General features: G+C 43.2%; 1 protein-coding gene across 1 annotated transcript; it reads left to right on the forward strand.

The window, feature by feature from the left end:
* Nucleotides 1-26,702: 26,702 nt before the first annotated feature.
* col6a1 (collagen, type VI, alpha 1) lies at nucleotides 26,703-103,509 on the forward strand. Its single transcript, XM_059967344.1, has 35 exons — nucleotides 26,703-26,929; nucleotides 27,238-27,367; nucleotides 38,874-39,077; nucleotides 41,483-41,642; nucleotides 43,930-44,043; nucleotides 44,822-44,842; nucleotides 44,958-44,978; nucleotides 45,074-45,118; nucleotides 45,716-45,769; nucleotides 46,182-46,226; nucleotides 46,330-46,356; nucleotides 48,224-48,250; nucleotides 48,364-48,408; nucleotides 49,999-50,052; nucleotides 52,458-52,520; nucleotides 58,627-58,689; nucleotides 59,691-59,744; nucleotides 63,031-63,066; nucleotides 63,877-63,939; nucleotides 66,798-66,860; nucleotides 70,330-70,392; nucleotides 72,694-72,756; nucleotides 77,058-77,108; nucleotides 77,511-77,546; nucleotides 79,341-79,403; nucleotides 87,424-87,489; nucleotides 88,131-88,166; nucleotides 88,273-88,309; nucleotides 89,822-89,830; nucleotides 90,941-91,074; nucleotides 92,864-92,973; nucleotides 95,662-95,845; nucleotides 97,769-97,934; nucleotides 98,095-98,124; nucleotides 99,938-103,509. Exons 1-35 carry the CDS (start codon nucleotides 26,842-26,844, stop codon nucleotides 100,540-100,542), a joined length of 3,030 nt encoding a protein of 1,009 aa, XP_059823327.1. The 5' UTR covers nucleotides 26,703-26,841; the 3' UTR covers nucleotides 100,543-103,509.
* Nucleotides 103,510-144,179: the final 40,670 nt, after the last annotated feature.

Below are 144,179 nucleotides of genomic sequence, written 5' to 3' on the forward strand. Positions count from 1 at the left end.
GTATTTAAACTAATGAGGGGGATAGATAGAGTTGATGTGGATAGGCTTTTTCCATTGCGAGTAGGGGAGATTCAAACAAAAGAACATGAGTTGAGAGTTAGGGGGCAAAAGTTTAAGGGTAGCACGAGGGGGTATTTCTTTACTCAGAGAGTGGTAGCTGTGTGGAATGAGCTTCCAATAGGAGTGGTGGAGGCAGATTCGGTATTGTCATTTAAAAAAGAATTGAATAAGTATATGGACGGGAAAGGAATGGAGGGTTATGGGCTGAGTGTAGGTCGGTGGGACGAGGTGACAGTAAGCATTCAGCACGAACTAGAAGGGCCGAGATGGCCTGTTTCCGTGCTGAATTGTTATATGGTTATAGATCCAAACAGTTAATTCTGTTTTTTTTAGGAATCTGAGTATTGCTGGCAAGGCCAACACTCATTGGCATTCCTATTTGCCATTGGAAAAATTGGTGACACAGCACCTTCTTGAGCTGCTAATCTGATGACCATACCCCAAACTTGGCCAGAGAGGAGGGGATTGCAAGAATTAAACCCAGTGATAATGTAGGAATGTAATATATGTGTATGACTTGTGTAGGTTTGTATGGATGGTGAAGCCCCCATTGCTTTAGGAGTGTTTTATTGTGTTATGCATTGTGTTGTAAATCCCTCTCTAAATGTTCTCCCCTCAATGAAGTCCTTCTGACTGTCTTTCTGAATAAGTGTTCTCATGTATCACTAGGACAAATTTGTGAACCTTAGGATAATGTTTGCTTAACAGTTTCAAGTTTCAACAGTGTCAACATCTCTATGGGCCCAAAATATTGATACAATTAGAAGAGGGCACACCAGCGGCTACGTTTGGTTAAGAGTTTGAGGAGATTTGATATGTCACCAAAGGTTCTCGCAAATTTCCGCAGGTGTTCCGTGCAGAGCACTCTAACTGTCTGTGTCACTGTCTGGTATGGAGGGGCCTCTGGACAGGATTGGAAAAAGCTGCAGAAGGTTGCAAACTCGTCCAGCTCCATTATGGGCACTAACCTTCCCACCACTGAGGACATCTTCTAAAGGCAATGCCTCAAAAAGGCAGCATCCATCACTAAGGATCCCCTCCACCCAGGACAAGCCCCCTTCTGATCATTACTATTAGAGAGTGTGGCAAACTAAGTATACCTGTCTGGACACGCCCTTCTGCTGACTGCTTCCACTATGGCCTGGGCTTCTTTTTCCACCACGGAGTGCCGAATTTCAGGGCCTTGAAGGGTACGAGAGAAGAATGCTACTGGCCTTCCTGCCTGGTTGAGGGTGGCAGCCATCGCAAAGTCGGAGGCATCACTCTTTACTTGGAAGGGAATGGTCTCATCCACCGCATGCATCGTTGCTTTGGCAAGGTCCCCTTTAATGCGGCTGAAGGTCGCGCGGGCCTCAGCTGAGAGGGGAAATGTGGTAGACTTGACCAGGGAGTGGGCCTTGTCTGCGTAATGGAGGACTATAGCCAGACCATCAATAGGTTCACGCAGCTTGACGCGTACCCTCTACCCTGCATCGCAGATATGGTCAATCAGATAGCTCAGTACAAGGTGTACTCAACCATAGACCTCGCATGCGGCAATGCTCGACCCCGCTCATGGTTTGGGCTTACAGGCCTTGGCGAAGTTGCCCTTCTTTCTGCAGTTGGAGCAAATAGCTTCCCAGGCCGGGCAGTGTTTTCAGGGGTGCTTCTCGAGTCATCAGAAGTAACACTACGCGGACTCGTGACTGGCAGCAGCCGAGGTCGATTCGCTGGCGGGTTGCGGGGTCTGCAGCATCCATGAGGCTGGCGGGAGATCGCGCACCTGGACAGCGTCAGCGTTGTGCAGAGTGGCCTCCGGTGTGTCGGCCAGCTCAATCGCCAAATGTAAGGTAAGATCGGTGTGTTCCAGCAGCTGCTGGCGCACGTACACTGACCTGATCCCCGTAACAAAGGCGTCTCTTACTAGCAGCTCCACATGCTGTTCCGCTGTCAGCCCCCTGCAATCGCAGGTCCTTATGAGTGTCTGTAGGGCCCGGGCAAACTCAGCGCTTGACTCTCCTGCCCGCTGCTGCCGTGTCGCTAAGCGATGTCTTGCGTAGACGGTGTTCACCGGCCGCAGGTACTGTCTTTTGAGGGCGTCCATCACGTCCTGGTAGTCCGGCTGGTCCCTGACCATGGAGTAGACTCGTGGACTGACTCTGGAGAGGAGAACCCTGTGCATCGTGGCAGGGTCGGTCACATGAATCTCCTCCAGGTACGATTCGAAGCACGCTAGCCAGAGTTCAAAAGCGTCACCGGCTTCCTGGGATTGTGGGTCAAGATCCAATCAGTCTGGTCGTAAAATGCTCTCCCTGTTTTAAAACTGCTGCTAATAAAATTGATGCACCATTAATAAATCTAGGAGACCGGAAGTGAACGATAGGCTTTTATTAACAGCAAAAAGGGAACACGACATTTTGAAGACTGAGGGAGGAGCAGTGCCTCCAATTGCCTTTATACAGGGGTCTGTGGGAGGAGCTACAGGAGCAGTCAGCAGAGGGGCGTGTCCAGACAGGTATACATAGTTTACCACAGAGAGGAGGTGCAGGAGATTGAAGACACATTCTCAATGTTTTAGGAATAGCTTCTTCTCCTTCACCATCAGGTTTCTAAATAGACAATGAACCTATGAACACTACCTCACTATTTTTGCTCTCTTTTTGCCCTAATTATTGTAATGTATAGCTTATTTTATGTACTTACTGTAAAACAACCAATTTCACAAGAAATCTCAATGATAATAAGCCTGATTATTGTTATGATACTAAGTTTTTTATTGTTCAGTAGAATATAGATCACAAGGAGATAGATCACTTCTAAAGGCAGTATAAGCAACAGGGTTTCTTACATCGAGTCCTGATGAAGGCTCTTGGCCCAACATATCGACTGTACTCTTTTCCATTGATGCTGCCTGGCCTGCTGAGTTCCTCCAGGATGTTGTGTGTGTTCTTTACATAAAGTCCTGGCTAAATCTTGTCCATAAAAGGCAAAAGCACTCCTCCCAGATGTTCATTTTTAAAAGCTTGAACTGGTGAGATTGAGGAGAAGATAGAATTTTACTAACATTCCTTCTATTTCACCATGGAGTAGCGTTTATAAATATATCTGTTACTGTACATTTCCAAGAGCACTTCTGATCTTGCTTGCATTTCATGAGGAAACTTGGAATAATTCCAAATGTTTTTTTAACCAAACAAGGAAATCGTAATGACTTTGCTTTTGACTTTATGGATGGAATGCATGATAATTAATGAAAGGGAAGTAATTTCAGCCATGTGTGTTGAAAAAGATCAAATACAACTAGGATGGTCATCGAGCTAGCCAGGCGTGGAGAAAGACTCAGTCATAGAAGAACACAAACATTGCATGTGTATTCGCATAATCAAGTCTACACAATATACAAAGTCAGCCAAACAAAAGAGTTAGTTTTGAGTTCAGGAAGGGAGGTGGTGCCCATGCTCCTGTCTATGTCAACAGTGCTGAGGTCGACTGGGTTGAGAGTTTCAAGTTCCTAGGAGTGAATCTAACCTACTCTGATCCAACCATGTAGATGCTACAGCCAAGAACACACAGCAATGCCTCTACATTTTCAGAAAGCTAAAGAAACTTGGAATGTCACCATCAACCCTCACCAATTTTTTTTGAGCATCATAGAATTTAGGCAGTAATCAGCTACATAGCCAAACGCACGGAGGATGTCACAGTGATGAAAACCTTCACCGCACGTGGTAATCAAAAGCCATGGATGACAACAGAGGTGCGTTCGCTACTGAAGGCCCGTGACACAGCCTACAGATCGGGGGACAGGAGTGTGCTTCGCTCAGCCAGGACTGCGCTTTCACTAGGGATCAGGAAAGTGAAAAGGGCCTACGCGGGCAAAATACACGGACACTTCTGTGACACAGGTGACACTAGATGGATGTGGCAGGGAATTCAAGCTCTGGCAGACTACAAGATCAGGCAGAAAACTGATGACAGCGACGCCTCTCTTCCAGACAGGCTCAACAATTTCTTTGCACGCTTTGAAGCATCAAACACTACAGCAAGGGGGAGAGCCAGACCCTTCTTACCATCTGACCAGCCGGCTCCAATCATTGATTCAGAGCAAACACGGAGGACCCTTGCCAGGGTCAACCCACGAAAAGCAGGAGGTCCCAACAACATCCCTGGACGTGTGCTCAAGGAATGTGCTGATCAATTAGCAGATGACCTGACAGACATTTTCAACATCTCCCTTGGTCAAGCCATTGTCCCCAGATGCTTCAAAGCCTCCACAATCATCCTTGTAGCAAAGAAATCAATTGAGGCCTTTCTGAATGATTACCATCCGGTCACCCTGACCCCCAAAATGTTCAAAAATGTTTTGAACAGTGTGGTGAACTACATATACCTGTCTGGACACGCCCCCTGCTGACTGCTCCTGTGGCTCCTCCACAGACCCCTGTATAAAGGTGATTGAGGCCTGAGCCCGGCCTCTCAGTCTCCAGGATGTAGTATGGTGGTCAACCACTGCTTGTTCCTTCTTCCAGTCAATAAAAGCCGCTATCTCACCTTTACGTCTCAGAGTGAGTTATTGGTGGTGCATCAAACGGCTTGTCAATCCTCATATCACAGCCTGCATCCTCTCATCGCTGGATCCTCTACGGTTTGCTTATCGTCCAAATCGCTCTACGGAGGACGCAATATCCACCACACTGCACACAGTTCTCTCCCACTTGGACAACAAAGACACTTATGCCAGAATCCTATACATTGATTTCAGTTCAGCGTTCAATACCATCATCCCGCAGAGACTAGTGGAGAAACTGTCGCTGCTTGGCCTTAACACTGCCATGTGTCACTGGATTCTGGATTTCTTGACAGAGAGATCACAGTCAGTCTGTGTTGGCAGGAACATATCTGATTCCATCACACTGAGCACTGGATCCCCACAAGGCTGTGTGCTCAGCCCACTGCTGTTTACACTGCTAACACATGACTGTGCAACCAGATTCAAGGGGAACCTGATCATTAAATTTGCTGATGATACCACAGTGGTGGGGCTCATCAGCAAAAATGATGAAACAATGTACAGGGAAGAGGTCAAACACCTAGAGAGCTGGTGCAGTGACAACAACTTGATGCTTAATGTCATCAAAACTAAGGAGGTGATTGTCGATTTCAGACGGTCTCAGCCTGAGCACACACCCCTCAGCATCAGCGGCTCCACAGTGGAGAGAGTGGAAAACATCAAGTTCCTTGGGATGCAGATCTTGGACAATCTCACCTGGTCCAGGAACACCACTAGGATTGTGAAACAAGCCCAGCAGAGATTGCACTTTCTGAGGAAACTTAAACAAGCATCACTCTCCGCTAGCATCTTAACTACATTATACAGAGGTGTGGTTGAGAGTGTGCTGACCTTTTGCATCACAACCTGGTACTCCAGCTGCAATGCTGTGGACAAAAAAACCTTGCAGAGGGTGGTTGGGGGAGCAGAGAAGGTTATTGGGGTCTCCCTACCTTCTGTCCAAGACCTCTTTCAAAGTCGATGCCTCCAGAAGACACGGTACACCATTAAAGACCCCTCACACCCTCTCCATGAACTGTTTGTTCTTCTGCCATCAGGTAAACATTACAGGAGCATCAAAACAAAAACCACAAGGCTACTAAACAGCTTCCTCCCACAGGCAGTCAGACTGCTAAATAGCTGCTCTACCTGACTCTGTTTTGGACACTTTTAACTTGCACTGGACACTTGTAACTTGATTTTAACCGACATGTGGCTGTTGTGTTTTACTATTTATTGTTGCGTTTGCTATGTTATGATTGCACTTGCCTCTGGGAAACGTTGTCTAATTCTGCCCTGCAGAGCTGATGTTTGGTTGGAATGACAATAAAGTTCTTGAATCTTGAATCTTGAGAAGGCATCCTATCCCCCGGACGTATCACAGCTGGATATGGCGACTGCTCTGCCCACAACCACAAGAAAACACGATGCTGTGGACACCGCTCAGAACAGATCAGCCTCTTCTCTGTGGACTTCGTCTACACTTCTCACTGCCTTCAAAGTTCAAAGCTCAAAATAAATGTATTATCGGAAGACACCCAGTATGTGTCACCATACACTACCCTGAGGTTCATTTTCATGTGGGTGTTCAGAGTAAATACCAAGAAACACAATAGAATTAATGAAAAACTGCCCACAAAGATGGACAAATAACCAATATCCAAAAGGCAACAAATAGTGCCAAGACAAAAAAAGAAAAATAAAATAATGATAATATATAAGTAAAGAATAAATATTGAGAACCTGAATTGCAGAGCCCTTGAAAAAATGTCTCTAAATTGTGGGGTCAGTTTGGTGATGGGGTGAATGAAGGTATCCACTCTGATCCAGGAGCCTGATGGTTGAGGGGTAATAAGTGTTCCTGAACCTGCTGGGATGGGACCTGAGACTCCTGTAGCTCCTTCCTGATGGGATGGTGGGGGTCCTTGATAATGGGTGCTGCTTTCCTGTGGAAGGGCAAAGAGATTCGCACCAATGTGCATGTCAACTTCCCCCCAGCTCCTATATTATAGGAGTCACCTTTCAGTAAAGGTAGACAGCTATAATAAAAATCACCTCCACCTACAATGCTTTTGGCCAGCTGAGGATAAATCTAAACCTTGAACCTGACACAAAGTCCGAGATCTACCAGGTACCTACCCTGCTCTCCTGTATGCTGCTGTGACCTGGACAATAAGCAGCAGGTCACATTGCCTTAACAACCAACACACACAAGGTTGTCCCGAGGGCAGCCTACAAGTATCGCTACATATTCAGGTGCCGACATAATATCCCCACAACGCTCAGCAGAACGACACAGAACACTACAAAATGTAACGCGACAAGCAACAAAAAACAACAGCTAAACAAGCCCTGTCCTTCTCAACTGATACGCATGCACAGTCCTCTAACCACAAAGTAGGCCTCCAGTCTCCAGAGGACCTGGATTCAGACCTGGACCTGACCTTCTAACTCCCTTCTCTGTCCCCAAAACCATCTCCACGAACCAAAAAAAAACCTACCAGAAAACAACTAAAAACACATCCCACTGCCATCTTGAGTATATCCTACATCGGTCTTGCTAGCCACCTCAGTAATCTGCAGAACTAGACCTGAAACAAAGTCATCCTGTTTCCTGAGGAACTGTCTGAAAAGAAGTAAGACAATATACCTCAGTGGTTGGTAAGTTGATGGAGAAGATCCTGAGAGGCAGGGCTTATGAACATTTGGAGAGGCATAATATGATTAGGAAGAGTCAGCATGGCTTTGTCAAAGGCAGGTCCTGCCTTACGAGCCTAATCGAATTATTTGAGGATGTGACTAAACACATTGATGAAGGAAGAGCAGTAGGTGTAGTGTATATTGGATTTCAGCAACGCATTTGACAAGGTACCCCATGCAAGGCTTATTGAGAAAGTAAGGAGGCATGGGATCCAAGGGGACATTGCTTTGTGGATCCAGAACTGGCTTGCCCACAGAAGGCAAAGAGTGGTTGTAGACGGGTCATATTCTGCATGGAGGTCGGTCACCAGTGGAGTGCCTCAGGGATCTGTTCTGGGACCCTTACTCTTTGTGATCTTTATAAATGACGTGGATGACGAAATGGAGGGATGCCTTAGGAAGTTTGCTGATGACACAAAGGTTGGAGGTGTTGTGGATAGTGTGGAGGGCTGTCAGAGGTTACAGCAGACATTGTAGGATGCAAAACTGGACTGAGAAGTAGCAGATGGAGTTCAACCCAGGTAAGTGTGAATTGGTTAATTTTGGTAGGTCAAATATAATGGCAGAATATAGCATTAATGGTAAGACTCTTGGCAGTGTGGAAGATCAGAGGGATCTTGGGGTCCGAGTCCATAGACACTCAGAGCAGCTGCACAGGTTGACTCTGTGGTTAAGAAGGCATATAGTGTATTGACCTTCATCAATCATGGAATTGAATTTTGGTGCAGAGAGATAATGTTGCAGCTATAGAGGACACTGGCCAGACCTCTCTTGGAGCACTGTGCTCAGTTCTGGTCGCCTCACTACAGGAAGGATGTGGAAACTATATTGCTCAGTGTGAATGAAAAAGGAAAGGTGTGGGGTATGGAAAGGGGGAGATGTCTGTCTACTGGCAAACAATGCTCCTGAGCTGCTAACTACCATACAGTTTCTCTAGCAGGATAAAATGGCCCACACCATTCTTCAACAGTTCTGTCTTCCAGGATCGTCGGGGAACTCAGCTCACAGGAATTTGCCTTTTTTTCACTCAGAAGGTGGAATGAGTTTGGAACGAACTGTCAGCAGGAATGGTAGGTGCAGGTTCAATCGTAACAATGAAGAGACATTTGAATAGGTGCTTGGATGGGAGGGTCTTTGAGGGATATGCCCCAGGTGCATGTAGATGGACCTAGACAGAAGATCAGGTTGGCATGGACTAGATGGGCTGAAGGGCCTGTTTCTGCGCTGTTGTACTCTATGACCTATGACTCAAAGAATAAAGGACTGATGTCACCGAAGGGAAGCACAGTTAGAAAAGACTATTGGAAAATAATATGTCTTTTCCTTATCAGTGAACAGAGACTTCTTGCAGCAATAATTTTAAATTTTAGTTATGGGGAGATAAAGGACTGGTTTTGTGTCAGACAGGAAATATTCTACATGGACGACATCAGAGGGCGGGTAGGATTAAAGCCAGTTCCCCGGAGCTACAGCACAAACAGCTACACCACAGTGCTATTCAACATCTTTAGTACACCCTCCTACTGTATCTTACTGTTCAGTAGAGGGAACACAGTTCTAGCCTATTCAGACCCTGCAATTAGACCATAAGGCATAGGAGCAGAATTAAGACATTTAGCCCACCGAGTCTTCTCCTCCATTCCATTATGGCTGAGTTACTAACCCTCAACCCCACTTTTTTGCATTCTCCCCATAACTTTTGATACCCTTACTAATCAAGAACCTATCAACATTCGCTTTAAATATACTCAAAGACATGGTCTCCACAGCTGTCTGTGGCAATGGATTCTACAGATTCACCACCCCTGGCTAGAGAAATTCCTCCTCATTTTTGTTCTAAAGGGACGTCCTTCTATCCTTCTATTATGCAAACCAACCTCTGACAAGACCAATATATACTGATCTTAGAAACATAGAAAATAGGTGCAGGAGTAGGCCATTTGGCCCTTTGAGCCTGCACCACCATTCAGCATGATCATGGCTGATCGTCCAACTCAAAACCCTATACCTGCTATAGAAACATCTTCCCCGCTTTTACCTGCGTCTCAATATCACCAAGACCAAGGAGATGGTGGTGGACTTTAGAAGATCTAGGCCTCATATGGAGCCAATGATAATTAATGGAGAATGTGTGGAGCAGGTTAAGACCTACAAGTATCTGGGAATGCAGTTAGATGAGAAGCTAGACTGGACTGCCAACACAGATGCCCTGTGCAGGAAAGCACGGAGTCGACTGTACTTCCTCAGAAGGCTGGCGTCATTCAATGTTTGTAGTGAGATGCTGAAGATGTTCTATCGGTCAGTTGTGGAGAGCGCCCTCTTCTTTGTGGTGGCGTGCTGGGGAGGCAACATTAAGAAGAGGGACGCCTCACGTCTTAATAAGCTGGTAAGGAAGGTGGGCTCTGTCGTGGGCACAGAACTGGAGAGTATGACATCGGTGGCAGAGCGGAGGGCGCTGAGAAGGCTACGGTCAATCATGGAAAACCCTGAACATCCTCTGCACAGCACCATCCAGAGACAGAGAAGCAGCTTCAGCGGCAGGTTGCTGTCAATGCAATGCTCCTCAGACAGGATGAAGAGATCATTACTCCCCAACGCCATTCGGCTCTACAATTCAACCACCAGGGGCAAGACATGTTAAAGTGCCGGGGTTAGGACTGAGCTTAAGTTACCACTCAATGCACTTTAGTAAACTATTTAAGAACTTTTTAAAAGCTATTTATTAATGCTTTTTGGGAGGGTGATTTTAGATGCATATCATATTTATACTGAGTTAAATACTGTATGTAATTAGTTTTGCTACAATGAGTGTATGGGACACTGGAAAAATGTTGAATTTCCCCTTGGGGATGAATAAAGTATCTATCTATCTATCTATCTATCTATCTATCTATCTATCTATCTATCTATCTATCTAATGTGGTCCTGTTCAATCTGTCAAAGTCAAAGGCAAAGTTGAGTTTATTGTCATATGCTCTAGTACATGTACCTGTTGGAATTAATGCAAGAAAAAATCTTTCTTTCCACAGAATCACAGGCACATAGCATCAGATACACACCATTTCCAAGAAGAAGACAAAAACTTAAATGATACAAAGTTATACCAGGTAGAACGCAACTTAAACAAATCTATGGAAGTGTAAATGGGTGACATACTGAGTCAGCGATTAGGGTGAGCAGGTAGGTTCAGGAATTGAATGGTTAAAAGGAAGTGGCTGTTCTGGAATCTGGTGATGTGGCACTTCCGGCTTCTCCACCTTCTACCCATGGTAGCTGCTGGAACGTGCCACGGCCTGGATGGCGGGGACTTTTGATGATAGATGGTGCCTCGTGTCGATACTTCTGATGGTGGGGAGAGATGTTCCTGTGATGTAATGGGTGGAGTCTGCTACTGTCCGCAGCTTCTTATGCTCCTGTGTAATGGGATTGCTGTACCAGTCAGGATACTTCAATAGGACATCTATAGAAGTTTGTCAGAGAGTTTGGTAACTTCTGGATTCCTTTAACTTCTTCAGAAAGTGACGATGCTGGTGAGCCTTCCTTGTGATTGCATCTTGGTGCTGGGTCCTGGACAGGTCACCTAGAAACTTAACACCTAGAAATTTAAAGCTGCTGATCCTTTCCTCCCACTACCAATCGCCCAATGTACGCTCACCCTCCATCCCCTTCATGAAGTCGACAATCTCAAGTCTTGCCCATACGGCCATGTTTGCCATTGTGATTAATCATGAATCGTATACAGACACATAGTTGCTCATTGGACTGATACAAGTTCAAGTTCGGATTATTGTCATTCAGCTGTACGCATGTAAACTGACAAACGAAACAACATTTCTCTGCACCAGGTTGCACAACACAGTACATATAATTAACACACATAACACGTAATGTCACATAAAAAATAATAAGGTGCAGGTATGATGCAAGCTAAAAAGTAAACAGTTTAATGCTGCTGACGCTTCATACGTTCTGAGACCTGGGTGGTGGCAGGGAGTTCAGTAGAGAGGAAGCTGCTTCTCATCCTGACTGGTACCTCCCGCTGATGGGAGGAAATCAAAGAGATTATTGGACAGATGGGAGGGATCATTGACAATGCTAATTGTCAAAATCAACTCTCAAACTGTTTAAAGATTTTTGAGTTAATCACTTCTTGTGGTAATGATTTCTATAGATCAGTGACATCCAGGAACGCACCTATTTTCCCCATTAAGTCGATTGCATTTATTGGTTTTGGTGAAGGAGTTCTCATTCAAGTGTCAACATTCCTTTCACATCTATGCTTTACCTCTGGTTGATAATTTTAAATACCTTTTTAATGTCACTTCTATGTCATCTCTTTTATTTAAAAAGTCTTATTTTATCTTTTCTATTTAGCTGTAGTCTCTAATAGTATCATCTTTAAAAATTTCCTTAGTTTTCCCTGCAAATGATTCAAGTCCCTTTCGTAGTACATAGACAATAAATGCAGTATCACCAGTGTCCCAGGGTTTAGCATAGATTTGCAATAGCTTAGAAATACAATAAATCCCCAAGATAATTTTGTTTGTTGCTTTTCAGAGCTGAGTAACAACAATTACTCTCAACTCTTTTGCCTAAATGTTTTCTTAATATCTTAAAACAGAGTTGTGAGTCTCCCTAATGAAGGTTCTCGGCCTGGATTGTTGACCGTTTATTCCTTTTATTGGATGCGGCCTGGCCCTCCCAGTTCCGCCAGCATTTGTGTGCTGTTTGTAGAGGTCTCTTAAGAATCAAGATCTTTATGGCACAATGTTTCAACAACATTTAAAAGACATTTATACAGGAGATTAAATAGAAGAAGTATAGAGGGGTGTGATTGTCCACGTTTGCCTAATGTCACTCTAAAATCTTTTCATTTTCAATATGTGAGACCTCAGAATGATGATGCCCATCATTAAAGCCCCATCACCCAGGATCTATCTTCATTATATTGCTGCCATCAGGAGCCTGAAGGTGCACACTCAACCCATGAACACCACCTCAATGTTTGCTCTCTATTTGCACTACTTATTGAATTTAATTTTATATATGTGTGTGTGTGTGTGTGTGTGTGTGTGTGTGTGTGTGTGTGTGTGTGTGTGTGTGTGTGTATATATATAATGGTAGTTTTACCTTTTTTTTGTATTGCATTAGACTGATGCTGCTAAGCAACAGCTTTCATGTCAGTGATATCAAACCTGACTCTGACTCTAATTCGATGTACCTGTCCAAGTCCAAATATATTTTAAACAATGTAATTGTACCTGCCTCTACCACTACCTCTGGCAGCTCGTTCCATATATTGGCCACCATCTGTATGGAACGTTTGTCTATCAGCTTCCTTTTAAATCTCACTTTAAATCTACATCCTCTAGTCCTGGACTTTCTTACCCTTGCGGTGTTTCAGTTTTAAAATATTTGGCTATCCTCATGCTGTTGCTTGTGGTAGCTTATAGCCCAGCTGCAGTGATCCGTCTCCATCGCTGAGTATATTCAAGGCAGGCACATTTTGAAATGAAGAATATCAAGAAATACACAGTTCGTGTATTGCTGTAGAATTGAATAGCTGGCTCCATAAGATGTCGTACAGACTGCAGCACCCGGCTTATCGGTAACATTATTCTGGTCTATAGAGCTGGCTTTTTCTCTCCGAGTTGAAACAAGGTCCGCACCTGGCTGCTGACAATCCACTGTTATCAATACGTTATAAAATTAACCACACAATTAAAAACATGAATTGTAAATTTATTTCAATTTTAACCTCACGGTTTAGCCAGAAAATTATATGAATATTTTTGATTGGTGCAAATGAAAATGTTTTGCCTTTAATTTTAGAAGGCCTCATGGGATACTTTTTCCTTATAAGTTCCAAAGATGTTTTTTAAAACTTGTCATGTTCAAATGTCTATTTACACTTTAATCTCTTCCACTCCTAGAGCCCTCAGAATACTGCTTTCTTTCATTTCTCTTCCTTTTCTTAAATACATCTATTTCAATGCTAGGAGCATTGTAAGAAAGGTGGATGAGCTTAGAGTGTGGATTGATACCTGGAAATATGATGTTGTAGCTATTAGTGAAACATGGTTGCAGGAGGGGTGTGATTGGCAACTAAATATTCCTGGATTTCGTTGCTTCAGGTGTGATAGAAATGGAGGGGCAAGAGGGGGAGGTGTTGCATTTCAGTGAAAATATTACAACGGTGCTTTGGCAGGATAGATTAGAGGGCTCATCTAGGGAGACTATTTGGGTGGAATTGAGGAATGGGAAAGGTGTAGTAACACATATAGGGGTGTATTATAGACCACCTAATGGGGAGCGAGAATTGGAGGAGCAAATTTGTAAGGAGATAGCAGATATTTGTAGTAAGCACAAGGCTGTGATTGTGGGAGATTTTAATTTTCCACACATAGACAGGGAAGTCCATTCTGAAAAAGGGCTGGATGGTTTGCAGTTTGTAAAATTTGTGCAGGATAGTTTTTTTGCAGCAATACATAGAGGTACCGGCTAGAGAAGGGGCAGTGTTGGATCTTCTGTTAGGGAATGAGATAGGTCAGGTGATGGACGTATGTGTTGGGGAGTACTTCGGGTCCAGTGATCACAATACCATTAGTTTCAATATAATTATGGAGAAGGATAGGACTGGACCCAGGGTTGAGATTTTTGATTGGAGAAAGGCAAACTTTGAGGAGATGCGAAAGGATTTAGGAGGAGTGGATTGGGACAATTTGTTTAATGGGAAGGATGTAAGAGAGAAATGGAGGTCATTTAAAGGTGAAATTTTGAGGGTACAGAATCTTTATGTTCCTGTTAGGTTGAAAGGAAAGGTTAAAAGTTTGATAGCACCATGGTTTTCAAGGGATATTGGAAACTTGGTTCGGAAAAAGAGGGAGATCTACAATAAATATAGGCAGTGTGGAGTAAATGAGGTGCTCAAGGAATATAAAGAATGTAAAAAGAATCTTAAGAAAGAAATTAGAAAAGCTAAAAGAAGATACGAGGTTACTTTGGCAAGTAAGGTGAAAATAAATCCGAAGGGTTTCTACAGTTATATTATTAGCAAAAGGACAGTGAGGGATAAAATTGGTCCCTTAGAGAATCAGAGTGGACAGCTATGTGTGGAGCCGAAAGAGAGGGGGGAGAGTTTGAACAATTTCTTTTCTTCGATATTCACTAAGGAGAAGGATATTGAATTGTGAAAGGTAAGGAAACAAGTAGGGAAGTTATGGAAACTATGACAATTAAAGAGGAGGAAGTACTGGCGCTTTTAAGGAATATCAAAATGGATAAATCTCTAGGTCCTGACAGGACATTCCCTAGGACCTTGAGGGAAGTTGGTGTAGAAATAGCAGGGGCTCTAACAGAAATATTACAAATGTCACTAGAAATGGGGATGGTGCCGAAGGATTGGCATATTGCTCATGTGGTTCCACTGTTTAAAAAGGGTTCTAAGAGTAAACCTAGCAACTATAGGCCTGTCAGTTTGACGTCAGTGGTGGGTAAATTAATGGAAAGTATTCTTAGAGTGGCATATATGATTATCTGGATAGACAAGGTCTGATTAGGAACAGTCAGCATGGATTTGTGCGTGGAAGGTCATGCTTGACAAATCTTACTGAATTTTTTGAAGAGGTTACGAGGAAAGTTGACGAGGATAAAGCAGCGGATGTTATCTATATGGACTTCAGTAAGGCCTTTGACAAGGTTCTGCATGGAAGGTTAGTTAGGAAGATTCAATCGTTAGGTATTAATATTGAAGTAGTAAAATGAATTCAACAGTGGCTAGATGGGAGATGCCAGAGAGTAGTGGTGGATAACTGTTTGTCAGGTTGGAGGCTGGTGACTAGTGGTGTGCCTCAGGGATCTGTATTGGGTCCAATGTTGTTTGTCATATACATTAATTATCTTAGATTTAGGCCAATTAGAAGAGTGGGCTGAATGATAGCAGATGGAGTTTAATGCTGATAAGTGTAAGGTGCTACATGTTGGTAGGAATAATCTAAATAGGACATACATTGTAAATGGTAGGGCATTGAAGAATGCAGTAGAACAGAGTAATCTAGGAATAATGGTGCATAGTTCCCTGAAGGTGGAATCTCATGTGGATAGGGTGGTGAAGAAAGCTTTTGGTATGTTGGCCTTTATAAATCAGAGTATTGAGTATAGGAGTTGGGATGTAATGTTAAAATTGTACAAGGCATTGGTAAGGCCAAATTTGGAGTATTGTGTACAGTTCTGGTCACTGAATTATAGGAAAGATGTCAACAAAATAGAGAGAGTACAGAGAAGATTTACTAGAATGTTACCTGGGTTTCAGCACCTAAGTTACAGAGAAAGGTTGAACAAGTTAGGTCTTTATTCTTCGGAGTGTAGAAGGTTGAGGGGGGACTTGATAGAGGTATTTAAGATAATGAGGAGGATAGATCGAGTTGATGTGGATAGGCTTTTTCCATTAACAGTAGGGGAGATTCAAACAAAAGGACATGATTTGAGAGTTAGGGGGCAAAAGTTTAAGGGTAACATGAGGGGGAATTTCTTTACTCAGAGAGTGGTAGCTGTGTGGAATGAGCTTATGTAGAAGTGGTAGAAGCAGGTTCGGTATTGTCATTTAAAGTAAAATTGGATAGGTATATGGATAGGAAAGGAATGGAGGATTATGGGCTGAGTGCGGGCCAGTGGGACTAGGTGAGAGTAAGCATCGGCACGGACTAGAAGGGCCGAGATGGCCTGTTTCCGGCTGTAATTGTTATATGGTTATATGGTTTGTGTACCCTGATACTTTTTGGCATTCCCTCTTTTCCTACCCCTCTCTTTCTCACTCTGGCTCCCATTCTCCACCTCTCTCTCCCTCCCTCACTTACTCTGCTCCTCTTACCCTCTCTGTCTCTACCCCCCTGCTCTTTCCCTACACCTCCCCACTCTCTCCCTCCCTTTCTCCTATCCTTCTTACTTCACCTGCCCTCTCTCCCTGTCTCCCCCTCATCTTCCACTGCATAGTTTCCCTCTCCCTCCTTCCATTCAGTGAAGTGTACATGCTGTTGATCTGAATGACTAAGATGGTGGACATGGTTCTCTTGAGGGATATACAATCTGCACTCAAAAAGGAATTCCATCACATTCCTGTTGTGGAGACACAAGAGACTGCAAATAAGGAATCCAGAGCAACATACGAGAATTGATTGATGAGTTCGTGGCCTAAGGTAGAAGGAGTCAATTTAAGAAAACCTAGCACATTTATTTTTCAATATAGTCCCTGCTACATTTGCACACTTAGTCCAGCGGTCGTGGAACATACGGATCTTGGACCTCCAGAAAGTGTCCACAGCAGGGGTGATTGAGAAGTTCGTGGTAGAAAAAGATGAGTTACATAGCTCTCAAGCAATTCAACACTTTAAGTGATTATGCAGAAAGTTTGAAGTTAATAACTCATCAGTTGATAACTCATCAGGGTGATTGATAAGCTCATGGCCTATGGTAGAAGGAGATGAGTTATTAACTTCAAGATTGTAGGGGATTTTAATTTTCCATGTATCGGTTGGGACTCCCATACTGTTAAGGGTCTAGATGGGCTAGAGTTTGTAAAATGTGTTCAGAGAAGTTTTCTAAATCAATATATAGAGGTACCAACTAGAGAGGATGCAGTATTAGATCTCCTATTAGGAAACGAGTTAAGACAGGTGATGGAAGTGCATGTAGGGGAACACTTTGGTTCCAGTGATCAAAACACCATTAGTTTCAACTTGATCATGGATAAAGATAGATCTGGTCCTCAGGTTAAGATTCTAAACTAGAAAAAGGCCAAATTTGAAGAAATGAGAAAGGATCTAAAAAGTGTGGATTGGAACAGGTTGTTCTCTGACAAGGATGTGATTGGTAAGTGGGAGGCCTTCAAAGGAGAAATTTTGAGAGTGCAGAGTTTGTATGTTCCTGTCAGGATTAAAGGCAAAATGAATAAGAATAAGGAACCTTGGTTCTCAAGGGATATTGGAACTCTGATAAAGAAGAAGAGAGAAATGTATGACATGTATAGGAAACAGGGAGCAAATAAGGTTCTTGAGGAGCATAAAAAGTGCAAAAAATACATAAGAAAGAAATCAGGAGGGCTAAAAGAAGATATGAGGTTGCTATGGCAGTGAAGGTGAAGGATAATCCAAAGAGCTTCTACAAGTATATTAAGAGCAAAAGGGTAGTGAGGGATAAAATTGGTCCTCTTGAAGATCAGAGTGGTCGGCTATGTATGGAACCAAAAGAAATGGGGGATATCTTAAATGGGTTTTTTGCATTTGTATTTACTAAGGAAACTAGCATAGAGTCAATGGAAATAAGGCAAACTGGTCGTGATATCATGGAACCTATACAGATTGAAGAGGAGGAAATGCTTGCTATCTTGAGGCAAATCAGAGTAGATAAATCCCCAGGACCTGACAGGGTATTCCCTTGGACCTTGAGAAGGAGACTAGTGTTGAGATTGCAGGGGCCCTGGCAGATATATTTAAGGTGTCGGTATCTACGGGTGAGGTGCCGGAGGATTGGGGGATAGCTCATGTTGTTCCGTTGTTTAAAGGAGCCACTAAAAGTAATCCGGGAAATTATAGGCCGGGAAGTTTGACATTGGTAGTAGGTAAATTATTATAAGGAGTACTAAGAGATAGGATATACAAGTATTTGGATAGACAGGGTCTTATTAGGGAGAGTCAACATGGCTTTGTGCGTGATAGGTCATGTTTAACAAATCTGTTAGAGTTTTTCGAGGAGGTTACCAGGAAAGTGGATGAAGGGAAGGCAGTGGATGTTGTCTACATGGACTTCAGTAAGGCCTTTGACAAGGTCCCGCATGGGAGGTTAGTTAGGAAGATTCAGTCACTAGGTATACATGGTGAGGTAGTAAATTGGATTAGACATTGGCTCAATGGGAGAAGCCAGAGAATGGTAGTGGAGGATTGCTTCTCTGAGTGGAGGCCTGTGACTAGTGGTGTGCCACAGGGATCAGTGCTAGGTCCATTGTTATTTGTCATCTATATCAATGATCTGGATGATAATGTGGCAAATTGGATCAGCAAATTGATGATGATACGAAGACTGGAGGTGTAGTGGACAGTGAGGAAGGTTTTCAAAGCTTGCAGAGACATTTGGACCAGCTGGAAAAATAGGCTGAAGAATGGCAGATGGAACTTAATACAGGCAATTGTGAGATATTGCACTTTGGAAGGAAAAACCAAGGTAGAACATACAAGGTAAATGAGGAGTGCAGTAGAACAGAGGGATCTGGGAATACAGATACAAAATTCCCTAGAAGTGACATCACAGGCAGATAAAGTAGTAAAGAGAACTTTTGGTACATTGGCCTTTATAAATCAAAGTACTGAGTATAAGAGTTGGAATGTTATGGGGGTTGTATAAGACATTGGTGAGGCTGAATTTGGAGTATTGTGTGCAGTTTTGATCACCGAATTACAGGAAGGATATGAATATGTTTGAAAGAGTGCAGAGAAGTGCAGATGGTAGACTATCTACCATCGCCAGATACTGCTACAATACAGAGGTCGCCCTAAAACAAACCTTCATGAAAATCTGCTGGGTACATTGCGCGACCTCGGCTTGCTGAGGGAATCGGGCCTGCAGTCCTCGGAGTTGCCTCATGCCGGTGGCCGGAGGTGGGGACGGTGTGCGAGGAAGCAGAAGCGGGGCGAGTGGGCAGGAGTCCGTGCCAGGAAAAAGCAAGTCCTAGCCGGCCGGCTCTCCCGTCCATTCTGCTCTCAAATGGTCATTAAATTGACTACATCTGTGGCAACAAAATAACTTGGCGGGAGTACAGAAATGGACGGAATCCCCAGACGCCGCCATTCAGTTGTTTATATTATGTAACAGATTTTCCCCCAAGCCATTGGACTACCAACTTACTAACCTCTGCTGTGCCTATTGTCTTGTTGATTATTTATTGTAATGCCTGCACTGTTCTGAGTACTTTATGCAGTCCTGGGTAGATCTGTAGTCTAGTGTAGCTTTTGTGTTGGTTTACGTAGTTCAGTGTAGTTTTTGCATTGTTCATGGTCCTGAAAACAGTTGTCTTGTTTTTGCTGTGTACTGTTCCAGCAGTTATGTTCGAAACGACAATAAAAAGCAACTTGACTTGACTTCACTTGACAAGGATGTTGCCGGGACTTGAGAAACTGAGTTACAGAGAAAGGTTGAATAGGTTAGGACTTTATTCCCTGGAGCATAGAAGAATGAGGGGAGATTTGATAGAGGTATATAAAATTATGATGGGTATAGACAGAGTGAATGCAAGCAGACTTTTTCCACTGAGGCCAGGGGAGAAAAAAAACAGAGGTGTTGGGTTAAGGGTGAAATGGGAAAAGTTTAAAGGGAACATGGGGGGGCTTCTTCACACAGAGAGTGGTGGGAATGTGGAATGAGCTGCCAGTTGAAGTGGTGAATGCGGGCTCACTTTTGAAATTTAAGAAAAACTTGGACAGGTACATGGATGAGAGGGGTATGGAGGGATATGGTTCAGGCACAGGTCAGTGGGACTAGGCAGAAAAATGGTTCGGCACAGCCAAGAAGGGCCAAAAGGCCTGTTTCTGTGCTGTAATGTTCTATGGTTCTGTGGTTCTAATAGAACAAAACAAAGCAATAGCATTAAAGCTAGCCCCTTTCCCATTCACCCATCCCATCACACACATGCAGACAGATCTCTAATCTTAGGACATATAGCTTCTGGGCCACCATTCCTCGGCTCCAGACTCCCCGAATCACAGACATCAGTCCTTCAACCTTTAGTCCATAGCCCGGGCTTACTGACTTGACCTCTTACCTTCACAAATCAATGCTATTCATCAAAAAAAGATACAGGTACAAAAATTAAGAGTTAATGGTTCTGGCTACATTGGAAGTGTCAGCCATTCAACGTGTTATTGATTCTATTCATTGCTAAAAAGCACAATTGAGTACATAGCATCATTATAACTCATGTGGCCTCCTGTTTGAGTGGCTTCTGTTCCATTAACCCTTTAATGTCTAGTGAAAGAAGGACAATGAGACTGCATTGCTTCTACATAACACCTTTGAGTGAGCTGCAATGACCTTCAAAATGTCCCTCAGCAGGCACTACTGTGGCCTCAAATAGGCTTGTCATCAGCATTCTCTTATGGACACCTTGTTGTGCTGGAAGGCCAGCATGTTTTGGGCAGACTAGAGAGCATTTTTCACCAAATTCATCGTCCAGCACCACGTAGTGCCTGTCTCTTTATGCATCGCTGCAAAGAGCCACACAGATCAAAGAGTCCTCTGTTATGCAACTGTTTGGGATGAACAAGACACTTTGCATTCTTCTCCACACCTTCTTTCTGAATAGAGGTGGGCGACTGTCCTTTTCTCATTGCAGCCCTCCTGAGGGCAGCGTATATTGGGTAAAGATTTCCAGTATTTGCAGTATTTCGTGTTGGGAGTGAGCTTCCCATCATGCACGAAGGATCTGCTAGAGAGGTCCCCTCCACCCCCTCAGCCAAGCAAAACCTTTGGCAGTGAACTCTGATGATTCAGCAGGTGATCTGGAGTGTCTGTTCAGGGAACCACCGAAGCAGGTTCCAACAAGTCTTTGTTCCCCAGCATCTGCAGGACACTCTACTGCCGGCTGACCCATTCTCTTTTATCAGACTCCTTCCTCCTTCCTCTATCTCTTTCACTTATCACTTGCCAGCTTCTCACTTCATTCCCCCTCTCCCAACCACCTACCTTTTCTCTAGCCTGGCTTCACCTAAAACCTGCCAGCTTGTATTCTGTTCCCTCCCCCCAAACCTCTTATTCTGGAACCTTTTGCCCTTCTTTTCCAGTCCTGAAGAAGGATCTCTGCCTGAAACGTCCACTGCTTATTCCTCTCCACAGATGCTGCCTGACCTGCTGAGTTCCTCCAGCATTTTGTGTGTGTTGCTTTCGACAACATGTTTCTCTGAAAGAACTTTTCCACAAAAGAGTGGAATTGAGACAACGTTCAGCTGGCAATGGGGCAAAACCCACCCTTCGGTTTTACCAGGTCTCCTTGATGCCACGGTCACTCAAGTACAGCCTCAATGCCATGAGCAGTCACTCAAGACCTCTGGAGACTACCTCTTTGCTCCATTTTTGAGCTCAGTGTGTGGCAAGGTTTGGAGCTTTCCAAGACTAGGCGCCAGTGAGCGGGTCAGTGGCAAAGACTATCACTTCATTTCATTGAAACTTTCAGAACTGCTTGGAAGTTGCCAGTCTAGTAGCTAATTAGCTACATCATGGAACACTTTGGTAGAATGCAGAGTAACAGGGAGAGAATGAGACAGATTACTTAGGGTGGATTGCTGTTGAACACTTACTTGGCATCAAGATGTTCAATGGTAATGTTTCTTTCCAAAGTATTTAATGAGTAAGCCTGTAAGAACTCTCTGCTTTCCTACAACCTACGCACATGGACCCCATCCCAGTTACAGTTTGTTCAGTAGTTTTTTTAAAATTAGAAGCATCCCATCTGTTGTAAGCTGAAACAAAGCAGGAGGGCTATGGCCCGCTGAGGACCCCCACAGTTATTGTGCACTGAGGAAAAAAGTTACTCTGCGCTGCATGCTTTTTGAGGGAGTTTTTGCTCACTACTTGGAAGTTGAAAAAATGTGCAACTTGCCAATTATACTCGGTGACCACTCTGTTAGTTACCTCCTGCGGTGGCTACTGAGTGAATGTTCATGGTCTTCTGCTGCTGTAACCCATCCTCTACAAGGTCCAACATTTTGTGTGTTCACTGGTGCAGGACCAGGACCAGAGATACAGATGTTTTTTAATGACATTGTGGAGTAAATATTAGGCAAGGCAACAATTAGAATTTCTCTACTTTTTTATAACATTTCTGTGCAGATGAACCACTGCCCTCCTTCACTGGAGAGTCATCACGGTTCTTTGGGTGCATGTAACTCATCAGGGAATTTGATCCTTCTCTCTTCTGACCTTGAGGCAAGCCATTTAAGTTATGGCTGCACTAGGACAGAAGGTGCTACATCACGGCTGTTTGAAACCTGTCCCGACAAAATAAAAACTTCAAGATCTCTGCTGAGTGTTTTATATCTCCAGAGTAAATCCTGCTGATTAGCTGCTGCAATAAAACTTCACTGTTGAACGATTACAAGATTTTAGCCAGTCTTTCAGCTCATGGTTTTGAATCTCCTTTGCCAGCTGAGGTAATGTTGAAGAAATAGAAAGAGGTGTTGGTGGCTTGGATAGAACTCTACTTGAGGGAGAGACTACAGAGATGAGAGGAGAACTTCTGAAAACTTTGTTAGTGAAGAATAGATACTCAGCATCCAATCAGGAGCACCCATCAACGCCAGCATCTCATACTTGTAGGGTGATTCCCCTATCCCATAGTTTGAGATTTGGAATGTAAGCTGATTAACAATGGATAACCGATAGCACATGGATCCAGCAAGGTCATATCTGTCACTATTTCTTTTCAATGATACCTTGGGCAGTTTTCACACGGTAGGAGTCTGATACAACATATTCTATCTGGTCTGCTTGAGAGGCAGGCCAGAAGAGGCCATAACCTGTTTGATATGACTCTGAAGCCTATTCTAAAAGCAATTACCTCCAAGTTAGTAGGAGACAGGTGGCACACTGGCACAGTGAATAAAGCTTCTGCCTCACAGCTCCTGTAACCCGGGTTTAATCCCGGTCTTGGGTGCTGTCTGTGTGGAGTTTGCACGTTCTCTGTTTGCTCCAAGTGTTTTAGTTTCCTCTCACAAGTGGGTCGGTGGGTTAGTTGGTTGCAGTACATCGTCCCCAGAGTAGTCGGTGTAAGAGACTTGATGGCAATGTAGTTGATGGAGACGTGAGAGAATGAAATTAATTTAGGTGGGTACCTGTTGGTTGGCATGGAAACAATGGATTATTCATGATCATCGGGAGGAAAACTGCATAGAGTATGAGGGAAATAAGATGAAAGCAGGCTGGGGCACGGTGGCGGCGGGGGGGGGGAGAGCTCAACGGAGAGGAATTAGCGCAGTCAAGCTGCTCCTTGTCAAGGTGAAGAACACCTGGCTGTCAGAGCAAGTGGGAAGGGAGATTTAAAGTGCCCAGTGGCATTGTCATCGACCGCTGATGCATGGCTGGAGACGATCCAAGACAGAACTTTTCTGGTGAAGATGATTGACACCGTGGCATAACGGTTAGTTCAGTGCTTTACAACACTCCGGCTGTAACATCGGGGGTTCAATTCCCACCACTGCCTGTAAAAAGTTTGTTGAATCTCCCCATGATTGTCTGGATTTCCTCTGGGTGCTCCACTTTCCTGCCATATTTTAAAGGCATACAGGCCAGCGCTCATAACTGCGGGCATGCTGCATTGGCGCTGGAAATGAGGCAGCACTTGTGGGCTGTTCAGCATAATCTTCATTGATTTGATTTGATGCAAGCAACACTTGATGTACTTGTGACAAATAAAGCTAATTTTTATCGTCTTCATCATCACCATCAGTGCAGGAGACAAAAGTAAAACCTGGGAGGTGGAGGTGGTAAGGGCATATTTATAAAATGCCATCTTGCACTCAGCCCCGTACACCTAGCATTAGGCATCAAGAATGTGGCTGGCAATGGTAAATCCGTGACATGGGGTGCCCTCACCAGGCTAGCAACATGCCACCTGAGGCAGGAAGATTACAAGCACAGGGCAAGGGAGTAGCAGGGGATGGACATAAAATTTGAGTGGCTCCAGACTCTTCGTTCATTTATGTTGATTGGAATACAACAACTGAAACCACATTTAGGCAAGGATCTGAATTGCAGGAGGAATGGGGAAATCCTCTTAAAATAATTATTTCAACCTTAATTTCCTGCTTTCTGCCTTTTTCACCATATAGTCAGGAAATTTTGTGACTGCCCCAGGAATCTGGGCCCTTTTCATTGCAAAAGAAAATTAATCTGGACAATAGGGACTTGATTTAGTTGTTTCTGATTGGGTTGATGGAGATGAGGTGAGGTGGAGATGAGACCAATTACAGTCAGGCCTAGAAGAGATTTGCAGCCACTATGTTCCATTATTAAGAGGTGGTGTGGACGGGGCTTCCTCAGGGCAGGGTTTGTGGGTGTCTATCTGAGAAGGGCTCCACTGTATAGGAGACCATAAATGTAACACAGACTCAATGGGCCAAACTGAACTCTGGAACCATGGGCACTGCAGAAAATGTTATCTACCAAGTGAAAAAGAGATAAAGAAAATATGACACAGGATTTGCCAGGTATATCTTCCTGAAATGCATCTATTCCTTGAATGCACAGCAGTCTTCCAAAAAATATACAGAAATTACAGGTTGAGTCGATGATAAGGAAGACAAATGCAATGTTAGCCTTCATTTCCAGAGGACTAGAATATAAAATCAAGCATGTATTGCTGAGGCCCTTTAAGGCATTGATCAGACCACACTTGGAGTATTGTGAGCAGTTTTTGGCCCTTTATCTAAGGAAGAATGTGCTGGCATTGTAGAGTGTCTGGAGGAGGTTCACAAGAATGATTCTGGGAATGAAAGGATTAATGTATAAGGAGCATTTGATGGCTCTGGGCCAGTACTTGCTTGAGTTTCGAAGAATGAGGAGTACCTAATTGAGGCCTATTGAATGTTGAAAGGTCTAGATAGAGTGGATGTGGAGAAGATGTTTCCCATATTGGGCAAATCTAGAGTGCACAGCTTCTGAAGAGAAGGAATTTAGAACTGAGATGAGAAGGAAGTTCTTTTACCATAGTGTGATGTTTCTGTGGAATCATTGCTATGGATGGCTGTGGAGGCCGTCATTCAGAGTAGTCAAGATATCAAAGGTATTGGGAGAAAGTAGGAGAATAGGTATGAGAGGGATAATGAATCAACTATGATGGAATGGTAGAGTAGAATCAGTGTGCCAAATGGCCTAATTCTCTCCAGTCTTATGGTCTAAAAAATAGAAGTGGGGAGCATTTTTTAAATGGGGAGAGATTGAAAGATGTTGGTGCTCTGTGGGACCTGGGCTCCCTTTCAGAAGAATAATTGTAAGTTAGCATACAGCTGCAATATGCAATTTGGATATATTAGCAAGAAAAGTTGTATGTACTGTATAAGAGCCAAGGTGATTCACTGACATTACATACAATGGCACCTCATCTGGAATATTATGTACACTGTGATTGTCCCACATAATGAAGGATGCACTTACAATAAAGGGAGTCTAGCAAAGGATCACGAGATGGATTCCTGGGATGGGGAGAGGGGCTTTTTCATGAGGAAACATTAAATTGGTCGGACCTGTACTCTGGAATTCAGAGGAAGGTGAAAAGAATTCATTGAAATGTACAAAATGTAAACAGGACTTGATATAGCAGATGTTGGGATGTTCTGAGGTACACAGAACTGGGAGTCATGGTCTAAAAATAAATTTTCAGCCAATCAGAACAAAGAAGAAATTGTTCCGCCTAAAGATTGGCGAATCTTTGGAATTTTATATCCAATTTAGGTTGAGGATGATCAATACAGAGATTGATGCATGACTAATGTTAAGAGCATCAAAGGATATGTGGTCAGTGCAGGAAAGTAGTTCTGAGTTATTAGATAACCCTTGACCTTACTGAACAGGGCAGCAGGCAAGTGGGGCTGAATAGCTTCCATTTCAGACTGCACTGACTTCTACGAGACATTACCTCGGGAGGTAATGCTACCCCTGGTCACCACAGAGAGATAAATCTCAGTGGCCATACTAGACTATAGATTTACCATCTGTACAGACAGATGAAAGGACCTGCCATACTAGGGTGTAAATAGACAGACAACCTATGCAATCAAACCCAGGAACGGAACAGTGGTGATTCCCTTGATATCTTTCCATTCTCTTGCATGTCCCTCTATTCGTGTATTTATCTAGTTCCCTTCTGAAAGCCTTTTAAAATCTGTTTTCATGCAACACATTAAGGGTCGGAACTACTTCTTCTTTTCTTGCACTATTTTGATCTGGTCATTTATTGTAAACCTGCACACACTGTTTACTGACCCTCTCTTTGGATCAAAATCTCTGGAAAGATGCATCTACGGTTAGGACTATTTAACTTTGAGGCAGAAAAACAACCCTTTTAAGATTCACATGTGAGCTTGGAGCAGGCTGGAGGCTACAATGCCAGCATTTGATGGGTGGGGCAGTATGGGGGACCTAACAGGGGGATTTCAACATTGATTTGGCAAAGATTAACTTTTTTTTTACTTTCATTTAATGAAATTACAGAATTGGAAATACTAAATGAATATGCAAAATGTAATCATGTTACCTCTTATGCATAATTTATGGTAATTTTGATGAGAGAGCAGTTGTTGGCAGCTGCTGGGCTCTCTGCACAGCTGTATGGAGACACATACTTTCACAGTTTTCCCATTCCTGGCTGGATGCTTTTAGGGCCAGCCTACTTCATACTCGGTCTCCGTCTGGAGCAGAGGCGAAGGCTTCTGCTACTCTGCCTCCCTCTCCCTGCCTAGTTTCTGCTTCATATCCCGTGTGCTTAGCACACGAGTTCTACTGCAGAAGTGGAAACCATGGCTTTAAAGATATTATTCGTACTGATCGAACTCTGCTGTGTGTGGAAGCTTACCCCGGCTGAAGAAAACAACTTCCATCATCCAGGTAGGTGTTTGCAATCTGTGCTTGGAAGAAATTTCAACGTTTTCGTAGAGGAATTCTGTCAAGTGATGGGTGGCTTCATTGCTTTTGATCAACACGGTTTACTTGTCCTTTTACTCCTCGACGTTACTTTCTTGTCTCTGAGTTAATCTGTCACATTTACTAAGATATGCAAGGAAGAAAAGAGGCAATTGTTCCTTGTATTTCAAAGACGTGCATTTCACTTGCAGTTTCTAAAAAGCAACTTTTATTGGTAATTCCCTGACATGGTTCAAATTTGAGTTATTGTAACCATCCTGTTGTCTCCACAGATTGCCCCGCAGATCTATATTTTGTGTTGGACACATCTGAGAGTGTTGCTTTAAGAGTCCAGCCCTATGGACACATTGTAAATCAGTTGAAGATATTTACTCAAGCCTTCATCGACAAATTGGACAAATGGTAACCACTACATTCTTTTCTCTTACATTCTCTGTCTCAAACTATCGGGAACTGAAACACTTGGAATGACTGGCTCCCGTATGCCTGAAGATGGCGCCGGTGTTCTGGTGAGGGTGGTTCCTTTGGACGAGACCAGTTTCTTCCACAAGTATTCCATTTTATCAAAAGTATCTGTAAAAAAAATCTGTCTGTGATCCCTTGTCTTTGCTAATGTTGAAAATATCTGTAGTTCCGGCTTCATTCTCATTTGGTGGTAGAGCAGAAATGGATGTGTTTTTTGGTTAGATATCAGCCATTTCAGTTGAGGATTTCAGCTAGCAAAGTTTATAATTTGTTGTCTCAAGCTATATAGATCACTAAAGCTAATACCTGTGGGATTATCTGTGCCCTGGACCAACATCACATAATTAAGACACTGCAAACATCAATTTATCCACAATTCATGAGTAGTACATACTTAAGTACACCCTTCAGTATTATAAACAATTTTCTCAGGAATGCAATTAGGCAAAATGTGAATTGCATTAAAATATGTTATGAGATCGTCAGAAATTCTGGGCTAAGATTAGGCCAGGGAACAGGTTTTATTGGGTTCTTAAAGGAAGGAAGATGAACAGAGTGGTTTAGGAAAGCAGAGTCAGAAGACAATGCCACTGATGATGGAAGGTTGAACCTTGGTAATGGTCAATGGGCGATATTTCTTGCTGGTTCTCTCATAGCTCTTTCCTTTCCAATAGAAAGTTATTGGCTCTGTAAACACAAAATACTACAGGCCCTTCAGCCCACAATATTGTGCTGACATTTTAACATTGTAACATCGGTCTAACCCTTCCCTCCTACATAGCCCTCCATTTTTATATCATCCACTTGCCTCTCTAAGAGCTTCTCAACTAGTCTAAGTGAGTGGAATTTTTAATGGTCATCAAAAGAACAGGCCTTTTAATGCACTGAAATGGTAGATTTATATGGTATTCTCAGGACCTCCTCCATGGTGTGTAGCTAATGAAGTATATTTGAAAAACAAGTCACTGTAGAGACTGAGGGATTACACTACTCCTTTGGCCCAATCAGCATTTTCCAGTTAGTTCCAGTCCCTTTTTCTTTTTCCATTGTACAAACAATTCCTGTTCGGTTACTGTCCAGTTCCATCCATCCTGAAGCTACTCAGATGAGTTTTCAGGTATTGCAGACCAACTTTCTAAGATGAAACAAACCCCATCAATTGTCTGTAATTAACTCCATGCCTTCCAGTTGCTGGCACAGAGATCAGTGGAAATTTTCTCTTCTCTCACTCTACTAACGCCCTTCATTTGAGGTATCTCCATTAAATCTCACCTTAGTCAGCTGCTCTGAGAAGAATCCAAGATTCTCAAGCTTCCTGGTAGACAGAAAATCCCCAGCCCTAAAATAGGAGACTGCCCCAAAAAATACTGTCTAGTGATCTAACCAACAAGAAGTGTTGAGAATTCTTTAGCATTTGAAGGGATTGGACCTGCTTAAGATGGTGAAATAAGCTGAAAATGCAAGTGAGAAAGAGCATAGAATCCTACAAGCAAGCCCTTCAGCCTATAACGTCCCTACTAACCATCAAACATGCATCCACATTAGTCACATTTCTCCTTCAATATCTCCCACCCAGTTATCCAGCCACATCCCTACATTAGGAGCAATTTACATTAGCCAGTTAACTTGACAGCCATGCATCATTGGGATTTCTGGAAGAAATCCATGTGGTCACGGGAACTTCACACAGTTAGCTCCTGAGGTCAAGATTGAACCTAGGTCTCCAGCATTGTGTGGCAACTACTGTGCCGTGCCCTCTTGAAATCTTTTGATAGTGTTATGGTAACACATTTCTCTCAATAGACAAGATGGCTGCATTCTGCTGCCGACCATGACACCTGTCACCTTCCAGAAGTCACTATGACAACTTTTGGGTTCATCTCAGGGATGAACATGCTCAGTGTATGTACATAAAGGTCTTTGGGCCTTGCTGCACTCCTGGTTTGATCGAAAGCGCATGAATTCATGATAAATTGCCTAAAGAGGAAGCTACAAAGGAATGTACAGTGATTTGAGAAATACAATTTACACAAGCAAAGAATGTGCAAAATTGCTTTATAGCAATCCATCATTTATGTTGTGTAGAAAGCAATCTGTGTACTCCAAGGATGCCACAAAACCAAATCCATATCCCCACCTTATCTACCTTAGGGATGCTTCTGAAGGAACGAGTGTACAAAAGGTTGGGAACATTCTTATAGCTTCTTCAAATGTTGTCATGAAATCCTGCCATGGCTGAGATTTTACCTGCAAATAAGAGACAGGTCTTGAACCCACAACCTATTGATTCAAAGGCAACAATGACTCACTGTCCATACCTTGTTTTTCAGAATCAGAATCACTTTTATTGTCACTACCATATGACATTACATGTGTGGTGTTGTGTTAGCAGCACAGTGCAAAGGCTTAAAAATTACTATAAATAAATAGTGCAAATAGAAAGAATAATGAGGTAGTTACATTGCAAAAACTCAGAGACATTGTGAGATTTTTTACCATCTCCTCTGGCAGCTCATTACAGAAAGACACCATCAAATGGATAAAAAGATTACCCCTCAGAATTCCTCTAAGTTTCTACCTCTCTGCTTAAAGCTGTTCCTGATTATGCTAGAGCTCCTTGGGAGGTTCAAGCTATCAATCCTGTCTATGCCCTTCTCTAAGCAACTGGAAGGTCACCTCTCAGCCCTCTAAGTCCCTATGAGTACAAACCCAGCCCAATCAATCTCTCTTTCTAACCAAACCCCTCCATTCCAGGAGACAGTCTTTTGGATCTTTTCTGCATTCTTTCCACAGCCATCTCAAACTTTTTTCCCTGGCTTTCATATTCCTCAATTCTTCTAAAGTCTAAAAATCCATTGTTCTCTGCCTTGGACGACTTGTCTCCACAGTTTTCCAAGGAAGGCCATCCCAAAGATTCACCACCCTCTGAATGGAGAAATATCTCATCATGTCAGTCCTAAATGAACTACCTTATGTGTCAAGGCAGTGACTCCTGGCTCAAGTCTCCTCTGCCAGCAGACCCATCCCATCACGACCTCTGTGTATTTGGTACATCTTCATAAGGTCACCTGTCATATTTACTGCTAGAGAGCACCAAGTCTCACCAAATCTCTTCTGACGACAAGCCAGTCATGGCAGGGACCAGTTTACTGAGACCTCTGTAGCAAGTATATCATCCTTCAGGTAAGAAGTCCAAAATGTTACACAAAAGTGACACATACAAAATGCTAGAGGAGCTCAGCAAGTCAGGCAGCATCTATAGAGAGGAATAAACAGTTGACCCTTCATCAGGACTGACCAGGAAGGGGGCAGAGCCAGAGTAAGAATGTAAGGGAACAGGAAAGAGTAGACAGTGTTAGGGGATAGGTGAAGTCACATTGTAGTCCAAGTGTGGCCTCACCATTGCTCTGTTTAATTGTAGTAAGAATTCTTTACTATTAAACTCCATCTGCCAAATAATTGCCCACTTTCGCCCTTGAAACCTCTTTGCATTCTTATTCTGATATCCCCGCTTAGCCTTGTGCCAACAGCAAGCTTAAATGCCACATTTGGCCCACTCAGGCAAATTTTGATGTGGATTGTGAATACTTGGGCCCAAGTGCTAACCCTTCCACTGGTCAAAGCCTGACAACCCGAGAAGAAGCCATTTAATCCCATTTAATCCTGCTCTTTGTTTTGTATTCACTAAGCAATTCTCAACTAGTGTGTCACCCACAACTTAATGTACTCCAGTCTTGTTCACAACTGTTATCAAATGTCTTCCAAACATCCGATGCACCACACCTACAAGCTCTCTCTCAATTGCAGAGAATGTTCTGAAGTCAAATCCTTTCTGTAATTTGTTAAAATACTATTCCACACTTTTGATTTACAGTGCTTTAAGCTTGGCTGAGAGCCATTTTTATCATGAATTATCTCAAGATAGCAAATGAAGCACCGTTGGCACTGATTTAATCTTCTCTTCATGTCCTGTGCACAGGAGACTGGTTGGGCTATTCATTCTGGGTCATCAAATGACCCAGTCTGTTATAGGAACACGAGCCTTTCCCCTTTCTATGTACCAATGTTTTATAAATACAGCAATTGTCTTGTGGTATTTCTCCATGTTAGGTACAGCTTAGGAGGAGGCCAATTCACCACACTGAATCCATGCCTGCTCACAGAACAATCACATTCCCCCAACAACTTTCCCAGAAAACTATTCCCTCATAGTCTCATCAAACTCCCCCAGAATCTACCCACGCCATAGAGAGATCCAAGTACCCAACCAGCCCACGCAGTGTCTCTGGGGCCGTGAGGAAGTGGGTCTACTAACCATTCCACTTCACTGCCTGTTTAAAAAGTAAGCACAAATTTGAGAGCAGCACGTTGCCTATTTGTTGTCATGCTTAGACTGGAAGCATCAGAACAATTTAACTAATCCTGTGTGTTGCTATTAGAAACAGAGATGGTGATGTCTTCATTATTCATCATAACTCATCCACTTACTGTTGAACAGTTAGAAAGAGCTTGTCTTTTTCAACTGGAATCTGACTTACTTTCTGAAGTTCATGTGGGACAGGGCTTCTGGAACCAATACAGAAAAATCTGGGTGTGGTTCATTTGGCTATATGAATTAATCTGTGGGAAAGTGTGTGGAGGACCATAAACCGTAGGAGCAGAATTAGGCCTCTCAGCCCATCGAGTCTGCTGCGCCATTTCATCATGGCTGATTTATTATTCCTCTCATTCCCATTCTCCTGCCTTCACCCCATAACCTTTGACATCCTGACTAACCAAGTATCTACCAAACTCTGCTTATGCTCAATGACACAGCCATTGGTAGCAATGATTCCACTAATACACCACACTATGGTAAACAAAATTGCTCTGTATCTCTGTTCTAAATGGACATCCCTTTTCAGAGGCCATGCCCTCTGGCCCCAGACTCACCTACTATGGGTAGCATCTTCTCCACATCCACTCCATCTAGACCTTTCAATATTCAATAGGCTTCAATTAGATCCCCCTCATTCTTCAAAACTCCAAATGAGTACTGGCCCAAGGGCCATAAAATGCACCTCATGCATTAATCCTTTCATTTCTGGAATCATTATTGCAAACCTCCTCTGGACCCTTTCCAAACCTGGCACACCTTTTGGATAAGGCACCCATAACTTCTCACAATACTCCAGGTGCAGTCTGAACAATGTCTTATGAAGCCTCAGCATCACAGCTTTGCTCTTATATTCTAGTCCTCTCGAAATAAATGCCAAGATTGAATTTGCCTTCCTTGGCGCCACTCAACCTGCAAGTTAACCTTCAGGGAATCCTATAGAACAACTCCTAAGTCTTTTTAAACCTCTGACTTTCAAATTTTCTCCTATTTAGAAAATAATTTATGCCTTTATTTCACCTATCAAAATGTATGATCATATACATCTCTACACTATATTCCATCTACCACTTCTTTTCCCATTCTCCCAATTTGTCTTGGTCTTTCTGCAGACTCCCTACTTCTTCACCACTACCTGCCCCTCCTCCTACCTTCATATTATCTGTAAACTTGGCCACAAAGCCATCAATTCTGTCATCCAAAATACTGTCATCCAGTCACTTGCAGCCAACCAGAAAAGGCCCCCTTTATTCCTACTCTTTGTCTCCTGTCAGTCACCAGATCCTCTCTCTATGCAAGTATCTTTCCTGTAATACCATATGCTCTCATCTTGCTAAGAAGCCGTTTCTGTGGCACCTTGTCGAAGGTCTTCTGAAAATTCAAGTAAACATCATCCAGTGACTCTTCTTTATCTATCCTGCCTATTAGTTCCTCAAAGAATTACAACAGATTTGCTGGGCAAGATTCCATTAAGGAAACCATACTGACTTTGACATATTTTATCATGCGACTCCAGAAACCTTATCCTTAATAATGGACTCCAGCATTTTCTCAACCACTGAAATCAGGCCATCTGGCTTATAATTTCTTTTGTTCTGCCTTCCTCCCTTCTTAAAGAGCAAAGTGACATTTGCAATTTTCCAGTCCAGTGGAACCATTCCAGAAACTAGTGATTCTTGAAAAATCATTACTAATGTCTCTCCAAGCCCTTCAAATCCCCCTTTCAGAACCCTGGGGTGTGGTCCATCTAGTGCAGGTCTCTTACTGTATCTACCTTTGGAGCTTTCAGCTTCACTTGTGCCTTCTCCTTAGTAATGGCAACTACACTCATTTTTGCCCCCTCACACTCTCAAATTGCTGGCATTCTGCTAGTGACTTCCACAGTGAAGACTGATACAAAATTCTTATTAGGTTCATTGTCATTTCTTTGCCCTCACTGCTACCTCTCCAGCATCATTTTCCACTATTGTCTTTCTTTTTCTCTTTATGTATCTGAAAAAACTTCTGGTATCCTTTTTACCGTTACTGGCTAGCTTACCTATATATTTCATCGCCCCTCTCCTTATCAGGTTTTTAGTTGTCTTCATTTGGTTTTTAAAAGCTTCTCAATCCTCTAATTTCCTCTGATTTTTGCTATATTATTTTCCCTCTCTTTTGCTTTTATGCTGTCTTTGTCCAGGCCATTATTGAACCTCTGCTGGGTCTATTTTAGCCGGGGTCCTAATGTCATGCTGTGCGCTGAGAGCTGACTGAATCCAGGTGCAGAGGACTGACAGACTCCCTTGTAGAATTGGAAACAAGAGTTTATTCATAGGAATTCCAACAGAATATTGTAGGCCTGATTGATTGGCACCACAAGGCAAATCATTCTCAAAACACAAGAACCCCGCCATTAGCACTAATCAGGAGTCCACTTTAAATAATCAGAGTATGCGGAAAACCCATGTCAGTCAAAATAAACTTGACAGGATTGAACAGAAAGCACAAGAGCTTAACAACTGTAGACTAGACAACAATTATCAAATACAGATGCACAGGCCCACTAGGTTCATGACACCTATTCTTGCCCTGACTTTCACATGGCATTGGAAGTAATCAAGAGATTACTACCTTGGGTTCTACTCTTTAGCTACTTCCCTATCTTCCTCTACTGACTACGCAGAACCTCTTCTCTATTTCCTATATCGACTGCAGAGGACCTCTTCCCCATGTCTACCTATGTCATTGGTGCCAATGTGCACCCTGCCCCTTGAGAATTTTCTGCAGCTGTCCCAAGGCATCTCAGACCCTAGCACCTGGGAGGCAACACACCATCCTGGCTTCTCTTTTGCAGCCATAGAATCTCCCATCTGTCCTCCTAACTATCAAGTCTTCTATCACTATTGCTCTGCCTAATTTTACTCTCCCATGCTGAACCTCAGAGAGCCTCTGGGTGCAACCATTTCAGTAAAAGTTTCACCTATGGAGGCAATATTTCATTGTCTTCCAGGCCTGGAATGCTGCCTCAGTGGAAGTGGTCACCATGCAAGGTGCATTTAAAATCAAAGTCGACTCTATTATCATACATAAAAATGCATTTTTAAAAAGATGGAATGAAAAACTTCCTTGCAACAACATCACAGGCACATATAATATCATAAAAGCAGCATTCGCAAGAAAAAAATGAAAAAATTAGATGTAAATTACACACAGTTGTTACAAGGAAGAACACAATTATAAAGAAAAACAAGTCGATTTTAGTGTCAGGTAGTCGCAGTGTTGCTAAACTGTAGAGCTTAGGATTTTCCTGGTTGTTTCAAGAGCTGAGTGGTATATGTTCCTGACTAAGACGCTAACAATCCCCCTCCCCCCACCGGCATAAAAAAGCATCGGCACCACCACCGAGCACTCAAGTGCGATCAAAACAATAGCAAAGACACAGACTTGCAGTTACCCCAAAGACTTGGTGTTTCACCCGGTGTACGACATACCACAGGCTCTCTTTCTCCCTAATAAGGGAGAAAAAAGTGTCTCCACTTTCATAGCGAGCGGGGAGACATAACAAACAACTCGCTGGTTTACGATGTTAAAAGTCTGTTACGTCGCCCTTTTTGAGCTCTGTGCCTGAAGATCCTAGGTCTCCAGGCCCACAGTCACAGACATCCTGACTCCCTCGATGACACACGGGTCTCCTGTCATGACACCGACCCTCGATCCGCCCGTCTCCAGAGTCCCGAGATCCCAGACTTCCGAATTCGAGCCGGACTCTTAGGCCAGACTTTAGCGTGCCGAACAACGGCCAGTTATAGAACCCCAAGAGCAGGTACCATTCCCGCAAAGAACTGCAGTCAGCGTGTAACTCCTGGTCAGGGTCTTCATAATAACCCTGAAAGGGAAAAACAGAGAAATTAAAGATGGAAATAGAGCTGTTTCCGAAGATGCAAGCAAAGGAGTCTCCATTGGATGCCATTGACCCCCCCCCCCCTCAAGCTCTACCTTCTGTGAGGGTCTCTGATGATGGGTGCTGTCCTGTTCAATCAGTGCCTCCTATGGTTGTTGCCAGTAGTGGGGAGGGTTGTGTCCGTGATATATTGGGTGGAGTTCTCCGCTCTCTGCACTTGATTACATTCCTGCATATTTGAATTGCCGTACTAAGTGATAATTCAACCAGTCATGATAATAACTGTAGTGTTCATGGGTTCATAGTCCATTCAAAAATCTGGTGGTGGAGGAGAAGAAACTGTTCCTAAGACATTGAGTGTACGTCATCAGGCTCCTTGAAGGTGGCAATATGTAGACGCATGTTCTGGATAATGGGGTGTCCTTAATAATGGATGCTGCTCTTTTGAGCCATCATCTTTTGTAGATTTCCTCAATGGTGGGGATGACAGTACCCATGATGGAGCTAGATGAGTTTGCAACCCTCTGCAGCCCTTTAGCGATCCTGTACCCTCCATCCTAGACAGTGATGAAACTAGTTAGAATGCTCTCCATGGTGCACCTGTAGAAATTTGCTAGAGTCTTTGTTGACACACCAAATCTCCTCAAACTCCCAATGAAATATGACTGCCTTCTTTGTAATTGCATCGATATGTTGGGCCCACAATAGACCTTCAAAGGTTTTACCACCCAGGAATTTGAAACGATTCACTCTTTCCACTGTTAATATCAGTTATGAAGATGGTTGAATAAGTAGAAGAAATTGAGTGCAGACTTCAGTAAGGGGAAATTGGGAGAACATACATTGGTCTGCATTGAAGAGTTAGCAGTGGAAAAGGTTTCATGGTCCTGAGCATCAACATCTTAGTGCTGGTCAATCTCCCGGGTCCAAAACATCGATGTAATCACAAAACAAGCTCGCAAGCAAGCAAGTTTATTTCTATAGCGCCTTTTCAAACACTAGCCAGTTCATAGTGCTTTACATAGAACAAGATAGGAAATTCAAACATCAAATTTAAGACAATATATAAGAGTAAAATCATACAAAAATAGATATGCTAAATAGAAATTACAGTGCAGGAAGTTCGAATTGAAAGATACAGCGAAAAGAAAAGTTTTAAGCCTCAATTTTAAAAAAGCAGTAAGTTGGGGCAGACTTCAGACCCTTTGGAAGTTTATTCCAGATATGTGGAGCATAGTAACTAAAAGCTGTTTCACCATGTTTAGTTTTGACTGGGGATGGAGAGCAGAACTGCCGAGATGCCCTGATAGCTTGGGAAGATTCATAATGCAGCAAAAGTTTGGCCCTGGATTATTCAGTGCTTTATAAACCAGTAGTAATACTTTAAAATAATCTTCTGATTGTCAGGAAGCCAGTGTGGCCATCGGAGAACTGGAGTGATATGTTTTACTTTTTTGGTCTTAGGGAGGACTCCAGCAGCAGCAGTGAGGACAAGAAAGCACACCAGCAGATTTAGGAGTTTGAGGAGATTTGATATTTCCTCAAAGATGCCTGCGAGTTTCTGTCGATGTACAGTGCAGGCATTATGGCTGGTTACATCACAGCCTGGTGTGGAGGCTCCAGTGCACAGAATCACAAGAGGCTGCAGAGGGCTGTAGGCTCAGCCAGCTCCATCACTCCCCACCATCGAGGACAGCTTCAAGAACTGATGCCTCAAGAAGGTGGCATCTGTTATGAAGGACCCTCACAATCCAGGGCCCCCTTCTCATTACTACCACCAGGGAGGAAATGCAGGAGCCTGAAGACCCACATTCAATGATTTAGGAATAGTTTCTTCCCTTCCATTATTCCAGGTGTCTGAGCAGCCCTTGGACCATGACAAATGTCTTGTTTTCCCTTTAGTTTTCACTATTTATTTATTTTATAATTTACATGTTTTTATGTACTTGCTGCCCCAGAGCAACACATTTTCACATTATCTAAGTCAGTGATAATAAACCTGATTCTGAAATTTCTGCTGGGATCCATAATGAGCCAGCCCATCAGGAATGATTAGAAAGTTAAACCAATAGAAACCTGAACTTTTCCCCAAAGAGCTGTACTTGCTGGGGACCAATGGCAAACATGAGAAATGAAGAGGTACTAGATTAAGACACATGATAGGAACTATCAACGTCTGTTGTCAAACATAAGGACAAGTGAAGTTTAAGAGGCAGATATATATTTCCATGAGTACCAAAAAGGCAAAGAAATGATAATGTAATGATGAATGAAGTGAGAAAGGTTTCAGCAGATTAAAAAAATTTGTGGCTGTGGCAATAGTGATGAAATTTTCAGTTTAACAGATGTCACCAAAAAGTGAGCCATTTGGGCTTTTCTACTGAACATGGTAGATTACCTGGCGCAAAGGGATTGGCAGAGGCTCAAATCCTGTAGGGAAGAATTAGAGAACCCTGGTGAAAGATCTCACCAGAAATGTCGAATGTTTATTCCCTTGCATAGATATTGCCTGCATGGCTGAGTTCCTCCAACATTTTGTGTGTGTTGTTCTGAGTTTCCAGTATCTGCAGAATCTGTTGTGTTCACGAGAGGAAAGAACTAGCCGGGTTATGTGTTATCTATCAAAGCTGAGTTTTTGTTTCATTTAAAGAATTTTCTCACAGTGAAGTTTCTTAGAAAACATATGTACAGTATAAAAGTCCTTAACCATCACACTGGAATTAATGGCTTTGACTCATCAACACAAACAACAATGTTAATTTACCACTGGTCTTATTTCCATAGAAACTCACTAATTAAAAGCACGTTCATGAGACTTTCTTCATTGCCCCCTTCTTAAAATAAACATTTGGCCACGTCAACCCTGTGTTTACTCAAATAAATTAAGCAAAACATCGTCTGAATATTGTTAATGCCATCATCCTTGTTCCTTGGTGAGCCACCTCTTTAAGGTAGTTTTGTCTTCATCATTTTTAGTCACAATGAATTTAGCTGATTGGAGAACACATGGTGTAAAAGCTAAATTGATGCTGGTGATTCAGGACAAAGATTTTCCCGTCCTCTTGGCTGTCCGCAAACTCAAAAGCAAACCCTTGCTCCTCTTGAGATGGGAAGGGAACATAAGTGGGTGAGGAAAAAGGTGTCACTTAAAACAAATGTGACTATCACAAAGAGCTTGTCTTTTTCAGGTATTTCCGCTGTGACCGTATACTGGAATGGAATGCTGGCGTACTTCATTACAGTGACGCAGTGCAGAAGGTTCACCCTCTTACTCTTATGGATTATGATGGAAAGTCAGCCATAAAACGGAATGTCGAGGGGATAAACTACATTGGCAAAGGCACTTACACAGACTGTGCTATACGGAACGGAACGGAAGAGATCCTTTCGGGGTAAGAGAACATCAGGAACTGAGCTACCAATAACAGAAGATAGCTAAGATGATGTAAAAGTACCTGTGTAAGCTCCACATGGATTCAATGACAGAACGACGATTTCATCAAAGTTCAAAGTATATTTATTATGGAAGTATGTCACTATATATGACACTGAGGTTTATGTTCTTGCAGGCATTCACTGTAGAACAGAGAATCACAATATAATCTATGAAAAAATACACACATGCTAATCAACCAATGTGCAAGACAAAATGGGCAAATAAAAAAAATAAGTAAATAAGTAATATTGAGAACATGAGTTGTAGAGTCCTTGAAAGTGAGTCTGTAGGTTGTGGAATCAGTTCAGGGTTCATTTCCAGCAGTGACATTGCATTAGAACCAGACCATTTGAGGCGAGTTGCAATCATGCCATGGCACCAGAGAATCGTGCCATTGACATTGAGAAATAATGACTTGTGTCGGGATCCAGGTCACAGTGGTTCTCGTAGCCAATCAGTGTCAGCAGTTATTATTTTGCTCATTTGCACTGGGAGGCATGTACCATGTACACAGGGGACCTTTCCTCAAGCATATTTAATTACAATGGAAAATGGCTGATTTTTCAGATGGCTATCAAGCAATCTTTCCATGCATCAGTGCAGCCATAATCCGTTCCATATGTTTGGCCATCATATTCTGTTCCTATCTATAACTTTAAAATTCCCAGTCTCTGTTCTACCACAGACCTCCTAGTTGGTCTACTGACACAAACATGGTGAAACTTGGAAATTTATTAGACAAAGTGATAACTATGACCGATTGCCACTTAGCCCTCAAGTTCATTACTATAATTATATTTAAGTATTATAGATTCTTAAAGAACTGACTCATACCTCAATCTTGATTTTATTTTCTTTAAATGAAAATAGGTTCAGTTTACTCAGTATATCTAATACTTGGGCACTTTGGATCCCAGATTAAATTTTGCCATCAGTTTTCCCAATTGGCATTGCTCCTTTGCAGCTAAGCCTCACGGAATGATAATAATAATCATCATCATAATCATTGTACATATGGCATTACCAAAAAAGTTATGATTTGATGGAATAGCATATAGTAGCTTTGTCAAATTCCCTTGGCATGGCTTCCAACATGGAATCATTTAAGTCAATGGTTCTAATGATCCTCTAATATTTAAACATCCTTGCACATTGTACTAGTGCATATTAGTTTGAATTGTAAAGAAAAAACACCGATGGATACTACTTCTACTTTTGCTCTTCAGTTGCTACCTCGAAGTTCCTGATGCTACTAAGCATCAGTCACATCAGCATGCCACAGATACACCTTCTCCTATTTGTGAAGCAATGATTACTAACCTTTTACTTCTCATAATCTTCATAATCAGACAGAAGTTACAAGAACATATATCAGCTTCCACCTCGCTGTTACAGGACTCTTGAATGAACCTCATCTGTATATATATGCAAGATGAACTCTTGATCTCTCAACTTGTCTTGCGCTGGCCCTTGTACCTTATTTGTCTGACTGTACTGCACTTTCTCCGTATCCGTAACATGATATTCCGTTGGGACCTCCAGCCCTGATGAGGGGCCTCAGCCCAAAATGTTGACTCTTCATTCCTCTCCATAGATGCTGCCTGACCTGTTGAGTTCCTCCAGCGTTTTGTGTGTGTTGCTCTGGATTCCATTATTGTTTTCCTTTTGTACTTGTGTGTGAAGAAAATATTGCTAGATGGCATGCACTGTCTCTTGGTATATTTGATAAAGAGAAACCTACATTTTCTTAGCTGATTCAAGTTTGTGAGGCATCCTGGAACCATAGATCAAAACCAGGTGTCTAACAACTGGACACACAGAAGATCCTGATTCTTTCTTTCCACTGTCATAGTGGAAGCATGTCCCTTGTGCCCCAATCCCTTCTCAGCAATCTCTTTCCAGCAGATGATTACAGTAAATTCTGCCAATGTCTCTGCTTTATATCAAGTTGAAGGCTTCTTCTTCTGTTTATATGTACTGACAGATAAAGGGATTGCATACCAGTAAGAGCTGTAGTGAATCAGGCTGCTCTGCACTTTCCCTCTAGGATGGAAATAAATAGATTCAGATTTCTTTTCCGCATGTACCATCAAAACATACAGTGAAATGAGTTGTTTGTGTTAACAACCAACAAACCAAGGAGGTGCTGGGGGCAGCCGTCAAATGTTGCCACACTTTCTGCTGCTGGCTGAGCATGCCCCCTCCACACACAATGAGACATCAAGCCCTTTTCCCTCCCTCTAATTCTCACACACACACACACTCCCCCCTAGGACAGGCCACCTCCGGGCCTCCAGTCCTTGGCCCCAGGTTCTCACCCTCGCAAAGAATGTAAACACATCCACACCTTTCTCTTTTCAGTGGATCTCATTTCCGAGAGACAAAGTTCATGATCGTAGTGACTGACGGGCATCCGATCGAAGGGTACAAAGAGCCGTGCGGAGGGCTGGAGAGCGCCGTGTTTGATGCGAAGCATCAGGGCATAAAGTTGTTTTCTGTTGCCATTACTCCAGATCACTTGGTACGTCTTTAGTCTCTCTACTTGCTGCGGGTTCTACTGACCCTATGCATTATGTAAGATGATAGCAATGCTCAAAAAGTGACAGCGAAAGTGAGACAATGAGGACTTTCAGATTTTGAAAGACAGGAGTTGTTAAGGTCATTGAGGATCTGAAGAGTTTGACTGTTTGGAAGTAACAAAAAGAGTGAGTTGCAGTGAGGGAGTCTTGGATTCAATGCAGCCAGAAAACATCCATTTATATTACACCATGGTGTTAACAGTTAGATTGTGCCAAAGAGACAGTCTGACCTTGACTATTCGTCTTCCCACCCTGTCTCCTGTAAAAATGCCATTCCCTCTTCTCAGTTCCTTTCTCTCTGCTGCAGCTGTTCCCAGGGCGAGGCTTTCCTTTCCAGGACGTCAGCGATGTCCCTTCCTGCACCATTGATGCTACTCTTCCCTGTATCGCCACATTTCCTAAACATCCAAGGTCACCACATCTTCCATAAAGGTGATAGAGTCCCTTTTGTCCTTACCTCCCACCCCATGAGCCTCAGCATCCAACACATCATTCTCTGAGACTTCTGCCATCTTCAACAAAATCCCACAACCCAATACATCTTTATCTCCCCCACTCTCCACTTTCCATGGGAATTTCTCCCTCCATGACTCCCTTGTCTATTCCCCCCCCCACGACTACTAATTTCCCCCCTGTAAGTGACAGAAATGCAACACCTGCCCATTCCCCTCCTCCCTTACCTCCATTCAGGGCCCCAAACAGTCCTTCCAGGTGAGGCAACACTTCATCTGCAAATCTTTTGGGGTTGTCTATTGTATCTGGTGCTCCTGGTGTGGTCTCCTGTATATTGTTGATACCCTATGTGAATTAGGGTTTGCTTTGTTGAGTACCTCAGCAGAGTTTTCTGGTGGCCCACCAAATTAATTCCTATCTCTATTCCCATCCTGACAAGTCAATCCACAGACTTCTCTTTTCCCACACTCTGAAGGTGGAGGAGCAGCATCTCATATTCTATATTGGTAGCCTCCATCCTGATGGCACGAACATCCCATTGATTTCTTCTTCCAGTGATTTTTTTTCTCACATCCTTCCCTCTTTTTCTATTCCCCTTTATGACCTCTTACCTCATCTCCTCACCTGCCTGACATCACCCTCTGGTGACCCTCCTTCCCTTTCTTCCATCATCTTCTCTTCTGTCCTATCAGATTCCTTCTTCTCTAACCCTTCACCTTTCCCACTAACCCGGCTTCACCTATCACCTTCTGGCTTGTCCTCCATCCCCTCTCCCCACCTTTTTATTGAGTCACCTTCCCCCTTCCTTTCCAGTTCTGATGAGGGGTCTTGGCCTGAAACGTAGACTGTTTGTTCATTTCCATAGATGCTGACTGACCTGCTGAGTTCCGCCAGCATTTTGTGTGGATTGCCCCTGGTTTCCAAGACCTGCAGAATCTCTTGCAGTTACCTGTCTGATCTATCTATCAGTCAGATTCAAATACTAGTATTTGAATCCTTTGTCCTTTCCTACAAAGGACAAAGACTGGAGAGCTTAGGCTATAGACCACAGACCACACTGACAGTCGAGCTTAGGCCAAAGAGGATAGACCACAGACCGCAGAGCCCAGGTCAGAGACCATAGACCACAGACCGTGGGGTTCCAGCAGCAGTGCGTTAGGTCTTGGCCTGGAGGTGCTGTTGCATTAGAGATTCAAATCCGTGGCTTGTGTCCTTTGAAATAAGGGCAGAAAATTCTGCAGTATCGAATAGGTCAGGCAGCAGGTGTGCAAAGTTGAAGATGAAGATCTGAAAATCTGAAGTTGAAGATTTTTTGTCAGAACTGCGAAAGAGAGATAACAAGTTAGTTTTATCTTATCGGGTAGGGAAGAAGGAGATATCTCTGATCAGGTGAACACAGGAGTGTTGTGAGGAAAGGCGTTACATTTTCTTCTTTACTGATTAATGAGGGCAGATAGAGAAAGAGGAAACAAAAGGGAAGGAGAAAGCTGTGAAGTGCAGGTCAGAGCTGTAGGAAATGCCCAGCACATCAGGTCATGTCAGTGAACATCGCAGATAAATAATCCACACACAAAAAGTAAGGGCCATTTGACCGATCTTGGGGGCCTATGTTCAAGCTTTTCCTGCTTTGAAACACAGACAAAATAGTAAAAACCATTGAAGAATAAAGAAACCCAAAGAAACGAGAAACAGTGATTTAAAGGTCTTAGAATGTATGCTTTTAAATGTTTCCTCTTGAGTTTCAGTCTAAAGTTTGTAAATTAATTGTCACTTCAGGAATCACGGTTAAATTTGATTGCCAGTCTTCCAGAATTTCGCAATAACTACACAGCAACCAGCAGAGACCCAGAGCTGGTAGAAAACACTATCAATGGTATTATTAAAATAATTGTAAGTATCCATGAAAATGTCTTGTAAAATATGTTTTTCATCATCAATTGATCAAGTGTGGAGATTGTTATGAGAAATATTCGGATGGCAGATCCTCTCCAATCTGCTTCCAATGAGAATGATAAAAAAAAATCAGAATTTGAGTCAAGCAGAAAGAATAGTCATCATCGGATACACCTCTTTTTCCCTTAAGGTGAAAAGTGTACCAAGTGAATTGATAATACTGTCTAAACACACTTGCCTGTCCATAACTGTTAACCTGATAGCACTATCCATCTACTTTAGAGTGCAATGCTTTAAAAAGTGTTGAGTAGCACCCATTATTATTGTGAGGGTCATTTCATGCCTTCATGAATGTATCATGAAAGAAGCAGATGCTGCCCATTCACTCCTATACCCAACATTGAACAATATCCATTATTGAGTCCTCACTCTCCTTTATTCTCGCTCTTCCCCGCACATCCTCATTCATAATGACAAAAAAACCTCGAAGTTCACTTAACCTGTATGTCACCTTTCCTAAGTTTGTCCTTTTTTGTCTAAAGACAAATATAAAAAGCCATCTAATGGAGTTGCTGGTTTCATGATTGCATTGAGACTGCTGGAAGGCAAGCCAGTGTTAGACTTCAGTGGGCAGAAAACATGCAAAAGATATTTGATCAGCTTGAATTCATGATTCTACTGATATTCAATTTCACTCCCCTCCCTCCCATCAAATTGTAATCTATATTTGCTTATTTTGCAAACAGTGTTAACCTTTTCTCTTTCTCCCTTGCAGAAAGCTGAAGTGGAGAAAGTGGTATGATCCATCATGATATCTTTGCTTTGAACTTATTTATGTGGATTTATTAGCTTTCAACTGTGTGAGTAACACTTGCTCTTCATTTTCTTCTCTTTTCTCTTCTGATTTGCAGTGTTGCTCTTTTGAATGTCAGGTAAGTCACTCTTCAGAGTTGCCTCTGTATATACCAAAAGTTTATTTCCTCAGAGGAGCCTTTGCACAATGAAACATGTTATTTCTGTCCAACAGGCTCCGTCTGGAGTTAAAGGAGAAATTGGTGAGCCCGGAGATCCGGTTAGTATCATGGATTTGGTGATCTGCACCTGGGGCAGAGGGCTGTGTGGCTGTTTGTGACAGCCACAGTATTGGTAATATCATTCTTTTTCCATGGATGACAGGATTATGCCAGGTTTCCCAGGTATTTATGGAAGCTTTCCAGGAACCACTGGGCAGAGTACAGGAATCACAGACTGTGATATCTGCTCCAATGAATAAATCCCCACTTGTTTATATTTGGGCTTTCCTGATGTCACAAGATTCTGAAAGACACCAATCAGCTGTGCTGAGAATATTTTACTTAATTTTGTTTGTGAATTTTCTAAATAAGTTACTTCAAAGTTAATAAAACATCATAAATCCACCCTTCTTTACTACTAAGGAGCCCCTAGACCTCAGAATGATATCACAAAACGCTTCTGTTCTTGTAAGCTAGAGCCAATTCCAAACAAATCTTGCTGCAATGCAGGCCTTCCTACCTTTCATGAACTTACAAGGATTTATGTGGCTGCTCAATTACTGAAATATATTTGAATCATTTGAAACGTGCAATCAGTATTACAGAATTCACCTAATGCATCTAAAGGCTAATGGTACTTCCTTGTTTTCCAAAAGGGTTCCGAAGGACGCCGGGGCCCCCATGGCCCTGTAGGACCACCTGGCGATCAGGTAATCAGAAGCTTTTTCCTCTTGCATCCCCTGAGCTTTGCCTGTAAATGCAGCAGATGCTGGAGAGAATGGCCGCACGTCACACGAAGCCTATTAGGTCCTGAAACAATTCATCATTCCCAGTTGTTCCCCTCCGGGCATTTAACCTTCCAGTTCAGTGCGTACCAGTCTGATATCAATGTAAGCTGCACAACGCTCATATTTAATCGTGCACTGGTATCTCTCCATGATAGATGTGTCTACCTATCAACTTCAAGTCAGTACTGATAATACATATCCCATCCAGGAGATAAAAAACTCTCCCACGCAGCATGAAATGCATCCAGTTTGTGCAATCACCAATGACCTGCCCCGGACAGTACTGCTTGAATTTATTCTCCCATGTTTTGACACCTTGTCTTCTTTATTTCAGGGCAGTCCTGGTGAGAGAGGACCGGCAGGGCACCCGGGTATGAAGGTATCTATCTGCATTCAACTATGGGAAACATTTAACCTCATCTTCAAGGCACAATGCCTGAATCCTCCTTGTGCTAACAGTCTCTTCTTTCTTTTGACAACAGGGTGACAAAGGAGAACGTGGTGGTAAGGTAAGGATGCCAGTGCATTTCCAGACCAAGTTTCCATTCATTGTTTTTCTAGTGTGTAGTATGTGGGTGGGTGGGTGAGATCGAGGCTCGTTTTTCTGTTAGTGGTTAGTTGCTTGCTGCGTTCTGTTTTGTTGTGTTCTGCATTGTTCTACTGAACTTTGCAGGATGCTGAAATGTGTGTCAACACTTGCGGGGCTGAAGTCTGGTATATTGCATCCTTGGATCTTTGGTCTTGAAATAAAACAATGCGTTTTGATGTACATCTGATCAATAAAATGAATCCAAATCTGAATCTAATTTAGAACATTATTTCCATGAATTAATTAATCCAGACGCCTGCACATGGTGATTACAAAATATAAAACACAAGATTGTTCTCTTTCTAGTGAAAAGACTTAAGGGGAAATGTACCAAAGACCCCAAAAACTATTAGGTAGCTTGACAGGAAGATCAAAAACCAGGTGAGCCTAGGTTTAAGTCGGGTAACTAGTGAATCAACGGGGTGATAAGTTGATTATAATTTAAACAATGAAGTATTGTGAATCAATTGGATCTGGAAATGAAGTATCTTCCTGGGCAGTGAAGAGTCAGAGGAGATTCTGTGATTTTTGGTATCATATTATCCTATATTTTATAAAACTCTTTGTTAAGCAGTGTCCAGGCCTTGGGCCTCACTGTGCCAGGCAAGTCAATGCTCCCACCTACACAAATACAGACCCCTCTAGGTCTTCAGGATTACTTGCTCCTCATTAAACTCTGTTGAAAGCATAGCTGGCTCAACAACAGTGGGTGACAGAAGAGCTATAAGAAGCTCTCAACTGAACCAAAGTGGAACAGAGGAGGTTTGAGGTCTGTGACTACCTGTTCATTCCACTCTGAATCTTGAAGCCCAAATGACAGGCAGCTGTGAGGGTGAAACAAGGATGGTTCTTGCCGAATGTGAAGCATAGATTAAGTTAAAATAAAATTGGCTTTACTTGTTGCGTGTACATCAAAACATGCAGTGGAATGTGTCGTTTCGTGAAGGCAGCCTACCCAGCCTCTGGATTGTGCTGGGGGCAGCCTGCCAGCGTTGTCGTGCTTCCACCGCTGGCATAGCAAGCCCACAACTCACTAACCCCAACCACACGTCCTTGGAATGTGGGAGGAAACAAGAGCCCCTGGAGTAAGCCCATCCAGTCACAGGGAGAACATATGAGCTCCTTACAGACAACAACAGGAGTCCAATCACTATCAGTGAGCGCTGCAGCTGTAGAGAGCCCCTCAGCTGAAGTTAACACATAATCTTTCCCTGCCCCTAACAAGCACTCGGACAGCAATGGAAGTATCTGCAAAGCAGTCATGGTGGATCAAAGGGAAGGGGTGGAAAGTGGTAGAGAGGAAGAATCTACAACAGATAGGCCAATGGACAATGTCTCACCACTCACATCACTTTGGGGGCCCCTGGTTTGCTGGTTTGCGATTGATTGTAGTGGAGAAGAGAAGTAGGAGTAGTTAAGGAGTGTGGGTGAAGTGGTATTGGTTGAGGGGCGACTAGCGAGGGATCCAATATCAATAGGAGACAGGGATCTACTAACACCGCGTTGGGATCAGTTAACACCAAGGGAGGAGAATCCAGTATATCCCAGAGAAAGGAATCTACCAGCACCATGTCAGCAAGGGAAGGGATCCAGCATCAGCGGGAAAGAATCTACTGCAACCATGTTAGTAACAAAAGAGCATGTGATCTGGTGTTACCTCAGCTCAGTGGGAGAGAAAGCACTCCTACTCTCCATATTCAGTCAAAATCCATCTTGGGGACAACTTGAAGATGCCGAAGCAGTAGACAAGTGTGCACTTTGCTAAATCTGAGTCTTTTATTCTCCAGGGTGACAGAGGATACAAAGGAGCTAAGGTACGAGCAGTTTTGACTCTTTTCAGTTCTTTAGGGAGATTTTTTTTTGGCAAATTATAAAATCGCATGTATGCTCTCTCTTGTGCTAATGCTGTTCTTTTTGATTGTTTTAGGGAGCAAAGGGGTTCCCTGGAAAAGATGGGCTAGATGGTGAGAAGGTAAGTGAGATGGTGTAGAATGGAATTAAGTAATATTTTGGAAATCTTGTTCAGAGTTAGGTAGATAGAGTGAAATAAAATCCAAGGATCTTATGTAACATAATGTTTTCTCCATTATTTTAATGGGAAAGGTATTAATATAAACACTTTAAAATGTTGTATAATATTTATCTATTTTATGGTAATATAAATATAATGTATTTGATGTGTTTGAAGTACTTTTATGAGATACTTAGTGCTTTTAGACTCCTGACACAGTAGGTATTTTAACAGAGGGCTATACTTAATGTTTGACATCATCTTGAACAGCAGTTAATGAACCTATACAAACAGAATTAGGCAAGAGCACACAAGAGACTGTAGACAGTTGAAAGTTGGGGTTAAACTGCTGAAGGATCAAGCAGCAGTTGTGGAGCAAAGGGTTAGTCGACATTTTGGGTGGAGATCCCTTTGTCTCATGGGATTAAGCAGAGTTTTTCACTGCTGTTATGCATGTTCAGGTAGGAACATTCAGGGTTAGTTATATCCAGTTGTACCAGTGCAGTTGCACTGTTAACGAACATAGTCTATCTAATTAGTTCCCAGATAATTGTTTGGCATTAAGTTCAAGTTTAGTTGACATTCAGCCATACATGTCTATACAGCCAAATGAAATGACATTCTGCTGGGGCACGAGGTATAAAACACGGCACCAGCAATCAGACCCAGCACATGTAGTTACCTTGGCACATACATTCAGAAAATATAATATTAGTCCAATTCCCTGAGGAAGAGCCAGAAAATTGATGGCGCATGGATTGGAGTGAAGCAAGTGTATCACTGGGAGTTATAAACATGGGCTCAGTTGGAAAGCTGGATTTATACCCAAACCATTGTGATCACTGTTTCCCATTGAATGGGTTGGATTAAAATTGCTGTTGTTAGTAAAACCCCATGACCCAGTCTCTGCTGAGTTTTCTCTGCATGGATTACAGAGTGATCTGGGTAAATTGGGCCACTCAGTGCCTTTGAATGAGAAGGTGGAATCTGTGCCTGGTTCCAGGAGCAGAGCTGGTGCTGTAAGTCGATTCACTAAGCGCCACACTACCGTGCTGTCCTGAAAACGGATTTCCATCCCTTCACCAGCACCAAGTCTAAATCCCAGAACTCTGTACCCAACAATACTCAATAACCTGAGCTAGAATCCAGAAAAGGATACTGCTCTTCTTAACTCTCCCTGAGGCAAACCACCCACTCCCACCACCATCTTCTTGGGCCACGGAGGGACGGGCAATAGAAAAACTACCCTACATTTTCCTGCAAGGCCCAAAATGTATTAAATAAAGAAGGTATAATATTTTATACACAAAATTCTGGAGGAACTCAGCAGGTCAGGCAGCATTAATGGAGAAGAATAAAGAGTCACATTTGATGAAGTCCCGATGGAAGGTCTTGGTCAGGAGCATTGGCTCGTCATTCCTCTCCGCAGATGCTGTCTGACTCGCTGAGGTCCTCCAGCATTTCTGTGTGTTCGTGTGGATTTCCAGCATCTGCAGAATCTCTTGTGTTTACAAGGATTTACACCTTTCTGACCCTGTCCTCTTTCCTCAGGGTGAAGCTGGTTTCACTGGTCTTCCAGGCTGTGTTGGATCTTCCGGACCTACCGTAAGTGTGTTGCCCGACACGGCGATCTCACTAATTAGATCATTTCAAGTAGGCATATAACCAGCGATTTAACTTCCACATATTAAGCTGCAGCAGCTGATTAAGCTGAAAGCAAAACCTCTTCTTGCGACGATGATGAAACTGTAAAGATTTTTTTACTGCAAAGAGCTTATGGAAGTGCTCTGGAAAAGCTGTGTTTACCCGCAATGAACTGTGCATTGGAATTTGTTTCTAAATAAGGTGGTAAAAGTGGTTGTCTGAGCTGTCATGAGCAGCACAGAAACAAACCCTTCAGCTTTCAGACTACCAACCTCCCATTTACCCTAACCCCATTTTATTCTCCCTACGTTCCCATCCCTACCCGGACCCCTCCGTATCCCCTCTCTCCGATTTCCACCACTCACCTACACACTAGCTACCTAAAGATGCTTTTTTTGTCACACTTATGTGGGGACATAGAGTGAAATGCATCCTTTGTACAAGTGTCACCTCGCTTCTGGTGCCAATTACAATGCTCACTACTTAATAATCCTAACTTATGGGAAGAAACTGGAGCACCCAGAGAAAGCCCGCCCAGTTATGGGGAGAACATACAAACTCCTTACAGACAGATAATCGCAGTATATATATATATTACTTAAAACTTCCTACAGCTGTAAGCAGTAGTTATAGTTGCCAATTATCTAACGACCAGCACATCCATGTGGTACGAAAGGAAATCAAGGTAAAACAATCACAAGAAACCGAATATCATAGGCAGAACATGCAAACTCCACACAGACAGTGGGTGCATGGAATGCATTGCCGGTGGTGGTGGTGGAAGCAGATACAATAGAGTCTTTTAAGAGCCTCTTAGATAGGTACATGGAGATAAGAAAAATAGAGAGCTATGAACTAGGGTAATTCTAGGCAGTTTCTAGAGTAGGTTACATGGTCAGCACAACATTGTGGGCCGAAGGGCCTGTAATGTGCTGTAGATTACTATGTTCTATGTTCTAAGACAACTCCGGAGGTCTGGATGCAATTCTGGTCTTTGGCTCTGTGAGGCAGTGGCTCGACTAACTGCACCACTGTGCTGCCCAATATAATCAGCCACTCCCTGTAGCAAGCCGCCCCATCAATGATGCTGATACCAATCCCATCTTCTCAAGGTGATTTGCTTTACCAGCAATGCCCACACTCTGAGCAGGAATTTCAACAGGTCTGTCCATTCAGAGTGGAGAGTAAAGAAAACCTAGCTTGCCAAGTGTGGGGTGGCCTGGCTGTATGGGGTGGCCTAGCAGTGTGGGGTTCAAGGCTGAAGCTCTCCTATTGGCTGTAGAGCTGACACTTGCTTTTTGGCTTCATAAAAATGTGTCAGCTCTTAAATTATCCCCAGACGTGGTAAGAGTTGTACAACAATTTAGCTAATTACATAGACCAAATTTTGTCTTCTCCTATGAGTCTGTTCATTAATAAAACCTTCCTCAGGTTTCAGCCTGCCTTTCAGCTCTGTCTCCAAACAGAGACACTGTCCAAGACCAATGCAGCTCTCGTGGTGCTGCTCAGTACCATCACAGTGGAGAGGTGACCACTCAAGTTACTCGGCAAATCTCCAAGGGGGTTTGCCTGCGTTTGGTGGAAAATTGATTAGGTTTGGCCTTGTCTATTGCCACAGGCCCCTCTTCCCTGCAGAGCCCCCTCGCGTGGGGTCCTACGTCTGTAGATTGCTGCACACAGCAAATGCAGGATATTCACTGTAGATTCTTGAACCTCAACTGTTAGTCATCCTCAGCTTGGACACGAAAGATTTTGCAGCTCAGAGATCACCCATATTATCACCAAAAAACACATGGGTATTTAGTGGAAAGGGTAAGCACTCACTGTGATCTCTTATCTTTCCCTGATATCCCTAAGATGAAAAGAACAACCTTCAGCGTATTGTTCTGAGTAACCCAAAGAGAAAAGTCATGGCAATGTGAAGTTTTTGTGTGTATATTTTAATTTGCTTTCATTTATTAATTTAAAAAATTATCAGAAATACAGAGGAAGTACTTGACCAAACAACAAGGATCATCCATGAGGGGAATAGGTGATCTGTTCATCTTCTCATTGACTGGAATGTAGTGTACCATATGGATGGACATGTCAATAGATTAATAGTAAGATGGAGGGGCGAGATACCCGGAAGCAGAAGCTAGCAAGTAAGGCTTCTGGGCATATATCTCACCAGAGTCAGCAACTTAATATGTGGTGGTTAACTTCAGGGGCATGGTTATAATGCTCCCCATTTCATGTTTCACATACATTGCGTCAAAACACCTGGCCATCTTAAGAATATGGACATGAAACTTCTCTACTTTCCGTCATTTAATAGCAAGTGAAGGGTTGAGTACAAACCATGTGTTTCTTCCCTCTTTTTGTAGGGTACTCCTGGAGAGCAAGGCCTCAAAGGAGATCCAGGTCCATATGGAAAAAAAGGACAAAAGGTAGGACTACATCCAGATGGTACCCAGTTTTTGCAGTAAACGAGGAGTGCTTGTCAATCAGACTTCAACTAAAGCCATAGCTGCCTAACCCTCAATTGAACCCTATTATAGGCCTATTCAATGTTCTGTCATTTGGTGCCCAACTGAAGAAAAGAAATGGAAACATTGTGAATATTAATAGCTTCTGGCCACAGGTCTGTTATCAATCTTAAATCTTTGTTGGCTGCATGAACCAAGACCCACGACTCAATGTGCTTCTGGAATGTGTGGCACCCAGTGCTAGGCTTGATGGGTTGAATTAGGTCCTTTTTATTTAGTGTCCATTTACACCCTTCGTCTTTGACACTGACCTCCCTGGGCCAGGTTTACAATCTAGCTACAGAGCCTCTGGAAAATGCCCCTCAACATCTGAAAGGGTAAATAATACACCAGTGGCGACCAAGTCCACCCAAGGATCTCATTATCTGCTCCCCCCTGTGACATACGAGGGGTGATTGATAGGTTTGTGGCCTAACGTAGAAAGAGTCAGTTTTAGAAAACCTAGCACATTTAATTTTCAACACAGTCCCCTCCTACATTTACACACTTAGTCCAGCGGTCGTGGAGCATACGGATCCCTTCTTTGTAGAAGTGGTCACAGCAGGGGTGATTGATGAGTTTGTGGCCTAAGGTAGAAGGAGATGAGTTATACAGCTCTCATTACGTGAACAGGCAGTTCAACACTTTGAATGATAATGCAGAAAGTTTGAAGTTAATATCTCATCTCCTTATACTTTAGGCCACAAACTTATCAATCACTCCATGCTGTGGACCATTTCTGGCGGTCTAAGATGCCGACTTCTACAAGGAAGTGATCCGTATGCTCCATGACTGCTGGACTCAGTGTGTAAATGTAGAAAAAATAAATGTGCTAGGTTTTCTAAAATTGACTCCTTCTACCTTAGGCCATGAGCTTATCAATTACCCCTCATATCTCAGAAATTGGTATGTGTTTAGCACAGGGACAGAAGGCCCAGGCCAACTTGGGCATTATTAGCATCTAGTCGCCCTTCAACCATTTGATTATCCCTGAGCCAACCAGGCATCCGAACCAACTGGTTATAATGGCCCAACACACAAAAGGTGCTGGAGGAACTCAGCTGGACAGGCAGCATCTATGAAGAGTAAAAACAGTCAACATTTTGGGCCTAGACCTTTCATTAGGACTGGGAGAGAAGAGGGAAATAGCCAGAAGATGGGGGTGGGGAGGGGAAGGAGTATTAGCTGGCAGGTGATAGGTGAAACCAGGTGAGGGGAAGGGGCATGAAGCAAGAAGCTGGGAGGTCCTGGACACTCCAAATTAAGTAATTATCTTTGTATCGATAAGCTGCCCTTGAGGTGAACGAAAGTCATTGTTGCACTGACTGTACTCTCTTAATATAAACAATTGTCTGCAGGCTAATTTGTTGTCTATCTGGTAATTGGTAATCCTGTTTCACAGAAGCAGCCATCAATTTTGCTTTACAGAAGGCACAGTACTTTTCTTCTCAGTACACCAATGCTACTCAGGAGATGATGTGGGAGTGAATTTCTAGGCAAATGCCTACTGTACTGCTGTGGGATGGAAATGAAGATTATACGACTGTTACCCATTTCTTATGGAGTGGGGGGGGGGGGGGGGGAGGTTAGGAACTCCCTGAGGGTTTCAGTTGTGGGTCTGACATAATTACATGCTATGTTGGCAAAATGGGGGTGGGGGGGTGGGGCTCGACTAATAGATTCCCGGATATGAAGGAAACCAAAGGATGTAGAAGACACTTGCTTCATTATCCCCTGTAGTAAACTTCCATTAAAACAAAAACTACATTCTAATCCTGATAAAATTGCACACCTAGGATTTATTGCAAATCAAGGAGCATAATTTTAATGTGACTGGAGGAACGTATAGGAGGATGTCAGAGGAAGGCTTTTACACGGAGAGTGGTGGGTGTATGGAGCATGCTGCCGGGGTGACGCTGGAGGCAGATACATTGGGGAGGTTTAAGAAACTCGAAGGTAGGCACATAGATGAAGGAGAAGTGGAGGGCTGCATGGGAGGGAAGGGTTCGATTTATCTTGGAGTAGGGTAAAGCTTTGGCAAAACATTGTAGGCTGAACATTGTTCTATGTAGGTACCATATGGGGCAGTGGAGGCAAATGGATCTGGGGTGGGTGATACACCATGATCTTGGTGAGTGGTGGAGAAGGCTCAAAGGGCAGAATGAAAGTTCTGTTATGGAAAGGAAGTGAAGAGCACCTGTTGGTTGTGGTAAAGGCTCCGTGGCATGGGGCCAGGACCACAATAGATGGACATTCCACTACTAGACCTTGTAGTCCTTCTTCGTTGACATTGTTAACACCGTTTAAACCTTTGTGATGTCTCAACCGTTATGGTTGAGCTGATGAGATCAAAGTGAGTTTGGTATTCCCTGCTCCTGGTGGGAAATTTCCTCCATGTAGTAACTGAGTGTGGACAGGATTGGGAACAGAGAGAAGAGCAGACAAGGGGTTAATCTGCAGAGGCACTATGCCTGAGTAATAGCCCAGTTCATTCATTGACACAGAAGAGGGCTTTTGGGACCACAGAAAGGCCCATATAATGAGATCTGTGAGAAGTGCCAGAATGAAGCCATTTTTAAGTTTAAGCAACCTCAAACACTCCATAATTACCCTTGAACCTTCAGTCTCTGCACACGAAAGCAGTTGCTGATGCTGGTTAACTAACTAAGACATGGGAAGCTCTTCCTAATCCTAAACAAGTCTTGGCAGCTTTCCAAAAGCCAGAGAAAGTGAGAACATGACTATCTTCTCTCTTCTGCTATCTCTGAGGGCCACACTAACTTGACCTGCTTCAGAGAACATGATATCTTTAGAAAATAAAACTGAGTGAATCTTAAAGGTAATGTGATCAGAGGCTGGTTTTGGATGAGGCATCGGTCTATGTTACACATAACAGCGCTCAAGCTTTATAAAGTATCGTGGGAGTTGTTATTAAGAGGAGGTTTTCTAGTTTGTAAGGATAAGCCTAGATCCTTCCAGTGGGACCTAAAAAGACATACTTTGTTTTTCCAAATCTTACAAGACATCTGGGTCTTAAAAAAAGCATCAAGCACAATGGAAATTCCCTGAAGTTTAGTCAAACACAAGCCACCAGCCAAGAACTATAATTACACAGGACTGAAGCAGGTTTCACTGAATGCAGCAAAGGAAACTCTGCCTCTTGTGGGGTTAGGAACCAGCCAAGGGGCCCTGCTCACTTCTGTTGTCCTTCTCTCAAACACTTATCATTCCAACGTGAATATAAATTGCAGAGATTTAGTTTAAATCGTTGAGTCTGGCACATGACCTGAATTAAGTGACAGGACAGTATATAAAGTCGCAATTATCTTTGGCTCAAGTGAGAGATTTACTTCTACATTACAATAAGATGTACAATGTCCTGGGTATGTTACTCAAAATGGCCTCTTTGGTTTGTTACAAGTAGGAATGTTTCTTTGTCGGATAAGTGTTTCTCTCGCCGTTGTTTCACTTTAGAATGGCTGATATGGTAATTGTATTCATTTGTTAATCAATGGGGAATGTCATTGTGTCGTGATGCTGGGAACTTGGGGGAGGGGTTTTCGCGGGTTTTTTGGAGAGGCCGAGGAAGACGCTGAGGAAGGTGGACGTGTGCTGGACTGCTCGTAAGACCACCGGGGTGGTCCCAGGTGCAACGGCCGGATGGGTCGATTGGTTCGTTGATTGAGCTCCAACGAGTGCACTAAACAGACTGAACTTTGATAAGTTGGCTACCTTTTGTTTTTTTCCTTGTATATATATATATTGTATTGCCTACTATTTTTTTAATTTTAGTAAACTCTTTAAAGTGTATTTCATAACGGTATTTGTTGTGGGTTTGATACTGTTGGCGGGCGTGAGGCATAAACTCGATTCTCACAGCACCTGCGTGTACGGGAGGTGGGTTGGAGAGTGGCTGGATCTCCTTTTTCCCCTAGACATATACCAGCCTGTGGGTAAGGGTTACAAAGACATTGGTTATTCTCTCAAATATATAATGTACAAATACTCAGGATCCACTCCTACCATTTCCACCAACACCTTCTTCACCCCCAAAACCAACAATGAGCCGAAGAGAATCTGGAAATGCTCTTAATTCGGAGCGACACACAGAAAATCTTGGAAGAACTCAGCAGACCAGGCAGCATCTGTGGTGGGGAACAAACAGTTGATGTTTCATAGTCCTGATGAAGGGCCTCGGCCCAAAATGTTGACTGTTTATGCCCCTCCACAGATTCTTCCTGACCTGCTGAGTTCTGTCAGCATTTTGTGTTATAAAGATAAACTACTTCTGCAGATTTGCAACATGACCTGGCCTCACCTGTACAGGAATAATTACAACAATCAACAGTCAAAAAAAACTTGACAGGGAAAGCAACTACTACCTTCTGTGGAGAATGATGATAAGTTAGTGCTCAGGTCAAATTTATTGACTTAAAGCATAAATTCTTGTTTCTTTTGCTGCCTGACCTGCTGAACATTTTTCACCTTATCTCAGATTTCAAAAACCTGCTGCATTTTGCTTTTGGATGTAATTCTGATTTCACATAATTGGAACTCAAACTGTGCACAAATGTTCCTGCTATGATTCTGGTTTATCTCGAAGGTTTCCCCCACCTCCATAGTCCTACTGGCACCACCTTGTAACTTCTGTACGAGTGGTCCAATAGCATATCACCAGCTCCTCCATCCCGCTGTGTTGGGAGATGAATGGATCACACATTACTTTGAGGCTGTATACACTTAGTGGGCACTTTATTAGGTACACCTGCTCGTTAATGCAGATATCTAATCGGCCAATCATGTGGCAGCAACTCGTGTGCATAAAAGCATGCCGACATGGTCAAGAGGTTCAGTTGTTCTTCAGACCAAACATCAGAATAGGGAAGAAATGTGCTCTAAGTGACTTTGAACTGTGGAATGATTGTTGGTGCCAGATAGGGTGGTTTGAGTATTTCAGAAGCAGTTGATCTCCTGAGATTTTCATGCACAATTTTGAGGCATTGATCATGTGGATAGTCAGAGGTTTTTTCCCAGGGCTGAAATGGCTAGCACGAGACAGCACAGTTTTAAGGTGCTTGGAAGTAGGTACAGAGGAGATGTCAGGGGTAAGTTTTTTATGCAGAGAGTGGTGACTGCGTGGAATGGACTGCCGGTGACAGTGGGGGAGGCTGAAGTGATAGAGTCTTTTTAAGAGACTCCTGGATGACTACATGGAGCTTAGGAAAATAGAAGGCTATGGGTAAAGCCTGGGTAGTTCTAAGGTAGGGACATGTTTGGCACATCTTTGTGGGCTGAAGGGCCTGTATTGTGCCGTAGGTTTTTTATGTTCTATGTTCATTTCTACAACAGTCTCCAGAGTTTACAGAGAATGTTATGCAAAGCATAAATGTCCATGAATGGCCGTTCTGTGGGTGGAAGTGCCTTGTTACTGAGGGAGGTCAGAGGAGAATGGCCAGGATAGTTCAAGCTGACAACAATCACATGACCAAGTGCCACAGCAGTAGTGTGCAGAAGAACACCTCTGAAAGCACAACATTCAAAACTGGAAGTAGATGGGCTACAGCAGCGCAAGACCGCACACTCACACTTTCTGGCCACTTTATTAGGTATGGGAGGTATCTAATAAAGTGACAACAGAGTGCATATCCCAGACATGCATAGTGAAAGTTTGTTGTGGATGTACAAAGTGTCCAGCCTGTCATATAGGTAAAGTACCTTCACTTCAGCTTTCTTTGGTCCTTCCTATCTGATACGACGCCTTCTCTGTTGTCTACAAGTACAAGGGCGAGACGGACAGGAATAGTCTCAAAAGCTGAAGAAACCTTCTGTGCCACAGCATATCTGAGCCCACATGTTCTCCTGGGACACTGAAGCAAATCAGAACCCAGGGCCAATTAATGAGGAAAAAATCTTGGCAACTTCCACTCGCAATGGCTGGAAGTGGCTTGTGAAGCACAGAAGGCCTGACACCAAATTGATGCCTAAAGCTTGATTTTTGGAATAAATGCCTTTTTCTCTTCACACTCAGGGTGAATCAGGTTTGGACGGAGAAGCAGGTCGAAGTGGAGCTGTGGGGGAGCCAGGAGAAAAGGTCAGTATGCCTGCTATCAACAGGCATTCACGCACTTCCAGCCCTGAGCTGAGTTTGGATAGATTGGCCCTGGACCCATAGCATAAGGGAGCCCCCTGCTTTGTCAGTTCATTGATTTTAACCCATTAACCTCAAAGGGAGAAAATAGAAAGCGCCTGGTGTGGCAGCTGCTGACCCTCTCAGTGAAGAGGTTGTCCTGCGAGGCAGCTGGCTGGCAGTCAAATGGTGCCCAATGCTGACAGCAGTGTCTGCAAAGGGAAAGCAATTAATTACCCCCAAATCGGCCAATGCAGAATTCTGCATACACTTTGCAATCAATACTTAAGATTAACAATACAAGGTCAAATATTGCATGACGTTGGGTTGAACATCCAGCTTTGATTGGTGTCTGAGGCAACGACGTTCACTTGGACAGTACCCTTTGTGCAGCCAGATGAGCTTTGGACATATTATCCACAAAAAGAAATGTTGGCACTGAGTGACCCAAGGAAACCTTGGGCTAGAAGGCAACAGTCTAGTCCAAGAGATGGGTTTTAAGTACTATAATAAAGAGAAGAGAGAGGCTTGGAAGCAGGGGAGTGTTGGGCAAGAACTTGAGTCTTGGCCCCTGAAGGCACAAACATACAGAGGGCAGCAAGTCAATTGAGGGAAGACCAAGCAAGCTTCAGAACCAGAGGAGTGGAGAGACAGCTAGATAACTCAGCTGTATGAGATTAGACAGGTACAGAGCAGCGAGACAATGAGGGATTTGAATACTTCAATGCCCTAGCCATTGAGCAGTTTGATGTGAAAGAAGCTATTCCACCAGAATTTGACTGAGAGCTTTGTCCTGAAGGCATGGTTGAATGACAAGGAGGGAAAATGGCCTCCGTTCCTGGGATGATTTATTTCACGTTTTCTCCCAGACAATGGGCATTCTTCATCGGGAAGATGACCAAGAGAACAATTCTTCCACCAGGCTGTCTCCAAATAGTGATACTTGGCTTTTGTATCTTCAACAGGGCAACCCCGGAGGCAGAGGGAGTGATGGAGATTTTGGAGAAAGAGGCGATGATGTAAGTACTGTTCCCACTTAAACACTGGAGATAAGGAATAGGTTATAGAGCTTGAGGAGTCTACTCTTCCATTAATTCAAGATCATGGCTCAACTTTCCCAAATTAGTTTCCATACCCACTAATTTCCAAGATCTATTGGCCTCAAACCTGAATAAATTCAATGGCTTACCAAGTAGAGAGGTCCAGTCTTCACAACCAAACTTCCTTTTCAATATGGCCACCTCACATAGGGTAAAGGTTCTTCAAGTTGAACACCACTACACAGAAACAGGTCCTTCAGCCATGCTGAACTGCTATTCTGCCTGGTCTTATTGGCCTACATCTGGACCATAGCTTTCCATAGCCCTCCCATCCATGTACTTGTTCAAATTTCTCTTGAATACTGCAATTGAACCCACATTGACCACATCCACTTGCAGCTCATTCCACACTCGCACCACCCTCTGATTTCCCCCTCGTGTTCCCCTTTTGCCTTTCACCCTAAACCCATGACCTCTAGTTCTAGCCACCCAACCTCAGTGGAAAAAGCCAGCCTGTGATTGCCCTGTTTAAACCCTTCATAATAGTGTATACCTCTATCAAATCCCCTCTCATTCTCCTAAGTTCCATGGAATAAAAGCCTTAACCTATTCACCCTTCCCTATAACTTGAGTCCTCAAGTCCCAAGAATATCCTTGTACATTTCCTCTCCACTCTTGCAATCTTACTGATATCTTACCTGTAGATAGTGGACCCAGAAATACACACAAGACTCCAAATTTGACCTCACCAACTTTTTATACAACTTCAACATAACATCCCAACTCCTGAACTCAGTCCTTTGATTTATGAAAGATGATGTGCCAGAAACTCTCCTTATGGTCCCCATCTGCCCATGATGCCACTTTCAAGGAATTACATATGTGTATTCCCAGATCCCTCTGTTCTACTGCAGTCCTCAGTACCCTCCTGTTCGGTGTGCATGCCCTGCCCTGGTTTGTCCTCCCAAAGTGAAACACCTTACACTTGTTAGCATTCACTTCACCGAGTCAATTTGTCGCTGTGCCCTCAAGTTAAGGTGATACTGTATGTTAGGCTAAATAGAACAGTATGCCTGCTTTATGATATACAACTGTGACTGTGATCACTGTTAAGTGTGAACATCTGTTAGGAAGTCATGAAAGCAACAGCCCACACCCTAAACATTGGTGGAAATTAAGCAGATTCCTATGGCAACCTACTACATGAATGCTGGTGGTTTGCTCACAGTGTTTAGAAAATTGATGTAAATAACATCTGGGCAAGTTATCAAAGTTCAAAGTACCTTTATTATCAAAGGATGTATACAGCCTTGAGATTTGTCTCCTTGCAGACAGACACAAAACAAGGAAACACAATAGAACCCATTTAAAAACTCCACACAACAAAGACGGCCAAACACTGTGTGAAAAAAGAACAAATTCTGTGAACATTAAAAAAAGTAAACAAATAACACATGGAATACTAACAGCAGAGTCCCTGAAAGTGAGTCCACGGCTGCAGAGTCGGTCAGTGCTGAGGTGAGTGAAGCCAGCTCACAGCTGCAGGTTATAGTCACAGAGTCAGTCAGTGCTGAGGTGAGTGCCAGTGGTTGCAGGCCAGTTCAGTAAACCCTGCAGAGCAGTGAACTGAACACAGGTTCGTCCTTTGGCCTCGGCCTAGACGCCTTGATCAAATTGCACAAATATTTTTTTAAAACTGTAAAGAGAAACACGGGGAACATGAAGCGTAGAGGCCCCGAAAGTGAGCCCATTCCGCGCTGATGTGACTGAAGCCTGTCCTGGAGCCCAGTGGTTGCAGGGCACCAACTGCTCCCAAACCTGCCAACATTGGACCTAAGACTCCTATGCCTCCCTCCAGACAGAGGTAGTGAGAAAACAGAGTCTGGTCAAATGCAGGCAGATGGCGCTGAACACCTGTTCATTTTCCACTCTTGTCCTCGACGACTTAATCTTGCTTGGTGCTGTAATTGGCACCGAGTAATGGAGCCAACCACGGATTTGCCTTCCACTATCTGGACTCGACACAGCGCCCAACCCCAGCGATGGCCACCCATAGCAATGCGTTTCTGTATTCACACACTCGACAGTCTATGTTGCTGAAAGCCCCCAGGACATGTGTTTGGCTAAGGTTCCACCACAATGTTAGTAGGTTCAGACCTCCAGGCTGGCAAGCAGCAGGGATAATTGCCTCAATCCTGGCCTTGACCTTCCTCCTGTGGACTAATCCCACAACCTGCTGCTTTTCAGGTTTTTAAGGCTATGAATGGTGGATTCAGGTCGGCTGTTAATCAATAACATTTGCATTTCCAACTGCACTAATAGCTAGTAAGATGCAAATTAGGAACAAGAGGAGGCCATTTGGCCCCTTGAGCCTGCCCTACCATTTAATAACTGATTGTGACATCACTTCCAAATTCCCACCTACCACAGTAACTATTCAACCCCTTGCTTATAAAGAACTCTGCTTCTTGAAGAAATGTTTGCAATCTTCTAAAAGAAAAGAATCTTCATTTTAAACGTGCAACCTCCTTGCTTTTAAATAAGTTACCCTATTGAAAAATCTCCTTTGTATAATAATCACTTAATTGTAGATTCACCCTCACAGGGAGACATCCTCTCCACCTCTGGATCTTGTATGTTTCAATTAAGTCTTCTGTCACCTCTAAACTCCATCATCTTCAAGCCTAGTCCGTCTAATGAGACAAATACGCAGAGCGTAGTGGAACACACTGCCGAGGGTGGGTGGTAGAGGCAGAGATATTAGGGGCACTTAAGAGACTCTTGGACAGACACATGGATGAAACTGGAAAGAAGGATTATGTTGATGTTGGAGCAGGTTAGTTGGTCGGTACAACCAGACGTGTGTTCTCACCAACAATTTTTTAACTGAAGCACAGTTTTTATACTCAATTCTCCATAAAATTGAAGCACAACCTCCCTGTTTTTATGTGCAATGAACAACAACATTCTTTAAACGTTCTCAATTATGTGGACCTGCCTTGGTGAATGGAGCACAAGGCATCACGAGGGATGACTGTTCAAATAGTAAAGCAAACATTTTCACTGGAGCATTGAGAAAAATGAGCTGCCAATCATTCATTCACTTTAGGGCAGGGGTTCCTAACTGTTCTTATGCCATGGGCCAATACCTTTCAGTGAGGGGGCCGTGGCCCTCAGGTTGGGAAGCCCTGGTCTAGGGGAAGTTCTGTTTTTCACTTCTAAGTGCATGATCTTGCTTTTGATAACTGTATGGTTTTGTGCACAGGGACCTCCAGGGAACGACGGAGCAAAGGGCGAGCCGGTAGGTGGAATGGTTTCTCACCCATGGAAAGTTGCTGTTCCTTGGGTTTATTTTGTTGCAACATGGAAGGCTGCCATTGGAGTCTACACTGGTTCTGAGAGAAAACCCAACATCCCCTGCAAGTCCTTCAGCTACGAGCTGGCTGGAAGATGGTTGTACGACTTTACAGACACCCTCACTCCCCACATGCTGGCGGTCAGCATTTGTTCCATGGGAGATGGGCAGACTCCACTGGACTTTAACGTTTTTGAATATCCTTATCTACACTCTTCATCCCGTCCCATGGAGCCTCGCCAGAACATGTCACCCGCCCTGTCGGGCGATTGCGAGATCCACAGAAGAATCCAGGCACAACTACAAATCAGCCCAATGCATGGGCCCTGCCTGAGTATCCATTTGCCACTGAAACAAGGTGTACCAGGAGTAGCTCTCACAAATCTGGAGGAACTCAGCAGTCCAGGCAGCATCCATGGAGTGAAACGAACTGTCAATGTTTCAGGCCAAGACCATTCATCAGGACCAAAACATCGATTTTTCATTCCTCTCTATAGATGCTGCCTGACCTGCTGAGCTCCTCCAGCATTTTGTGTGTGTTACTCATGCTTGCCAGCACCTGCAGAATCCCTTGTATCTCCCGATCCACAAATAGTCCTGGTGACTCTGGGAAGAGATCAATGTACTAGCACTTGTTCAGCGCTGAGGTTGAATGGGGTGTGGGTGAGTGTCGGGGGAATGCATGAATGTCCTTGTGTTGACATAGCACATTAATGTGAGATACTTGTCTGAATAATTTTTTTGAATTACTTTTAGGGCCCTTCCGGTGAGCCTGGACTGCCTGGACCTCCAGGTTTGAGAGGCATCAGAGGTTCAAAGGTAACTGAGATTGCAAATCACTGGTAAGGGTTGATGAAGTTAGAATAAGAGGGAGGACACACTCCCCCAAGGGTTGTGTTATCAAAGCAAATCTATGTTCAATTCCACTTCTTCATCTTAATGGTAGCATCATTAATGCCCCTACCTGAGAATTATCTGTTGAACACAACATTCCAATAACCCCAGCCTCAGCAGAATTTTGGGGAGAAATTACAGACTCCTGCTGACATAATTGTTGTGTTTAATATGTGAGTAATATTGTAAATATGTTGTTTGATTTAGCACCCTTTGTTGTTTAAATGATTCACTATACATTATATGTAAAAGTATGTGAATGTCTTACATCATTACGGCTCTGTGTTATCACTATGCACCTCACTAAAGTAAAAACAAAGTGTACGCAATAATCCCTCGCTCCTTGTTTTCCCTTCTATTAATTTTCGGAGTTGCCAAACAGAACAGTGGCAATGAGTATGTTTTAAAATGAGCCCAAGATGACTACTTGCCTGTTGAAGCACAGTGAGACATTCAAATATGGAAAAAAAGTGCAGCATGCTTTCTTTGCAAACGGAGAGAAATGGTCAAGTGAAAAAAAACGCAACACTTTTTTTTCTTTGGAAGAGGAACGTATTTGAAATTTTTTAAAAGCGCAGCTCATTTCTCTTCGGAAGAGGGAGAGAGATGGTACAGTTAAAAAGAAAGGCAGAAAATAGATGAAATTCAAAGGTTCATAAACAGATTTCCAGGTGATAAAATAATAAATTAAAAAGAGCATAAAAGGTTGACTACATTGGAAAGATAGATGTGTTTGATTGCAGAAAATATAACTGGGTGATGTATACTGAGCAAATTGAGCAGTATTTTCAAACAAATGGAATAGCTGATGAGAAATGTGTGCTAGTTTTGCTGAATGAAATTGGTGAAAGAGTATTTAGTGTGCTTAGATGTTTAACTGCCTCAACCAAATGAACTGAAATTAGCATTGCTGATATCATGAAAGTAATGCAGGAACGTTTAGAACCAAAACTATTGTTGATTGCAGAATGCTTTAGATGTCATAAATTAAATCAAAAGGAAGGGGAATCCATTTCACCTTATGTGGCTGAATCAGTTCAGTAATCAGCTTAATGATGTAGAGCGATTGTTTAGTTTGTGGAATCTTACAAGAAAGCATTCAAAAATTGCTCCTAACTCCACTCCATAAAATGAATTTGAATGACATTTCAAAGGTACTGAACTGAAGCCTGCAGATATGCAACTGAGAGCTTATACTGGAGAAAAGATACCACTTGCGAGAACAACATTCATAACAGTAACATACAACAACCAACAAGCCATATTGAGCTTGTATTGGTAAAAGCAGGAGGGCCAGTATTGTGAGGCCATGAGTGGCTGAGACAATTACAACTTGATTGCATTTCCATCCACTTTTGCAAGCCACATCCCCTGCAATAGAGTTAACAAAAAGCAAATGCAAAAAAGGTACTGGATGATGACACAGCAAGGATGGCATTGGGAGACTCAACCACTTCAAGGGTAAAATAGTGTTAAATAAAAATGCCACAGCCAGATTTAGCAAAGCCTATCTGCTTCCTTATTTCATCTGCGATAAAGTAGTTAATGAGCTGGATCATATGGAGGGTGAAGGAATTCTTCCCAAGTTTGAATGGAGTCCATGGGTAACACCAGTGGTCCCAGTAGCCACGAAGGATGTGTATGTCAGGATCTGTAGTGATTTTAAGGTTATCATCAACCCAATACTGTACATAGATCTATACCTTCTGCCCAGGATAGAGACTAGCTTTGCAAATGTTTCTGGAAGAAAACACCTCAGCAAAGAGGATGTAATTGAGGACTACCTACAAATGGAAATGGAAGAATCATCCAAAGTGTTTTCCACCATAAACACTCACAGAGTCTTTATCACTATAATTGGTTTATTTTTGGAGTAGCATCCACACCTGCACTCTGGCAGAAAGCTGTGCACCAGGTGCTGCACGACTGCCCAGACACTCAGTTTTACCTGGATGACATTGTTTCCAGTGAGGATGATAAGGAACACCTCCAAAATTTCAAGACAGTGTTAAAAAGATTAGAAAATTATGGGCTCAGAACATGATGAATGAAGAAATATGAATTCTTTAAACCAAGCTTCACTTACTGTGCTCATACCATTGACGTGCAAGATTCACACAAATATGCTGAGAAAATTCAAGCAGTGGTGGATGCCACAAGGTCAAAGGACGTGTCCTTTTTATGCTTTGTTAATGACTATAACAGGTTCCTGACAAACCTGGCTACTGTGCTCCATCTCTTGAACTCATTACTACAGATTGGGAAGAAATGGCAATGGACAAGGAAAGATGAAGACAGAGGAAATAGTAATGTCAGAGACTATACTCACACATTCTGATCCACCTCGCCCAGTGAAGTTTGCCTGTGATGCTTTGCACAGTCATGTTACAGGTTATGAGGGATGGCATTGAATATCCTATAGCCTTTGTACCATGTTCCCTTAATGCATCACTCACCGCAAAGGTGCCAGTTGATTCCTACCCTTCAAAGATATGGCACGTGGTTGTGGTGCAGGATTGAATTTCAGGACCTTACCCATTATCCTCTCTATCAAATTCTCAACATTAGCTTCCCTAGCCTTTTTGAATTTCTACAGCCTCATTCCACCGAATGATTGGAAGTCGGTTTTCCATGAATAATGTGAGTGCTCTTCCAACACACCTAATGTTGTGCTTCATGGCAAACAACACGGGAGCTAAGAACAGCAGAGGAAGGAGCGGGTGGTAAAGGAAGGTGTAAATTGTAGTAACGTCACACATTGTTCTTTGTCTTTACCTTCCTAGGGTGAAAATGGGCCTGATGGTCCACCAGGACACGATGGACCTCCTGGAGATTTTGGAGAAGTGGTAAGTACATTGCTAACATGCTTCGACCAGTCACTGAAACTCAGTTAACTGACTCATGCTCACAGTAACTATTATTCTTCCACGCACAGTGTTATCCAGATAATGAGAAATGTGGAAGGTAATACTTCTTTAAGCTTCCTCACAAGTTCACCCACGGTTGTCTCTCTCCTGTTCATGTAGTACTTGGCGCAAAATGAAGCTTCTTTAGGGCAAAGGGGAAAACATCTGGTTCATATATTGAAGTTGTTCTGCTATAAAACTGCTGAAGATACTCCTTAATTTCAAAACAGCTGGAAGAAAGTGATGTTTGTGTTTTGTCAGATCTAATGCCCTCTTTCCGAATTGGAGTTTCGGAATCTCAGGATCAGGTTTATTATCTCCGACGTACAGTATGTTGTGACACTTCTTCGGCAGCAATGCATAGCAAAAATTGCTATAAGTCACAAAAAATATAAAAATAATAGTGTAAAAAGAGAACAAAACAGTGAGGTAATGTTCATGGATCATTCGTGAATCTGGAGGTGGAAGGGAAGATGCTGTTCCTACATCTTTCAGGCTCCTGTTCTACTTCCCTGAAAGTTGTAATAATTCATTAGAGACAGTGCAGTTGAAGACTCCTTTGTATCAGACAACATAGAGGCTAACTATCCAGTAGAGATGACCTTCTCACTTCTCTCATCCCCTGTCATCATTTGATGGGTATATCCTGATGTCCTCCACTGACAACAAGCAGGCCACATGCTTCACAGGCCCTACAGGGGCCCGCACCTCTCACAATGGGTCTACACCTCCAATGGCAAGTCCATAGATTCCAAGATGTCCCATGGTGAAGACCACCTCCTGGATTCCAGCATATGTTCAATAACCCCTATCATACTAGGAGATCACTATTGAGTGGGAAAGGTCATTGTCGCACATTGGGTTCCCAAAGCCGGAACGTTGGCTAATAAAGGTAACTGCTTCCACGGAAACGTGTACTGAGTCAAGCAATTTCAAAGTAACTTCATTACCAAAATACTTATGTCACCAAATGCTACCCTGAGATTCATTTTCTTATAGGCATTTACAGGAAAACAAATTACAATAGAACTTGTGAAAAATTATACATAAACAAAAACTGCCAAAGAACTGGTCTGCAAAAGAAGGCAAATTGTTTAAATAAAATTAAAAATAAAGATTGATTGATTAAATAAATAAATAAATAATATTTCTGTGAACATGAATTGCAGAGTTCTTGAAAGTGAGTCTGCAAGTTGTGGAATCAGTTCAGAGTGGGGAAAGTGAACTTAACCATACTGATTCAAGATACCTGAGGCTCAAGGGGTAATAAGTGTCCCTGAACCTGATAGTGTGGGACCTAAGGTTCCTGCACCTCCTGCCTGATGGGAATAGGGGGTGTCTTTGATGATGAATGATGTTTTCTTGTGGCAACAGCCCTTGTAAATATGCTCAGTAATGGGGTGGGGAGTGGTGGTGGTGGTTTCCCTGTGATGGACTGAGCTACATCCTCCAATGTCTGCAGACTTTTCCATTCCCGGACATTGATGCTTCCAAGATGATTATCCATCTAGCGAATGAACCATCTGCTGAACCATTTCCCATCACCACAGGAAGTTAAAATCTCTACTGCTGGGAATCTCATTTCTTGGAAAACTAAGAGCAGACTCCTATGGGGACAACTACAACAGGAACTTGAGGAGTGCTGCAGTGTCACTGTGTGGAAGCAGGTGGAGGAAGAAAGAAGTTGTTGTCTGGACCTAACAATGAGGGACCAATTTAACACTGGTACTTCCTGGGCACTGTCTGACTAGGGCCCAACCCCAAACGGAAACTGGACATTTTGTCCGGCACCCCTCAAAAAAGCTGATAAACAGGATCAAACTCTTTGTTAGTGGTGGGGTCTAACATTGTCTGAGGAAAGGACGTGGGCTGAGCTTTCCTCATTAAATCTTTAGTTCAGAGGAGCCCTTTGCAAGCAACAGCTACCTAAAATGGAAGTAAATTTCTTCTCCAAAGCTTTGTATAGAGCTAGGAATGGCCTGTGTGTGCATTTCAATAGTACTCTTGAAGACCACTGTTGGCCATGTCAGAACTGAAGGTCAAAGAGAATGTGGTCCTGCAAAAGACCTGAAGGCATCGGCAGCTCCCCTAGGTGAGGGCCAGTATTAGAAAAGTCTCAGACAGGGCTGGTAGAGTTTCCTTGGCACACATTGCATATGAAGTCTATTGCCATAATCAGTTTCTGCTCTGAGTGTTTAGTGCACCATATGGGGTTCAATAATGTTAGAACGCTGTATATTTTAAACAGACTTGCAGTTCGGTGAACTATTAAAGATCAGAAACCATGGTAACCCAGCAAATCTGGAATTAGCAACAGCATAACACATACCAGATGCAACACCGGATGTATGAGTAAATTCATCCGGTGTTTGCCAAGTGTTGAAGCAGCGTGATTAGCAGTGGTGTATAAGATCCATCGCTTAACTCCAAGTAATAAGAAAGAGCAAGACATAGCAGTGCCATCTCCTCTTTTGTTCATTATGGGGATTGCAAGCTCTTTCATACGAACTTCAAACTAAGAACTTCGTACTTGCCTTTGCAATTAGAAAGCAAACTCCAAGCACAAAGGATTTCCACTCAGGTTAAAATCAGGCCTACAGGGGTTCTGGGATGTACATACTTAACATCATTGGAAGATCTTCTACCTCACACTCCGCTGATCTGGTGCTGAGTTAGTCCCTGAGCTGTCCTTCATCCACAATCTCACACTATTCACCTGTCTGCCCTTTGGATTCTGCAAACCTAGCTACCCTCAAATTTGCTTCTTACAAGTTTCTTGTGTCTAACCTTTTGGCAGTTTGATCTTCAATGTTTAAGAGACATTGCCTGCGCTGGTATACAGGCAACCTCAGGTCTGCCTGGAAATATCTGGGGGAGATCATCCGAGACATCTTAATTAGCCTTAATATTGGAAATTCCCCATTAGTTGACAGCGTTTGCGAAGAACTAGAAAACGCTAGCTATGCCACTTGCTGTAGTAGACGGTAAATTTTTGCCACTCTCTAACTATCCTTGAGCAGACTGGGTTCCTGAATGGCTGCATTCTATGTGATAAGTTGCAAGATTCTGACCCAAGAAACAGTAACACATATTTGAGTTGTGACCTGGACGGTGCCGTGTTCCCACGTACGTTTCATCTGGTCACTGGCGATGCTGTCAAAGTGGAGTTACCAGCGTGCCGATGGCAGAAGGAATGAAGATTTATGGTGATAGATGGTGATGACAATGCAGTGAACAGTTTTCTTTCAGATGGTCGAGCTTCTTGAACGTTGCGTTAATCCAGTTAGCAGCATGGTATTCTGTCCATTTGGTGCTCACTGTGTTCAGTACCATGATTGTGTGCTTCCCATATGCCTTGCCTGTTTTGCTTTGCAGTCACCCATGAGCACTCTGCTTTCTTTTGCCTCAGGGAGAACCTGGCCGTGCTGGGCCCAGAGGATTTAAAGGAGACATGGGACCTCCAGGAAGAGAGGTATGTATTGTGTACTGTGATTACTTAATGCCAGCAATCTAGGTGATTGTTTTGCTGATAGGCTTCACTGCCTGTACCCCAACTGTGTTACACTACTCTGCAGCCAGCACCCATCTCCCTTACCCAGCCCTGAGCATGACCGCAATGCTAGGCCAGTTTTACTCTGTAAACCTAGACCACATCTTACCTAGCACTGCCATTACCCTTTATTGACCTTTCGGGTAAGTGTAGAACACTGTGGTCAACATTGGCCTGTGCTCTCATCTCCCAAAGATAAGTCACTCCGTTTTAGTAGGGAGGAGCGGAGTTGTTATTTTTTTTGCCAATCATCTGAGACAGAATGGAGATGGTAACTCTTGATTCCCTGAGACTTGCCACACCCTCCTCATTGGCTGAGCTATATTTGGGAATGTGGAAATTGCCAAGTTCCCTGAAAGAATATACATTATGAACAATGGCTGGTTTATTTGGTCTGAACTGAACTCCTTAATACTTTCATTTCAATTCCACTTCTTATTCCCATTTCAAGATGTCTGTCCATGGCTTCCTTTACTGCCACGATAAGGCCAGATGCAGGTTGGAAAAACAAAACCTTAAATTTCATCTTGGTAGTCTCCATCATGACAGCATTGATTTCTCTAACTTCTGGTCATTTCTCCCCCGTTTCCACCTGCACCCCCACCCTGTATGTTTTCCCTCTTTCGGCAGCCCTTTTATCCCTTACTTTCCTCTCTCCAGCCCATCGACTCCCCCGGCCCCTACCTTCTTCAGCCCTCTGCTTCTTCCGTCGGTCACCTCCTAGCTCCTCACATGATTCCCTTTCATCCCCTCTCACCTAGCCTTCTCCCTCTCCCCTCTCAGCTCGATTCATCTGTTACCTGCCAGTTTGTACTCCTGTTGCTCCCCCTCCCCAACTTTTTATTCTTTGTTTTACCCCATTCCTTTCCAGTCCTGATGAAGAGTCACCGCTTAAAACATAGGATGTCCATTTCTCTCCATAGATGCTGCCTGACTTGTTGAGTTCCCCCAGCATCTTCTATGTGTTGCTCAAGATTTCCAGATTCTGTAGAATCTCTTGCGTCTCCTAGGTGCACCAGTTTCCTTTTGGACTTAAAGCCATTACCCTGCTTTCCACTGAACATGTGATTTAGTGTTAAAAGATATCCTGAAGCTCAGTGCACTCCGGGAATAGACTAGCATAACATAAACTGATGTAATAGCTGACCTCAGTATTAATACTAATGACATTTGCCGAGAGGTATCACAGGCCAATGTCCATCTTCCCAAATGGCTGAGACATGTTGCCTCTGAGAGAGTATTATCCAATAGGCCTGTTGAGAACTAATCATTATAATGTATACAAGCTAGTCAGCAACTGCAGTGATTATTTCTTCGATAACACTGGGCAATTTTTTTTCGAAGTGTTGCTTCTTCAGGATTTTATTTTTGTTTATGATAGACCACTTGAAGCTGAATGCAAATATAATTTCAGACTACTTGTATCACGTAGGAATCTGGAGAAACAAGAAATGAACTTTTATCAGATATAATGCATGATGTTTTGCAATAGTTCTACTAAGCTGAAAATATTTTGTTGATGACTTTCTCTTGTACTCAGTGTCTGAGGGTTCTCACTTAAGTGTCCAGCAATAATCAGCCAGCATTGATGGATCCCAGTTGCCCTGATACCATTTCTCCATGACCGCAATGTCCTGGTGAAACCTTTCACCACGCTCGTCACTGACAGTGCCAAGATTTGCAGGGAAGTTGCTTAAATAAGAATACAGAAAATGAATCTTTAGTGACAGTTGCACTTCATTGTTTTGTACACTTGAAGCATGTTATCAACAAGCTGCAACTAGTTTGATGCTCTGTAGTTGCCAGGAACATTTTCAACAACATCCTTGAGTGCCTTCCTTGTGGTTTTCTCTGGTCCCACTAGAAGCTCTCTGAATTGCCTGTCATTGATAACCTTTTGATTTGTGGACCAAAAAAATTGCCTTCCTTGATCTTAGCATTAGTTATTCTGGATTGAATTATTAATTGAAATAACAAATATAGGTGATTTCAAACAAATGGTGCATGATAGGGAAAAGTCATGATGATTTTCATGATCAGCTGCCCAAAATCCAAAAGGTACACCCCAAAGTATTCAGGAAGCAAAATCTTTGTTGTCCAGTGTAATTCAATTAACGGTACCTCATGTACACTTCGCTGTACATTGGTTGTTCTGTTCTGAATATGTAACTAAAGGACTGAATGTTGAAATAAAGGACTAACTGATATTTTGTAACCCTGCAGGGAATCAGGGGACCAAGAGGTCTAAAGGGATATCCCGGTGATGCAGGTCCCATGGGAGAAATGGTAAGAACGGAGACAGAAATGACAAAGAGTGTTCATGCACATTAGGACTGGGGAGAAAGAGAAACCCCAAATTAACTGAAGCTGAATTAATATTCCCTCTGAACATCTTGAATAGCACAGTGGGTACTGCCATGAAGGTTTGTCTTCTCGTTCATCCCTGCGATTTGGTAACACGTACTGCCCGTCTGGATAGGGTTTGCTCCTGAGCGACTACCGTCTGTGCCAGGATGGAGCTGCCCCATTGTTGTTGGGCAGTGCATTACAGGTTATGCTCCCCATGGTGATAAACAAATTGTGCTGCATCCCCAGTATGGCAGCCTTGTAGCTTGCAGTAGAACTTGCAGGTCATACATTGGACTCACCAACTTGTTCAAGGTGGAGGCTTGAGAAGCAGTATTGTAGATACCTTGGGAAATTAGGAGGTGGCAAACACTGCAGACTCATAGACATAGGGACAGAATTTAGCCATTCAGCCCATTGAGTCTCGTCCACCATTCTATTATGTCTGATACATTATCCCTCTCAACACCATTCTCCTGCCTTCTCCTTGTAACCTTTAACAGTCTTACTAATTATGAATCTATCAAACTCAGCTTTAAATATACCTAATGACTTTACCTCCATAGCTGCCTGTGGCAATGAATACCACAGATTCATCACTCTCTGACTAAAGAAGTTTCTCCTCATCGCCGTTCTAAAGGGACATCCTTCTATTCTGAGGCTGTGCTCTCTGGTCCTAGACTCCCCCACTATAGGAAGCATCCTTTCTACATCCACTCTGTCTGGGCCTTTTGACATTTGATGTTTCAATGAGATCCCCCTTTAGTGAATGCAGGCCCAAGATGCTACTCAAATGCTCCTCATGCATTAACTCTTTAATTCCTGGAATCATTCTTGTGAACCTCCTCTGGACCCTCTCCAATGCTAGCACATCCTTTCTTAGACAGGTGTCCCAAAACAGGTCACATTGCTCCAAGTGCAGGCTAAACAATGCCTTATAAAGCCTCAATCTTTCATCTTTGCCTTTAGATTCTAGTTCTCTTGAAATGAGTGGTAACATTGCATTCACGTTCCTTACCAATGACTCAACCTCATGCGCCAATAATTTGGCAACTTGTGAGCAGTTTTGTCTTGGATGCTGTTGAAGTTTGTAAGTGTTGCTGGAGCTATGCTTTTGCTGTGGGTCAAAAGTGCCATGAATTCCAGCACTCGATTTTCTGCTCTGCAATGTAGCCGACTCCATTATGTTTTTAGTGCACTCTGTCAAGTTCTTTGGTCTAGGTAAATGGAAGAAAGCAAGGGTTTGAAATCATGTGGGAAGGGTCGTTAGTTAAGATGGAAGAGTAGACAATAATGTCTCGTCTCCATAGAATCATGGAGATATTCAGCACAGAAACAGGTTCTTCAGACCACCAAGCTGCCACCAACCATTAAACATCCAATTACACTCACCCCTATTTTTGCAACTCTCCTGATATTCCCAGCACCTCTTCCCAAAATCTACCCCTTAACTACATTAGGGGCAATTTATATCATACAGTTAACCAACCAACCTGCACACCTTTGAAACGTTGGTGGAAAGGAGAAACCCCGTGGGTAACACAGGAAGAATGTGTGGGCTCTTCGCAGAGGGCCACTGTCCGACAGGGAACCTCAGAGTGAAAGGAAGGGAAGGGGTCTGGAGAGATATTTGGGTGGAGCGGGTAGAAATGTTCTGGTGTGCAAGGAAATAAAGTGTGATTGAGGAACGAGTGCAGATTTCAGAGTCCAGTTAATCAAATGATAGTAGGGACAAATAAAAAATTCAGCGCAGCTTGTCATGTATTCCCAGAAGATGTGTGACAGGACCACTAACTTTGCTGAGATTAAAGCAATTCCTGTGAAGGAGCATGTAATGTAGCCTGGAGTTACCATTGATGCACAAGTTTTGTTAATGGCCATCAACACAATAACTATAGCAGAAATTTAGCTCCATTAGTGATCCACAGGAATGGTTCTAAACAAGCTAGTCGATGTCGGTGGATAGAGTTATGGCAGGATGGGGAATTGTGTGGAGTGGGACTGAGCAGGAAGTGACTTTATCCCTCTAGAGCTGCTGTAACAGAGGTGACGACTGAATTCCGCAGCTCAGGAACACCTTGGATGCAGGCTTTCTTGCACAACTCTCTTTCCAGGCAAATCGGCTGCAGATTCTCCTCGCACCTTCTACTCCTGGAAATTGTACTACTGGGGAACTGCGGCACACCTGTGTGAACTGGGGAGGGGAGACATTGAACAAATCCTGGTCCTCCCTTCAGTGAATGGGAACATGGAGCACGTGATCATGCCACTAGAGGGGTGGTTGGACAGAAAGCTATGGTCCTAATTAACTGGGCTAGCAATCAAGAGGCCAGGATTTCATATTCCAGTGCAGTCAGTTCTGAAGCTGATGATTTGTGAGTTGACGTAGAAATCAGAGCACAGAGCACAGGACAAGTCAGGAGTCGATCTTTTAACCTATTCTAAGATCCTTCCCTCCTACATAGCTCTCAATTTTTCTATCATCCATGTACCTTTCTAAGAGTTTATTAAATGCTCCTAATGTATCTGCCTCTACCAGCACCCTTACAAGGTGTTCCTCACACTCACTGCCTCCATGTAGAAAAAAACTTGCCTCTGACGTCCCCCCATTCTCTTCTCCAATCTCATTAAAATTATGCCCCGTTTTATTAGCCTGATCTATGATCTATTAACTTATTAGATCAGCTATTAGATTGCTGATGAAATTATAGACTCTTACAAAAGTATAGAACAGAAACAGGTCCTTTCATTCCCCCTTGTCCCCCTTGAACTCCTTTGCCCACTTTGTCCCCCTTTGTCCCCCTTTGTCCCCCTTTGTCCCCTTTGTCCCCTTTGAACCCCCTATCTATGCTGTACCCTTCTGCACTCATCCCTGTTGTCTAACACTTGGCCTGTATCTCTCAGACATGAAAATGGTCACCAAAGGCTGACAGAAAGGAAAGTAGTCAACCTGACACATTGAGGAACAGTATGGACTCCATCCTCAGTGCTGGTTTCGAGTCAGAAAATCAGTGTGGAAACAGATTGTTTGTCTTAACTGTCCTCACAACGTAATGGGCACCCCTCTGTATTAATCTGAACTCCCAGCCCTCGGGCCATCAGCTCTTATGCACAGAAGATTCAAGTGCTCATCCAGACACTTTCGTCAATACTGTCAGCAACCCAGCTTCAGCTTCTCTCTCAGGTAGCATATTCCAGGTACTCTACACTCTCTGGTGAAGAAGGTCCCCTTCTAAATCTTTTCCCCCTTAGCCTAAATTTATGTCCTGTAGTTTTATCTACCTCAGATATGGGGAAGAGTTTTCTGTAGTCTACCCTGTCTATACACGTGATTTTATATAATCTTAGTTATGTCGCTCTTAACCTCCTCTGCTCCACGGAGAACAGACCTAGCTTCTCCAGACCCTCCTTACAATTGAACTGCTCTATCCCAGACCACATCAGGATGAGTCTGCTCTGCAACCTCTCCAGCATTATCACATCACCTATAATATCCCCTACTGCTATTTCCCACTTAGATTGGGATGATTTTGGGATTTGTTCTTTTATTGGGAACATGATTTGTTTTTAATGCTAACACAATGCCTTAACACGCCAAAAATATGTGCAATTCAATTTCTAGACAAGATTATTTCTGAGAACATCAACTTTTAAGTATCTGGGGGTCCTTGCTTGCTGGTCTTGGTCCATGGCATAAAAGGGTTGGGAACCCCTGATCCAGTGAGTGGAAATGCAAAATGAGACAAAATGGTTCATGTGGGAAGAATTTTAGTGAAGACTTTTAATGAGCCGAGTGTTTCTGTGTTTCAGCCAGGTCAGAATATGAGTCTCTGAACAAATGTGGCTGATGAGGCTCCCACTTGTAGTACAGTATGCTGTTTCGCAGTTTTGATCTCCCTATCTTAGGAAAGATGTTCTGATGGTGAAGGAAAAGTAACAGAGGTTTACCTGGGATCATAGGGCTGGATTATGAGGACAGATTGAAGTAACTGGGTCTGTAGTTGCTGGAGTTTAGAAGCATGAGATGAGATCTTGATGGAACTGGGCACAAAGAAGATGGATATGACAGTCAGGGGCTGTTCTGTGCCACACCTCTCCACTACACTATTAATGAGATTAATGGGATGGGAGACGCTAGGAAGAAGATAGTGAGCTGAATAGCCTGCTCCTCCTATTTTATTTTTTTTCATATTAGACTTCTACCTTTCCATTTGGATAACTTTCTTTATCTTTTCCTTCAGGGAGAACCTGGAATCCCAGGGAATGGCTCCAGGGGCCCACCAGGATTACCCGTAAGTACACCTTTTGATCAATCGCTTGTTGCCTGTCAGCTGCCTTCAATTTGCTCTTATCAAAAACACAGATGCTTTTATACAGAGATAAATGGCTGGTTTTACACCGAATCCACAATGTTCAAAAACACTCTACGGTAGGTTGTGAGAAAACAAATGGCTTCGTAGCTTGAACACTCCAAAGGGATCCCATCCAGTCACCCTGCCATGGATCTATGGTGCATGAAGTACAGAAAGCTGTGGCAGCTCAGTCTGATCTTTATGATGATACAGCTTAAATGGAACATTTGAAATTTTTGACTGACTGCCAGCCAATATCTTGGGTTGCATTGTCTCTTCTGCACTAATGGATGTTACTATAAATTGATAAATCTGATAAACATTTTGTTCCTTTCCCTACAGGGTATTCCAGGAGCACAAGGGTACCGTGGACCCAATGTAAGTTGCTGCTCCTACCCCAGGGACATCTCCACATCCCTTCTCTTGCCACCCTCCACTCCCTTCCCCCAGAGTCAGGGGCTGAATGGAGCCAGACAGAGCTGGAAGTGATGAACTTGCTGAGTCAGTAAGGCCGGCTGGCGGCCACTCTTCCTGCGCCTGCTCTCCCCCATCACAGCTGTTTTTGTCATCCTCTCCCACACACTGTTGCCGTTCATTTCTGACTTATGAAAAATTTAGGTTAGTACAATTAGTCCATAAAAACAGAACCCTGTCATAACCCTTGGACTGTCTGTACAGGGAGGGAGCCAAATCCCAGAATTAGACCAGATGGCTTGTGTGAAAGGATTTCAGTGAAGATTTTAATGAGCTGAATAGTTTTGTGTTCCTAGCATTCAATAGAATTCAATACAGATTAGAATCCAGTCTCTGGTCAGAAGCTGGGTGTTTCTATTATCTGGATTGTTGGGTCATGAGTCTACAAGTTAATTGCAAAAAGCTAGACTCTATAGCTGTCCTGCCTTGCAATTTACATCCCCTTATACCACAGTGGAATTCGCCGAGACATCAGAAACTAGTGCACCAGGAGAATTGGGGTTTGATCTCATGGATTGTTGGGCTGGATGTCATTAGGAAAATAGAGCGAGGAAGATAATAAGGAATATGTGAAAGAATTCAAAAGATGATCGAAGGTGCCTTGAGAAAGCATTTTTTCCAGGGGTTAGCTTGAACATCAACACTATATATTGAAAAAGAGGGGAGCAACATTGCAAATAAAAATAATACTGACCTTTAGTTCAAGGTTTTCCAAACCAAGAATTTTCAAGAGGCCAGGTACCCCTACACCATTCAGTTCATTGAAGGAGCATGAAGTAGTTGTGGCCAGATAATCTAATGCCCTTCTTTTGAAGATGAGTGCATCATCCTAATATTAAGAGATGAGTTGTTTCTGCACGAGTAAATGCTGGCAAAGTAAGAAGTGAAAAGCAATTCCTGGCAGAGGGCAACATGAGTGACTTGAATGAGCGTGAGGTGCCTGTTATCGCAAGGCTGTGGGACGATCAAGATGAGCACTCCCTGAGCTTGAATGCAAGAGATACGGTAGCCACGCATTAAACTGAGGTGCAGGTCCTGTGGAAGGATCAACCAGCAACAAAAGCAACTTGTTTCATTGCAGGATGGAGGAGAAGGGAGGAAATGGGAAGGGAAGGAAGGAGAGAGGAATGGAAGGGAGGCAGAAGGAAGGAGGAAGGAAGGAAGGGGAAGTAAAGAGAAAGGATAGGAGGGAGAAGAGAGATTTGCATCACTTCTTTAGAAATGTACTCTCATGTAGGAAGTGTAGGATCAAGCTCCAGATCATGGCCAGGTAACATTTGAGTGGCATGAGTTAACTGGGTACAAGAGAGAACTGTGTTAACTTTCTTTAAACTGGTGTCATGAGATCATTTACACCCTGGTAAAAGAGTAAATTGGGGCTTGGTTCATCTACAGAAGCTAGAGTCGTCAGAAAGCAAAGAATTTGCCAGCTCAGATTGGAACCTGACACCCCTTCCCCTCCCCCACAGAATGAATGACAGTGATTACAAACTGTCTGAGAAGCCAAAAGCACAATGCCTGAGTTTTAAAACCATGATATCCAGAAGATAAGTCAGTCCCTTAGTTTCTTTCTGCACATGAATTGTTCATTATGTTTCCTTAAAAACAGAGTACAATTCTGACAGGAGGGCAGCAGAGATTGAAGCAGCCCCTCTTCTGACTCATGTTCCTCTCTCTCTCTTTCCCTCGCTCCCTCAGGGAACAGAAGGTTACCCCGGTCCCAAAGGCGATGACGGTGAACCTGGAGACCCTGGACGTGATGTAAGTAGTGGCTTCCAAGTATGCTTGACAACTTTTGCCTTTGTGTTTGAATGAGACTCTTACCAGACAACTGTTTAGCCTGTGTTGCTTTGCACCATAAAACCGCGAGCAGATCTATAGTCAAGAGATTTGGACTATATCTTTGCTCCTGCAGAATGTTAGTAAGATGTACAGTGCTGCAAATTATCGACAAGTAGATAGTTTCCAGGCTTCTGTAAACTAAAAAGGAAATTATTGCGTTACTTCAAAATGTAGTGTGAATATCTTTCAGTATTGCTAGTCAAGTTTATTAATTCTAAGACAGTAAATGGTTAATGAAGGATGATGACACAATGAAATCTCCACTTGTAAACAGGAAGCCTCTAATAACATTCCATCTTTGCTTAGACTGAGTGAGGCACTTAAGTGGGAGAGAGAATATTTTGCAGAGAAGGAAGTGAGATTGGTTTGAGGGCTGACATGTACTGAAAGGGCTGAGTGGCCCATCATGTCAGAAGAAAATTATGCGAAATTTACATAAAGTGTGTGGTGTGTTTTCAAGCCATTTTTCTCCTCCCACAGAAAGCATCTGATGAAATACACGACGACCTTTTTATTGTTCCATGTTTTGCTTAGCTTTGTTTAAAGGCGAGTATCGTCCACATATAAAACGTGTGATCAGGGTACCCATGATGCACTGGGATGTACCCACTACCTTTTGAAAGCTTCTCCATTCGAGAGCATTGGTATTTCCATACTAGTGCAAGCTACTTGGCCAACAATGTTGTGCCAACCTTTCAATCTACTCCAAGATCAGTGTAACCTTTCCCTCCCACATTTTTCTTTCACCCTTTTTAACTAGCTTAGCTCTGCTTGAAGTCATACAGACTCATAGAGTGCAGAAGCAGGCCCACAGATTCAGGTCAGCCATTAAGCACCAATTTGTGTTAATCATTTTTATTTTCTCAACTTTCCCCTGAGATTCTATCAGTCACCTACATACAAGGGGAATTTAGTTAACAATACCAACTCGCTCTTGATTGGCGGAGATTGGAGCACCCAGTGGGAATCACTTGGAGCACGTGTAAACTCCACACAGACAGCAGTAGAAGCCAGGATCAATCCCAGGTCAATTGAGCCATGAAGCAATGGCTCTGCTAGGTGCCCCACTAGTAAACTGTGTTCTTCACTGTGTAAACTAAACTCAACGCCATCAACTGGTCTAAGTATCTTGTGCAGAGAAAAGCCAGCCAGGGTTACTCTGATTTGCTCCGGTGGAAGTGCCTGTTAACCCTTGCTGTTCACGCAGTTGGAGAGAAACTTCCAGAGAAGGTGTTGCTCTTCTGGCCTGTTTCTGTAACTGAATCAATTTCCAATGAAAATTTTTGAAAAACAACTCTGTGGAGAAACTCAGTGGGTCAGGCAGCATCTGTGGAAGGAAATGGACAGTCTACATTTTGGGTGGAGACCCTTCATCTGGAATGAAGAAGGTAAAGGGTCCTGATGAAGATTCTTGAGGTGAAACATTAACTGTCCATTTCCCTCCATGGGTTCTTCCAGCAGCTTTTTGTTGCTCTGGATACCAGGATCTTTTATATCTCCAATAAGAGCAAGAAGTTGTAAGGGAGAGACAACAGGGGAGTAAAATATCTAATCTATTTTGGGTTCCAAGCAAGTCCTTCAGTATTTCCTGAGATATTCAGGGATGTGTGCCCAGTAATTTAACATCTACAAAGATTGTGTTAATCTGGTGAGCACATTAAGGCCACCAATTCTACCCTCTCTTGTACTCCTTTCATGTATGTGCTGGGTGGTGCCTGATTCCTCAAAGCCCCATGTTCTTGTGTGATGCCATCAGTTGAAAGGCTCACACTCTAGAATGTTACACAAGGCGTGTCTGGAAGTCGAGTGCCAAAGAAGAAGAGGAAGGTTGCATAAATCATCTATTTCTCAAGATGATTATGGAGATTTTCAAAAATATCCCATACGCCATTTATATAATAAAACATCTTAAGTACTGGTCAAACAGAACTATTCACCAAGGAAATATTAATACCTGTTGCTCAAAGCTTAGTGAAAGGAGGAGTAAGTAAGGTGGAAGCATTTACAAGGTATCAGTGGCCATATCTGCTGGTGCTTACATACCTCTGAAACCACCCAGGGGTTTTCAATTGTGTATCTTATAGGGGGAAGGAGCTCATCACATAAGAATTCCAGAAGTTATGGTTACCATAAGAATTGCATATAAATGTCCAGAACTGGAAGGAGAGACTTGCGTGGTTAAAGGGTTAAAGGGGTTGACCTTCTCTATTTCACCAGAGGTAGGCTTATGCTCAGATGATGAGGTAAAGAGCCCAGCATGTCCCACTAAAACTTCTTTTCCATTTTGTGCTTTAAACTTGTTGTAGTTTCATGGAGCACTGGACCACTACAGAACAGCTACAGGCCCTTCAGCCCATTTAGTCCATGCTGGACTACTATTCTGCCTAGTCCCATCCACCCGCACTTGGACCAGAGCCGTTCATACCATCCCATCTAGTACTTTTCCAAATTCCTCTGTAATGCTGCAATCAAACCCACACCCACCACTTCCAATCGCAGCTCGTTCCACACTCTTACTATCCGTTCCCCTCAGATTCCTCTTAAATATTTCACCTTTCACCTTTAACCCACGACCTCTAGTTTTACCAAGCTTGTAGTCACCTGGGCTGATACCCAGTGTGCTGTAGTACAGTCAGATCATGCTCCTGGGAATGTTTCACCACACTCCCAGGTGCCGCTCAAATGCAGGTTGTTGCTAGCCAAGATCAGCCTCCTCTGGCTCACTGGTGCTTCTGTCCATCGGCAGAACAGCTGTGGATAGCAGTCCGTCAAGTGAACCCATAAACTATTTCCTGATGATTTAATAGTTCCCATATTGACCGAAGGTCATGGAACAGCTGGAATGGCTACTCTGACTCATTGCCGCCTTCCCTGTCCTTTTTACTTCTTCCAGCTGTCGGCTTTATTCCGGATTGTCTGGTGATTCTATCAGTGGTAGAGGGTCTCAGCGTTGATCAGGAGTGATGGTCACAGCACACTTAACTTTAACCCATTCTTTCAGAGTTGTTGTATGATTAGAATGAGTTGAAACTGAGATGTTTTCACTTGAGTCTCAAGGTCAGGGGCCAGTCATTTAAAAATGGAGCTAAGCAGAAAATACCTTTCACAGACGTTGATGGATCTCTGAAATTCTCCAGCCCAGGGAGCTGTAGTTCTTAAAGGTGAGGTAGATTTAATGTTTGAAAGACCGAGGAATTGGGGAACTGGCACAGAAGAGGAGGTGAGGTCAACATAGATCAGCCAAGGTCATATTGAAAGGTGATGCAGGCTTCGTGGCCTACTCATAAAACAGCACAGCACAGGATAGGCCCTTTGGCCCATCTAGTCCATGCCAAACTATTATTCTGCCTTGTCCCTTCAACTTGCAGCCCTCCATACCCCTCCCATTCATGCACTTATCCAAACTTCTCTCAGATGTTGAAACTGAACCCACAGCCATCACTTCTGCCGGCAGCCCATTCCGCACTCTCCCCATCCTCAAGTTCCCCTTAAGTATTTCTCCTTTTCACCTTTAACCTATGATATCTAAATTGACCAAGCTTATGGTCACCGGGCTTGATACCTGGCCTGCTGTGGTACAAAACGTGCCCCATTGATACACCCTGGAATGTTTCACCATGCCGCTCAAATGCAGGCGGCTGCAAGCCAAGGCCAGCTTCCTCTGGCTCACTGCTGCCTCTGTCCATCGTGGGAACAGCTGTGGAGAGCAGCCTCTCAAAAGAACCCAGAAACTATTTCCTGGCCATTTAGGGTTTCAGCTCAGGTTCCCTTTAAACATTTCACTTTTCACCCTTAACCCATGACCTCCGGTTCTATTCTCACCCAACCTCAGTGGAAGAGACCTGCCTGCATTTACCCTATCTATACTCCTCATAATTTTGTATACCTCTATTAAATCTCCCCTTTTTCTCCTGAACTCCAAGGAATAAAGCCCTAACCTTTTCAGTCTTCCCCTTTACCTCAGGTCCCTAAATCCTGGCAACACCCTTGTAAATTTTCTCTGCTCTCTTTCAATATTATTGATAGAGCAAGTCCCAGATGCTTGGTCATCAATGTGACCCTTTTGTCTTATCCACTGATTTTATTTTGATGTTGCTGTTTAGCTGTGAAAGTTGCCTGTTCTCCTTCCCCAGCCTCTTCTTGCCTGCTCTGGCTTAAAGTATTCAGGATCAGGTCTGCGTTCTCTGCTTCAGCCCAAAGCATAGGGGCAGGGATGCACTCTGCATGGGAAATAGTGCTCCCGTGGATCCAACATATGTTGTCTTTTCCAAGAAATCATCCTCCAACTTGGATTTAGATCCTCCTTTATCAAAGTAAACTTTCTGAGAAATTCAGGATGCATAATGTTTTTTTCGTATGATGGCTTTTCATGGATTTCTCCGATTTCTCTTGGATTTTCTGGAATCAATTTGGAAATTTCATCAGTACTTTTAAGTATAAGTCATGTAAAATCCCTGGGGGGGGAGAGAGGGAGAAATTTCCTCCTTTCCTGTCACTCTCCTTTCCTTCTTCTTCTTCTTCTTCAGCCCTTTACATTTTCCACATGTCTCCTCCCTGCTTCTAACTTCATGTGCCCTCCCCATCCACCAACCTTCCCCCTCATCCAGTGTCACGTCACCAGCCAATTTGTGTTCCTTCTCATCCTCCCACCTTCTTAATCAGGCTTCTTCCCCTTTGCTCTCCAGTCCTGATGAAGGATTTTGACTGTAATCCTTACCATAAGTGCTACCCGAACTGCTGAGTTACTCCAGCATTTTGTGTGTATTGTTCTGGACTTCCAGAACTACATGAGTAAATGTCGAGACATTTCCACCAGTGGGAGAACCTCAAACATGGAGACACTGTTACCTGATGAGGGGATGGTCATTTAAAGCTGAGTCGCACAGGAACATCTCCTCCAGAATTTGTTACACAAGAGGGTTGAGAAATAGGGGAATGGAGTGCCATGGGGAACTGGCAAAGGTGAGGAGATGTCACCCAGTGTGATTATGTTGATGGTCAGGCAACTTTGAGTGGCTAAGGATTTAGCTCCCAATTTCTTCTGTTTTTCTGTTCTCTCCACTGCAAATAACAACCCCATAATCCTGCCACTATACCCCTCGATCAGGACTTCTCCACTTGTGGAAACATCTTGAGTTTTATGCTGTCATGTCTGCTCTGTATCTTTTATGTTTCAATAGAACCTCCCCTCATTCTTCTAAAATCCAAGTTTGCTTCCTTCAGTCACTGGTCAGTGGACAATCTTTCTCACCCCAGGATTTAGCTTGGACAATCTCTTCAGGATTGCCTCTCATGCCACTACACACTGTTCGTTTTAAAATAAGGCAACTGAAACCTAGCATTGAAAGGACCGAAGCTGTTACCGTAGTTTGCAAAGGCAGCCATTTTGAAGAAGTGCTGAACTTGAAGGGGCCAGAGGAGAGAAACCATTAATAATGAGGTTGCCAAATCTGGCTGTACGCATTCCTGGAGGTCTCATCGTGCGGCCTCCTGCCTCCATCTCCAGCCAGACTCAGAGCACCAAGTGGCAATCCATGTTACGAGAAGCAGCACACAAAATGTGGAGGAACTCAGCATCTATGGAAATGAACAAACAGTCAATTTTTCAGGCCGAGATCCTTTATCAGCAATGTTACTTACTTGTTTATAATGACATAGCAGGAGTCTATTTGCAAGCCCATGCCGGCTCCCAGTGCAACTATCCCATTCTCCCTCTCCTTTTTCCCCTGTCCCCCTGCAGCTTATTCTCTCCCACATGCTCATCAACTCCTGCTTGGTTCCTTTGCCACTTGACGACATCAAGGGGTTAATTCTGTTAACCAATTAACAAATGCATCTTTGAGAACTGGGAATGAACTGTGTATACGTGCAGGTAGCATTGAGGGTCAGGATCGAACACAGGTCGCTAGAGTTGTGAGCCAATAGTTCCAAACGAGTACCACTGTAACATTTCCCAGCCAGTGACCCACCTAGCAGAATTTGATTTTAACTTGTAATCAAACAGTTCATCAGTAAAGCCCTTATAATTAAACGTCCAAAGAAAATGTAAATATAAAATTGATCATTGGGGTTGGGTTCAGCCATGTTCTGAAAATGAATATGTGCTTCTGTGAGAAACCATGGAAGTCCCAGAAGATCAGCAGCCTTCTTTACTGCCCTGCCTCCTAGGAAACCAACTTCCTGTCTTCTTTGCAGCATTGGTTTTACAGTTTGGCTACACAAAGACTTCATAGCATTCACTTGTCTCCACTTTCCTCCCCAGTCCCCGTCAAAGATAGTGAAACAGCGGAGGGGAAAATTTAGAAAGATAATTCAAAGCTTGAGGACCTAATTACAGTAATGAAAGTGAAGAGCTGATTCTGTTCTGTTCTGAAAGTGATTCTGTTCTTAAGGATAAACAGCCTTCAGGCGATTCCAGAAAATCCATGCATTCTGTATATGCAATGCCCAAATCAGCAGATACTGCAGATGACAATTCTGTAAGCCATTTTGCCTGCACTTAGAACCACTCCACCTTATAATGAGTGCAAAGTGATATTGTTTAAGACAAACCAGAATGGTACAGCTTTGAAACTTGGTGGCTAGCATAATAAATTGAGTACAAAGTAATGCCAGCTAATGCAGGATCATTCCGTGTCCAAGATCTTTTGTCAGGAGGCAGGAATCTGGGCAAGGTTTTACCTTTAACCCAGTAAAGGCCTTGCATATTTCACAATCTCACAGATGCCCAGCTAACGTTGCTTTCTTTCTGAAGTGTAGTGCAAGCAGTGACAGTGGCACGGATGGGTCAAGCTGATGCCTCGCCATTTCAGAGAGCCGGGTTCAGACTTGACCTTGGGTGCTGTCAGTGTGGAGTTTGCACGCTTTCCTTCTGACCACATGGGTTTCCTCCAAATGCTCCAGTTTCCTCCCACATCTCAACAATGTGTGGGTTTGTGTAAGAAAACTGGCGGTTGACCGCCGGCATGAACCCAATGGCCCGATTGGCTTGTTTTCCATTTTATTTTCCTCTATATTTTATGACAATAACGCAGGATGCTCATAATTTCACTTTTACAAAGAAATATAATAATATCTATAGTCTTCCTCTCATAACCTTCTTATTCTGGCATTTGACCCCTTCTCTTCAGTCCTGATGAAGGGTCTCGGCTTGAAATGTGGAGAGTTTACTTCCCCGTACAGATGATGCTGAGTACCTCTGATGTTCTGTGTGTGTTGCTCAAGATTTCCAGCATCTGCAGGATCTCTTGTGTCAGTAACCAGTCAGTTTTACTGCTCAGAACACCAAAAGTAATTGCCACCTTATGAGTATCTGGGCAGGCAGACAGGGCTGCAGTAATCATGTTTCATCTCAGATTCATGAAGTCTGATAGTTGAGCTTTCCCTCATACATTGCACTGGACTGCCAGTTTGCCTTCTACACTCAAGCCCCTGTAAAAGATTTGGAATCAACAATTAGCGAACAGAGGTAGGTGATAAATGCAGAAGTACCCTTCAATCACCATCAAAACTGAGGCATTGCTAGAAACACTCAGCAGGTCAGGCAGCATATGTGGAAAGAGAATCAGAGTTAACCTCTCACCCCAGTCAACTTTCAGGTTTGGAGCTCTTCAGTGTGTGCTGACAAAGGATCTTTGTCCTGAAACATTAGCTTAGCTTCTCTCTCCGAAGATGCTGCCTGAACCACTGTGTATTTTCTGCTTTCAGTTTAGATTTCCTGTGCTTGCATTGTGTCTTGTTTCATTTAGTGATTTAGTGAAGAATTGCTGTACTCGGGGAAGAGAGGAAGGTTAAATATTTTAATTTCTCATAGGTATCATATATATATGAAATTATTCTTCAGAGAGCATTAAGTGATCCAATCATTGTTTCGCCAGTAAACTGAGTGAAATTAATCAGTGCTGACCAAGCAAACTTTTTCTTTGTGTTCCTTTCTCAGAATAATGTTGCAGGACAAAAAGGCCGCAAAGGGGCAAAGGGTTACAGAGGGCGTGAAGGTGGTCCGGTAAGGCTTTTCATATTGCACTAGCCTTCTGTTTACTGACTTACTTGAACGAAAGGCTTGGAAAGAACGGTGAAGGTGATAACAGAACCATTAGTCATGGTATGCTTTGCATTCCTCTCTAAACACAAAGCTTTAAACAAGAGAGCAGCACACCGCTTTCGATTCTGAGCCGATGTTTTTACAAGGCCATCCATGACAAAGAGGCCCATCCATGACCCTTAGATGTTGACTTGCCCCTGCACCGGTACACTGTGACCATAGTGTGACCCATCAGCAAAGCACGCTCCAGGGTCACAGTACACCAGAAGCCTCTGTCACACCTGTGACATCAGCACCCAGGAAGGGCCAGGGCGTGCAGATCCCCCAACAAACCCTGCAGCTTTGGAAACACATTGCCAGAACTTTATTATCTCTGCATCTAAATCCAAAAGCCCTCTACCCGACAGCATGGTGGGTATGCCTTCACCAGATGGTTCAGGGTGGCAACTCAGCTCTATCATCTGAGTGGTAATGAACAAAATGCTGCCTTTCCCAATGATGTGTCATTCCCAAATAATGAACCGGTCAATAAACAGATATATCAAAGCAATATCAATCTCATGTGTGTGAGCATTATCTTATTCATCCTGTTGTATTTTCAGGGTCCTCAAGGACCTCCAGGACCACCTGGACCTTCTGTAAGTGCATGGTGGACTCCTTTATGATGTTAATAAGAAAAATTACTGAGCCCTCAAATCATTGGAAGGTTCGCTTCTTACTTTTTTTTCCCCTTTTTGTTTGCAGGAATGTGAAATATTGGATATCATTAAGCGCATGTGCTGTAAGTGGATAATCTTTATGACTTTCCACAAAGGTCTGGGAAGCACTGAGATGTTAACATGCCCCAGGTCTCGGGTGGGTCGTAGAGCTTGCAGATCCCATTTCATAGCACTTTAGGCTGCTGGGACCTTCACATCCACACACATAAAAAGTAAGCTTCAGGTATATTGCACATCCCAGACCCCAATCCATCAGGCTGTAGGTTACATCTCCTCGAGTGCTCACCCTCTGACTTTGTCAATGAGTTGGGCGTGTCTTCTTCTCCCGACAGCCAGTTCCAGATACCCACTTTCATGTGAAATCAACTTTTTTCTCCAGTCTTTCAACCATTAACTCAAAATTACACAACCAGTTCTCGGCCAAGTTAAACAACTTCCCACTTATACTGTCTAGTCCTTTTATAGCTTTCTCACATCTCCCCTTAGTCTTCTTCATTGCAAAGAAAACAATCCCAGTCTAAACAGTTCTGCTCATAACTTCAACTCTCCAGATATGGTGACTTGTTTCTGAATCCACCCCTCTCCTCTCCCCCGGCACCTCCCAGCCAGAGAGTGGTAACCAGGACTGTACAGAGCACCCTCATTGTGACTACACTTCCACCAGCACTTCCTTTTCTTCTGTTCACTGCCTCAGCCAATCGTGATGTTACGAACCCTGTAACTGGGTCACTTACCAGCAAAGATAGAGAGGTCCATTGAAGTCTGATGGTACTATTTTTAACAGTATTTATTAGTAAAAATACACAAAAATAATATCAATGCAAAAATACAGATAATATACATCATCAATACTAAATCTAAAAGTGCGGGTATAATAATAATAAGAAATAAGCTCTATCGTTGTCTAGGGGATAATGTATTGTCCGATGGAAATATGAAAGTCACTCAGTTCTTGCAGGCGGCAGCCTTTTGGTTGGAGAGAGACAGATTTTAGAAACTTGCCGGCTTTCCTTTATCCGATCTTGGTCTGTATTCATCCTTTAGCGAGGCCGTTCCGTGGAAGACTTGTCATCCAGGCAAGGATGGACACACACACACACACACACACACACGAGTCCCCACCGGTCTCATACGTTTCTCCTGGTGCGTCGAAAGGGGTTGTTCCCCAGACCCTCTTTTATCCTTACTCACAGGGTCTCAGATGTCAATCAGGTTGGGATGATGCAATCCCTCAACCAGACCACTCTGGTCATCCCCTGAGGGGCTTCAATGAATAGTACAGTACTCAATACACAATTCCGTCTCCAAGAGACAATGGTTGTTATCAATGGTTCCGCCTTGCTGAGGCCAGGACACATTCCAAACCCTTGTGGATTCTGCGTGTCTCTCTCTCATTTCCTGGGTCCCAGACCCGAATTAATAGCGATCTTGCAATTCTCAAGAAGGAGGGGGCAACTTTGTACCCTTCGGCCCCTCAGAGTTGGGGCACATTCGTAACAGTGACAAGAAGATGTATCATTAATATTTTCTTTTTACACTGTTTGACAATGGTTCTTTTTCTTTTCTATTTACAGCTTGCCGCGGTAAGTAGATCTATTCATTTGATACTGGAAAGGACATTGTTGGTTGCTGTTTATCACCGACAGTCTCTACCATTCTTTCAAGTTTTTTCAAAATTGTATTCATGCAGTTTGTGTATTAGTAGACTTCACCAAATTTTGGTTTGTGTCAATGCTCCATGGTTTGATTGAAATTTAGAGACATTCTCATTCGCAAGCAGTCTCTGGCAGGGTTTTACTCCAAACTGCAATCAAACAGTAGTCTGGAAATGGCATTAACACAGAAAAGGTATTGCAAATAAAATGTTTCTGACTTTAGCATTTATGCTGTGAGTTAAGTGATATTCATCACATTGAAACCAAAGGGTGCAGAAAAGATTTATAAGGATGAATTACAAGGCTGGAGTGATAAGGAGAGATGGGATAAGCTGGGTCTGTTTACCCTGAAGCGATGGAGGCCTAAGGAGTGACATGATAGAGATATGTACATAACATTATGATAGGTAGGTAACCAGAGTTTGTTTCCATTGCAGTAGCAGTCTAAAGCTAAAGGTGGTGGCTCAAAGAGAGAGAGAGAAGTGGTTTAAAGGGGATTGGGGAAGGAGGGGTAAAATTTTCACAAGCAGAATTGGTAGTTTGTTAATGAGCTGCCAGGAGAGGTGGTAGAGGCAGTTACAGAGGCATCTGCACAGGCACTTAATAAATGAGCAAGTCATAGAGGGATATTAAATTAATGCGGTATTAGTATAGAAGCATGATAGTCGACATAGATATGGTGGGCTGAAAGGCCTCTTTCTATGCTGTACTACTCCATGACTCTAAAACTTAGCTATTGAGAGTTCTCCTGCTGTGAATGTCACTGACCTCAAGCCATCTATGTCCACTTTAAAGCAGACATTTCCTGAGCATGAATGAAAATCCCCTTAAAGAGTGACCCAATGGAGGAAGGTCTGGAGACGTGAAAAATGAAGGGCTTTGTGGCAGGGAAGCGTTCGCTTGATTTTAGAATTTGTTTAAAAAGTTGAGACAACAACATAGGCTGAAGGGCCTGTACTGTGCTGCTCTATGTTCCTGGAATGGAAGCCTCAAGGTATATCATGTTCAAGACAACCTGACTCGTACTTTTCCTTGCAGAGTGCAAGTGTGGGCCCGTTGACCTCCTGTTTGTCGTGGACAGCTCGGAAAGTATTGGGGACCACAACTTCCACCAATCCAAAGAGTTTATAATCAGCGTGATTGAAAGACTGGCCAAAGAAGAAAGGATCGAGGTGATGCCAGAATACTCAATGTGACAAGCGACTAATGAATAGGCTGCCTTAGGTTTTTCAACGAGACCTCACTCTGTAGGAGACAGAAAGCAGCACATCAATTCCACTGTATCTTTGAGAAGATATGGCTGCCTGTTGGTTAATGAGATAAACTATTTTAACTCAGCAGGCATCATTGCATTTTAAATGTTATCACAGCCACACAATCTCAAATATCCTGCTCAAACAGGACAGAGGAAACAGCAGTGTTTGCATCTGAGTCGTGTTCAGATACTCAGATCACAGATACTCAAACTCGTGAAACGTGATCTTAGGTTGGAATTTTGTATTAGTGGACAGAATGCCAGGTCCGAAAAAAACTATGACCTCAGTCAAGATTTTGGTTTGACTTTTAAAAGGCTTTAAGGGGTTTTACATTTTTCACAGCAAGGTATATTTTAGCTATAGTGTAAATTTCAACCAAAAGCGCTGTCATTGGATCTATAACTAAACGAAGAGTGGAACTGGTGCCTTGGAGAGTATTCTGTAGACATTAAAGCCTCGGGAGTTGGCAACCCCTTGCCCAAACTGAAAACAATTTCAAAGCTGAACTTGACAAAGTAAAACTCCCACCCTCTGCCCGATGTAGTTCATTAATATGTTCTGAAGAGAACATGGCCAGTAGATTAGGTTACTGAGAGCAAGCGCCCCTTATCATCAGGATCAACGGGATGTTGGCAGTTTCTTCTAGAGGAAAATAAACACTTCCTGGATATTAGAAATTTGCAATAATTTAATCCAATATTAATAGGTTGAATTAATTTGTTTAGACCCTTTTATTTAAGAATAGCATTGGAAAACAGAAATAGTCTTCCCAAACCTTTTCTGCCATTCAGTTAAACCATGGTTCATCTCCATCTTAAATCCAGAGGTTCATCTTAGTACATTTAACACAAAATACCCTTTAAAGTAAGTTCTTAAATGTCTAATCATATCAGGATCCCTACAGTAGATGTAACAGTTGTCCTGGCAGTACACCTAGTGCCTCACCACTATCCAGGGACCTAAATAGTGCTTCCATATGAGGCAAAGGTTCATATGAATCTCCTCCAACCTTTTCTACTGCATCTGTTGCTCTGGACACGAACGAAAGCAGGCGCAGGCAGAACAACTGTTTTGCAGAGCCCCAATGCCCATCCATTGCTGATATCAGGATCCATGTTTTTTTGGAGATAACCAGATTTTTCACACTCCACCAAGTGTGAAAAGGTGTTTCTCAATTTCACTCATCCCTGAATTGTGGAGATCTATATCTCCACATACCCTATTGATTATGTTTTGTTTATCTCAGTAGGATTGCTGCCTTATTCAGAGAATGCCAGCTACTTTCATTCAACTAGTCATAAAAATGTAACTCTCTGAAGCCTGGTATACTTCCGCTCTGATGCCAATATATCCTTCCTCTGGCACAGTACCCAAAGTTGAACATGAGATTTTGATTGAGGTCTGGCCTATAGCTCAGTCTACCTGAATCTTTCCTTTGGAAGCCAATCTCGTCATTTTTGTACAGTATAACATCCAAAGAGCTTTTAAAACCATTTTTTTTCAGTCTGCCCATTCGAATACATTTTTACTTATGGGTTTCCCACTAACTTTGCTTCTATATAATTCCTTGGTCGATCACCATCTCAAGGAATATCAGTAGTCTCTGGTCCAACACGTACCTGACCACATTCTGTGTACCTTGTTCCTATTAAGTCTGTTCCGCGGCCAGGAAGTCCTAATTCTTCTCTCTTTTTGACTTTTCTAGTTTGAAAGCAAAAAATCTAACATTGGAGTGGTGCAATACAGTCATAATGGAACACAAGAAATGGTCTCAATGCAACATGGAAACATCAATACTCTAACTGAGTTGAAAGTGTACGTCTCCTGCTTTCTGTCTAGTGGTTAATTCTTCATCTGGTTTGTAAAATCCATGTCACCTACCTGCATGTTGTTTTCAGAACTGGCAGAATGCAATAGCTTCATGGAAGGGAAATGGAGTTATTGTAATTCCGAATTCTCCAAAAAAAAAGGAAGATTTAGGGGAGGAAACCTGATACATAGCAGGTATACTGGGAAATATGGTTTTATAATATGCTGGGCAGCAGAGCAATGGGAGCTGGTGGACAGAAATGATTGTATCCCTTCAGTGAGCAGGTCAATTTTTTTGGATTGTGGCTTTCCACACAATGGGAGTCCAAGTTTATCACCATTTTCAAGATAGGTGTACTTTTACTACTATATCGTGCCATCACCAAGTTAGCTCCTGGTTTAGGTTGGTAGCGCATGAGGTTACATATAGTAATACATTTCTTCTGCTCCTGATGGACCACCATGTCCAATGGATGTCTGGATCTTGTGCTTCCATATCTGAGCTTAATCTGTTGAAGCTAGTTCAGTGCTTCCTCGATAATGCTACTCCGGGATTATCAATTACCCCCGCCATCCAGGCCATGTCCTCTTCTCCCTACTACCATTGGGCAGGAGGTACAGGAGCTTGAATTCAATGATCTTTAATATTATTATACATAGGTACAATGAAACTCTGTTTAGCTTCCTCTCAGTCAATTAAATAAAGTGGTAGATAAAAACAAGACAGTAATAAAAAAAAACAGTATTAAATAGATATTTAGCAGAAAATAAGTTGCAGCAACACCAAAATATCACAGTAATGCACAAAGTGCTGTTAGTGCAAGTATTTGAGTCCTTGTGGGTGCAAGTGTATGCTCACAGTTTCAGTCATTGTTCTGTGGGAGTGGTGTGATGGAGACCACCGCTCTGGGGTAGAAGCGGTTCCCCAGTCTACTTTTTCTGGCTTTTAGTGTCCTGAACTTTTTGCTGGACAGCAGCAGGTCAAACAGGGAGTGGCCGGGGTGCGTGGTGTCTCTGGTTATGCTTTTGGTCCCACACCACCAGGTTCAAGAATAGTTATTACCCTAACAATATCAAGCTCCTGAACCTGGATAACTTCACTCACCTCAACACTGAACTGATTCCACAACCAACTGATTCACTTTCAACGATTTCACAACTCATGGTCTCAGCATTATCTATTTCTCTTTATCTGAACAATTTGTCTTTGTTTACAGATTGGTTGTTTGTCAGTCTTTGCTTATGTATCATTTTTCCTAAATTCTATTTTATTTGCCTGTAAATGAATCTTTTCATCATTTTCCCGCAAGAAAATGAATCTCAAGGTAGTACATGGTGACATATGCACACTTCGGTAATAAATTTAACTTTCACTTTGAGTTTGACTAGAGTTCATGAGAAATACATCTCAACCTCTATGAACATCTTCCAAAGGTTTCAGCCTTGCATTAGCTCGTGACAGTCAGGAAGCAGCTAGCAAGAGTTAAAGTTCAAGTTTATTGTCACCGGGCTGTACACATGTACAACCAAACAAAATAATGTTCCTTCAGACCGCGGTGTGCCGACAAAGCATATATCACACACAGCTGATCCATTAACAGCTACTCAAACCACTTCATGATTGTCGAAGTCAGTGCCATTCAGCCCGCAATATTGTTTCTGTTACTTTGCCTACTGTCCCTCTCTGTGAGTGCCCTATGTGACCAGGGCTGGTCCAGAGCACCAGAGGCATGAATATCAAAATTAAGCCCCAGAACATGAGGGTGACAACAGGAGTGGAGGGAGTGGGAGGTTTGGAACTTTCATCCAAAGCAGGAGGATCAATTCAGATACATTTCCACTAAACCAGACTTGGTATGCAGACCAGTCTCAAGATAGGTTTGAGGGGTTGAAGTGATTACTGTTCCTACGTTCTTAATTCCTGGGATTTGAGGGTGTTTTGGAGTTTAGAGGAATTAGGAGTGACGTATGGTGTTGTGGGGTTGGAGGTCAGGAATGACAAGATAGATGTAGAGCTGTGTAGCACCACTGGGAAAACCTTAGGTGAGGGGAAGTTTGTTAGAGGAGAGAGGGCCAGTCATTTAAAATTGGAGTATGCAGGAAATTCTTCTCATGGAGGGTTGTGAAGGTGGGATTAATGGAGTATTTAAAATGGGAGTTTAGAAAACGTTAGGGAACTGAGAATGCAGAAGAGGAGCTGAGGCATGAGGCAGATCACCATTGATCATTAAATCACAAGGTGTGCTTGAGGGGGGCTGAGTGGCCTTCTCCTGCCCCTATTGTCTTGCGTTGTGGCCACATCAGTAGAGGCCAGATCAATATGGCTGTGCATGTCATTACCCAGAACAGCTAGCAAAGCCCTAAGTTAGTCTGTGAAGGGCCTCACCAGGCTGGGCTGACTGGACCCCATTGGGCATGCAGCCGTCCTGTATTGACGAAGGAAGGTCAGCCCTAGAAGTGGCTGTCCTAGGGCTCCTGTTGAGAGGTTGAGAGATCAGAGTAAATCAGGGGTGTTAAATGCTTTGCATTTGGATAGCAACTATAGTTGACCTCGAGAAAGGAAGAGTGACAGGTGATTGTTGTCTTTGGAACAAGGATCCAATCTGCAGTGGAGCAAAGCCTTGTGGAAAAATGTGGGAATCTGATTGATGAGAGTTTACAGTAACAGCGGGTCATTTTGTTTCTTCTAATCAGTGCAATTAGGAACCTTCGATGGATTGCTGGAGGAACATACACTGGCACAGCACTGGACTGGTCAAAGACAGCCTTTGGGCCATCGGTTCTGCAAACACGAGTAGCTCTGGTGCTGACTGACGGGCGCACGGACATTCTACGGGACCCCAAACCACTGTCGTCGCTCTGCAACGCGGCGGCTCGTGTACGTATCCTTACTTTCACTCACTGCTTTTCTGATAGTGTTCATCACATGCACCTCCTTGATCTAGCAAGACCAGGGGATGAAGTGTTGAAACCCATGGAGGGTTTTGGCAGAGTGGAGAGAGGAAAGTAGAAATTTTTTCCGCCGACTGGAAACCCATTCGGTGATAGACATGGATTTAAGATCATTCGCACAGAGTTTTCTTTGGTTGGGTGAGACTAGAAATAGAGATCATATGGTACCGTGCGTATATATAGCTGGGTGCCTAAGACTTTTACACAGAACTGTATTTGTCACTGTGAAGCAGAGAGTGAGTTTGTAAATCAGGAGCAAAGGTTATTGGGAATGGTGAGGGTGGAGTGCCACGGGAGGGGTGTGGGGCAGGTGTTAGAGAAGCAGTGCCAGGGTGGGGGTTGGCCTGGATGTAGACACATCCAACCCTGAGACACCAGGCAAGGTCATTTGATTCCAAACAATTGGTTTATTGATCATTGCAGAATGTCTCTATGGTGCTTTTCACTCCCTCACCTCTGCCTTCTCCTTTTCCCAACCATAATTCCCCTCTTTCTGTCCCCTCCCCACTCTCAGTCCACAACAGAGACCCATATCCGAATCAGGTTTATCATTACTTACAAATGTCATGATTATGTTTTGTGGCAGCAGTACTGTGCAAAACGCAAAATCACTATAGTACTGTGCAAGTCTTAGACACACTAGCTATATATAAAATATATATACTTTTGCACAGTTCTGTAGATTATAGGTGAAAGGTGAAATATTTAACGGGAACCTGAGGGAAAATTTCTTCACTCAGGCGTTAAGGAGTGAGCTCCCAGCAGAAATAGTGGATGCAGGTTCAATATCAGCACTTAAGAGAGGTTTAGGTATGAACAAGGATGGGGGGGAGTGGTTTGTGCATGGAAGGCTATGGCCAGATGCGGGTTGATGGGATAGGCAGAACAGTAGGTAGAACTAGGTGGGCCAAATGGCCTTTCTGTGCTGTAGTCCTCCAAGACCCTAAGTTATTCAACAGAGAAGGCACTAGCCTGAAGAGTCTGTATTAATATTCAAAAGGGAATCTACTGTGCCCCTCCTCATCCAAATGTTGAAAGCCACATCACTTCTCACATTGTCTTGAAGCTCAGTTACTCCAAGACATTCTTGACCAGGTTCTCACTTTCCAGCCACTAAACTCAGTCTCAGTACTAACTGTCATACCCCACCTCTCACCTTAGCATTCCTTCTTGTACTTGAACTGAAAATTAATTGAAATTTAAAATTTCCAGTGGTGTTTTATAATTGCCCCACAGTTCCATACCTTTGCGCCACCTCCTTCAGTTCTTGAAACCCCCAAAGTTGGTGCGTAGATTTTTTTGACTTGGTGGAGCAGACTTGATGGGCCAAATAGCCTATTTCTGCTCCAATACCAATGGTGTATGGACTCCATTATCTGAGTGTGACCTCTTGTGGATCCCATACTTCCTGCATCTGGTGGATTGTGGCTGTGTCTAAGCTCAAATCCCTTCTCAAGCCTCTGTGTACCTTGACAACGACCCACAGAGTCCTGATACCAAAATGCCATCTCTTTATTCCTTTCCATAGATGTTGCCTGACTGGCTGACTGCTTCCAGCATTTTGTATGCATTACTCTGGATTTCCAGCAACTGCAAAATCTCATTTCAATAACATAAATATTAGAAACATGTCCTTGGATGGTGGTGTCAAACTTATTTTTATTGCTTCAAGTTTCTTATAGTCGAATGTTGATATTGTTGTAATTAACGTGTTTAGTTTACATCCGTGATCCAAAACCCACCACTCGCTCACGGGGTCATCTCCCCCCCTGGGTAACCATTCTTCTGCCCTCTGATCTTGTTTACTGACACAGCTTTGTAAGTTGGCCTCTTTTTCATTGTGTCCCAGGTGGTCTCGGTTGGCGTGGGTGATGTTTTCTTGAATGAACCTGCCTCGGAGACCCTAGAGCAGATTGCCTGCCAAGACTCCAGCGGGGCCCTGACGAGCATGAGCTACGTGGACCTGCGGAAAAATGAGACGTTATTCAAAAAAACGATTGAATTGATCTGTAAAGGTATATCTCAATTCTGTCTGGAGCACAACCATTCTGTTCTTTCTCAATATCCAGGGTCTCTGTTCTAGGGAACAGGGCACAATTTATTGATATTTTGTTGGGTTTTCAATCAATTATGAGCTTTTTTTTATATTGATGAGTTGTGTGTTTGCCTTTACAGACAAGAAGTGCCCAGACTATTCTTGCCCAAGTAAGTGTATTTTTAATGTGTTACCTTTTGCTGAAAACAAGGCCACCAGTACTAAACTGGTGCTTGCCTGTGAATGGCTGAAGATTGAATTGGATTCCAGCAGGCCTGGAAGCTATGGGGATGTTTCCCAGCCAGCAGTGGGTGGAAGTCGTGGGGATGATGTGGGGATGAAAGGTAGAAGAGAACTTGCTGGGGGCCCTTGCAATGCCAGAGCAGGAGGGAACTGAAGACTCATGCAGGACAACAGAGGAGAAGAGAAGACGGGAGGAGAGGAGGACAGGACAGGTTTGCTCTCCAGCAACCGCTGCCATCTAGGAACTTCCCTCTGTCCTTTTACCAAGTTATCAAAGTAATAGTCCTCCTTCTGCTGAGGTTCAGCTGCTGGTGTTAACAGTCAATGGCAGTTGACACCCTTTGGACCCAACTCTAGACTAAAATCGCATTTGTTTCTGGCTTTGTAATTTAAACTAGAACCACCCTGCTACTGAGCTTGATAGTTCTTACACTACAACTTTTAATGGGGTCGTATGTAGCATGGGAAGAGAACTCAAGTGTTAATTCTGAGGCCCTGAGTGTGTAACTTTTTGACCAGAAGTTCCTTGACGTCTCATGGAATGATTAGTTGGCTCTCAGAGTTATGTCGAAAAAGTGTGTTGGATCACTTTGATCCTCAGTGGCTGGTCTACATGAATTCAGACTCAGATTCACTTATTTGTCACGTGTACATCGAGAGACGCAGTGAGATGTGCCACTTGTGTTAACAACCGCCAAAACCTAGGGATGTTCTAGAGGCAGCCTGCAAGTGTGGCCACACATTCAGGCACCAACATGTCATGCCCTCAACACTCCGCAGAACAACACAGAACACAACCAGCAACAGATGCGGAACAAGCCCCCTCCCTCCCTCTCACCCGCTCACAAACACAGACAGTCCTCCAGCTCCAGGGCAGACTTCCAGCCTCCCGGCCCTGCCAGTCACTCCCGGGGTCGGACACAGAGTGAGCTTTCTCTGGAACACACTGTGGTAATGCTGTCATAATTACGGCCCATTCACCGAGTGGCAGATACAAGCCCCGCTGCATGAAACCTCCCAAAGGATTGCTCACCAGTGCTTCTGCACAGTTAGTTGGAAATTACGTTTAGTGTGCACTCTCATCCTGATCCACAATATCAGCAGCACTTGGGTTTGCAGATGCTTGGTGTTTACAGAGGCAAAGAGGATCTGCCAAATGTTAACCTGATTGGCTCCCGCCACTTAGCCTTTTATCAATATGACGCCACACAGGTTAGCATTACATCCTGCTACATCGACAATCCAAATTCTCTTCTTTTGCCTTCCAAAGACTGAAGGTGTGGGTAGCGGGGGGTGGGGGAGGGGTTAGGTGGAGCCTTTATCAATATTTTCTTACTAAATCCCTGCCACATATTCTATCCTGAGAACAGTCTGCCACCATCTCTTGCCTCCTTGTTTTCCTGTGTTTACAACCATTATTTGAATTCCATAAGGGCCATCCATGTAACAATGCACACACAGGAGCCAAGGTGCAAGGACTTGAGGTGCAGGGGTGTGTGGGAGACTAGAACTTAAGGAGGCAGAAGTCATCATCTGAAGAAAGATGAGCAGTCAAGGTGGATTTTAAACAATAGAACCAGTAGCCAGTTCACAAAGGCCAATGGGTAAATAAGGTTTGGGACCTAAACAGAACCAATGTGATTTGACAACCTGCTTGTAATTTGTGTATTTCGTTTAAAGCTTGCAATATAGTTTTAGTCCATTTCAAAAACTTGGCCTTAACGATTGTTTTCTCTACAGTTACATTCAACACCTCAACGGACATCACTTTGCTGGTTGACAGCTCCACCAGCGTTGGGAGCAAGAACTTTGAAACCACCAAGCGATTTGTCAAGCGACTGGCCGAGCGCTTTCTTAAAGACGCAAGCATCGAGAATGATGCTAAGGTGCGGGTCTCTGTGATTCAGTACAGTAAAAACCAGGTGGTCGAGACCCCGTTCTCGGACAACTACACCATCGTGTCAGAAAGGATAGAGCAGATGAAGTTCATGAATGATGCAACTGATGTGGTGTCTGCCCTGGAGCGTGTGATTGCGATCTACCGGAACATTAGGGGCAACATCAATAAGAAGGTCCTCTTGTTCACGGACGGTCGATCCCAGGGAGACCTGGTGTACTCCATAGAGCAGCAGGCACAAGCAGCTAAAGCAAACCAAATCGCAGTCTTCGCCCTCGCCGTGGGCGACCAGGTGCACGAGGATAATCTCCGGGCTTTAGTTGCTGGTAAAACGATTGACTATGATGTAGATATTGGTGCACGTTATCTCTTCCGGGTAAAGGAATACTCTTCCCTTTTGAAAGGTGTATTCTACCAAACTGTTAGCAAACAAATGTCACTTTATTAACAATGAAGAAATTTCTAAGCCCTCTTAGCTCTCCTATTTTATGCATTTTTATAAAGTGGTTACTTTCTTTGGGAATTTGCTTTCTTGGATTTTGCATTGTCTTTCGAAGTGTATCTTCATTCAGGAATGCTCCTCCCCTGTGCCATCCTGTCATTCTTTGATTTTGCTTTAATATATACCACTCTGCCCTCATGGGTCCTTACCACTTGTCGATCCACTATCTTCTGCAAGGCTGGGAACACTCTTCCTTCCTTTCAGTGCTCCTGGTTCAGGCAGTGAGAGGTTAAAACGAGGTGGCAAGGTTTGTGTAGGTCCCCGCACTAACTCAGAACTTCCTCTGAGTAGTGAGGAAGTAGGACTTGGTTGTTGTTGCGCTAGTTTTGTGGCTTTCAGATATGGTGGTAGAAAATCAGTGACATCCTTGCACACCGTGGATGCCTGAAAATTAATATTCAGCAGCCGAGGGCATCTCCTGGTCAGCGGGTTAGGGGCTGAAAGACTATTTCAGAACCCCTCAGGGACAGTGGGGTTTCTGGGTGGAGGAAACACTTGATATGGCCCAGTAAACACCCAACTCCGGCATGGTCAGGCCTTCTTTCTGATCCACACTGCTGTCTCCTGGGTACATATGACAAGCACAGTTTACCTGACTCAGGCTCGAGCCCAGTTGTGATCTGGCTCAGTTACAGCCTGGGCCCAGCCGTAGTCTGGCCTCAGCTATGGCCTGGGGCTCAGGCACATTCTGGGTCCAAAGCAGGCCTTCGCACTTCAAACAGTACTCGGCCTGTGGCGTTTCTGTCCAGAATTCCCTCATCAGAGGTTGTTACAGTGGAGACAAAATAGTTTAGAGCCCTGCAGCTACACTTGATGCAGTTCCAGCTTGTGAGGGTCAGCCAGCTGCTGACCACTTGCACATCAGAGCCTCCGGTAGGACTTTATACCTGCCAGCTTCTCAAGGGATCCATGGCCTGTGCTAGGTTGAAGTCTGTGCACTGCCTTTGGCAGGGGCCCAAGCCCTGGCTTGCTCCCTCTAATAACGGTCTTATTCCTTCAGATGCCTCCCTAGAGCCTCATTAACTTGTTGTTCTGTGCTACTGGACAGTTCGATTAGAGTCAGTTCATTTAGAGGCAAGGTAAATAAAGATGATTGATAGGTGACAAAAAAAGAGCAGAAGACACTCCACTTGCGTTGGTAGTATGAAAGGAGCAGGTCAACAGATGCTTCACCAGATGACCAGCTCATGTGGATAGCCAGCTGTAATCAATTAGCATCTCCACTGCCAGTGATCCATATATATACAGTGTCTGGAGAAAATGTTCCCCAAGAAGCTTTAAGTCTTGGGACTGAATTAGTGGTCATATTTTCCAGTGACTATCCATCATGTATAACCTGACCTGTAGATCAGGCCACACTACCCCAAAGTTCTGTTAGAGGCATGCAATGAGATCGGTGGAGGGTGTTACGATTAAGCAGTTGCTTATATTTTTATTTTGTTCCATGATGCAGCGTGGAGTCCCTTGGAGCTACACCACCCCAGAAGCCCCACAACCCCGATTAGCCCTAACCTACTCAGGGGATCATTTAGGATGACCTATCAACCGGTACATCTTTGGACCGAGGGAGGGACCCCAGAGAAATCCCATGCGTTCCACGGGGTGGATTTATAGATTGTCCTTACAGGATGGTGCTAAAATTGAACTCCGAGCTCTGAAACACCCCAAACAGTGTTAGTGCCTCGCTAACTGCTATGCCAGCACGGATCTAAATGTTTTAAATGTCAGTACCTGACAGTTGTATAAAAATGTGGGATCACCATAAAGTACAGAGTAGATTGATTTTCTAGCAATTTTTTTGAAGAGACCTTAAAGCCTTATATACATTAAAGCAACTTGTACACCAATGCGCCCATTTGTAGTCTTCCTAAAGGTTGGATGGCTAAGTCAACTGAGGCCACTTTACAACATCAACTTGCTTCAGAAAAATAAATTATATTATCAAAGTTCATATCTGTCACCGTATTCTACATTGAGATTTATTTCCCCGTAGGCACTCACAGGAAAGTAAAGAGAATGAATCTCAGGGTTGTATTTGGTGATAGACGTACTTCAATAATAAATTTACATTGACTTGACTTTAACTTACCTGTGGTCGAACCTCTCATTTTTTTTCTACCAAAGACCAACCAGTGTAGGGTAAGGGAAGTCTGGCAGAAGAGGCAGTTGTAAACAAGATCAAAGGAAAATGGATTGTGCATGATTAGGCAGTTGGTTCTCTTGAAGGGAGAAAGGATGGGGGATGTCATAAGAATGAGGTTAGTAGTAGGTTATTTGTGGAATGACAACTTGATGGGTTACAAACTGAAGTCTGATTAAAGTATCATCATTACTTCAGTATATAAGAGATAGCTGTTGGCTAGATTTAATCAGAGAAGATAGTACATGGGCTATGAACTTCTCCTCACACCTAACTGTCTGTGATGGGAGGTCATGGTATTGTGAATGAAAGAGGAAGACTCAATATCAATGAAGATTTGTTGAGTAATGGACCTTGGAGGGTGTGTAATACCATAGAGATCGCTTGATTTTAGGGGAATACTTTGGAATCCCTAAGCATACTGAGTCCTGATCATTCAGCATTTTATTTTAATGAACAAACTGTGTTATGATCATCAAGTAACCATTTTGAATGTAAATAAATGTTACTTTGAAGTAATCTTATATTGGTGCTATGAACATAGAGGGCTTCCAAAAAAAATTTCCAACACTAAAAGTTTTGGACCATGTGTGAGGTAAAACCTGCTTTAAATCTATCTCGTATTTTGCAGAACTCATTTTGTATTTGTAAAATATAGACTTTTTTTAATGGGACCTGTATCATGTTTGCAGTCATAGTTGTAATTACACAATTGGAGATCATGTATGGATTGGGTCATCGGTGTTAAATAAAGATTTTAATGTTTACTGTCAGTACTTTAATTTATTTTGGAGTATGCTGTATGTTATATTTGAGATGCCCATGCTAAAATCTACCAGAACCATTTTACTGGAGCAACATTAATTCTACTAATACATTCACTACTCATCTTAAATAGCAACACTCCTCACCTCCCCCCCACACCCAATGGCTCATTGCAATGGGCAAGTCCTTGGTTAACTATGTTCGTGGACACGGAAGCAGCACTCAGCACGCTGGAGGAACTCTGCAAGCCAGGCAGCGTCTATGGAAATGAGTGAACAGTCGACGTTTCTGGCCGCAACTCTTTATCAGGACTGGAAAGGTCAGAGAAAGAAGGTGGGGAGGGGAGGAAGAAGTACAAGGTGACAGGTGATAAGTGAGACTGGGAGAGAGAGAGAGGGGGTGAAGTTGATCGGTGACCGAGATAAAGCGATGGCTAAATCTCTTTTTACCAGTCCTGAGGAAGGGTCTTTTCCATAGACGCTGCCTGGCCAGCTGAGTTCCTCCAGCATGTTGCTCAGATTTCCAGCATCTGCAGATTTTTCTTGTGTTCATGCACATGGAGATGGATGTGTCCCAGCACAGACATGAAAGGTAGGTTTCCCTAAGGGGTACCAGTTGACTGCCTCTACCTGAGACCAGGTGACAACCCACCAACACTTCCTCCTAACTACCCCTCGAGGAGGACTACACTCCACAGCATCAGAAAACTGTCTCTGACCCTATCACTAACCTCAGCAACTCTGGAGAACACTCATCTACTACCACAAACCTCATAGTTCCCTTACCCGACACTGCTTGCTTCTACCTCCTACACAAGATCCAGAATACTGACTGTCCAGGTGGGCCCATTGTCTCTGCCTGCTCCCGCCCGACTGAACCCGTGTGCTCATACCTCGATTCCATTCTACCCCCCAGGGTTCAGTCCCTTCCCACCTACATCGGTGACTCTTCTCATGCCCTCGATCTCCTCAGTAACTTCCAATTCCCCAGCCCTGCCCGCCTCATCTTCACCCTGGATCTTCAGTCCCTATACAATTCTATCCTCATCAAGAAGGCCTCAAAGCTCTTCACTTTTTTTCTTGACAAAGGAACCTACCAATCGCCCTCCACCACCCCTCCTCTGTCTGGCAGAACTGGTGCTCACCCTGAACAATATTTCCCTCAGTTCCTCCCACTTTCTCCGAACTCGACGGGTAGCCACGGGCACTCACACAGGCCTCAACTATGCCTGCCTCTTCATCAGTTATGTAGAACAGTCTATGTTTGAAGCCTTTCCCAGTTACACTCCCCAACTCTTCCTCCGCTACACTGATGCTGCTTCATGTATGCATGATGAGCTCGTCAATTTTATCAATTTTGGGGAGCGCTTTGTCGAGCACCTTCACACCATCCACCACAAGTAGGACTTCCCAGTGGCAAACATTTTAATTCCCATTCCCATTCCAATGTGTTGATCCATGGCCTCCTGGTGTGCCAAGATGAGGCCACCCTCAGGGTGGAGGACCAACACCTTCTATTCCCTCTGGGTAACCTAATCCGGATAGCATGAATATTAATTTCTCCTTCCAGTGACCAGAAATTCCACCCCTCACTTGCTTTATTCCCCACTCTGACCTTTTCTTCTCACCTGCCTATTACTTCCCCCTGGGCCTCCTCCTCCCCTTTCTCCTATTGTCCACTCTCCTCTCATATCAGATTCTTTCCTCTTCTTGCTGGCTTCATCTATCACCTTCCAGCTAGCCTCCTTCCCCTCCACCCACCTTTTAATTCAGGCATCTCACCCCTTCCCTCTCTTTCCTGATGAAGGGTCTCAGCCTGAATCATTGACTGTTTACTCTTTTCCATAGATGCTGCCTGATCTGCTGAAGTTCCTCCAGCATTTTGAGTGTGTTGTTAGTGGACTAGGTGAGTTTTTATAGAAGAGGATTCCCAGTTATTATTACTGATGCTAGTTTTTATTTTCCATATCTATTGTGGATTTAAAGTACCCATCTACCACAGTTGAATTCAATGTTAGTTGTCAACATATCAATAGTCCATTGCTCAGTACTCTAGAGACTAGCAGACTCTAGAATCTAGAACCAGGAGACAAAGACTTGAGAGACCTAGAGCATTTGTTTTACCAGAGCAGATTACTACCAGCTCAGCATTCTTCTGAATGAAATTATTCCACATGTTTTTTTTTCCATTTCAGTGATGTCTCCATTTAATATAACAGTTTAATGTGCATTGCTTCAGGAAGGCTAAGGTATCATTAAGGATGTCTACTGCCCTGACCATTGCCTTTTCTCTCAGAGCCTCCTAGGAGAAGACACAGGGATTTGAAAGCCCAAATGACCACACTCAAGAAGAGCTTCTTCCTCAGAGCAGTGAACAATTCTCATCCTTCACATCCCTTCCAATTCTCAGCCATTTAATTCAGCCTCCAATATTACAGCACAGTAGAGGCCCTTCGGCCCACAATGTTGTGCTGACCTAATTCAAGAGCAATCTAAATCTTCCCACCCACATAGCCCTCCATTTTTCTTTCATCCACATGCCTACCTAAGAGTCCTTACTGCATCTGACCGTACCACCACCCCGGCAGAACATTCCAATCACCAGTTATTGTCGCTACAGCATTTTGCTTTGCAATACTTCCGTTAGCACTCCGATCTTTGCACCATCGTTTATTTTGAGACTCACACTGTCTGGTGTTGTATTTAGTATTGGAATGTATACCATTTACTCGGTGAGCTGGAGGTGAACAGGGAATTCCAGTACACCCTAGTGTAACTAATCTGACCTAAACAGATGTGATCAAGGTGCTTTATTGGAGCATCACCAGGCTGTGTTGGGGCATGACCTCAGCCATTTAAACAGCTGCTGAGATGCAGTGAGTGTCTGAAGGGAAACCGTAGAGGAGGGAAGGTGAGGGCAGGATTGGATGCGCAGGAGCTGGGCAGCTGAAGGTACGACCTCAAAAAGAGGAGCAAGGGACATTAGAGGTAAGCAGGAGGTGAGAATTGGAGTGCACAGAACTCTCCGGGATGGGAGGTGGTTAGAGATACAAGGGGATACAGAATCACTGGAACTTTGCACACAGAGAAGCTCATTCAGCCTATTGTGTCTGTGCTGGTCAAAAGATTTTAACCAGTCCAGTCACCCCATAGCTCTGTAGATCTCAGCTCTGTTTTCATATAATGAGTCATAGTGTCATAGAGCACCTCAGCATAGATACAGACCCCTCAGCCTATCTGGTCCATGCTAACCCAATCTTCTGCCTAGTCCCATCTAATTGCACCAAGAAAATATCCCTCCAGACCTGCCACATCCATGTACCTATCCAAACTTCTTTTAGATGCTACAATTGAACCTGCATCTGCCACTTCTGCTGGCAGCTCATTCTGAGCTTGCACCACTCTATGGGTGAGGTAGTTCTCCTCAGACTCCCCTTAAATATTCCACCTTTCACCCTAAACCTATGATCTCTGGTTCTGGTCTCACCCAACCTGAGGGGAAAAGGCCTGCAAGCGTTCGCCCTATCTATGCCCTTCGTAATTCTGTGTGCCTCTATAACATCTTCCCTTACACTCCAGGCAATAAATTCCTAACCCATTCAATCTTTCCCTATAACCCTGATCCTCAAATCCAGGCAACATCCTTGTAAATTTCCTCTGCACCCCTTCAAGCGTATTGATATCTTTTCTGTATATGGGTGACCAGAACTTCACATTAAACTCTAAATTTTGCCTCACCGAAATCTTGTATAACTTCAACATAATGTCCAAAATCCTGTTCTCAATGTCCTGATTTATGAAGCCGATGTGTTGAAAACTCTCTTCCCTGGACTATATAGCAGCCATGACACTTTCAAAGAATTACACAACTGCATTCTCAGATGGCTTTGTTCTACCACACACCTTTGAGACCTTCCATTCACTTACCCTGGTTTGTCTTTTCAAAGGGCAACACCTCACTCTTGGCAGCATTGAATTTCACTGCTACTTTTCAGCCCATCTTCCCAGCTGGTCCAGACCACACTGCAGGTTTTGATAGCCTTCCTTGATGTCCAGTGCACCCCAAAGACCAGTATAGCTGCTCAGACATCTTTTCCAGCAGTGAGTTCCAAATCTTTTCCTTACTCTTGGTGAACACATTATAGACCATAAGACATAAGGGCAGAATTATGCCATTTGGCCCATTGAGTCTGCTCCGCCAACACACACGGCTACTTTGTTATCCCTATCAATCCCATTCTGCTTTCTCTCTGTTACCTTTGACACCTTGAAAAATCAAGAACATACAGTATCAACATCTGCTTCAAACATACACAATGACTTGGCCTTCACAGCTGTCCATGGCAGTGAATTATCCTCACTTCCAACACAATGCCTTTACCAATTATTACCTTTGTTATAGCAGATAGCAGAGAGAGGTCCTTCCTCTTTATTCAGTCTTCATAATTTTATCCACCTTGTTTACACCTGTTTCAAAGAGAAAACCCTGAACAAGTAGTTACATGGCAATGGGGCAGCACAGTAGCATAGTGGCTAAAGTAATGCCTTACAGCACCAGCGACCGGGGTTAAATTCCTACCACTCTCTGAAAGGAAATTGTATGTGATGGGTTTCCTCCCACATTCCAAAGACATACAGTTAGCGTTAATGAGCCGTAAACATGTTACACTGGCGCTGGAAGCATGGAGACTCTTGCAGGCTGCCCCCAGCACATCCTCGGACAGCATTAGTCATGGGATGTAAAATGACCCATTTCACTGTATGTTTTAATGTACATGTGACAAATACAGCTAATTTTTGAATCTTTGTTTATCCAATCTTTCATCGCAGCTTCACTTTTCAGACCAACATCCATATGCATCGTCTCTGCACCCTCTCCAGTGGAATCACATCTCCCCTGTAGCATGCTGACCAGAACCATTGGAACACTCAGGCTGTGGTCTAACTAGTAAACAGGTCCTGGCCTCTCTGCCATCATAATATCTCAGGCAATAAAGGGAAGCAATTCCTCTTAGATTCCCCTTGAATATTTCACCTTCAAAACCAACTGAGTTACTTGTCCTTCTCCTTTTTGTGATTGTTCATTATCCATTCCCTTGACTTGGTTCAATACCCCACACTTGAGTGAATAAAACTCTATTTGCTACTTTTTGATCTAACTGGCAGACAGGGCCGGATTAAGCTAGTGCAGGGCCTGTAGCATATGTTATGAAGGGGCCCTAAATTTTAAAAGTGCACATAAGTATTAAAACATAGATTATTTGCTTGCATAGTAAAGTAATTTGATTTTTTCATTTGCTATACAGCCAGATAATACGAGAAATGTCTCACACTTCAGTAATAGTATTACTTACAGGTAGGTATCAATTTCAAATGTCAAAAGTAACAAAACTACAATTTAAATGTTACATTTTCTAGATTTAGCATGAGCAAATTTGTTGATGATACTGGAAATATCTGTTTCACACAGAAGTTCATGTGCAATGCTCATTAGAGTGAGATTGTTCAATCTGTTTTGACCCATGGTGCTCCTTAGTTCATTGTTAATCCTTTTCAGTTCTGAAAATGAGAGTTCTCCACTGCAGTTGGTAACCATGAGTGACAAATAGATGCGCAAGGCATTTTCTACATTTGGAAAACATGACTCCAAAGAATCGTCAGTTATTAAACGGTACAACTGTAACTCTACAAGGTCTTGTTTGGCGCCAATATGAGAGGCAAAATCAGTTTTCAACAGTTCAGTGAACTGCATAAATTCTTCATTAAGACTTTCTTCCAGATCTTCCAGATATGATTTAATAAGATTTGATGACCTCTTGACAATCTCTTCAGGTGTACAATCTCTTCATCTCTTCAGACTGTAACTGATGAAGGAATCCAAAAATACCATTCACCTTTAGATAAGCTTTCTGCCTTTTTGGCAGAGCAGAAAGCAATCTGTCAATAATGGCAAGGAATGTTCGGCTTTTAAACTTCTGAGAAGGTGTTTGAGATTCGACAAGTGGATCAAGAGTGCTGGAACCACTGAAATCATCATACGCGTGATATTGCTTGTGTTTTCTTCGAGTTTGCTGTTGATAATCATACTTAGTCAGATCCTTGGCTTTTTGCCCAATATCTGAAAAAGTAGATCCCATAGCTTGAATATATCCATGCAAGGATTCATAGAGTGCACAAGCTGTGTTCAAGTCTTGGCCAGAAAATTGCAAAGAAGCACTGGTCATTTGAAAACACTGTAATACTTGATCCCACAATATGACCCATTATTCCTGTTTCTAACTTCATCATGGTTGAAAGCAGTCCACGAGTCTGTTGTCAGCACTCTGCCTTCTGATCATTGTTATTTGAAATGTCATCCAGGACTTCTTTTATTGCAGAAAAGCTGTGTAAAAGTGCTTTTGTTGCATCTGCACGAGCTGACTGCTTGGTATCTGACATTCTTTTCACAAAGGGCAAATGAGCACCACCATCAGATAATGCAGCAGAAAGGAGATCCCACCGATAAGCAGAAGCAGAAAAAAACGTGTGCAGACTTTCTACAAATTGAAAGAAAATTAATGCTTCTTGACAACATTCAGCAGCACATTTTCCAACCAAATTTAGTGAATGTGCAAAGCGTGGAATGTAATTCGCAGACTCGTTCAGCTCTTTAATTCGTGCTTGTAAGCCACTATACTTGTCATTCATGTTGCTGGCATTGTCATAACTTTGACCACAGCAGTCTTTTACATTAATGTCTTTTTCCTTTAAAAAGTCAGGTAAACTTTGAGCAAGCTTTTCAGCACTATCACCTTCCGTATCCAAAAACTTCACAGATCTTTCAACTGGTCCAGACAGCAAAACATAGCACACAAAGTCAGCTGGTCCGCATTAGATATATCTGGAGTAGAATCCAATAGAACAGAATAATACCTGTATTTCTTCACTTCACAGATAATATGAACCAGTACGCTGGATCCAATCAGATTGATGAATTCCTCACATGTTGTTTTGTTAGGTATGATTTATAACCGCTTCCTTTGTTTGCATGAGCATTTATATGCTCTGCCAAAAAAGGGTCAAACCTGGCCAGTAATTCTAACAACCCCAGGTAATTTCCATTATGAGGAGAGCCAACAGTTTCATCACTACCATGAAAAAAAGTTAATGAAATAAGCATTTAAAAACAAATAGTTTATGTTACAAAAGCTAAGTAGCAGTATCAACAAAGATTAACGAACAATAATAAACTTATGTGACTGTTGTGGCTATGAGCATGTGTGGATCACGTAGGCTCAACAACCAATTAGGAATAGTGTTCTGAAAATTATCTCAAGCAACACATACAAAATGCTGGTGGAACGCAGCAGGCCGGGCAGCATCTATAAGAAGAAGTACAGTCAACATTTCGGGCCAAGACCCTTCGTCAGGACTAACTGAAAGAAAAGATAGCAAGAAATATGAAAGTGGGGGGGGGAATCTGAAATGATAGGAGAAGACAGGAGGGGGTGGGATAAAGCTAAGAGCTGGAAAGGTGATTGGCAAAAGGGATAAACAGCTGGAGAAGGGAAAGGATCATGGGATGGGAGGCCTAGGGAGAAAGAAAGAGGGAGGGGTCCTGCTGTGTTCCACCAGCATTTTGTGTGTGTTCCTTGAAACAATCACAGAAAAGAAACGGAGGATTCAATGGACACTTACCTCAACACTTGAAGACTTAGTTTTTGCTGACGATATCATTCTGCTAGCGAGTTGTCATTGTGACATTCAGAAGAAATCAGATAGACTTACATCATATGCATCGCAACTTGGGATGAACATTCAAGTGAGAAAAACAAAGATCATGAAGATGAACGCTTCCAACCTCCAACCAATAATCATCAATAATCAGCAAGTGAAAGAGGAAGATGAGCTCACATACCTTGGGAGTAAAGTCAGCACTGATGGAGATAGCGGTAAGGACGTATTAGCAAGACTATCTAAAGCAAATCAAGCTTTTGGCAGCCTAAATGCAGTTTGGAAATCCACACAACTCAAACTTAACACTAAAATCAGAATTTTTAAAAACAACATCCTAAGTGTGCTACTTTATGGAAGTGAATGTTGGAAGATGATGAAAGACAACAGCAAGAAACCTGACACGTTTCAGACCAAATGTCTACGACGTATCAAGAAGATCTTCTGGCCTGAGAAAATCAGAAACCAAGACTTGCTTATCTTGCAAAATGGAATCAATCTCAGTTTGTGTGAAGACAATGGAGATGGCTGGGCCATGTAATGAGAATGCCAAATGATCAGCTAGCAAAAGTAGCACTAAGGTGGACTCCACAGGGAAAGTGAAGTAGGGGCAGGGACAAAATGACGTGGTGAAGGTCTGTGGGAGCAGAACTGAAAGAAGTCAGCATGAACTGGGTTAACGGCGAGCAGCAGAGCGAAAGACCGACAGAAATGGAAGACCCTTGTGGAGGCCCCATGTGCCACCCAGGCACTAAGGGTTCAGATGATGACGATGACCTGAATTTCCAGCATCTGCAGATTTCCTTGTGTTTGCGTCTGAAAATTATCTGTTTAGTAAATAAACACAGCAGGCAGCGAAGAAAGCTAATGGCATGCTGGCCTTTATAACAAGAGGAATTGAGTAGAGGAGTAAAGAAGTCCTTCTGCAGCTGTACAGGGCCCTGATGAGACCCCACCTGGAGTATTGTGTGCAGTTTTGGTCTCCAAATTTGAGGAAAGACATTTTTGCTATTGAGGGAGTGCAGCGTAGGTTCACAAGGTTAATTCCCAGAATGGTGGGACTGTCATATGTTGAAAGATTGGAGTGACTGGGCTTGTATACACTGGAATTTAGAAGGATGAGAGGGGATCTGATTGAAACATATTATTAAGGGATTGGACACGCTGGAGGCAGGAAGCATGTTCCCGTTGATGGGTGAGTCCAGAACTAGAGGCCACAGTTTAAGAATAAGGGGTAGGCTATTTAGAACAGAGATGCAGAAAAACTTTTTCACCCTGAGGGTGGTGGATATGTGGAATGCTCTGTCCCAGAAGGTAGTGGAGGCCAAGTCTCTGGATGCATTCAAGAGAGAGTTAGATAGAGCTCTTATAGATAGTGGGGTCAAGGGATATGGGGAGAGGGCAGGAACGGGGTACTGATTGTGTATGATCAGCCATGATCACAGTGAATGGCGGTGCTGGCTAGAAGGGCCGAATGGCCTACTCCTGCACCTATTGTCTATTGTCTATAGTTGCTTATTGAAACTCATTTCAATTGGGAAATACAGTTTGAAATTTACAGTCTAATCCGATCTTGTATGTCCCTGAGCCGGTTCAGACTACCTCAAATCAGTAAAAAAATGTGGGATCATGAACTGGGTCGCATAAAACTGTTGAGTCGCACATCCCTTGTCGCAGGCTCACCGCTGTGGTGCATCCTCCAGCGGCATAACAGCGAATGCTGCAGCGGCTTGGGTACGTGGGAGATAGCACAAGGGTCACCATGACACAGCAAGGAGCCAACACACGCCTGCACACACATATCATGCAGCACGAAGCTTCCCCGACATGAAAACAACACCATTATCAGATCGTTGTGAGAATACGGTGAGATGCCGATTTCACCAGACAACAGCTTGCAAGCATTTAGTGCGGGGCCCGTAGCATATGCTACTTTTGCTACTAGGTTAATCCGGCACTGCTGGCAATCCTTCTATAACTTCATACACTCTGAAGCTCGAAGACAGACCATCCCGAGGTAATCAACAGCTTCCATGCTGACAGAGATCAATTTTGTCTAGAAAGTACACACTAATTTGGTAATCATATCTCTGCAGGTATTGTAACAAATGGTATGAAAAACACACAAGACAAGTAAGAGAGAATAATTGCTAGAAGTGGAGAGAATGGAAAGTAACTCTACCATTCACAGGAAGAAATGTGTGTATGTACATTGGACCTCAATTTAATAATATCTTGAGAGCTTGTTCATGTGTAAGAGATATCTGTTCAAATACTGGGTGTTTATGACCTGGGGACAGCATGTATGTGGCTCAACCTTGCCTCTACGACAAACCTCCTTACCACATTCCATATTTAAGTCATTTATATATCCTACAGCAAGCAAGACAAAATCCCAGATAAAGTCTCCACATTACATTCTTGCTTTTATATCCTAGTCCTCTTGAAATGAATGCTAAGATTGCATTTGCCTTCCTCACTACCAAGTCAACCTGCAAATTAGCCTTCAGGGAATCCTGTATGAGAACTCTGAAGTCCCTTTGTGCCTTAGATTTTTGAATTCTCTCTCCATTTACTTTACTTTACTTCACTTTATTGTCACCAAACAATTGATACTAGAGCGTACAATCATCACAACGATATTTGTTTCTGCGCTTCGTGTTCCCTGGAGTACAAATCGAAGTAAATATAATAAAAATTTAAATAATAAATCATAATTAGAAAATAGAAAAGGGAAAGTAAGGTAGTGCAAGTCAAGTCTGGATATTTGGAAGGTACGGCCCAGATCTGGGTCAGGATCTGTTCAGCAGTCTTATCACAGTTGGAAAGAAGCTGTTCCCAAATCTGGCCGTATGAATCTTCAAGCTCCTGAACCTTCTCTCGGAGGGAAGAGGGACAAAAAGTGTGTTGGCTGAGTGGATCGTGTCCTTGATTATCCTGGCAGCACTTTTATTCTACACTTGTATTCTACACTTTTATTCTTTCTACCAAAGTGCATGACCATACTCTTCCAAACACTGTGCCTGTATTCCATTTGCCACTTCCTTGCTGATTCTCTTAATTTGTCTAAGTCCTCCTGTACCCTCTCTACTTCCTCAAAACTACTTGCCCCTCCTCCTTCCTTTGTATTATCTGCGAACTTTGCAACAAAGCCATCAATTCTATCAGATGCCATTGACAAATAACATGAAAAGAAGTGGTCCTAACACAGTCACAGGCAACCAGCCAGAAACGGCTCCCTTTATTCCCACTCTTTGCCTTCTGCCCATCAGCCACTGCTTCTTCATCAATGTGAGTATCTTTCCTGTGATACCATGGGCTTTTAACTTATTGAGCAGCTTCATATGTGGTGCCTTGTCAAAGGCATTCTGAAAATCCAAGTACACAACATTTACCAATTCTCCTTTGTCTATCCTGCTTGTTATTTCTTCAAAGAATTCCAACAGATTTGTCAGGGAAGATTTTCCCTTGAGGAAACCATGCTGACTCTGACTGATTTTTATCATGTGCCTCCAAGTACCCTGAGACCATACCCTCGACTCCGACACCTTCCCAACCATGAGGTCAGAACAACTGGCCTATAATATCCTTTCTTCTGCCTCTTTCCCTATTTGAAGAGTTGATTTACATTTGCAATTTTCCAGTCTTCCAGAACCATTCCAGAATCTAGTATTTCTTGAAAGCTCATTACTAATGTCTCCACAATCTCTTCAGCTATCTCTTTCTGAACCCTAGGGTGTATTCCATCTAGTCCAGGTGATTTCTTTACCTCCAGGACTTGCAGATTCCTAAGAACCTTCTCTCTAGTTATGGTAACTTCACACAGTTGAACCCTTTGACACTCTTAAACTTCCAGCATACTGCTAGTGTCTTCCACAGTGAAGATTAATGCAAAATATTTATTCAGTTTTTCTACCATTTCTTTCTCTGCATTACTACCTCCCCAGCATCATTACCCCGCGGTCCAATATCCACTCTCACTTCTCATTTGCACTTTACATATCTGAAGAAACTTGTGGTATCCTCTTTTATTGGCTAGCTTACTTTTATATTCCATCTTTTCCTTCTTCATGGCTTCTTTAATTTCCTTCTGTTGGTTTTCAGAAGCTTCCCAATCGTTTAATTGTTGCTCTATTATATGCCCTTTCCTCGGATTTTGTGTTGTCCTCCAATTTATTGACACTATTCCTATACCCAGGAAGGATAAAAAAAAATTCCATCGAAGTTTCCCTAACTTCCTCTCCTAGTTCCTTAAGCATTCTGGTATATATCTCATGAAAATCAATAACTAAGCTTCAGATATTGGAAATCTGAAATCCAAATGGAAAATGCTGGCAATACTCAGCAGGTCAGGCTTAACATGAAAGGGGAAGTAGTTAACATCTAAGGTCGAAGACCTTCTATCCACACTGAGAAAGAGAGAAAACAAGTTAGTTAAAAAAAGTGCTGGAGGAACTTAACTGGTCAAGCAGCATTTGTCGATAAAGTTGGCTGGCGATCCTCTGACAGGATGAAGATCTGAAATGTTGATAGTCCATTTCCGTCTCAAGATGCTGCCTGACCTGCTGAGATTCTCACATTTTGCTTCACTTGTTCCATTCTTCCTCTCTCACATGAGTCACACAGTTCTCAGTGTCTGCTCACACCTTTGGGGTGGGGTGGAGAGGGGGAGAGGTCATGCTTATCATTCAACGTACAGAATTAGGCACAGCTTTTAAATTTCACAATTTCATTAATTACTGCCCTGCCACCATGCCGCAACAGCTTCCTTGACTCCCCTGTAAAGATGCAGGAGGACAGCCAGTAAACTGGGGTGGCATAGTGGTGTAGGGGTCAGCATATTGTTATGAAGATACCGGCAACCTGGATTCAGTCTGCCGCTGTCTGTAAGGAGTTTGTATATTCCACCCACGTCCTTGTGGGTTTCCTCCTGGTTCTCCGCTTACCTCCCACAATCCAAAACATGTATGGGTTAATCGTTTATTTGCTCATATAGGAGTAATTGGGGAGTTTGAGATCATGGGCCAGAAGGGCCTGTTACTCTGCTGTATTTCCAAATAAAAATCTAATATTTAATTTAAACCAACAAAACACTTTATTGATAAAGTAAGTCACAGAAGGCAAAACATTAACTTTAATATATCCTTATATCAGACAAGCAAATGGATCCCTAGTAGATTCCACACTAAACAATTTCATAACATTAGGGGCACTTAGTGATGCACCCCTTAAAGTGATATCAAACAATGTTCTCCAGGGCATTGTCCCAAGGGCAACCGTTGATCACCTTCATCAAGCCAGAAGCTGACCGTTTGCTGATGATTACAAAATTCCCCTGTGATGAAGCACTCTGTCCCTCTTGAACAACTTTCATAGGCTGAAATTGGACAAGTATAGCTTGCGCCAGGTAAGTGTCAAGAAATGCCCATGTCTGAGTGAACACTGGTGACCAGACACTTAACTGCGCCAAGCAGGTAAAGTTCACGGCAAGAACACCAGGTCAGAGACTATGCACTTTGCAGTGAGGGGCTCACTACCTGACATTGTAAGGCTTTTCCACCGCCTAAGCGTACCTTGATGGGATATTCTCTCCAACACCACTTATGAACTCAACACTAATCAGAAGTAGACAGTCCTTTTGAATGGAACCCAGTTATCTCCTTGAGCATTTACACCCTTGTGTCTGCAGTCACCTGAGAATGGGGAAGCACCAAGATTTCTTCCACAGCACATTCAAACCATGAACTCTACCACACCAAAGGTCATGTGAAGAGGAGAATGTTATAATAGTCACAGGGGATTTCAATATACAGGTTGATTGGGAAAATCAGGTTTGTGCTAGATCCCAGGAGAAGGAATTTGTGGAATGCCTACAAGATGATTTTTAGAGCAACTTGTGGGTGAGTTCACTAGGGAAAAAAGCAAATCTGGATTGGCTGTTGTGTGAAGAACCAGATTTGATTAGGGAGTTTAAGGGAAAGGAACCCTTAGGAGCCCATGATCATAATATGATAGAATTCATCCTGCAATTTGAGAAGGAGAAGATAAAATATTACAGTGGAGTAAAGGGAATAACAGGGGCATGAGAAAGGAGCTGGTCAAACTTGACTGGAAGGGGACAATAGCAGGGATGACAGCAGAGCAGCAATGGCTGGAGTTACTGAGACAAATTCAGAAGGCACTGGAAAGTATCTTAAAGGGAGGATGAGGCAACCATGGCTGAACAAAGGACATCATAAAAGCAAAAGAGCGGACATACAATATAGCAAGAATTACTGGGAATCTGGTGGATAGGGAAGTTTTTAAAAAAATCAACAGGAGGCAACTAAAAAGCATTAATGAGAGAAAACATGAAGATAAGCTAGCCAATAATAATAAAGAAAATACAGTACCAATTTTTTTCAGATATATAAAGAGTGAAAAAGAGATGTGAGATGTGATGGCTGGAAAATTACGCTGGAGAGGCAGTAATAGAGGACAAAGAAATGGTGGGCTAACTTAGTATTTTGCTTCAGGCTTCACTGTAGAAGACACCAGCAGTGTGCCAGACATTTTGAGTGTCGGGGGGAGAAGTTACTGTAGCTGCTATTGCTAATGACAACTACACTAGTGCTTGGGAAACTACAACGTCTGAAGGTAGGTGTCAGCCGGACCAGATGGACTGCACCCCAAGGTTCTAAAAGGGGCAGCTGAGAAGGTATTAGTAATGCTCTTTTCAGAATCACGAGGTTTGGAATGGTTCTGGGGAATTGAAATTGAAAATGTCACTCCACTCTTTAAGAAGGGGGAGAAGGCAAAAGACAGGAAATTATAGGCCAGTTAGTCTGACTCTTGGTTGGGAAGATGTCGGAGTCCACTGTTAAGGATAAGTTTTTGGGGTATGTGGAGGCACATGATAAAATAGGCTATAGTCAGCATAGTTTCCTTCAGGGGAAATCTTGCCTGACAAATCTGTTGGAATTCTTTGAGGAAACAACAGGCGGGATAGGCAGAGGAGAATCGACAGATGGTGCTTACTTGGATTTTCAGAAGGCCATTGACAAGGTGTTGCACATGAGGCAGCTACACAAGTTTAGAAACCATGGTATTACAGGAAAGATAGAATGAATAGAAGGTTTGCTGACTGGCATGAGGCAAAGAGTGGAAATGAAGGAGGCCTTTTCTGGTTGGTTGCCAATGTCTAGTGGTTGGTGCTGAGACTGTTTGTTTTATGTTTCAGTGATATGGATGAGGAAATTGCTGGCTTTGTGGCCAGTTGTGAGGTTGATATGCAGATAGGTGGAAGGGTAGATAGTGGTGAGGAAGCAGGAGTCTGCAGAAGGACTTAAATGGGCAAAGGAGTGGCAAATGGAATTCAGTGCAGGGAAGTGTCTGGTCTAGCACTTTGGTAGAAGGAATAAAGGCTTGGACTATTTTTTAAATGGGGATGAAATTCAGGAATCAGAGATGCAAAGGGTTATTGGAGTCCTCATGCTGGATTCCATAAAGGTTAACATGTAAATCCAGTCGGTGGTACGGAATGCCAATTCAATGTTTGCACTTATTTTGAGAGGACAAGAATATAAGAGAAAAGATGGAAAAAAACACCAATTATGCAAAACAATAGAAGTGAGCAGCAGCTTTCCGAACCAAAATGAGTGCTTAGATTCGAACCCCGGAGCAGGCCCAAAGCCTCGGTATTAGTTCATCATATTAGCAGGCATGAAGCATATTCATCTAGGGAAGTCTTCAAAGCCTCAGCACCATGGAGCTGAACATCATGGGACAGCCAGCAAGCTAGTGATCGGGCAAGTGATGTCTTTCCAGTCTATCTGGATGGGCATTTGAATTGTCCAAACAGTGTATCATAGTCAATAGACAATAGACAATAGGTGCAGGTGTAAGCCATTTGGCCCTTTGACCCAGCACCGCCATTCACTGTGATCATGGCTGATCATCCACAATCAGTACCCTGTTCCTACCTTCTCTCCATATCCCTTGACTCCGCTATCTTTAAGAGCTCTATCTAACTCTTTCTTGAAAGCATCTAGAGAATTGGCCTCCACTGCCTTCTGAGGCAGAGCATTCCACAGATCCACAACTCTCTGGGTGAAAAAGTTTTTCCTCAACTCCATTCTAAATGGCCGACCCCTTATTCTTAAACTGTGGCCTCTGGTACTGGACTCCCCCAACATTGGGAACATGTTTCCTGTCTCTAGCGTGTCCAATCCCTTAATAATCTTATATGTTTCAATCAGATCCCCTCCCATCCTTCTAAATTCCAGATGCATAGCTTGCACTCGGACTCGAGTTCCGGTGCAGCAGAATGTACCAGGCCTAGACATCACTGCCCAGTGACTCACTCTGGGCCAAGATTACACTGTCCAGACTGAAGCCGCTCTAGATTTCTCCAAATCGACGATCCAACCTCGCACCTGGGCCAGTAGTACAGTCATCTGAACCCCTCTGTTCAATGGAAAGTGGAGCCATGATGGAATGGGGCAACAGACTTAATGGGCCAAATGGCCTACTGCTCCTCCTATGTCTTCTGAAAGGAGAGGGCTCTACATATACACAAAAGCTGTGATTCAACAGGGAACCCATAACCTTCAGAAAAGATAGTGGGTGGGAAACAATGCAGGAGGTTCAGAGACTCATCAATGATAACATTCTTCTGTGCTTCAAGACCATCTAAGACCTAAAAATTGACAGTGCTGAGAGTTAAAGAGTGCTTATGAAGGATGAAGATTCAGTCTGTGACTACTGGACAAAAGCCTCAACTTTGACTGTGCTCTTTTCACGTGCTCTTGACTCCATAGAACAGCAACTCATTTGGTCCAGCTGACAAACAGACACTGGAACATGAGAACCCAGGACAGAAACCCATACCCTGCTGGTCTTGGAAGCAGAATTACTTTGAGCCAGTACATTAACCCATATTCAAGGACCCAGCGGCCAATTTAAATGCGTATGCCACTGCCATTAAACACTCCATCAGCAACTGGATATGGGACTGCACACCAAAGAGGTTTCTCAATTGGAAATCATGGATGAACCAAGAGACCCACTCGAATCCACATAGAAGTTATGGGGAGAAGGCAGAAGAATGGGATCATCCATAATGGAATGGTGGAGCAGGCACCATGGCAAAATATCTTGATTCTGGTCTTCTATCTTATAGTCTTATAGCATCACTTTCCCACAATAAATCACATGCCAACTTGCAAACATGTGCTGCCATTCCTGCACTGTGTTAAAGTTGTGGAACTCCTTGCTGAACAATATTTTGTTCCTTTTACTACAATGGCCACAATAACTCAAGAAGACAGTCTGCCCTCTTAAAAGCAACTAGCTTGGCTATTAAATCCTGGAAATACTTATTTTCTTGGAGAATGCGTGTTCTTACTAAGTTCCAACAACGTAAGTTAAAACATGTCAGGAGTGGGTAGGAAGTCCAAGTTTATTGTCTAGTTCAATTTTATTGTTGTCAGCATAAAATCCCAGGGTAAAAATGCCATGAGAATTTGTTTTTTTTTTGTAGCAGCAGCACAGTGCATTGCAAACATCACCAACATTTGTTAATATAAACATAAGTTAATTGAATTAACTTTCAGAACAATAATCTATTTCACATTTCCTGTCTAATTTTATCTCTGGTTTGCTCTGCTCTGCTTCCCCATACTTGCTCACTGAATCTGTGCACTTTGTGAAGAATGATAGAGTATTCATTCAATTGTACCCTCCAGCTGCATGAGATCTCCTTATTGTACCAATGTTCTTTTTTTAAGGAAGCTCATGTTCCATTTTATTTTGCACTGATCCTTTTTGTTCTCTTATTGCTCTTATAATTATGCCATGGGTGGTATTTTTATCATAAGACTGTTTTATTTTAGCTTCTATTCCATTAGTTATCCGTGGAGCTTTAGCAGTGCCGCTTTTTCCTGATTTTCCTGATGGTCTTGGCTTATTGCAAAAATAGTGCTGCCTTGAAGGTTTGGTACTGGACAATGACTGTTTCCTTGGACAATCTTTGTTTCTGTATCCCTTTGATTAGCCAAATTCTCAAGTGATTGAAACTAACTTTCTTTCTATTGACCAGCTTTCCCTTTGACCACTTCATCAAGCATCTTCATTCTGTCTGCCACAACAGGTGGGATTTCCCAGTGACTACCCGTTTTAATTCTACTTCCCATTCCTATTCCATGATGTCAGTTTGTGGCCTCCTCTACTGCCATGATGACACCTGGGGAAGAAACACCTCATATTCTGTCTGGCTAGGCTCCAGCCTGGCAGCATGAACACCAATTTCACTAACTTTCAGTAATTTCTCTACCCCAGTCTCTCTTTTTCAGGTCCCTTACCCCTTGTCCTCACTTGCCCATCACCTCCCTCTAGTGCCCCTCCCCCTTCTCTTTCTCCCATGGTGCATTCTTCTCTCTAATCAATCCTTCTACTTCAACCCTTTGCCCCTTCCACCTATCACTCTCCAGCCCCTCAGTAAACACCCCCCCACTCACCCTCCTTCCTCCTCACTTTGCCAGCTTGCATTCCTTCCCCTCTCCCTCCGTCTTATTCTGGCTTTCCCCTCCTCCTTTCCAATTATAATGAAGGGTCTTGACCCAAACCATCTACTGTTTATTCCCTCCATAGATGCTGCCTGACCTGTTGAGTTCCTCTAGAATTTTTGGATGTGTTGTCCTGGATTTCCAGCATCTGCAGGATCTCTTGTGCTTATCTTCCTCTTGACCAGCTTTATTTTTGATTTTTACTCCTCTTTTCCCACAACCATTTGAAACGGAATGAAACATTGATTACTAGTAGGCAGACGTCCCTCCACTGCAGCTTCTTTCATTTGAAGAAAAGGTTGCCATATTCAACGGTTTCTCTTGCCATCCGAGCAATGGCCAATAAAGTACTAAGAAGACAGTGAAGATTAACCAACTTTCATTGGACTTGCCTCTCCTTAGCCCTTAAGGTCTTAAGCCAGCAGTGACATTGAAAGCTTTTGTCCACCCATGGACTTCTCAACTCAGGTTCACTGGATATCACCCCTGACTAAAGGAAACATAGGCTAGTACTCAAGATGGAGCTGACTAGATTTACAACCCTCTGCAGCTTCTTTCAGTCCTGTGCAGTAGCCCCTCCATACCAGACAGTGATGCTCCACAGTACATCTATAGAAGTATTTGAGTGTATTTGTTAACATACCAAATCTCTTCATACTCCTAATGAAGTGTAGCCGACATCTTGTCTTCTTTATAACTACATCAGTGTGTTGGGACCAGATTGGATCCTCAGAGATCTTGACACCCAGGAACTTGAAGCTGCTCACTCTCTCCACTTCTGATCCCTCTATGAGGATTGGTATGTGTTCCTTCATCTTGCCTTTCCTGAAGTCCACAACCAGCTCTTTCGCCTTACTGACATTGAGTCCCAAGTTGATACTGTGGAATCACTCCACTAGTTGGCATATCTCACTCCTGTACACCCTCTCGTCACCACCTGAGATTCTACCAACAATGGTTGTATTGTTAGGAAATTTATAGATGGTATTTGAACTATGCCTAACCACACAGTCATGTGTATACAGAGAGTAGAGCAGTGGGCTAAACACACACCCCTGAGGTGCGCCAGTGTTGATTGTCAGCTAGGAGGGTATGTTATCACCAACCTGCACAGATTGTGGTCTTCCGATTAGGAAATCAAGGATCCAATTTCAGAGGGAGGTACAGAGGTCCAGGTTCTGCAACTTCTCAGTCAGGATTGTAGGAATGATGGTATTGAAATCTGAGCTATGGTCGATGAACAGCATCCTGACATAGGTGTTTGTGTTGTCTAGGTGGTCTAAAGTCGTGTGAAGAGCCATTGAGATTGTGTCTGCCATTGATCTATTGCGGCAATAGGCAGATTGCAATGGGTCCAGATCCTTGCTGAGGCAGGAGTTCAGTCTAGTCATGACCAACCTCTTGAAGCATTTCATCATTGTTGATGTGAATGCTACCAGGCGATAGTCATTAAGGCAGCTCATATTATTCTTCTTAGGCACTGGTATAATTGTAGTCTTTTTGAAGCAAGAGGGAACTCCTGCCTGTAGCAATGAGGTTGAAAAGCTCTCTGCATATTCCACCTATCACCTTGCATCTGCTGACATCATTCCCTTTTACCCCACACAAGTTTCCTACTTCCACCACAACCCCACCTCCTGTGCTCTTATCCTGGTTTCTTTCCAGTCCTGATAAAGGGTCTCAGCTCGAAATGTCCACTGTCTATCTCCCTCCATCAGTACTGCCTGACCCATTGAGCTCCTCCAGAATGTGTGTGTGTGTGATTCTGCAGTAAGAGTCAACTACTTATGGAGTAGACTGATAGATAGATAGATAGATAGATAGATAGATAGATAGATAGATAGATAGATAGATAGATAGATAGATAGATACTTTATTCATCCCCAAGGGGAAATTCAACATTTTTCCAGTGTCCCATACACTTATTGTAGCAAATGATTCTCAGCATGTTGACACAGCCTTCTATCTACGGAAAAGAGTAAACAGTCCCCATTTCGGACCGAGACCCTTCATCAGGACTGGAAAGGAAGAGGGGAAGTCAGAGTAGGAAACTGGGGGAGGGGAGGGAGAAGTACGAGGTAGGAGGTGATACGTGAAACCGGGAGAGGGGAAGGGGCGAAGTGAAGAACAAGTGTCCACCTTTGAAAGAAAAGAAGGGCTGGAAAAGGGGGGATAGGGTCTGATCGGAGAGGACAGAAGACCATAGAAGAAAGGGAAGTTGGAGGATCACCAGAGGGAGGTGATGGGCAGGCAAGGAGATAAGGTGAGAGAGGGAAATGGGAATGGGGAATGGTGAAGGGAGGGGGGACAATTACCGGAAGTTCACGAAATCAATGTTCATGCCATCAGGTTGGAGGCTACCCAGACGGAATACAAGATGTTGCTCCTCCAACCTGAGTGTGGCCTCATTGTGACAGTAGTGGAGGCCATGGACTGACATGTCAGAAAGGGAATGGGACGTAGAATTGAAATGGGTGGCTACCGGGAGATCCCACTTTTTCTGGCAGTTGAAGCATAGGTGCTGGGTGAACCAGTCTCCCAATCTATGTTGGGACTCACCGATGTACAGGAGGCCACACAAGGGAGCAATGGATACAGAAGATGACCCCAACAGACTCGCAGGTGATGTGTTGCCTCACTTTGAAGGACTATTTGGGGCCCTGAATGGTAGTGAGGGCGGAGATGTAGGGGCAGGTGTAGCATTTGTTCTGCTTGCAAGGATAAGTAACAGGAGGGAGATCACTGCGGGGGGACAAGTGGGCAAGGGAGTGGCGTAGGGAGCGATCCCTGGAGAAAGTGGGGGAAGGGGAAAGATGTGCTTTGTGGTGGGACACCATTGGTGTTGATGGAAGTTATGGTGAATTATGTGCTGGACACGGAGGCTAGTGAGGCGTTGGTGAGGACAAGAGGAACCCTATCCCTGGTGTGGCAGTGAGAGCATGGGGTGAGGGCAGCTATGCAGAAATGGGAAATTTCTCCCTCCTTCGCACTTCACCTCTCCTAATTCCTGTTTCCCTCTCTCATCGTATCTCTTTAATTACCCATTGCCTCCCTCTGGTGCTCCTCTAGCTTCCCTTTCATCCATGGTCTTCTGTCCTCTGCCATCAGATTCCCTCTTCTCCAGAACTTTATCCTGTTCACCAATTGACTTCCCAGCTCTTTTCTTCATCTCTCCCTCTCTCTCATTTTCACCTTTCACTCCCACCTTGTACTTCTTTCTCCCTTCCCCCTACCTTCTTACTTTGACTTCTCTTCCTTTCCAGTTCTGATGAACAGTCTTGTCCAGAAACATCGACTGTTCATTCTTTTCCATTGATGCTGCCTAGCCTGCTGAGTTCCTCCAGCACTTTGTGTGTGTTGCTCTGGATTTCCAGCATCCGCAGATCTTTTCGTGTTTGTGACACAGCTTTCAAAGTCTGATGCCATTCTTCTTCAGATTCTGGAGGCCAGGCACCCTGGGCACTATGACAAGGGCCCTTCTTCCTTTTCTCCTACAGGCACCTCCCTGTCTTTGGACTCTCCTTTTTCTCATGATCTTGTTCAGGGTCTATGGAACCAGCACAGAGATTCTTCATACTAAACACATGACCTTGCTCCAGGTCTATGGGACCACCACAGAGACACTTCACACCAAACACATACAGATCTGTAACTCCTGGAAACTCCCAAATAAAGCCAATCAAACCACAAGGTTACCCCTCCACAATGTTAGAGGTGCAAAAAGGGACATGCTGCTAACACATGACTCCCAAAGCAGGGCCTGCACTGGGCGCCAGTCACGCCTCTGTGAGGCAGTTTAACAGAGGAACGCTGCTGAGGGAATGCCTTTGCCTGTGCACACTCCGCGTGCTCTACAAGTACGAACTAGGAAATTGTTTCATTATTGTCACATCAAAGTCCAAAGTACAATATCTGAAATACATCTTATGAAAATGTTTGTTTGATGATGAACTTCAATAAAAAATAAATTACAAAAAAAATATATGAGAAACTAAATAAATGTTGACAAGCACCCATATGCAAAATAAGACAAATTGTGCAAATAAAAAAAAGAAAATAAATAATGCTGACAACATGAGTTATAGGGTTTTTGAAAGTGAGTCTATTGGTTTTTATTTCTGAACCTGGTGGTGTGGGACCCAAGGCTCCTGTACTTCTTGCCTGATGGTAACAGTGCGAAGAGAGCATGGCCTGGATGGATGCTGCTTTCCAGTGAGATAGGGCTCCTTGTAAATGTACCAAGATACAGTGGAAAGCTTCGCTTTGTATGTTATCCACACAGATCATTCATCAAATCAGTACATCGAGATTCTACGTGGAATACTCAGTGATGGAATTCAGAATTAAGTGTTACATTTACAGAGGAAGTGTGGAAATGCAGTGAGGAGAGACAATAAAATGCAAGACCATGACAAGGTAAAGGTTCCATCTTACTTCCCTATATCAGTGAGGTAGAAGCTATCCCTGAACCTCATGGTTTATGCTTTGAGGTTTTTGTAACTTCAGCCTGATAGAAGGAGGGAAAAGAGAAAATATGTGGGATGGGCAGGAGTTTTTGATTATGCTGGACGCTTATCGGAGCAGCAAGAAGTATAGACAAAGTCCATAGAGGGGAGGCTGGTTTACAAACATCATGCAAACTGAATAGGAGATTGAATGATAATTAGGGGTAAACAGGAATACGGAATTAGGATTACATTTAGAATAGCCATAACCCTATTGAACAGCAGAGCAGAGTCAAGGGGCCGGATGGCCTCTTTCTGCCATTGTTTCATGTGCTTGTTCAAAATGCACAAAGTACATATGGTTCGGGTGCCATTTGATTTAGCTCAATGAATTAGAAATGATAATCAAACATGGTGCAATTGAATTTTCCAGGCTGTGGTCTTTAATCTTTTCCCATGCCTCCGCAACTCTGCTTTGAGGTATTCCCACCTTTCTTTGTTGCCAGATCCACAATGGACAACGCATGTTGGCTGTTGGCCTTCCTCTCATGGGGTGCCCTGAACAATGGCACCAGGAGCCATCACAACACAGAGCAACTCAATGCAACACGTCAGGTTTTATAACTCTGTTTTAGACCTTCCCAGACCAGAACCACACGTTGCAATGGATTTGCTTCTGACATCCAGATGTATTATCAGTCTGGCTTGCGTTCCACATTCAGTACTGCTACCTCCCTTCACTGCAGAAAACAATGGCAAGAAGCCAAGGCCAAACAGATAATGAGGAACTTAACCTGCACTCTTGGGCTGAACAAAAGTTACCTGCTGGGACAGCATCCACATTAATTGTGGTCTCCCATATGTGCCTACTTCCTGACAGGTTATAATGTAAAAGTTAGGGGGATGGCATTCTGGAAAATGGAATTAAAAGCCATCCAAGAGCTACTGAAAAATTCCTGGAAGCTATTACTTATAAGAGTACTTAGAAAAGCCTGCTGGGATTAAGTTAAATCAACACAGCTCTATGAAAGGGAAAGGATGTTTACCCAGTTACTAAAGTTCTTTGAAGATGGAATGAACATTCTGGGTAAAGATGAGCTGGTGTAAGTCATAAGCATAAACAAGCAGCTGGAAGAACTCAGCAGGCCAAGCTGTGTCTGTGGAGGCAGAGGGATGGTCAATGTTTACAGACTCAGCAGCTATCCTTCTAGAAGTTTGTTTTTGCTCCAGGTTCCAGCACTTGCGCTCCCCTGTGTCTCTCAATGTGTGACGGTCCCTAAACAGCGCCACAAAATATCCCAGCACAAGATAATGGGGCTGAGGGTAACTACAGTGGCATGGATAGAAGGTTGGTTAACTGACAGAAGATCATATATCTATTGATGGTCACTTCCTCTATAGCTAGTGGGATGATTCCAGGATCAGTGTCAGAGATCTGGCCACTTACATTCAATATTAAGATAATGAAGCTGACTAGGACATAAGGGGTCCTGTCCTGAGCTTGGAAGAATGTCTGTGTGGATGAGTGGGCAGAGGCAGAGAAGAAATATGCTTGTTTTGTTTTGCTGTTTTATTGCTTGTTGTGTTCTGTGTGGTTCTGCTGAAAATTATCAGCATCCTATTTTGGTGCTGGAATGTGCAGCAAGGCTTGCGGGCGGTCCCTGGCAATCCTTCAGTTGCGTAAACTGTTAACACAAGCAATGCATTTCCCTGTATGTTTCAATGTACACGTGACCAATAAATTATTCTGAATCTGATTCTCAAAACAAGTTACAAGATGACTTGTTAAAAGCCAACATAAAAGCCAAAGAGAGGGCATTTAATAGAGCAAAAATTAGTGAGAAGTTAAAGGATTGGGAAGCATTTAAAAACCCACAGAAGGCAAATTAAACAGTCATTAAGAAGGTAAAGATGGAATGTGAAAGTAAGCTAGCCAATAATATTGAAAAGGATACCAAAAGTTTTTTCAGGTATATAAAGTGTAAAGGAGAGGTGAGAGTAGATATCAGACTGCTGGAAATCAATGCTGGAGAGGAAATAAAGGGCATCAACAAAATAGCAGATGAACTGTATAAGGATTACACATCAGTCTTCACTGTGGAAGACACTAGCAGTGTGATGGAAGACCCAGGTGTCACGGGGCATGAAGTGTATGAAATTACCATAACTAGAGAGGCTATTCTTGGGAAACTGAAAGGTCTGAAGGTAGATAAGTCACCTGGACCAGATGGTGTACACTCCAGAGTTCTGAAAAAAATGGCTGAAGAGATTATGGAGGCATTGGTAATGATCATTCAAGAATCACTAGATTCTGGAGCAGTTCTGGAAGACTGGAAAATTGCAAATGTCACCCCACTCTTCAATAAGGAAGAAAGCTATAGGCCAATTACTCTGACCTCAATGGCTGGGAAGATGTTGGAATCAATTATTAAGGATGAGGTCTCAGAGTACTTGGAGGCGCATGATAAAATAGACCGTAGTCAATATGGTTTCCTCGAGGGAAAACCTTTCCTGACAAATCTGTTGGAATTCTTTGAAGAAACGACAAGCAGGATAGACATAGAGAATTGGTTGATGTTGTGTACTTGGATTATCAGAAGACCTTTGACAAGGTGTCACACATGATGCTGCTTAACAAGCTATGAGGCCATAGTATTACAGGAAAGATTCTATCATGGATAAAGTGGTGACTGATTGGCAGGAGGAAAAGAGTGGGAATAAAGGGAGCGTTTTTCTGAATGGGTGCTGGTGACTAGTGGTGTTCCATGGGGTCTGTGTTGGGACCGATTCTTTTTACATTATATGTTAATGATTTGCATGATGGAATTGAGGACTTTGTTGCAAAGTCCGCAAATGGCATGAAGAAAGGTGGAGGGGCAGGTAGTTTTGAGGAAGTAGAGAGGCTACAGAAGGCTTTAGACAGATTAGGAGAATGGGCAAAGTAATGGCAGATGGAATGCAGTTTTGGTCTGTGTATGGTCATGCACTTTGGTAGAATAAATGAAAGAGTTGACTATTTTCTAAATGGAGAGAAAATACAAAAAACAGAGGTGCAAAGTGACTTGGGAGTCCTTGTGCAGGATTCCCTAAAGGTTAATTTTCAGGTTGTCTGTAGTGAGGAAGGCAAATACATGGTTATCATTTATTTCAAGAGGACTAGAATATAAAAACGAGTATGTAATGTTGAGACTTTATAAAACACTAGTGAAGCCTCATTTGGAGTATTGTGAGCAGGTTTAGGCTCCTTATCTTAGAAAGGATGTGCTGAAACTGGAGAGGGTTCAAAGGAGGTTCATGAAAATGATTCCAGGATTGAATGGCTTGTCGTATGAAGAACGTTTGATGGCTCTGAGCATGTATTCACTGGAACTCAGAAGAATGAGGGGTGACCTCATTGAAGTCTATTGAATATTGAAAGGCCTTGATAGAATGAATGTGGAGAAGATGTTTCCTATGGCAGGAGAGTCTAAGACCAGAGGACACAGTCTTAGAACAGAGGGGTGTCCTTTTAGAATGGAGATGAGGAGGGATTTCTTTAGCCAGGGAGTGGTGAATCTATGAAATTCTTTGCCATAAGCAGCAGTGGAAGCCAAGTCTTTATGTATATTTAAGGCAGTGGTTGATTAATTCTTGACTGGTCAGGGCATGAAGGGTTACAGGGAGAAGGCAGGAAATTGGGGCTGACAGGAAAATTAGATCAGCTATGTTGAAATGGCGGTGCAGTCTCGAGGGGCCAAATTGTTTAATTCTGCTCCGATATCTTCTGGTCTTATGATCAAAATGTAGGTCAGAAAATAAATGAAGAGGACACAGAGAGAACAGAGGGATTGGGGCATGGAATGACTGGTCTAAATGATGCCAGAAGGAGAAAATCTGGGGGAATATGTCATTAGATCAGATTAGTTTATCGTTACACATGCCAGCATGGGATGAACTTCCTTGCTCTAGGCTAGGGAAACACACCAAGTTAGCAGTGTACATGGTAACAATAAATACAATGATCAGTGCAAAGCAACAGGGTGCTGCAAAGATCATGGTTCTGTTTGCACTCAGCGACTTCTGAAGGGGTAGTAACAGAATAACAAAGAGAAGTAAAGTTAAGTGTCTGAGAACGTGGCACCACCACCGGGAAGGGGATGTGAAAGGGGTGAGTTGTTCCCAAGTCTGACAACAGTGAGCAAAAAGCTCTTCTGGAGTCTGGTTTTACTATTTCAAGCTCCTGTATCTTGTCCTAGAAGATAAGAGAGAGAAAAGGGCATGTTTAGGGTGGCAGGCATTGCATACTTTGAATGATGCTCAAACAGATAAATGTGCCCTAGTATAAGAAATGCAAAAAATTTAACAAATCAGCGGTGAATTAAAATCTTCATTGCAAGGGGCATGAGAAGTAGTCAGATGTGTTGATGTATTTTGTGGACCTTTGGAGAGATCATTTTTGGATTAGTGTTTACAGAAAAGTATACATCATCCAGTGCTGAGGTGGGGAGGTTGGTCTAGTTAACCTGCTCCCATGGCTGGCTAAGGTAGCTATCTATTAGTCCTGAAGACAGGCATCAGTGGTTCTACCCAGGCTGACTGCCTGGCAATGTTGTTTGTGCCCGAGTAGTGGTGGATAAAGAACATGTACCAACCACAGGTAATATACAAGTGTTTCCAGACCTTTGGGCACGACAGCCGATAAATGCCATGCTCTATCAGGATGGGAATACGTTTGTTTAGTCTGTGTTAGTTCTGATTTTTCTGGTTTTTGTTTGCAACGTGATTATACAATAGCCCGGCAGTGGTTTGAATTTATAGTAAATGTATTTTGGGTAAAGACAAAGATATGTTTGTCTTAGGGGCAAAGTACAGGAAATTCTCTAGGCTGGGATTTATTTAAGCCTGGAATAAATGCTTCGGTATTTCAGGAAAACTTAATTAGATAGAGCAAAAAAAGGGAGTAATTCAGCTCAGAATCAGGCCCTTCAGCCCATTGTGTCTATACAGACCACGAAATATTCGTCTGAACTTTTACTCTTTACTCGCCCATTTGGATTTTAGGAGAATGAGGAGTGATTGAGGCATAAAAGATTGTGAAAGGGCTTGACATGAAGACACTTCCTATGGAGAGGGAATCAGTGCTAGGTTGGTGGGGGGCGTATAGTCTCAGGATGAAGGGTCAACCACCAGTACTGAGATGAGGGGTAAATTCATTGGTGGCAATGCAGTAGGTAAATCACAGGTTGTGGTGATTAGGCACTAAAGTGGGTGTGAAGCCCAAGGTCATATTGGCAATGATCTGAGTGAATGTGGGGTAGGTTTAGAGTGCATTCAGACTACTGCTGCTTCTTACTCTCAACTTCGTGTAATTGGAGTCCCAGGGCTTTCCTGCATTGTTTTAACTCTTCCACCCGATCTGTCTGGTGGTCGCTGACTCCCTCCTCCTGTGGATGACCATTTCCTAACTGTGCTGTCCACGAGGCTCTTAACCCCTCTCCCCTATGGTGAACTACATATACCTGTCTGGACACGCCCCTCTGCTGACTGCTCCTGTGGCTCCTCCCACAGACCCCTGTATAAAGGCAATTGGAGGCACTGCTCCTCCCTCAGCCTCCAGGATGTTGCGTGGTCATTTCTTGCAGCTAATCGTGGTGTCTTGCAGCTAATAAAAGCCTATCATTCGCCTCCCGTCTCCGAGAGTTATTGATGGTGCATCACCCCCCACGGGCACTGAGTGACATCAACTCCCGCTCAAGCCCAGAGAATGAGCAATGTCTCATTCCAAGGCAAATAAAGCTTTCTGAAGCTCTTGTAAGCTTCTCATTTAGGGTGAATGGCTCCAGCTGGATTGCTATGTTTATCACACACGAAATGTGGGAGGAACTCAGTTACTCAGGCAGCTCCATGGAGGGGAATTAACATTCGAAGTTTCAGGCTGAGACCCATCGAAGTGCCAGCTGGTTATTCCCTGCCCTAGATGCTGCCTGACTTGCCGACTTTCTCCAAGACATTGAATGTGCTGCTGAAGATTTCCTGTGTTTGCTGAATCACTTGTGTTTATGAATTGCTATGTTTATCTTTGCTCTCAATGTTTAGATAAGATTAATTGAGTGAAATTCTTGATCTGTCTGCTAAAACACTCTAACCACAGGGAGTTCTGATCGTAATTAAAGTCCTCAGAGCAACCACCAGTAATGTGAACCTGTACCACAGCCCTCCATATCCTTCCCATCCACATACTTACCTGAACTTCTTGTAAATGTTGCGATTGAACCTGCACCAGCATTTCAATTAGCAGCTCGTTCCACACTCCACCATCCTCTGAGAGAAAACATTCCACTTAACTATTTCACCTTTCACCCTTAAGCTCTAGTTCTAATCTCACCCAACCATAGTGGTCAAAGCCTGCTTGCATTCACTCTATCTATACCCATCACTATTTTTTATACCTCTATCAAATCTTCCCTCATTCTCCTGTGCTCCAGGGAATAAAGTCCTAACCTATTCTCACTTTCCTGAAGTCCTGGCAATATCCTTGTAAATTGATGTCCTTATTGATGTCCTTCCTGTAGGTAGGTGACCAGTAGGTAGGCTCCTGAGATTTTTGACATGGGCGTGAGTGATGAATGACATCTAATTCACAGAGTGGAAGAGACTAGAGTCGCCAAAAGGACTGATCTCAATCGTGGACGAGATGGAATATGAGGAAATAGCTTGGAACAGGGGATCTTCAAAGGGGGATCTTCAGATACAACCTTTGGGATGCCTCAGGGATCAGTGCTGGGATTCTAACAGTTTACAATGTATATTCGGTGAAGCGGTCCAGGTTGACACTCCAATGTTTGGTGCAGTGATAGGTTGGGAAGAAAGTTGTAGGTGGAACACAGAGCTGACAAAGGGATACAGCCAAAAAGTAAGGGGTCAAAGTAGTGGCAGGAGGAGGATAATGTAAGGAAATGATTTATCAACTTGGCAAGAGGCCTATAAATTAATTCAATCCGTGCCTGTTTTATACGCCACTCTCATTGCAAATTTTGAAGAGATTGTGCCTACTTCTCATTCATCAGGAAACTCCATTGGTCACATTATCCTGGCACAGGGTTCACTTCCTCACACCATCCATTCACACAGTTCATCAACATGGGCAATGCACAGCTCCTTTGTCGCTGTCAAAAGTCCCTGAGCAACCTCTCGCCTACGTCTGGGACTTGCAATGAAACTAGGAGAAAACTTCACACTAACTCACTTTGAGTGTTCTCATGGTAACCAGAATGCTCTGCTTTCTGACAGACCTCAGAGTAATTGGATTGGAGATCTGTACTGTGTGACTGTGTGCCAGGGTAGCTTGATGCTGCAGGCATCTCTGCTTCAGTGTCTGTCCAGTCCTGTCTCACAGTGGTCTGAGGTCACTTGGAGCATGGGAATTGAATTGCGGGAGACACCATCACAGAACTCTATTAGAGGGAGGGCATTACTGTCACAAACCTCTGTTAATGTGATAGTATCGCCATAACAAATCCCGGTAAAAGATGCAATGATGCTATTAACAAGCTCTTTGCCAATAGTCTACAAGATCTGTTGCAAAGCCTACAGAAAGTGATGCATGTAGCTCAGTCCATCACAGACAAAGCCCACCCCAGCACTGAACACATCTACCAGGAGTGCTGCAGCACCCAGTGTCAAATATCCCCTCCATCCAAACGAGACTATTGTCTTGCTGATGCCACTGGCGAGGAGGTATAGGAACCTCAGGTCCTTAGAAAGAGGTGACACGGGATCAGACAATGAAGAATCCTTGTGCGTAGAGTTTAGAAACTGTGAGGGTAAAAAGACCTCGATGGAAGTTGCATACAGGCTTCCAAACGGTAGCCAGGATGTGGAATATAATTTACAATGTGAGTTAGAAAAGGCACGTAATAAGGCCAAAAGTGATGGGGGATTTCAGTATTCAGGTAAATTGGAAAAATTAGATTGGCGCTGTATCTGAAGAGAGGAAATTTGTAGAAAGCCTGTGAGATGTTTTTTCAGAGCAGCTTGTGATTGAGCCCATGAGAAGAAATGCAGTTCTGTGTTGGGTGTTGCATAATGAACTCGACTTGATTAAGGAGCTTAAGGTAAAGGAACCTTTAGCAGGCATGATAGAGCTCACCCTGCAGTTTGAGATGGAGAAGATAAAATTAGATGCATCAGTGTTACAGTAGAGTCTAAGGAATTACAGAAGCATGGGAGAGGAACTGGCCAAATTTGGCCGGAAGGGGACACTATCAGGCATGACAGCAGAGCAGCAATGGCTGAAATTTCTGGTGGCAATTAGGAAAGTGCAGGATAAGTCTATTCCAAAGATGAAGCAGTATTGTAAAGGGAGGATGAGAGAATCATAGCTGACAAGGGGAGTTAAAGGCAGCATTAAAGGAAAAGGGAAGGCATGTAATACAGCAAAAATTAGTGGAAAGTTGAAGGATTAAGAAGCTTTTAAAAACCAACAGGAGGCAACTAACTGAGCCATAAGGAGAGAAAAGATTAAACATGAGGGTAAACTAGACAATATTATAAAGGAGGAAACCATAAGTTTTTTCAGATATATAAAAAGTAAAAAGAGATTTGTGAGTGGATATCAGATGGCTGGAAAATTACACTGGAAAAGTAGTAATTGGGGACAAAAAAGCAGACAAGCTTAAGTATCTTGTATTAGGTGTAACTGAGGAAGACACCAAATGGATGTCAAAAATTCAAGGATGTTAGGGGGCAGAAATGAATGCAATTGCCATGACCAAGAAGAAGGTGCTTGAGAAACTGAAAGCTCTGGTAGATAAGTCACCTGAAACAGGTGGACTACATCCCAGGGAGGGAGGCAGAAGAAAGGAAATTATGGGCCATTTAGCCTGACTTCAGTGTTTGGGGAGAAGTTAGAGTCCATTTTTATGGATGAGGTTTTGGAGCACATAAGACACATGATAAAGCAGGCAGAAGTCAGCATGGTTTCCTTCTGGAGAAATGTTGCCTCACAAATTCATTGGAAATTTTTGAAGAAATAACAGGCAACATCTTGTCAAAGGGCCTAGTGAAAATCCAAGTAAACCACATCCACTGCCTCTCCTTTGTCTATCCGCCTTTGTAGTGAGGAAGGCAAATGCAATGTTAGCATTCATTTTGAGAGGACTAGAGTATAAAAGCAAGGATGTAATGCTAAGGCTTTACTTAGAGTATTGTAGCAGTTTTGGGTCCCTTATCTAAGAAAAGACGTGCTGGCATTGGAGAGGGTCCAGAGGAGTTTCCTGAGAATGATCCTGGGAATGAAAGGGTTAATGCACGAGGAGCTCTTGATAGCTCTGGGTCTGAACTCTCTAGAGTTTAGAAGAATGAGGGGAGATCTCACTGAAACCAATCGAACATTGAAAGGCTTAGATGAAGTGTATGTGGAGAGGTTGTTTCCTTTGGTGGGTGAGTCTCGGACCAGAGGTCCTAGTGGGTGAATCTGAGTCTCAGAACAGAGAGACATCCATTCAGAGCACAGGTGACCCACCCTCTAACTTCTTTAGCCACAGGGTGGTGCATCTGTGGAATTCAGTGCCACGATTGGCAGTGAAAGCCAAGTCATTGGGTATATTTAAAACAGAGATTGATAGGCTCTTGACTAGCCAGGGTGTCAAAAGTTACAGGGAGAAGGCAGGAGAATAGGGTTGAGAGGGATAATAAATCAACCATGATGGAATGGCAGAGCAGACTTGAGGGGCTGAATGGCCTGATTCTACTCCTTTGTCTTACAGTCTTATGGTCTAATGCATTAGACTCCTGAACCAGTGTTGCTAACTGCGCTCACCTGACCGCTCAACCTACAGACTCACTTTCAAAGACTCTACAGTTTATGTTCTCAGTATTATTTACCTACTTTTTAAAAGTTATTTGCACGATTTGTTTTCTTGTGGTTCATTGTTAGTTTCGTTGTCTTTGTTATGTTCAGTTTTTCATAAATTCTTTTGTATTTCTTTATTTCCCTGCAGATGTCTGCAAGATAAATGAATCTCAAGATAGTATGTGGGCATATATACATTAATTTTATTTATATAAAATAAATAAATCCTATTTTGAACTGTGACCTTTGAATTTTGAACTTGAACACTTTTAAGGGGGAAATGTCACTGTAACAGTCCCTGTTAAAGTATCGTTACTCTCACAGTCTCACAGCCTCTGTTAAAGGGACAATGTAACTATCATAGGCCACTTTTAAAGGGGCATTTTCATTGCCACAGACCCTATTAAAGGGAGAATGTTGCTATTGTAGACTACAGACTACACTTCAAGGATGGCCTCATTGAAACAGACCACTATTAAAGGATGAAGTGTCACTACCACAGTTTTCTTAAAGGTGCACCACAGCTGTGAATTCCCTCTTCTCTGCAGTTGTTTGTATTTTCAACATGGCTGCCGCAGGAACAGGGTACATTCAAGATTTGACAGGCTTCCCATGATCCCCAGTGCAACGACACAGTAATACACACACAAACACCACTGAGAATCGCAAGCATCATTTATTTTATTTTATCACTTCATTTATTTAGAAATACAGCGCAAATAGGCCCTTCCAGCTGTCTGCACTACATCGCCCGGCAACCCTCAAGTTAACCCTAGCCTAATCATGGGAAAATTTACAGTGGCCAATTAACCTTCTAACCTTCAGTGCTTCCACTGTTTCTTTCAAGAAGAAAGATTAGAACATAGAACGTAGAACATAGAACAGCACAAGATAACACAGGCCCTTCAGCCCACAATGTTGGCTGATCTCTGAACGTACTGTAAGATCAATCTAACATGACCCTCCTACCTAGCCCTCCATTTTTCTATCATTCATGTTCTAGGTGAGTTTCTCATACACCCTTAATCTGTCTGCCACTACGACAACCCCTGACAGGGTGTTACACATACTCACCGTTCTGTGTGTAAAAAACTTACCTTTGACATCCCCCTATACTTTCCTCCAATCACCTGTCTTTGTAAGACATGCTCTCTAATCCAGGCAGCATCCTGGTATATTTACTCTGCACCTTCTCTGAAGTTTCTACGTCCTTCATAAAATGAGCTGACCAGAACTGAACACAAAATTGCAAATGTGGACGAACTAGGGCTGCAACGTTACCTTGACCTCTAAGTTGTGGAGTAAATGGTGAGAAGAGGATGTGTGAAGAGCTCAAAGATGGGCCTACGGAGAAGGAGACATCATCTCCCTACACCATTCAGGACAAAAGTTGGATGTACTTCTGCCCACGAAGAACCCATTGGGTGCTGTTTTATACAGGCAACTATCAGGTTCTCATTGACCATCAGGACACCAAGAGTTGTCCTTAAATCCACACGCTTTGACGCATGCTTCATACCAGCACAACACATTATAAAGGACAGGTATGAAGACAGCTGCCCTTGTCCAGTAACACCTCTCTCTCATTCTGAAATGTCACCCTTCCTTGTCACTAAACTTGAAAGGGAGTTTGAAGGAGTGAAGGGGAAGGGAGCCACCTCAGCATGAGAGAGAGATGTTGTCGATTGGAGGAATGAGGAAAGGGACGTGAATGTTGTCACCCTCTGGGACAGAGGGTGTGAGGGACAGAATGTGGAATGAATCAGAATCAGGTTTATTATCACTGACAGATGCCATGAGATTTATTGTTTTACAGCAGCAGTAGAGTGCAATCCATAAAAATTACTGTAAGTTAAACTCCACAGCGTGTGGCAGTTAATTCAACACTCTGACCTCAATCCCAGCATCCTCTCTAAGGAGTCTCTGAACTCCTCCCTGTGGAATGAACAGGTTTTCTCCGGGTGCTCTGGTTTCCTCCTACAGTCCGCAGATGCACTGGGTGGGTTAATTGGTCACTGTAGATTGTCCTGTGATTAGGTTAGGGTTAAATTGGAGTTGTTGGAGGGTTGTTGAGTGGTGTGGCCTGTTCCAGACTGTATCTCTAAAAATAGGAAAAAAAAGGAATGAGAAAAGACAAATAAATAAATACTGCAAATGGTGAGGCAGTAATCATGGGTTCAAGGTCCATCTAGAAATATGATTGTGGCAGGGAAGAAGCTGTTCCTAAAATGTTCCTTCAGGCTTCTGCATCTCCTTCCTGATGATTGTATTGAGAAGAGGGTATACTCTGCATGGGGAGGGTCCCTAATGCTAACTTCTTGAAGATGTCCTCAGTGGTAGGGAGGCTATTTCTCATGATGGAGCTAGCTGAGTTTACAGTCCTGTGCCGTTTTTTCCGATCCTGTGCATTGGTGCCAGGACATAAGACGGTGATGCAGCCAGTTAGAATGCTCTCCACAGGGCATCTATAGAGATTTGGTAGAGTATTTGGTGACATACCAAGTGTCTTCTAACTCCTAATGAAATTTAGCTCCTGGCATGTCTTCTTTGTAACTGCATCAATACATTGGGTCAGGGGTAGGCCTTCAGAGACGTTGACTACGAGGAACTTGAAGCAACTTGGATGGGGGGACACTGTAATGAAGCGTGGGTGTAGTTTGCTGGGTCAGATCAGGCTATTCATTGTCACGTCCTTCAGGTATCTGCGTACTTGAACACAGTTCTCAGCTTGGCTTGGAGGATAAAGACACGTTTACACTGATGTTTTTCATGGCACTAAATGACTTTAAGTTGGCTTGCAAAGTGTTGTGAAGTCCAGAATGGGACGTTGGCAGAAGAAAAGCACCTACATTCTACCCCCCACCCCCCCACTGGCCTGCCAGGAATCATGTACGATGCACAGGAGCCAGACTGCATTAAACATCTGACAGCCAAGCAGTTGTGGGAGGTGTGAACCTGCCAGTAACAGTGCTGGCTTTCCACAAACAATGTGTTGCTAAGGGGCCAGCTTTAGGCTTAGCATGACAGAAGTAGGATCTTTGGTCCATTGAGTCTAGGCTAGTCCATTTACACTAATCTAACATTAATCCCATTTTTATTCTCCCCACATTTGCTTGAACATATATAGTAGCTTTGAACATTCTGCAAAACACGTCCCTCAATGAGCAGGGCAGCACATTTATGGGTGGCTGATTAAGAGAAGCAAGCAAGGATCATGAGCGGACTGGTAATGGACAAGCTGAACAGATATCAAACCCCAGTAAATTGCTGCAGCTTCCAGGTCAAAGAGAAAGTTGAGTTTGAACAGTCTCAAAGGGCTGAATGGCCTCCATCTGTGTTGTAAATTTGATGCAAAAGCAATATTAAGCTGACGAATTGATTCTGCTTTTGCCTCATGTAGTGAGTTACTTGCTTGCCAACCATAAAGATCATTATGTCAGAACTACATTTGGGTAGTACAAGGGATAAAACAATTACAGAAGGCAGAATAAAGCGGTACAGGTACAGGGAGAGTTCACTGTAGGCAGACAATATGGCGCAAGGCCATAACCAGGTGGATTGTGAGGTCAAAAGTCCATTTTATTGTAGCAATAGTGATCACTCAAGTCAAGTATAATGTTCTCCTAAGGGGTTGTCTATTGGTGGGTCTTCAGATTGCTGTAGAGCTGATCCAGGATCCACATGTCTGGACTTGGGACCTCCAGACTTCACCATCCTGCCCCCGTTGCCACGTGCTGATTGCTACAGGACATTAGCATGGATTCCCTTAATGGAGAACACCTGTGTGTGACTTTGTTTAATGTGGAAAAGCTGATTCACAAAGAGTACCACACAGTCCTTGTCAGGGTTCAGATGACAAGATGACTGGGGAGCCTTCTTGAACCTTCACTGTTGTCATCTTCTGCCAGCTCCACCATTAAGTTTTGGTTGGATCGCTCTTCGTCTTGACACTCTCCCTTGACCTTACCGCCTTGAGTGTCCCTACCAGGAGCTAAATTCCAGGTAGCATCACCCTTGGGATCTCAGAAAATCACAAGTTTCTCAACGTAACAAGGAGATGATTTTCAGAGGGGATTGCACTATCGAAGTCTTACCATTCAATAGTCTGATAACAGCAGGATAGACCCTCTTGCTCTGTTTAATGATTATACAATTGGAGAAGTTTGCAAAATATCACCATATTTTCATCCAGAAAGTAGAAAATGAGACCAGGAGCCCAGAGGAATTTTGGTTCCAAAGACTTGACCTGACTTCGATCCCTGAACACCTAAGTCTCCAATGATGATTTGCCTTGCTGCCATGCTCTTGCAGTGGGATATTCTAGAATCTACATCAACCCTGGGCCAACTGCAGGACATTCAGAAACAGGTGAGAGTGGGTCTCCTCTGCGGAATGGTTCTGAGTGCATATAAGCCTTTGCAGTGCTTGAATGACACCTTCAATCCTAAGAGGCAGCCTGTAATGACAGGGAAGAGGAAGGGAAGCAAATATTGAGCACAATAAATTCACTGAATAGGATCTTGCTGTATGCAAGATAGCTTCTTCCAATTGGTTCTAAAGTCATCAGTCTAAGAGTGAAAAGACTTAATAAGCCGAATGGCCTAATTTACTCCTATGTCTTGTGGTGTTATGGACTACATGCAGATGTAACCAATCAAGTTAATTATTGGACAGAAGGCAGAAGCAGATTGACCATAAAAGATACAGTCATTGGATTATCTCATTCAACCAGTGAAGTGAGTGATGCCCAACCAAGAGTCCTCACAAGCAAATCAACAGGGAGGGGTTCCATCCTTAGAGGATCTTTGGAAATAATGCCTGTAAGGAATCACAGGGCCAGGAACCATACCACAGGATCTGAATAATCCACTCTGTCTATTATCCACTCAAGACAGGAAGTGAATTTCAACCACTACCCTCTGAAGAATTCACATATTAAAACTTAAAGTAACAAAAGAATTCTGAAACTAATTGGTGATATCCCCCAGGCAAAGGTTGTCCTCAAATAAACAGGAGGGAGGGGGGACAAATGTAGAACAAGTACAGGAATCTCCTATTTATAAGCTCCATAGAAAGGCAAACATTTACAGCACAGAAGAAAATTTGCTCATCTCATCATGCTAGACATAAGGATTGTCCTTGTGTTAACCACAGCTCTGTCTGCAAGTCATAAATCCAAGAGATTCTGCGGAAGCTGGAATGAATGATTCTGTCTTCTTCCTCTTCCTTTCCTGTCCTGATGAAGGCTCTCAGCCTCGATTGTTTATTCCCCTCCACAGATGCTGACTAACTTGCTGAGTTCCTCCATCTTTTTGTGTTTATTTCTCTCTACATGTTTCCATCTAAATTATCAATATAACAAGGATTTTACCATTTCTAGCATCACTTGTATGAATTCCATTTACCTGTTACTCACATTCTGGGATTTTCTTCCTCAGTTATCAGCTAGATTTCCAATAGCTTTGTATCATTTACAAAGCTCTTGATTCTTGCTGCCATCCCTTCACTGGTCTGCTGCTGACTGATTTGTAAGTGCCTTATCCATGCCCTGTTACAAAATGTATCCTCCAGCGTTCTTGTTAATGTCCATAACAAGGTAAGGTCAGACACTACCATTTGCTCCTTTGTTTCTTGTGGATATATTTCTTAGGTGTTGCAAGTTATCAGCTTTTCAAAATGTTAGTTCCCTCTCTCTATTTTTATCATATCCAATATTTCGAACTCTTCTTTCTCATCTTCATAGGCAAGGGTGCTGTCCTCTCAACTGTGCGTAAATATGCAACAGATTACTTTCAAAGACACACTGGAGAGACTTCCAGTGGTTCTGTCAGATTTGGAACCTATGTAAATATTGCTGAACATGTTTTGCTCCTGGATCTCACCATTGGCTGTGTGACTGTTTTCAAGTTGGTTGCCTTGTTGTTCTACATTACAAATGTGAATACACTTCCAATGTCCCTACCCAGTCGTGATGGAGGGTCTCAGCCCAAAACATCAACTGTTTATTCCCCTCCATGGATACTACCTGACTTGCTGAGCTCTTCCAGCACTTTGTGTGTGTTGCTCAAGATTTCCAGCATCTGCGGGATCTCTTGTGACTACGCTTCAACTGTGCTTCATTGCTTGGAATGAAAATGCCACTCAGTCAATTCCCTAATGAGATCATCAGGCAGTGTGATTAAGTCTGTGTATTGCCTGGAAGTTTGCTGGTTTGGATCCTTTTTGCTACAAGACAAACTTTCCACTCTTTGTTATTAGCTTTTGGAAACAAAGAAATCATTGACAGCAGATAGTGATGCTATAGGAGGAAGAGGAGGTCCCTCAACCAATCCAGCCTCTTACGCCAAATTTCTATATGACATGAAAGAAACATATTAGCCATTTGAGACTATGCTGCCTCACAGAGCAATTCCATTTCCCCACTAATTTTCCCTGTAACCTATTCACTCCCACATTCCTATCAACTCCCCCAGCTATTTGCCTTTGTTCCACATTCATTGTTACCCCTGCCTAAAAGACACCCATCAGTCAGCACTTTGTGAAAACCATCGTGTGCTAAAGGGGAGAGCTGGTTTTCATCCTCGATTCTGTGAGGTGTTCCCTGATTTAATGAACCGCCTGGCTCTAGCTTTAGCTGTTTCTCCTTTTCACACAGTCCCTGACTAGAGGAACTAATTTCCCTGCCCATTCAAAACCCTTCATCAATACAGCTAGATGACTAGTTCCGCCACTTAACACCCCCACCCCCCCCCCCCGCCACGGACACAATGCAATGAGCACCCAGTCAATGGAACGTGGCCTCGTAACCTTTCGAGTTGCTCTTTCTATCTACTTAGCCAAATCTTTTTCCATAATGGTAAAATTGGACTTCCCAAACTTGGAACCTTTGCTCTTACCTTTGTTCTTTTCCAAGATTTCTCTAACCCTAATGAATTAGGATTCGTACTGCTTTGGTATCATAATGTGTGTAAGATTGCTTTCAGGGCTATTACATCCTTCTTAAGGAGCATTGCCCGACTATGGACCCTGCATTCCAGATGTATTTGAACGAGAGCCTTGTAGCATTGCAGAAAAGCCTCTACCGTTTTATATATTAACACAGACACACTCCCTGTTCTTCGCCTCCAGGCAGCAAGAAAAGAAGAATCATGGTCTGAATGACTGGAATTGTTGACCATTCATCAACAGCCTGAGGCCAGGAAACTCACTACACAACAGGTAATTAATGGAAGTTCACACTTCATTGTCTCTGTACAAACAACAAGGTCACTATGTCCATGCTAGGCCAACATTATAAAACAGGGATTCTGCTGTTCCCTTTGTACCAATAAACACTCAGACCACTTTTCCAATTTCCAACCAAAATAAAAATCTCCCATTGGCCAGACGATTGATCCTGTCTTCTCCCAGTGCGATGGTTGGTCTCTGGTGAGAGTTATCACTATATTGTATCTGAAAACCTTTGCTCTTATATCCATTCCTTACCAGTTCAAATGGTGCCTTTCAGTGTTATTGGCTATGGGCAATTTGACTGACCTTTAACACCTTTGTGTTGGCTCTGATCCAAGCCAGCATCCATTCATTGCTGCTCTTCGGCAACTGACAACTGGTGATAAATGGATCTCTGTGTTAAATTAGTTATAAAACCAATCACTCAGAGCAGACACAGACCCCAGTAGTTACAAACCTGTATGTTATATCTAACCAAAGAACATCTCACAAATAACATCTTATTTGGAAATTATTTCTAATCCAGCAGATTACCTGGAACATCATTGTGTCTCCAAGCCAAGCAGCATCAATTCACAAAATGGAGGACTGAGCCATTTCACGAAATGGCAGCCTCCATTCCTTCGACCACATGGGAAGGACAAAGACAATTGGTTTGTCTGCTTCCACTGTCCTCGACCTATTCAAGTTCGACATTTTCTTCCACATCTTAATTCCAACATGGTCACCATGATGTATTTCTTTAGTCATCCAGCTATACTGTATTATTTCTTTATTTTATTTTGCGATAAAGCACGGTAACAGGCCCTCCCAGTCCAACAAGCCCGCACCACAAAATTATATCCATGTGACTAATTAACTTACTAACCTTTGGAAGGGGGGAGGAAGCAGGAGCACCTGGAGAAAACCCACACG

This window comes from Hypanus sabinus, chromosome 4 (genome assembly GCF_030144855.1).
Source record: "Hypanus sabinus isolate sHypSab1 chromosome 4, sHypSab1.hap1, whole genome shotgun sequence".
Taxonomy (NCBI): Eukaryota; Metazoa; Chordata; class Chondrichthyes; order Myliobatiformes; family Dasyatidae; genus Hypanus; species Hypanus sabinus.

Excerpts from the sequence above, each read along its gene's own strand:
- col6a1 (XM_059967344.1), top strand. The coding sequence starts at position 26,842 with ATGGCTTTAAAGATATTATTCGTACTGATCGAACTCTGCTGTGTGTGG. Across the intron at positions 41,643-43,929 it reads CCATTACTCCAGATCACTTG|GAATCACGGTTAAATTTGAT; the intron begins GTACGTCTTTAG and ends TTGTCACTTCAG. Across the intron at positions 97,935-98,094 it reads GATTGAATTGATCTGTAAAG|ACAAGAAGTGCCCAGACTAT; the intron begins GTATATCTCAAT and ends TTGCCTTTACAG.